This window comes from Rhinoraja longicauda, chromosome 14 (genome assembly GCF_053455715.1).
Source record: "Rhinoraja longicauda isolate Sanriku21f chromosome 14, sRhiLon1.1, whole genome shotgun sequence".
Lineage (NCBI taxonomy): Eukaryota > Metazoa > Chordata > Chondrichthyes > Rajiformes > Arhynchobatidae > Rhinoraja > Rhinoraja longicauda.
Window position 1 is genome coordinate 38,603,561 of NC_135966.1, and position 144,179 is coordinate 38,747,739.

Sequence of the window (144,179 nt, forward strand, 5' to 3'; positions counted from 1 at the left end):
GGTGTACAGGGATCGCTGGTCGGCATGGACTCGGTGGGCCGAAGGGCCTGTTTCTGTGCTGTATCTCTAAACTAAACTAAACTTAACCTGACCTTGCAGGTATCACCTACAATGACATCAGAGGAACTGACGAATCAGGTGCTAGACATGAAGAACATTTTATCAGGAGAAAGAGAGTTTTGGGTCACCTTCGAGTGCATTGAAAACGGTGAACTGGGTAAGTGTCAAAATCCTTTCACTTGAATGTCGGTGAGAAAGTGTGTCGAAATTTATATTTTGCTGCTATATTTAATATTCATGATTGCAACAGAACTCCAATCTCTCTGGAAAAGCAAGGAACAGCAGATACTGGTTTACAAAAAAAAGACAAAGTCAATATATATATATATATATATATATATATCACACACACACAGAAATAAATAAACAATAATAGTGCAAAGTCAAAAATAATGTCCCCACATCTATATGGTTCGGAGCCTATTTGGAGGTTGTAACGCTTAATAGCCTGATGGTTGAAGGGAAGAGGCTGCTCCTGAACCTGGATGTTCGAGTTTTCAGGCACCTTTTCCTTCTTCCTGCTGGTAAGGATGAAATGAGAATGTGGCCAGGGTGGTGTGGGTCTCTGATGATGCTGGCTGTCTATTCCCTTATCATGTATCTGTACACTGTAAATGGCTCGATTGTAATCATGCATTGCCTTTCCGCTGACTGGTTAGCATGCAACAAAAGCTTTTCACTGTACGTGACAATAAACTAAACGGAATCTTTTTGTGGCAGCAACTCTTGTACATCCCTTCGATGGCGGGGCGGTCAGTTCCACTGCTGGAATGGGCAGTGTTCACACTAATTTCCTGCCCTATCCCCATATCTCTCGATCCCACCGATATCTAGAAACTTATCCAATCCTGTATTGAGTACAAAATGTAGATCAACAGCTTTCTGGTTGTAAGAAGGCAGTAATGATGTGAGCAGATTGAATGTAGATAAAAAACATTTGTAATTCTGAGGTTCCTGTATTCTAATGCCACCTCATTAATATTGGTCTCCTGTACTTGTGTGGAGATGGGAGCTGTGCTTTTTCCCTGTTTGTCATCTTCTTATCTTCTTCAATATATTCGCTCATCTCCACAGAGAGGCCTCTCCACTCGAAGGAAAAGGTTCTGGAACAAGCTCTCCAATGGTGTAAGTTGGCGGAGCCCAGCTCAGCTTATCTGGTAGTGAAGAGACTCCCGGAAGAAGGAGGAAACCTTTACTCGGGTAAGAATTCACGAGAGCTGCTCCCTCACGACACCAAGGACCCCCGGGGTCGATCCTGACCTTGGGTGCTGATTAGAGGTACAGACATACAGCATGGAAATAGGCCCTTCAGCCCCACAAGTCCACACCAGCCACCAATCACTCAGAGAACAAAGTGCTGGAGGAACTCAACGGGTCAGGCAGCATCTGTAGAGGGAATGGATGGATAATGCTTTGTGTTATTAGGGTATATATCAGAACCATCGTCAAAGAGGACAGTTTAGAGATACAGATACAGCATGGAGACAGGCCCTTCGACCCGCCGAGTCCACACTGACCATCGAACACATAAATTAGTTCCATATTATTCCACTTAGGCATCTTGCACACTCGAGGCATTTTACAGAAGCCAATTAACCTACAAACTTGCACGTCTTTAGGATCTGGGAAGAAACTGGAGCACGCGGAGAAAACCCACGCAGTCACAGGGAGAGGTACAAACTGCGCACAGACAGCACCCGTAGTCTGGATCGGACCCGGGTCTCTGGTGCTAGGAGGCAGCAGCTCTACCACTGCGAGGGTGTGCCACCCTTATGTGCTGTCTGTGTGGAGTTTGCATCTTCTCCCGATGACTGCTTGGGTTTCCTCTGGGTGCTCCGGTTTCATCCCACATCTGAAAGACATGCAGGTTTGTAGGTTAATTGGTCTCTGTAAATTGCCCCCTAGTGTGTAGGGGCGGATAGACCTCATTGGAAACACTCGGGCTATCTTTAATCAGACTTTATCTTGCACTAAATGTTATTCCCTTTATCCTGTATCTGTAGACTGTGGATGGCTAGAGTGTAATCATATATAGACTTACCGCTGATTGAATGCCACACAACAAAGAAGCTTTTCACTGTACACTGCTACACGTGACCAAAAACTAAACTAAAACTGAAACCTACTGTCATATCTTTGGGGATGTGAAGGGAAACCGGGGGAAACCCATGTTAACACAGGAAGAACATGCTGGTTCCACATAGACAACTCTGCTAATCAAGAATTAACTCAAGACATTGGAACAGTGAGGCAGCAGGTTTTCTGATTGTGTCATCTGAGATAGAGTTTGGGAATCATTATATTGTTCTATTAAAGTTGAACGTGCAAGCTATGTCATCAGAAATAGGGGCAGCTATTTCATTTCATTTAAATCATTTACCCTTTCATGGAAAATGTGCAACTTAGGAGGATCGTAGTTGACCTGACCTCAGCCGTAATTTCCTGTCTATTTCTAAATAACCCACTCGTCTAAATAATCCACAATCCTTTCGGGCGGCACAGTGGTGCAACGGTAGAGTTGCTGCCTTACAGAGTCAGAGAACCGGGTTTGATCCTGACTACGGATGCTGTCTGTACGGAGGTTGTATGTTCTCCCTGTGACGTCATGGGTTTTCTCTAGTTGCTCCAGTTTCCTCCCACATGCCAAAGATGTGCAGGTTAATTGGTTTCTGTAAATTGTCCCTAGTGTGGAGGATAGAACCAGTGTATGGGGTGAGTGCTGGTTGGCGTAGACTCAGTGGGCCAAAGGACATCTTTCCGCGCTGTATGACTAAACTAATCTATCAAAGAGAAGTCTACTACTCTTGTTGTTGTGCATAAACGCTCTAACAAACCAATATGATAGACATAACTCTGTTTTCTTTTATGCCACATGTGACAGCAACTAATAGTGAGTCTCCAAAGTGCGGGGTGTTGAAATGTCGAGAGGAACCACCAAAACTCCTGTCTGCAAACAAGTTCCAGGAGCGATATTTCGTTCTGCGAGATCGCAAGCTGCTTCTGTTTAAGGATAAAAAGGTAAACTGATAAAGTTCTTGAAAGTGGTCGGTTATATTATTCGTGCTGAAACTGTTTCTGGAACAGCGGCTAGCCGTGTTAGCCAAATGTGCTTTTTCTTTGGCCTAATATGCAAGTCATTGGTCAGACAACACTTGGTTTTCTATTTGCATTTCTGGTCGCTCTGCAATTGGAAGGATGTCATTAAATTAGAAAGGATGCAGAAGGACTGGAAGGCTTGAGTTATCTGGAACGGTTTGATCAGCAGGGCATTATTCCCTGGAGCATGAGAGGCTGAGGGGTTTAGTTTAGTACCTGAGACCCGGGTTTGAGCCTGCCTACAGGTGCCATCTGTACCGAGTTTGTGCGTTCTCCCCATGACTGCAGCGTTTTCTCCGAGTGCTCCGATTTCCCCCCCCCCCCCCCCCCCCATTACAAAGATGTACAGGTTTGTAGGAAGGAACTGCAGATGCTGGTTAAACTGAAGATAAGCACAAGAAGCTGGAGTAACTCAGCGGGACAGGCAGCATCACTGGAGAGAAGGAATGGGTGATGTTTCGTGTCCAGACCCTTCTTCAGACTCGTTTGTAGGTTAATTGGCTTTGGTAAAGACTGTAAATTGTCCCTGGTGTGTAGAATAGTGCTCGTGTACGTGGACCGCTAATTGGCGCGGACTCTGTGGTCCGAAACGCCCATTTCCATGCTGTGTCTAAATGAAAACAAACTAAATACTGGGCCCAGCAACGATCTTTGCAATCTGCAGGGAGATAAAAACTCAGTTAAGCATGTGCAGAGGGCACAAACATTTGATGACCCATTCCCTCACTTCCAATTGCAGACTTGTTGTTCCATGTTTGACTGAGAGTCAGAAATGATCAACATAGAACATGGCCCTTTGGTCCACAATACGTGACCAAACATAATGACAAATTCAATTAATCTGCATTGATCTCCATTCCCTGCATTCCGTGCCTGTCTAAAAGCCTCTGAAATGCTACTATCATTCATGTCCCCACCACCACTGTTGGCAGCACATTCCAGTCGCCCGTCACTCTGTGCAAAAACACTAGCCCTGCATACCACGATTAAATGTTGTCCCTCTCACTTTAAAGCTATGCCCTCCAGCCTTTACCATTTCCACTCTGACTCTCTACCCGATGTTGAAGGTGATACGTTGCACATTTCTGGAGCAATTTCTGCTAGTCAGTGTCATGAAAGTTGATGACATCAAGGCGTGTGGATGTGGAACTGCAGAAAAGGGTAGCTGTGCTGGAATGGGTTGTGGCTGGAAATATGGCTGGAAATGTGATTTTCTGATGTACGGAAATGGGCAGAAATCACATGTGACACGGTGTTCCAGAACGTCTAAAACAACATCACCAACAGGTCAACATTACAACTTTGGCTGACTCGGTTAATAAACGTGCAATGGATGAAGAATGTGATTGTCCTATTTTGCAGAGCTCCAAGCCAGAGCGGGAGTGGTCTGTCTTCTCGCTGAAGGTTTACTTGGGCATTAAGAAGAAGCTGAAAGCACCAACAGTGCAGTAAGAGCATTATTAACAATCTCAGGGGGAAGGGTGATGGGAGGGGACAAGCAGGGGGATTTGAAATGAAAACCCAAATTGCACTGGACAGCTTGGTCATGTTCACTGACACACATCTTTGGTCTCCACCTGTTACGCGATCTGTTGCAAGAATGATTAGACTTGAAACCCGTAGTTTTTTAAAGCACCCTTGGGTGAAATGTTGGAAATCGGTTGTAATGGTTTCTAAACCTCAGGGTTGGTTGATACAAGGGGCGGCTCAGTAGTGCAGCTGGTAGACCTAATGTCTCACAGCTCCAGATCCTCACTTCAGGTGCTTTTGGTGTGGAGTTTCCACATTCTCTCTGGGTGCTCTGGTTTCTTCCCACATTCAAAAATGAGAGGGTTTGAGTTCATTGGCCTTTGTAAATTGCCCCTAGTGTGCAGGGAATGGGGAAAGTGGGATCATATTGATCTCGTGTGAACAGGAGATCGATGGTCACTGTGACTCAGAATGACAAAGGGCCCGTTTCCACGCTGTATCTTTCAATCAGTCAAAACGACAGTCCGAGTCAGCATGTCTGATCGGAGGTTATGCTGGCAGTCTGTTTCTATGACTGTATATTCCCATGGCTCATTATTATGACCAGAAAATTAGCAAGGCCGAAAAGAGTGCACACATTTCTGTGCTGATGAAAGTAGTCAGTCCTCCTCCAGTGCAGTGTTCTGTTAAGGATGGTTAATTTATTGAATATACACCATTGTGCAACGTACCATATGGTAAAACTTGTTTCCATAAGGAGTGTATCAATGTCCTGTTCTGACTCCGTGCTCTGGTATCTCTCTTTAAAAAAACAAAGTACTGAACTTATTAGCATTTGAATTTATTCTCTGAATTGTACTAATGGATCATTTTCCTTTGTTGTTTAGGTGGGGGTTCACAATTTTTATGGATAAGCAGCAATGGTAAGTAAACATGGACGACTCTCCCACACTTTGTTCTGTTGAAGATCTTAGTGTGATCCATCCACACTGAGGGTCTTGCACCTTGGTTGCTTCAGGTGAACTCTTGTTTACTTTAGAGATACTGCATGGAATCAGGCTCTAGGGGCCACAGAGTCCGCGCCGACCAGCGATCCCCCATACACTAGTACTATCCTACACACAGGGGACAATTTACAATCTCTGCTAAAGCCAATTAACCTACAAACCCACACGTCTTTGGAATGTGGGAGGAAACCGGAGCACCCGGGGAAAACCCATGTAGTCACAGAGAAAACATGCAAACTCCGCACAGAGAGCACTCGTAGTCAGGATCAATCCCAGGTTTCTGTCCTGAAAGTGAAAATGGGTTCACACAGTAAAGGTTGGTGAAGACTTTGCAGTAAAACCAGCCGAAACTTTCAACAAACCTACTAAAGGTCCACTTTGAAGAAGTTCTCCTCCTCTCTTCGAAAAAATCAGTCTGAAGAAGGGTCTCGACCCGAAACGTCACCCATTCCTTCTCTCACAAGATGCTGCCTGACCTGCTGAGTTACTCCAGCATTTTGTGAATAAATACCTTTGATTTGTACCAGCATCTGCAGTTATTTTCTTATACTAAAGGACTAAGTTGCAGAAAGACTTGGCGATGATAAGTATTTAGGAATGGACATTGAAAAGGTGGATAGAGTTTTTGCAACGCATGGACAAGGAGCTGAAACGTTTTTGGCCATCAATGAGTTTTGCCATATGCACAACTTCAAGTAGTCAATTTTATTTGTATAGCACATTTAAACACAACCCACATTGACCAAAGTGCTGAAAGGGTTGAGGTCTAACATCATACTGAATGTGTAGAAATCCAACATAATTGCAGGAAGAATTTTCACTCGTCTTGTTTGGAAGGTGGTCTTAATTCACCAGTAATCAAATTCCTGTAATTGCCAAAAATGCAGGTCCATATGTTTACCGGAAGAGCTTATTTCTCAGGAATTCGAGTGCTTTATTTGTCACATAGGCAACTGCACAGTGAAATTCCTTTTGCATATATAAGTCCAAAGTCCGTAACGCCCATGTGCTCAATGTACTGGCCTCCATTTAATCTATTTTGTTTATGACCTTGATGAAATAGACAGTTATTGAACACATTCTTGTTGTTTCGTATTGCACAACTTCAAACAGGCAACAGAGAGGTAGTCAAGGTGGCGAAGGAATCTGTCAAGAAGCAAACGTGGCTAAGATGCTCATAACCAGCATGAAATACCACTTGGCCAATGTCTAATTGAAGAGCTGAGCAAGTCCACAGCATGGAATGCACATCTGCAGAACACCTGATGGGAAGATTAAAACCATTCCCGGGGCGTGTTCAACTAAATCTTGGTTTTTAATCATGAATAGAGCCGCTGAGTCCAAGTAGTCATGGAGCCATTCACCATAGAATCAGGTCCCATGGCTTCCCATCTGCATACACACTTATGTCCACCTATATACGAATCACATTTATCAACATTAACTTACTCTGCTTTGACAATTAAAATGCTCATCCTGAGGCTACTTGAATTCTGTACCTCCACCACCCCCTCAGGCACTGTGTTCTAGAAAAGCCATTTCTCTTTTCAAAATATCTACCAACTCTGACATGAAATATGTTAATGCACTTAAAAACATATATTAGTTTCTTTCGAAGGTAGACACATAAAAGGCTGAAATAACTCAGCTGAGCATTTTGTCCCTATCATCGGTGTAAACTAGCATCTGCAGTTCGTTCCTACATATTACAGTTTCCAAAGTGCCTTCACAATCCCATGCCATTTACAAGGACTTATCAAGTGAAATTTGATCACAAGGTAGAAAGTAGACACAACATTAAAGCTGTGAATTAGAAGGTCCGTCTTGTAGGTAACAACAGAGGTGAGGAGAGTAAAGGAAGGAGTTTAATCCAAAGCAGTTGAAAGATCCCACATGGATTATGACACAAAGCAAACTGGACATTTGCCAAACGTCAGACTTGCAGAGGCACAGAGAGCTCAGAATGTTGAAGGTTGCAATGCAATGTGTCCTGCAGTTCCACAACCAGGTGAAACATTGATGAACGAAAGAAAATGACTGAATCACTGGACTGCAGATTGTTATGTTACTGAATTACTGCTCCACTGTGCAGTCAGTTCTGTCAGTGGTATTCTGCTGCCATCTAGTGATTGAGCATGAACACTGCAGCACAATTCGTGCCATTAATATAGGAAGTCCGTGGGTTTAGTTTAGAGTTACAACATGGGAACAGGCCCTTTGACCCACCGAGTCCATGCCGACCATTAATCACCTGTTTACACCAGTTCTAAGTTTACATCCGCTCCCTACACATTAGGGTAGCATCTGCAGTTCCTTGTTTCTCTCTAAATATTTTGAAAAGTTGTGTCATAGCCTTCCTGCTGACATAATATTTATTGGACTTAAACGCCATGATTCCTCTATTCCTCAGTTCTCCGTGGGATCATATCATATCATATCATATATATACAGCCGGAAACAGGCCTTTTCGGCCCTCCAAGTCCGTGCCGCCCAGTGATCCCCGTATATTAACACTATCCTATACCCACTAGGGACAATTTTTTTTTTTTAACATTTTACCCAGCCAATTAACCTACATACCTGTACGTCTGGAGTGTGGGAGGAAACCGAAGATCTCGGAGTAAACCCACGCAGGTCACGGGGAGAACGTACAAACTCCTTACAGTGCAGCACCCGTAGTCAGGATCGAACCTGAGTCTCCGGCGCTGCATTTGCTGTAAAGCAGCAACTCTACCGCTGCGCTACCATTTATTACATATGTTATAGAGTCATAGAGTCAGACCAGCCTGGATACAAGTCATCAGCCCCATCAGACCATGCCAGCCAATATGCCCCATCTGCACTATTCCCATCTGCCTGTGCTTGACCCATAACTCTCTAAACCTATACTATCCATGAACCTATCCAAATGTCTCTTAGACATAAGGATGGTACCTGCCTCAACTACCCTTTCTGGCAGCTCGTTCCATATACCCATCACCATTTGTGTAAAAAGGTCACCCCTCAGGTTCCTATTAAATCTTTCCCCCTTCACCTTAAACCCATGCCCTCTCATTCTCTATTCCCCTACTGAAAAGACTCTGTGCCTATACCCGATCTATTCCTCTCATGATTCTGTACACCTCTATAAGATCACACGTCATTCGCCTGCACTCCAAGGAATAAAGTCCTAGCCTGCTCAACCTCTCCCGATAGGCCCTCGAGTCCTGGCAACATCCTCGTAAATCTTCTCTGCGCCCATCGGCTTGACGACATCTTTCCGATAACATGGTGACAAAACTGAACACAATACTCTAAATGTGGCCTCACCAACGTTTTATACAGCTGTAACATGACCTCTGAACTTCTATACTCAATACTCTGACTGATGAAGACCAATGTGCCGAATGCCTTCTTGATCATCCTGTGATGCTACTTTCAAGGAAGTTCTAGTCTTACACTTGCCCAGGACAGTTGCCTTGATGGTCTGTTGTTGGATTTCTCTCTCCATGTGGTTTTGATGGCTTGTAGTTGTTGTGTTGCAGGTTCCTGTGCTGTTCAGGACAATCTGAGATGTGGGAATGGACAGCCAGCATCCTTAGAGCTCAGGTAAAGAACATCTTGCATTGATATGGACTTGGTTTTTTAAATTTTAGAGACACAACATGGGAGCAGGCCTTTTGGACCATCGAGCCGGGACCACCAGCGATCCCCGCACTTTAACGCTATCTTACACACACTAGGGACAATTTACACTTATACCAAGCCAATTAGCCGACAAACCTGTACGTCTTTGGACTGTGCGAAGAAACTGAAGATCTCAAAGAAAACCCATGCAGTCACGGGGAGAACATATAAACACTGTACTGACAGCATCCATAGTCAGGATTGAACCTGGGTCTCCGGCGCTGTAAGCATTGTACTGCTGCGCCACCGTGCTGTCCCTAATTCTTCTTGTATGAGTTCAATGTTTTGAGGCATCAAAAATCACCCATTCAATTTAAATATTACATTATCTTGTCCTAAGCTCTATGAAAGAGGAATAAATTCTAGCATTTATGTTGTGCTTTTTGAAGGCCGTTCAAGGTTCTGTACAACCAATGAAATACTTCTGAAGTGTGCCCACTGTTACTGTAGGAAATGTGGCGCTAATTAGTACACAGCAAGATCCCACCAACTACATTGTGACGATGAGGGAAAGGTATTGGCCAGGATGCTGAGGAATAATTCAACTGTTAATAAAAGTGATGTAATGAAGCCACATACTCCAGCTGCTTTGGGACCTTACTTTAATGTGTCATCTGAAACGCAGATGTTCCCAATTAGGTTCTGTTCTGTCAGAGGGATTTACAGCTCTTGATAGACCTTCCATTCCAGGACAAGTCTCCATGTCCAGGTTTATTGGGCCCAAGCAGATTATAAACGCCCCTACACAGAAGGGATTAAAACTAATTTTCTGAAATAGGTTAGGAACAGAAACTAAAGCTGATGTAGTAATTAGCATTAGTATGAGGAAGATGCTTTAATGAAAATAGGAACGTTTGATTCAAATGTTAACGTATTAACAAATATTAACAAATTCAATTTAGGGCGGCACGGTGGCGCAGCGGTAGAGTTGCCGCCTTACAGCGAATGCAGCGCCGGAGACTCAGGTTCGATCCTGACTCCGGGAGCTGTCTGTACGGAGTTTGTACGTTCTCCCCGTGACCTGCGTGGGTTTTCTCTGAGATCTTCGGTTTCCTCCCACACTCCAAAGACGTGCAGGTTTGTAGGTTAATTGGCTGGGCAAATGTAAAAATTGTCCCTAGTGTGTGTATGATAGTGTTAATGTGCGGGGATCGCTGGGCGGCGTGGACCCGGTGGGCCGAAGGGCCTGTTTCCGCGCTGTATCTCTAAATCTAAAAACACTTGTTCTGATAGTTACGGACTGATGGGTTTAATACATAGTTCCTACTCTTAGAACAAGTGTTTGTTTTTGTGACGGTACACACCAATACAGTGCAATGCCACCCTTGAAAAGGTTCAATGTCATCATTTTATTTTCTGGCACATGACACGTATATTTATTAATCATACGTACCACTTTTTGTATACAAAAAAAAACAAAAGTGAGAACCAAGGAGTGATGGGAGGAATGTGCTGATAAATATTCCAGAGATTGTGTGATAGAACTTGGCTTCTGTGGGACGTTCTTCAAAAGATGTCGTCAAGTCAAATTTATTAAGACCAAGTGGACCTGTTGGGCCCAAACCTCTCCTGATTTGGTGCAGCACCCTCCCGTCCCGTCCCCTCTCCCTCCCTCCCTCCTCCCTTCCCTCCCCTCCCTTCCTCCCCACCCCCCTACCCTCCCTCTTCCCCCTCCCTCCCCCTCCATCTCCCCCTCCACCCCCCCTCCACCCCTTCCCACCACCCCCTCCCCTCCCATTTCCTCTCTCCCCCATTCCATCCCCTCAACCCCCCTTATCCTCCCTCCTCCCCCCCCCTTCCCTCCCCCTCCCTCCACCCCTCTCCCTCCAAACATAGGAGACAGATTTAAACTTTAAAATGTGAATAACTTAAAAAATATTGCACCGATTTCAATGAAACTTCTTCCATTAGCGCGAGAGGGACGACGGTGAGTAAGGTGGGCCTAAAATTGGTGCACCATCGTGTACCATTTTGGCTGTAGTTCAGGAACAAACAAACAAACAAATGAGAATTTTAGTATATAGATGCACAAGTACAGTGAGATACGGGTACAATGAAAATCTTGCTTGCAGCAGCATCACAGGTACGCAGGCTCGACAACGCATGAAAACATAAAATTAGACGTAGATTATATATAAATTACATATCATTTCATTGACCCTGACAGAATGGATCCGATGCGGAAGGTGTAGGATTCAGCGGGATTAATGACCTTCACGTGGAATTTAAACAGTATAATTGATTTATCTCATCATTGGTTGAGCATGTGCTTCCTTATGTTCTACCTGTCTAATGTTGCTCACTTATTCTAGGAGGAAAACAAATGTAATTATCAGCATTTTTCAATCCAAAAAATGAAAAGACCAAGACAGGGCTTATTCACATAATTTGCACACAGATGATGCCACTGTAAACCAGATGATTTAGTTTAAACACACAACCCTGGAGGAATTCTGTATGAAGGAACTGCAGATGCTGGTTTAAACTGAAGATAGACACAAAATGCTGGAGTAACTCAGTGGGACAAGCAGCATCTCTGGATAGAAGGAATGAGTGATGTTTCGGGTCGAGACCCTTCTTCAGACTGAGGAAAAGGATGGGTGAATCCTCTTTCTGCATTTCCTTTTTCTCCAGAGATGCTGAGCAGCCTGACCTGCTGAGTTACTCCAGCACTTTGTGCCTCCCTTCAATCTGAAGAAGGTTTCTGACCCGAACCATCGCCTGTCTATTCCCACTACGGACGCTGCCTGACCCGCTGAGCTCCTCCAACACTTGTGGTTTTGCTCCAGTTTCCAACATCTGCAGTTCGTTGTGTCTCCATACGAGTTATTTCCTAGTTTCAGTGCAAAGGAAGAAATTGATGCTCTTATAACACTCGAGTCCCCTTTACAGTTAATAAAGTCTTGAAGCATAGTCAAGGGTACAAAGTGATGTTCTTTTTCCTTCCTTTCAGCATGATGACCTCCGACCTACAATATTAAGACGCCATTCATCTTCCGATTTATCCAAGCAGAAATTTGGAACCATGCCCCTTATTTCACTCCATGGGGATGAAAGCAACGCCATTATGCTGTCTGCAAATCAAACTCTGGTAAAACCAAGATTGCTCCTCCTGGCCATTTTCTTCTTTTAAAAAGTTAATTGGGTTAGTTCGCACTTGGCCTGTTGCTTCCCACTGTGCAATGGAATTTGCCAGATCTCAAACCCATTGACCTTGTTGGTTGAGCCACCTTGTTGACTCCCGCTGTCCCTACGGCGCTGTTGGACATGGGACTTTGAACCAGCGACAATAATGAAATGCGGTTACATTTCCATGTCAAGGTGCATTGACTCCATTGTGTCAGGTTTCACTCCCAACAATATAAGATGATTCAGTTGTTTCCTACGTGAAAGCCCGCTGCTACTGAATAATTACATAGTCATAGAGGAATTTGGAATTTAGAAGGATGAGAGGGGATCTTATCGAAACGTATAAGATTATTAAGGGGTTGGACACGTTAGAGGCAGGAAACATGTTCCCAATGTTGGGGGAGTCCAGAACAAGGGGCCACAGTTTCAGAATAAGGGGTAGGCCATTTAGAACTGAGATGAGGAAAAACCTTTTCAGTCAGAGAGTTGTGAATCTGTGGAATTCTCTGCCTCAGAAGGCAGTGGAGGCCAATTCTCTGAATGCATTCAAGAGAGAGCTAGATAGAGCTCTTAAGGATAGCGGAGTCAGGGGGGTATGGGGAGAAGGCAGGAACGGGGTACTGATTGAGAATGATCAGCCATGATCACATTGAATGGCGGTGCTGGCTCGAAGGGCCGAATGGCCTCCGCCTGCACCTAGTGTCTATTGTCTATTGTCATACAGCATGGAAACAGCCCCTTCAGCCCAACTCGACCATGCTGACCAAGATAACCTATCTAAGCTACTCCCATTTGCCCGTATTTGCTCCATATCTCTGTAACCCTTTCCCATCCATGTACCTGTCTGAGTGTATTTTAAATGCTGTTTTAGTACTGCCTCGGCTACCTCCTCTGGCTAAGGAATGTCCACACTGGGGAAGGTGACGTGATCTGATTGAGCAACACTTACTCCTTGGGTTGTGAGCCTATTCTTGGTGGCCACACAGAGAAGGTGATAGATCAATGGAATAAAGAGCTGTCCAATAAGTCCCACTCCGTTGTCTTCTCGACACCTCTTGTGGTTCCTTCCATTTGGAGTCATGTCCCATCTCCATTTTACTGTGGAAATTACACCTTTTGTCCTTTTGGGCAAAATGCTCCTGATCATAACAATTCACAGCAAAATTCACCTCTTAGTCACAGATTATCTTAAAATGATAAACCTTTGCCTTCATCACCCAACACTCCTGGCCCAGATTAAGGAGGCAGCAGATTCCTCCCTCCCCATATTAGATGATTGTTTCATCTTAAATAGCGTCTTCAATGAATAAAGTGTTGTCTGAGCCTTGCTATTAACTGTGTTAACTGTGCAAATTGGAAATCACCCCTGGTTTAATGGACATAAGGAACTATTACACAGTGACAAGCATTATAAAATGAGTTGAGGTGCATTGTGCAAAGACCTTTCTCTGTGTATTGTATGCTTGCTGTTTGTACAGTTTTTTATCTCTGTTTATGGTTCCTTCCTTCATTTTTGCCTTTGTAGCTAAGGAGCACAACTACATTTTCAATAGCAGGTGGAAACTCGTCAGTTCCAAAACCTGCCACCTCCAAATCTTCCCTAATGCCCTGAAGGGAAATTCACTTTGAATAATCAATAGGAATTCTGCACTGGCACACCCTGCAACTGATAGAAGAAACACTGACTACTCTGAAATCATTATTTAAGAGTCTTAATCTGTTTACTTTAGACTTCAGAGATACAGCGCAAAAACAGTTCCTTTGGCCCACCGTGTCAATGCTGACACTAACACTATTCTACACACACGTGGGACAATTTACAATTTTACCAAAGCCAATTAACCTACAAACCTGTCTTTGGAGTGTGGGGAAAATCGCAGCTCCCGGGGAAAGCTAATGTGGTCACAGGTAGAACGTACAAACTCCATACAGACAGCACCCACAGTCAAGATTGAACCTGAGTCTGTGGTGCTGTTCCTTTTGAAAAAATGGCACATTCCCAATGTAGAATATGAGTGACTAACAGGAGTCAACCATCATTTCACTATCAGAATGAATTTTCTTGCACCTCAGCCCTTAGTTGGGTCGGTACAGTTTAATCGTCAAATGTAAGGAAACAGCTTTCAATTTGCTTGAAGCGATGTTTTATCATTCATGCCTGCAGTGCAAATTGGAATCCACCTCCTTTCTTCCCACCCATCTAACACAGGCACTCAAGTGCATTAAACTTCAACTGTGCAAATTGGAAAATCTCCATTGATTTAATGGAAATATCATGAGCCTCTTATAGGAAATTCTTAAGCGTACAATGTGTCCTTTCAAATACCGTGGTACTCCCCATACCCCCTGACTCCACTATCCTTAAGAGCTCTATCTAGCTCTCTCTTGAAAGCATTCAGAGAACTGGCCTCCACTGCCTTCTGAGGCAGAGAATTCCACAGATTTACAACTCTCTGACTGAAAAGGTTTTTCCTCATCTCTGTTCTAAATGGCCTACCCCTTATTCTTAAACTGTGGCCCCTGGTTCTGGACTTCCTCAACATTGGGAACAGGTTTCCTGCCTCTAACGTGTCTAACCACTTAATAATCTTATATGTTTCAATAAGATCCCCTCTCATCCTTCTAAATTCCAGTGTATACAAGCCTAGTCACTCCAGTCGTTCGACATTCGACAGTCCCGCCATTCCATGAATTAACCTAGTAAACCTACGCTGCACGCCCTCAATGGCAAGAATATCCTTCCTCAAATTTGGAGACCAAAACGGCACACAGTATTCCAGGTGCGGTCTCACTAGGGCCTTGTACAACTGTAGAAAGACCTCTTTGCTCCTATACTCAACTCCTCTTGTTATGAAGGCCAACATTCCATTGGCTTTCTTCACTGGCTGTACCTGCATGCTCCCTTTCAGTGACTGATGCACTAGGACACCCAGATCTCATTGTAACTATCCAAGTCTGTCCATCCTCTCCCGATAGTTAATACTCCCTAATCCAGGCATCATTCTGGTAGACCTTCTTTGCACCCTTTCCAAAGGCACCACATCCTTTCTGTAAAGGGGCAACCAGAACTGCACGCAATACTCGAAATGTGGCCTAACCAATGTTTTTAAAGCTGCATCATGACTTCCTGACTCTTATACTCAATGCCCTGACCAATGAAGGAAACATTACCATATGCCTTGTTTACCACATTGTCTATTTGTATTGCCATTCCTTCTATCCAGAGATGCTGCCTATCCCACTGAGTTACTCCAGCATTTTGTGTGTAAACCAGCATCTGCAGTTCCTTCCTACATGGATCAAACTGATTAGGAAATTGATGCTTGGTTCCGCTTTTTACCTGAATGTTGATTGTAACTGTCCCGTTGATTTCTTGTGCTTTTCTGCTCTGCTTATTGTCTTTGTGCCCATTTCCTTCTAGCGACGTCTACATGCTCGGAGAACACTCTCAATGTTCTTTGTAAGTACATTTGTGCTCCTGTCTGACAACTACAACACTAAAACACCTATTCTCACTTGGGACTTGATGCCTAATGGTCTCAGTAATAATGTTAATGCCTCCTGCAATGATGCCTCCTCCTTAAGTGTTGCTCTGCTCCCCATTAATGACAGAGAGGTCAGGAGAAGCTGAAAAACAGCACCAAGGACAGCGCCTGCCTGACAGCAATCATCAGGGCCATGGAAAGGACTTCGGACTGAGCTGAAACCACATCCAATTAGCTGGGGTTGGATCAACTCGCTTGCACCTCATTAAACCTATTCCTTAAAAGCAATGCAGTTCCTGCCGGGTGGAGGAGAGAGAGGAGGAGAAGAAGGATAGTACAGAGAAATGGAGAAGTCTGGCATTCTTAGCCTTGTCCCAGCAGCCTTAGCTTCGAAGAGGATGTGCTGGTGGCCTAGGCCTTCCCAGTGATTCAATCTTAGCCTTGAATACGAGGGGCTGACGGTCTCGGGCTTGTCCCAGCAGTTCAGTCTTGGGACTGACGAGGAGGAGCTGGGAGTCATGGGGTTGCAACAGCAACCCAGTCTTGGCCTTGAATAGGAGGTGCTGGCGGTCTCGGGATTGTCACAGAGGCTCAGTCAGGGCCTCAAAGGGATGGCACTCCAGCTTTATCTCTTCCTTCCTCTTTTCTTTTCTTTTCTTTCCCCCTCCCTCTCTTCCCCTCCCACCTCCCCCTCTCCCCTCCCACCTGGCTGGAACAGCATTGGGTTTTAAGGAGTAGGGTTGATGAGGTGCGGGTCCTGGTGAATTGGATGCAGCTGTTGCTCCTCTTGCTGTGGGTTCAGCTCAGTGCGGAGCGCTGTCCGTGGTGCTGGTGTATTCTGGCAGGCAGGCGCTGTCCAGGGAGCTGGGCTTCAGCTCTACCTGGCCTGTTAGCTGGTAACGGGGATCAGAGCGACCCTGAGGGAGGAGGCATCCACAATCTGTATACACTAATGCACTAGAGCATGGCTTTGCTTCTTTAGTTTGTGTCGGTTTATACGCTTGATTTTGCATGGTTATTGTTTGTTCAGTTTTATTTGTGGTTCTATTTAGAAAAGTGGCAAATTGAAATTTTCGCCACGTTTAAGCTTTTGAGGGTCAGGTCTTGAAGAAGGTAAAGCTTTTCATTTATACAAAGTTTAGATGGGAGATGCTCCTTGGTGACCTCACTGGAATTACATTTCATAGCCACAGCATGGTTTTCAATCATCAGCAAATATTTTTTCTCCTCTTTTAGAAATTCTCTTGAACCTGCACTCCCTCGTCCGCACCACAGGAAGTGCAGGCAATGGGAACTTCCTGTTTTCAGTTTCCTTATCACTCTGTTGAGGCCAGTTCATTGGCTATATTTAAGAGGGAGTTAGATGTGGCCCTTGTGCCTAAAGGGATCAGGGGGTATGGAGAGAAGGCAGGTACAGGATACTGAGTTGGATGATCAGCCATGATCATATTGAATGGCCTACTCCTGCACCTATTCTTCTATGTTTCTATGTTTCTAGATTATGTAATTTAACAAATGGATCTTTTTTTTGAATATTCAGGCCATTGATGATTTTTAACGCTTGCCCAGTTAGTCCATTAAATCCCACCGTACTGATCCATTTAATACCTTCCAAATGACACTTTTTGGGGCAGTCTTCATAAACTGGCAATCACAAGTAGTTTCATTTATTATTGTCACGTGTACTGAGGTACAGTGAAAAGCTACTTGTTTGCCTGCTACCCAGTCAAAGAAAAGACACATGAATACAATCAAGCCATTCAAAGTGCATGGGTAAATGATAAAGTGTACAACATTCAGCTTAAAGATATAACAGTGAAGTCAGATAGAGTCCAATTAAAGACAATTCAAAGATCTCCAATGAGGTTCATGGGAGGTTAGGATCACACTCTGGTTGATGAGAGGACTGTTTAGTTGCCTTATAACAGATGGGAAGAAACTGTTCCTGAATCTGGAGGTCTGTGTTTTCACACTTTTGTACTTCTTCCTGATGGGAGAGGGGAGAAGAGGTAGTGACCGGGATGAGACTGGTCCTTGATCATGCTGGTGGCCTTGCTGAGGCAGAATGAAGTGATAACAGGACACAAATTTTTATAACCCCTAGAACTCCCTGGCATCCTGCTTTATGAGGGGAGATGGGGAGAGTGTTGACAAATCCAGATACTGGCAAAGCAAAGTAATAGGATACACTAGGTATTTACCATTTACTCTCCATACTTCAGACTGATGACACATTGGGATTTTGATTGATGTCAGTTCATTATCAGTGGCCAAGTTGAAGTTCATCTCTGCTCCAGATTCTGATGGAGCAGAGTATCAAATATTTACAAAAATCCTTCTGCTGCTATCCACCACTACTTATATGGGAACTTTGCTGAACATAGAATCTAAAGTAATGGGCAAACTGGTTACAAACTGAAGTGTGATCCCTGAGATTATAAATGAAGAAATACCTTAATTGGTGATGTTCCTGCTTATCACAGGAATTAACGTTCTCCTTGAATGCCTACAATTCTGTTCTTTAACATAAACTTGTACTCCTTACACCTTGCATGAACTCATATGTTGCATGCCTAGTTATGAGAAATTAACTTGATAAGAAAGCCAGTGTAACCTTGCTTGAATGGGGGAATATCCAGAGGCAATACAGCATTGAAGACTACCTCCTGCACTTACTTGTCTGGCAATTCAGCTTTACTTCTTAAAACAAGACAAAGTGCTAGAGTAACTTAGCGGGTCAGGCAACAACTCAGGAGGACATGAATAAGCAATGCTTTGGGTCGAGATTGTTCCTCAGACTGATTGTCGAAGGAGGCAGAAAGCTGGAAAAGAGGTTGGGGTAGGACAAGTGATAGGTGGATACAGGTGGGGCATGGGGGTTGATTGGCAGATGGGTGGACAAAGGATAGAGGTTAAAAGGAGACTAAAGGGTGTCAGACAAGGAGAGAAGAGGAATGAAATGTAAAGCCAGCGAGAGGGAAATAGGTGGAAGGGGATGGGGGGGGGGGAGGGTGGGGTGGGGGGGGGGTACCAGGGTGGGGCATAACCATTTTTTTTTAAAGGCTGTGAGATCATGATTGAGGATAGAAGAAACATGAAATGTGAAGTGAGTGAAAGGGATATAGGTGAAAGGGGAAAGGGGAGGGGGGGGGTGTAGGGAGAAATTGGTGCATATCCTGGTGGGGTACGGGGAAGAGAGGAAGGGTCAAAAGTGATGCATGTATTTATTGGTTAGTTGCCTGAAATTGAAAAGATTCAGTGTTCATTCCATTGGGTTGTAAGCTACCCAAGCAGAATATGAGATGCTGTCCTCCAGTTTGCATGAGGCCTCATTCTGACAATGGAGGAAGTCCAGGACAGAGAGGTCTGTGTGGGAATGAGAAGGGAAGCTAAAATGGTTAGCAACCAGGATATCCAGCAGGCCTTGGCGGACTGAACGCAAGTGTTCGGTGAAACAGTCGCTTGGTCTCGCTGATGTAAAGGAGGCATTTGCATTTTACTGCTTTGCTTCTTTGCAGCCTATGAAGATGCAGCAAGACATGTTTGAACAGCAACAGAAGGAAGAGGATTCCAGCAATGATCCCGTTTATGAAGAAGTGCAGGATGTCAATGTGATGCTGTCGATAAACCCAGACATCTCACCGACAGACCCCACGCCAATCCTGATGACACAGGTGAAGAGAAACCCAGTCACAAACTCACCAATACAGGACAAGTTCCTGCAAGAACTGAGTTCAGCCATTCACAGAAAGAATGAACCTCAATATGATATCACCAAGCTGTAATACCTAGTGGATAATCCAGGGGTTCACTGACTGAATACTGTGTATGGTCTTGGGACCACTCATTGTTATGTTGATGCACCATATAAGCTCAATTATGGAGAGTTTGGGGTGTATTAATTTTGCCAGTCTGAATGTGAGACCACAGGTAGAAATTCATTCTCAGTCACTTGCTCTTTTCAAGATTGTAGAGTCACAAAGTCAACGAGCCGGCATTTTTGGAGAACGTAGTATATAACACCTGGCCATTGTTATGTTGTGCACCTCATGTAAATAGCCAGGGTTGGAATTCCACTGCAATACTTTTTGTTGATGTAAGATTTTCCTTTCACAGTCTTAATTGAACACTCCTTTATCAATGACCACTACGATCACTGTCATGTACGGGGGAGATGTGCTCAATGTTCTTTAAACAACCTATTGAAAAGGGCAGTTGAAGTCACACATTGTTCTCAGAGAAAATCTTCAATTTTGATGGGAGATTGCCTGAACACACCCCTGAACACTCTCCTCAATGTGTTTCTTAACTGCTTGTTCTGTAACCTTCAGTAAGAGGATGTCATAATAAAAGTTTTTTTTTTAAATGTGAGATTTCCTGAGGCTCAGTCGAGGTTCACTCGCTGGTCAATCTCTCGGAGAACTTCGGTATTTTCCAGCCAAGTTCTGAGAGCAGAATTCATGTACAAGACTCGTTGATAAAATGTCCTCAAGATGAAGGAAAGCCACCACACTGATTTATTTATTTCAGTTTGCAGATCCTTAACTACTTTTGTGTCTCTTATCCACTCACTTATGTGAGATTGAAATGAAGCTCACAACTGACTTTCTTGGACTCATTCCTTCTCTATTAGTCTTCTTCAGAGTACGAGACACAATAATACTTTCTACTGAGACAGGTTCAGAATTTCACTGCATCCCAAATTGCAAAGAATGGATAAAAAAAGCAAGGTATATAATGGAATAGTGATCAAATGAAACAAAGTATCGGTTCAATGCCCTGAAACAGGAAAATAAATCCAATGGTTTGAAATGATTAGGCAATAATGAGTAAGATTGGGGCTTGGTTTAAACAATGGCTATATTTAAGCCCGTGTACATTTGCACCAGGTAAAAGATAGTGCTGAACTTATCTGTGGGCATCCAGCATATAATTGGACTGTTACACCTTCTCAACTTTTGATCTTGTTCAACCAATGCACCAGACCTTGCACCTCTGCCACAAATGGCAGTCATGTGGTCCTATTCAGCTGGAGTTTTGTACGTTTGAGGGAAGGAGGCAAAGGTTGAGCACATGAACAATGATCCTGATATCTGAAGAGGAGTACAAGGTCTCTGTAATCCTATCACAAAAAATCACGTCAATTACAATGACAGGCAGCAACAGATTAAAGTGGTAACCACACCGGCTCATGAGGGAAAAACATGGTGTAGGAACCAAGTGCTGAGATCCAGAGAGATGGAGCATCTCTGACATTCAGTCTGAGGCTATTTCTCTCCCCCTGTTCCATTACAGATGAAGTGTGATTCTATCCTCAGCTGGCTGAAGCTTTAAATGTAGCTTTGAGGGCTTGCAACACCAATCCTTTTCCTAAACCTCTCCTCACGTCTCCATGAACTTTTGATCTTTATAATATATTAGACAGTTTGAGACTACAAAGTTTGACATTTCAATGTTTCAGGGTTTCAGGCTAAATTTGAATAACAAGAAAAATCCAATTTTCTTGTTTCATTCTGCACAAGCTTGAAGAAGAGAGGAGAAGTTTGCCACAAGGAGGATGTTGCGATTTTAAAAATGACTCAGCGCTTCCAATACCCTTCAATGAGATGCCAGCCCAAAGACCTATGGCGATTTGTTTCGCAAACTTATGTGCTGACTTCATTTCTTCCTTTTCCTATCTGTAGTGAAAGTGCTGATACATTCTTTTCTATTATGACCCCAGCTGGATAATAAATGTCAAATCTGATCCCTTTGTTATCCACTGGATTCTGAACAGCTCCACTGTGGCATAGCACACTTTTAGATTGTTGGCTTGTCAACTGTGGTGGCCAACGGGTAGAGGTCAGTGTTGTTAATCACCCGCAAGAGAAGATATGTCCATTGATAAAGTTCACTTGCTCCTGCTTAAGTGTATTTGCATCACATTCCCAAGTGTGCAACAGGTTAGCATCTGTCTGAGAAATAGCCAACACCAAAGTGTTTTATGAGCTTTGTAGGTCACAATATTCTGTCCTTGTAAATAATGGATAGTCTTCAAGTGTGAAACCAAATGATTAAAAATGTTATGTACATTATATATATTCTTTTTTACCACTTGTAAAAGGTATGCACAATTTTACTGTAAACACGTATCATTAATAATATGACATTTCACTTATTAACTTTAAATGTAATGAATTTGGATTGCAGTAAAATCTGTTGAAATTTCAACCTTAATGTAAACCACACTTGTGTAAATACTGTACATTTACATTATTGTATTATAGTATTGTTACTTCAACTTGCCCAGTGATTTTGGGTGATTCATTCTCATGCATTTATTCAAGAATCAGAATTTGCGTCAAATGAAATGTAAATGTTGGCATGAACTTCGATAAGTCAATACATCTATTCAGTAAAAAGAGTCTTGTATGATGATGTCTTTAATTGTTCCCCTTTCTAGCTGTAATGAAATAGCTGATACCTATTTACTTTCCCTTTATTATGAGTCCATCTTGGCAACAAATATTAAAACTGCCCTTTCTATAGCTCCTTTCACATCCCACCAATGGACTGTATCTACTGCTATTCATCAGAAAACTCCATTCAATTTGCAAACCATAAATTCTCACGACGAGCAATATGAAAATGAGAAGAAAATTGTATTTTTGTAATGTTGAGTGAGGAACGTATATTGTCTGGAGTATAACTTCCCTGTTCTGGCTTGACATAGAGCCAGAGAATGTTTTAATATTGAACCAGAGATAAGGTAGATAGACAACATTATTTTTACCATGGCAGGGTTATCAAAAACAAGAGTATATATTGTAAAGTGTGAGGGAGGAAAATAGCTCCTGATGCCTTGAGATACCTGCACTGGAATGTCCAGATCTCAGAAGCATATAGGAGGCAACAAGATATCAGCAGGAGAGAAGGAATGGGTGATGTTTCGGATCAAGACCCTTCTTCAGAAGGATCTCGACCCGAAATGTCACCCATTCCTTCACTCCAAAGATGCTGCCTGTCCCCCTGAGTTACTCCAGCTTTTTGTGTATACCTTTGGTTTAGACCAGCATCTGTAGTTCCTTCCTACCAGTATTGTAGAACTAAATGCTGACTACTCTTCAAACTTGGTTCTGGAGAAAACAGTTAAATCTTCTCAAATATCATGCACAAATATATGCACTTTTCTTTTGTTTCCTCACTTCAAAAAGATTTAGTCCAGTAGCACATTCCCAATGGGGCTTGCAAGGATACAGGCATCTCTGAACTTTTAACATGTTAATCACCAGCACACTTTCTTATTTGTATATTTCTTTGAGGAAGTGTTTTGACTGAAACCACTCTTGCAACATTTTCACTCTTGCGACATTTTGGAAGTGTGTAGCTCAATAAATCTCCAGAAACGTACTGGACACAGAGACAAGAAGCAAGAGACACTGTGTGCTACATTCATGGGGGAAACATGCTCGTTGGTTTGATGTCAAGCCTTTTGATTTTCCTACTTCAGACCGTCCCAGCACACAGTGAGTACCTTTTTCCTTCCCATTTGGAGGATCAATACAGGGGTATGCAGAATGGTATTGTTTATTTTATTTTAGAGATACAGCATGGAAACAGGCCCTTTGGCCCATCGTGTCCACACCGACCAACGATCACATGTAGACTAGTTCTATTCTACACACAAGAGACAATTTACAGAAGCCAATTAACCAACAAAGCTGAAAGTCTTTGGAATGTGGGAGGAAACCGGATCACCTGGAGAAAACTCATGTGATTACAGGGAGAATGTACAAAGTCTATAAAGACAGCACCCGTAGTCAGAATCGAACCCAGGTCTCTGGCTTTGTAAAGCAGCAATTCTACCGCTGCTCCACTGTGCCGCCTCGTCTTCTTAACCTGATGGAAAATGTTCAAATCAGCTAAGCTTGTCTGTAAGAAACCAATTTCTTATTATAACAGTTTCAGTCTGAAGAAGAGTTCCGACCCTAAAAGTCTCACATCCTTTTTCTCCAGTGATGCTGCCTGACCTCTTGAGTTGCTCCAGCACTTTGTGCTATCTTATTATTATCAATAATGTCTTTTCTGCCGGTATCATGGTATTATATGTAGCATGTGACAAAACAAATCATTTGGACATTTAGCTTTGAATTGCACTGCTAACGATGTTAGTTGAAGCCTTAGTTCTGGAATTTGTATGGAAAGCTGCCTCTGTCTTCTTCCTGGTCCCTGAAGCAACTTGAGCCTGGCATGTCCAGGTTCCCTTCAGAACAGAAGTGTGGTTAGTGCAGGAGAAACAACAGCTAATTTGCAAACACAAACTTTCCATAAATAACCATTTGATAATGGTGTAGATAATGGTCAGTCATGGATCAATATTTTTACTGCACTCGTTCAAGACTATGTTGGATTGTGAGCCTACTTAGAATGTTACTAAATATGACAATATTTGCTGACTTGCTTGGTTGGAGATGGAGTTGATGTAAAAGACTTGGATCCCTGGAGATGTGGGAGGGATAAGATCAATGATATAACCATTGAATTTTCTGATTTCACATAACCATACCCTTTTGTTCCTTTCACACTCACAAGTCCACCAAGGTTAGAATCACAATAAATTGCATTGATTTATGTACCATGGAACAAGTGCTTCAGCCCAACTTACCAAGGTCCTTTCTGAACTAATCCTATTTGCTGGTATTCGGCCCATATCCCATGTACTTGTCTAAGTGTCTTTTAATGGTTGTAATTGTGCCAGGCTCCACCACTTCCTCTGGTAGCTCACCCTATATATTCAATGTCCTCTACGTGACAAACGTACCTCTCAGGTCCCCTTCAAATCTTCTCCCGCTCACCGTAAACCCATGCTCTTTTGGTGGCGGCGCTGTCGTAGCAGCCACGGCTCGCCTGCGGTCCATTTGTCTTATTACCTTCTCGTCTTATTTTTAATGTTAGATGAATGTTATAGTTTACTTTTAGTTGTGTATTATGTGCGGGGTGGGGGGAAACTTTTTAAATCTCTTCAACGGAGATACGACCTTTTTCCGGGCCGTGTCTCTGTTCGTGCTGTGGCCCAGCATCAGGGAGCTGGCGGCCTCCGGCTGGAATCGACCTTGAGCGCTCCGGTCGCAGAGCCCGTGGACTTACTTACCATCGCGGTGCTGGCTGACTTCGGAGGGTTCGGCTGCGTACCCTGTGGACTGTGACATCGAGAGCTCACAGGTCCCTGGTTGACGACTGATTTTCGGGGGCTCCAGCAATAACATCGTCATCCGCCCAGTATAGTGGGCCTTGGGTCGACCTGTTGGCGGGACTTTTCATCGTCCGGCGCGGCTTAAAATTGGCCGCGGGATTTTCAGAGTCGGGAGCCTTGATCGTCTCGACGCAGCAGTTGTGACTGCCCGACTGTGCATGAAGAAGCAAGAAAGAGATGAGTTTCTTTTTTTACCTTCCATTGCAGTGTGGAGGTGCCTGGAGGAGAGTCACTGTGATGGATGTTTGTGTTGAATTATCTAAACATAGCACAAAAAGTAAGGAAATTTGTGTTTGGTAGATTATTTCTTTGTTGTAACACTGCTTCTTGGCAATAAATCTTATTCCGTTAGAAAGCGTGTTTATTTCCCTTTTAAATGGTGCCACATTTGTAAGGAACATGCATTTGTGGGATGAGCAGCAGAGCTGAGTATATGGGATGCGCCCATGAAAAATTTGCCAAATCTTCTCTGCCAATGCCAAACAGCTTATTCTGCTGTTGCTATTGACTTTTGTTTTGAGCTTCTGGTACCCCCAGGTGCTGACAAGAATGGGATGCCATCCCACAACAGTGTGTGACCAGGCTGGTGACCAGCATGAGGAGGAGGTGCCAGGCTGTTATGGCTGTGTATGGTTCTTCCACACGCTACTGTGGCTCCTGTTTATTAAATGAATAAATTGTTAAATTGCCAATATGTCTTGTTTCTTCAGACTTCAATCATCCAATCCACCGAACAACACCGAACAAGAGTCAATGGCAGAATAAGCTGTTTGGCATTGGCAGAGAAGATTTGGCAGATTTTTCATGGGCGCAACCCACATACTCAGCTCTGCTGCTCATCCCACAAATGCATGTTCCTTACAAATGTGGCACCATTTAAAAGGGAAATAAACAGGCTTTCCAACGGTATAAGATTTATTGCCAAGAAGCATTGTTACAACAAAGAAATAATCTACCAAACACAAATTTCCTTACTTTTTGTGCTATGTTTAGTTGTGTGTTTTTGATGCTTTTTTATTCTTGTGACTGCATGGTAACCAAATTCCGTTCAAACCTGTTTTAAATGACAAATAAAGAAATTCAATTCAATTCAATTAGTTTTTGACTCCCTTGACCCTTGAAAATGACTGGGTCCGTCCACCTTATCTATACTCTCATGATTTTATAACCTTCTCTAAATTCACCTCTCTGCCTTCAATATTACTGGGAAACATTTCAGCCAATCCTGTCTCGCCTTATAATTCAAACCGTCCAGTCCTGGCAACATCCTTGTGAATCTTTTCTGCACCTTCTCGAGCTCAATGACATCCTTACAGATGGGTGACCAGAACAACACACAATACTCCAAGTGTGACCTCACCAACATCCGGTATAGCTTCAAAACTGTGATAGAAACTACGCTAGCTCGATGCAGAGTGTCATTCAATTCCAACCATCCCATCCCAATAATTTCCTCAACATTCCACACATGTTTAAATTTATCTGCACAATTCACTTTATTAAACCTACAAATGGACTGGGACAGATCCACCACTCAGGTAGTTACTGTTGAGAATGGGTTTTTTTGTCACATGGCCATTTCTTTGGACACCAGTGGAAATTCCATGCTCATCTTCAAAACGTTGCCATGGTTTCATTTGTCCCCTTAATGAGTGGCGGGATGGGGCCTTGATATGATCTCCTTTAGTGGTAAAGCACTCTAATAGATCTGCATTGGCTACTAACTTTGGCTCATTTAATAGCCTTCTCACATCCTACTCATAAGATTGTTTTTAATTTTGTTTAGTTTATTATCATCATGGTACAGTGAAAAGCTTTTTTGTTGCATGCTATGCAGTCAGCAAAAAGACTGCACATGATGGTAATCAAGCCATCCATGATGTACAGAGGATAAAGGATATAATGGTTATGGCAAGATAAAATATAGTAAGGTCTAATTAAAGAAAGTTTGAAGGTCTCCAGTGAGGTAGATGGGAGGTCAGAACCGCTCCCTACTTAGTGAGAGGACAGTTCAGTTGCCTGATAGAAACTGTCTGTGAATCTGGAGCTATGCGTTTTCTAATTCTGTAAATCTTGCCTGATGGGAGAGGGGAGAAGAGGGAGTGACCGGGGTGAGATTGGTCCTTGATTATGCAGGTATCCAGGGAGAAGCCAGGAGAATGTAGTTGTGAGGAAAAAATAGAAACATAGAAATATAGAAAATAGGTGCAGGAGTAGGCCATTCGGCCCTTCGAGCCTGCACCGCCATTCAATATGATCATGGCTGATCATCCAACTCAGTATCCTGTACCTGCCTTCTCTCCATACCCCCAGATCCCTTTAGCCACAAGGGCCACATCTAACTCCCTCTTAAATATAGCCAATGAACTGGCCTCAACATTCAGTCATGATTGAATGTCGGAGAGCACTCAATGGGATAAAAGGCCAAATTCTGTTCCTATGTCTTATGGTCTAATATGAAGGACCATGTTCAGTGATCACCTCCTTACCTGATAAAGGGAGATATTGCATGAATGGAGCTGAAAGATCAATTTAATCATTCCCTGGAATCATGGGGTGAAAAATTGGCTGGAAATGGATCTTTAGAGAAAGAGACTATTGGTCACGGTTGTGTATGAGATGAGAGGTGAGGGATGACATGGGGCAGACAAGCCATTGACTGTAAATAGAGAGAACAGTTTGGATCTTAATCCAAGAAAAAAGTTCAGATCTCTCAGGTGCATTCCATCCTCAACTGACCTACAAAGCGCACCTGTAAAATAAAATGATAAACTTGCTTGAAGGCCTTTTTGGAACTTGGAACCAGGATATTTTACTAAATGGGGACATGGAATCTGCTGTATCTCCAACTTGATCCGCATTCTATCTTCTGTACCTTTGCTCAGAAAAGTTTTTTTTTTGCTTTTTATAGTTAGATGTTTTACAGAATGGCACGACCACGCACGTTACCAGTCAAGCACAGTTCACAGTGAACTTCACCTGATTTGGCGTCTTATTTCTTTTAGCTGAGCGGCACCAACTGTGTTGTTTTGGAAGTCATATATCATTCTCCAAACCAAGGCAGGCAGATTGTCGCTGCTTCAGGAAAAGACCATCTGGAACTGAGTCGGATATTCTTTGAGAATTGAATTAATGTAATTGCAAGAAAACATTTTGGTGGGGGTTTACTGTTCACAGAGCCCCGTGCTGTTCAATGATGCCGACATAACACGTTAACTGTCAACAGAAAGTATCAAACCATTAAACTAATTACAGTGAGAGGTAAGAAACTCAATATCGTTGCCTGTTTTAAATTATAAGATTATGTTTAAGAAACACACCAACCAGAGTCTGGCACCAATTTAACATGATGGATCCTCCCCTACTGAATGAGCTGCAAATCAGAACAGAAATCATACTTATTTTTCCCTCACAGTGAGAGATTAAAATAATTTTCTTCTTTCCACAGTCACAAGCTGAACCGTCTGATGCAGCGACTGAGGAAGACAACCTCACCCTGACCTGCTCTGTGTCTCACGTCACTGAGCCAACGAGACTGGATTGGATCAATGGTGATGGCAAAACTGATGGAGTAAAGATTGTGACTGAGGAAGAGAAATCACTGACTCTGGTTATTCAGAAAGCTGAGAGAGGAGAAAGGAACTGGACATGTTTATTGTTTCATCAAAACACACCCAAGGTTATTATCCCTGCTATTTGCAGAACAAGAGTAAGTTTTTTTCTCTTTTAAATTGCCCACCATCAGGATGGGCATAAGATCAAGCAGAGCAGATAATTAGTATGACTAAATGAAATGTCTTTCTTATTCAATGCTCGATGATAATCAGGTTTAGCTCTTTACCTTGATCTCATAGCACCCTGACCTCACCCACCCCCAGCTCCAAAGTTATCTCTGAGTGACTAACCCCTCCGTGTGCTCCTCTTCCATCCCCTACTGCCATATTTCCTTCGATCTTCTCCTTTCCTCATCTAACAACCTTTGTTTCCATCTCTAGTCTTTGTCACTTACTCCAGCCATCTTCCAATCAACCCCCCCAGTTGTACCCACCTATCACTTGTCAGACATTGTCCCATCCCCACCTCTATTTTCCAGCTTTCTCCTCTCTACTGTCAGTCTGAAGAAGGATTCTGACCCGAAACGATGTCTGTCCATTCGCTCCACAGATTCTAGCCTATTGAATTCTTACAGCACTTTGTGGTTAGTTAAAGATTCCATCATCTGCAGTCTCTTGTGTCTCTAACATAACTAAGCCATCTGTTTTGGTGATAAATGTTGGTCAGGACAAGAAAGCTTCAGTGCTCATCAAACAGCTTTGAGGGATCTTTCCATTTCACTGTGAGGTGAAAGTTCCTTGGTTTAGCTTCTCATTCCAAAACCAGTTAATTGCCGAGTGTAGCAGAGCATGGCTTAGAACAACAGCTTACGCCCCTTGAGTGGGTATTAAATCCACAATCTCCTGAGCTGCAAATGCAAGCTCTGAATCTCGACAAGCTGAAGGAATCCAAAGGCTGCAGATATCAGTGCGACCAGCAGAGGGGGTTAGCTACACAGTGAACACTCTTCATTGTCAAAGTTTTCAGTGGATGCATCAGGCTTCAGACAAGAGACAAGGGTCAAGAATGTTTTATTGGCATGTGTCAACAAATGGAACAATTACATTGTTACTTGCAGCAGTACAACAGATATGTTAACATAGTACTCTTTAAAAAATTAGTTACATTAGTTTAATTAGTTTACAAAGCTTAATACATTTAGCTTATTTATAGTTTCTTATTGTCAAGTGGACTGAGGTACAGTGAAACGCTTTTGTTGAGTACCATCCTGTCAAATAAAAGACTATAGATGATTACAATCAAGCTGTCCACAGTGCACAGATAAAAGATGAAGAGTACAACATTTAGTACAAGATAAATTTGGATAAAGTCCAATAAAAGATAGTTCAAAGGTCTCCAATTAAGTTGATGGGATGCCAAGACCCCTCTCTAGCAGGTGAGAGGACGGTTCAGTTGGGAAGAAACTGTCCCTGAATCATTTGTTGACATCTGTGGTTGGCATATGGAAATATTCATTTGGCATGGAGTACAGCTAAGGTTCACTACATCAATTACTGGGACAGGGTATAGTCCTATGAGAAAAGATGGAACAGAATTAGACAAAGTAACGTTCGTTCCTTCACAGGACATTCCATTGTTGAATATATGTCATAACGTCATGAGGTATATACTTCTAAAGGCGTCTGGCAGGATATATAAGAATATGAGAACATTGGAGCAGGAGTCGACCATTCAGCTCCTCTAGTCTGTCCATGGTTGTTCTTCCCTTGCTCTTGAATTCCATTCACCAAAGTGCATCACACAAAGCGGATGTGGTCGGCTCAATAAACTTCTGATCTTCACTACTAGGCCACCGATAGGAAGCTGTGACAATGACAAACACATTGTGGTGAACCACAAACTTCCCTTTATGATGTGGTGCCATACCGCACTGTGAATTACTGTCAGTCTGTGCTTCTGGTGTCTCCTCTTGACAACTTATATTTACCATGGGACGGTAACTGAGTCAACAAGAGTCAGGAAGGTAGGGGGACTGGAACAATGACATTCTTACTTGCTGCAGTCTTACAGGCATATTAAACGTAACAATCACACAAAATAAATATATAGTAAATTCAGTGGTTCAATTTTTTTAAATTATCACGTTTCAAGGTACAGTGAAATACCTTTATCGTGTACAGCTCAGTAAGACTATCCCCGTCAGTGCTGAATGCACAGAACAGCCCACTGACTACAGATGCAAGATGCACAAATTTGGCATCATTTTGCAGTCCCAGCTGTAACCGGCCCTAAAGAGCTGTTGCAGCGGTTGCCTCCATTTTGGTCGTTCCGCCAACCAATGTCCTATGATATTATCAAATTTTCCTGGAAAACCAGACCATGATAGTGCAAGCTAAAGTATCTAGTGCAACCTTATTAGTGCAACGTCCATAGGTAGTTTGTTGCTGAGCCAGGGTTGTGGTTATAATTGTGCAGAACGGTTCGCGAGCCATCGGGTCAAGCAGCATCTGTGGGGAGAGAGGGATTGTCACGGTTTGGGCTGAGATTCTGTACCAGAATGTCTGAATAACTCCAGCAGTTTGTGCATCAGTCCAGATTCCAGCATCTGCCATAAACTGAAGGAAGGAAATCACCTCATCTTTCAACTCAGCACATTGTTGTCGTCAGGACTCTATGACAAATATAATCATTTTAGGTAGTGAGCTATTTCACACATGCCTGTTACATTTCCAATATTCAGTTGTTTGCATTCTTATCTTCTAGTATTTCAGGTTTTATTCTGCTTATCTACTATAAACTTGCTCTCATACACCGTGACCACTCTCTAGCAAATGGAATCATCACAAACATGCTGAAGGTATCACAAAATACTGGAGTAACTCAGCGGGACAGGCAGCATCTCAGGAGAGAAGGAATGGGTGACGTTTTGGGTCAAGACCTTTCTTCAGTTTGGACCAGACGGGTATAGCCTTCGTTGCTCTCGCGCATCGATGAGCCTTGGGCGCCCAACACCCTGTCGCCGGTTTGTGGTTTGTCTCTCCTCGGACCCCTATCGGTAGGTACTCACCACTGCTGACTAGGAGCATCCAACAAGCCTTGCCGTTTCAGAGATGCCCTGTCCCAGTTGTCTGGCCATAACAATTTGGCTCTTGTCAAAGTCGCTCAGGTCTTTACTCCTGCCCATTTCTCCTGCATCCAACACATCAGCTTCAAGAACTGACTGTTCACTTGCTGCCTAATATATTCTACCCCTTGACAGGTGTCATTGTAACAAGATAATCAATGTTATTCATTTTACCTGTCAGCAGTCATAAAGTTTTGGCTGATCGGTGTATATATAACCTTCAGAGTCCCGTTCATTGACTATCACTCTGACTTTAACACCTTAATTGCCATCAAAATCATCTTCAGATTTCTAGACCTACAACTCTGCAACTGGATCCATGACTTCCTGACCCACAGACCACTGTCAGTTAAGGTAGACAACTTATCTTCCATAATAATTCTCAACTCCCCTTCTCTGCAACGCTGCACAGATCTCCTTACTATCCTCCCATTATACTCACGACTGCGTAGCTAAATTCTGCACAAACTCCATTTACAAATTTTCAGATGACACCTTCATAGTGAGCCAGATCTCCATCCCCTCTGTCTCAGCCCCTCCACCTCTTCCTTTCCACAGATTAGCATTTCCCACTTAGTCCTGATGTAGGGTCTCAACCCAAAAATTCAATGTTTTTGCCTCTGCTGAGTTTTTACAGACTTTGTTTTTTATTCCTGATTCCAATAGCTCCAGTCACTTCTGTCTTCATCACCTAGATATTGTTGTTGCTGCAACCAGAAACGACTGAAACCAAAACTAGGCAACCACAAGACTGAGCACTGGTTTCCTGCACAAACCGAGCTCAGACTCACTGCAGATAAAGCAGCCTCCCCGTGAGGAAGTCCTGAGCCTTGTTGGCTCTGCAGAGACCTGTGTGAATTGGAAACGCTGTGGTTCACCACCGCTCCCCCTCAGGATTTGGTGCGGGACTGCACTGTTAAGTGTGGACAAAACCAGCGCTGGAAGGAATGATGGGCTGGAGGGGAGGCCCCCTGGAGAAGCCCCGAGCAACAGCTGAGCAAAATCGGAAGCCGGAAACCACTTGGTGAGGGTGGAAGTGTCAACAGATGCCCCAAAGCCGAAACTGACAACCTGTTTCAGCAGGTGAGCCGATATCACCTTAATTCAGCCAAAGTTGCACATGAGACCAAGATAGACGATCTATATGAGGCCTACCTGGTAGACACGAAGTGCTGCAATAACTCAGCGGGTCAGGCAGCATCTCTGGAGAGAAGGAATGGGTGACGTTTCGGGTCGAGACCTTTCTTCCCCGTTTGCCCATATCCCTCTAAACATTTCCTATCCATTTTTCTGTCCAAATATCTTTAAAAGACTACCTGCTCTGGCAAATTGTTCTATATATTCACCAACCACTGCGTGAAAAGGTTACCCCTCGGGTTCCTATTAAAACTTTCCCCTCTCACCTTAAACTATGTCCCTCTACTTTGGGTAAAATACTGTGTGTCTACCCTTTCTATTCACCTCATGATCTTACAAACATCTATAAGATCACCCGTCACCTTCTTGCGCTCCAAGGAATTCAGTTCTAGCCTGCCCAGCCTCTACCTATAACTCAGGCCTTCATCTTGGAACATCCTCGTAAATCATCCCTGCACTCTTACCAACTTAACAAAATCTATCCTATAGCAAGGTGACCAAAACTGAACAAAATGCTCCAAATGTGGCCTCACCAACATCTCATACAACTGTAACATAACATCCAACTTCTATACTCAATTCCCTAACTTGATGACCTCTGTCCACCTGCGATGCTACCTTCAAGAAACCATGTACCTGCACTCCTGTTCTACAACCCCCAGAGACTTACCATTCACTATAAAGACCTTGCCCTGGTTTGACTTCCCAAAATGCAGCACCTTGCACTTATCTGCATTAACCTGTTCAGTGCCACCCCTGAATATACTCCGGCCATGGCCAATAGTGTAAAAAAAACTTGGCAGTGAACAGGTTAAACTCCATTAACCATTTCTCAGCCCACTTTCCCAAATGATCCTGCTGTAATTCTGATAACCACATTCACTATCTATAATACCACCCACTTTAGTGTCATCTGCAAATTTACTCGTCATGCCATATGCATTCTCACCCGAATTATTGATGTTAACCACAGGCAGCAATGGATGCCTAAGGCTCACCATTAGTCACAGGCCTCCAGTCTGAAAAACAACTTTCCACCATCACCCTTTACTTACTTCCATGATGCCAATTTTGTATCCCCTAACATAATTTTGCATCGGCTAACTCTCCCAGGCCATCTAACAATGCAAAGGACGAGGTTGCATTTGTAAGAAGACCCCTGAAATCGCCGGTCTATTCTGGTGAGCTCCCCCTGTAACTCTGATCAATTTCCTCACCTTCACAATGCATGAGATCCCTGACCAAATAAAGTCCCCGGCAAGGTCAGAGCGTGGGCTCCGTGTGGAGAATTTGTAATCCTTAAAATTACCAGATTACCTGATCCAACTCAGCAGGTCAGGCAGCATCTGGGAAAGAAGGAATGGGTGACGTTTCGGGTCTAGACCCTTTGGAAGGGTCTCGTCCTGAAACGTCACCCATTCCTTCTCTCCTAGATGCTGCCTGATGTGCTGAGTTACTTCAGCATTTTGTGATACCTTCGATTTGTACCAGCATCTGCAGTTATTTTCCTACACAGATTACCTGATCCATGTTTTTGTGTCAGTTTGTGGGAGCCTGCCGTGCAGTTACGATGCCCTGTTTCCCAAACTACAATAGTGACTGTACTTCATATGTGATTCACTGGTTAAAAACACATTGGAAGACACAAGGTATTGAAAGGTCTGTTAGAAACGCAAGTCTTTGCTGGTACTGGGATATTCTGTGTTGATAGCTTTATTTTGTTTGACACATTGTGTTATTCCTGTTGCTGTCACTGGGTGGAGCCAGAGAGCTACAGTCACGCTGGAGACTGAACCTAGCTTGTCTCTCTGTTGAAGGAAGGAAGGGCAGGTGCTGGTTTACAAAAAAAGACACAGAGTGCTGGAGTAACTCAGCGGATCAGGCATCATCTCTGGAGAACTTGGATAGGCAATGTTTTGGGTCCAGACTCTTCTTATTACTGATTATAGTGGGGCCAGAAAGCTGGGAGAGGTGGAGTGGGACCAAGTCTGGCAAGTGCTACTGGATGCGGGCGATGGGGGTTTGGTTGGCAAATCTTTCAACAAATATGAGTGCTGAAAGACAAAAGGAAGTGAGATGAGGAATACGGATAGAGGAGGCATGCAATGTGATATAGGTGGAAGGAAGCAGGGGAAGGGAGAATGTGGGGGGTGGAGGATGTGAAAGAAATGGGTGCACACCCAGGTAAGATCCAAGAGAGGGAGGGATTGCACGTGTTTATTGATTAGGTACCTGAAATTGGAGGATTCACTGTTCACACCATTGAGTTTTTAAACTACCCAAGTGGAATATGAGGTGCTGTTCCTCCAGAATTTGTGTGGCCTCAGTCTGGCAAAGAGAGAGGTGCAAAAACAGAAAGGTTGAAATGGGAATGGGAAGGGGAGTTCAAATGTTTGGCAACCAGGAGATTCAGCAGGGCTTGATGGACCGAGTGCAAGTGTTCAGCAAAACGGCCGCCAAGTCTATGCTTGTTCTTGCCGATGTGAAGGAGGACACATCGGGGGCAACAAATGCAATAAATGAGGTTGAAGGAAGTGCATGTGAACCTGTGTCTCAGCTGGAGGGGCACTTGGGATCCCTGAATGGAAGTGGGGGGAGGAGATGAAGAGGCAGGCGTTACATCCCCTGTGTTTCAAGGCACGGTACATGGGTAGGGGGTGGTTTGGGTGGGAAGGGATGAGTGGACAAAGGGTTTGTGGAGAATTTGGTCACTGTAGAAAGCGGAAAGGGGTGGGGATGGGGAAAATGTGACAGGTGGTGGGATTACATTAAAGGTGGCAAAAATGTCAGAGAATAATGAGTTGGATGCAAAGGCTGGTGGAGTGAAAGGTAAAGACCAGGTAACTCTATCCTGGTTCCGTCTGGGCAGAGCGGGAGTGCAGAACTACCGGACACAGAGGAGATGTGTGTGAGGGATCCATCTTGAACAGCAGGACTGAAACCATATTTACCAAAGAAAGAGGACATCCCAGATGAGAGCCACTTCCTCTGCGGCAGACTTGGTTCATTGATTTGCTCAGTCAAACCTCAGTCATTTCCAGAAATGTTTTTGAAACCCATGTGGTCCCAGGGAGAATGTGCAAACTCCACACAGACAGCACCCAAGGTCAGGATTAAACCCAGCCTCTGGTGCTGTGAGGCAGCAGCTCTACCAGCTGTTCCAGAACCAGGGGCCACAGTTTAAGAATAAGGGGTAGGCCATTTAGAACAGAGATGAGGAAAAACGTTTTCAGTCAGAGTTGTAAATCTGTGGAACTCTCTGCCTCAGAAGGCAGTGGAGGCCAATTCTCTGAATGCATTCAAGAGAGAGCTAGATAGAGCTCTTAAGGATAGCGGAGTCAGGGGGTACGGGGAGAAGGCAGGAACAGGGTACTGATTGAGAATGATCAGGGTACTGATTGAGCTGGCTCGAAGGGCCAAATGGCCTCCTCCTGCACCTATTGTCTATTGTCAGCCACCGAGTCATCCACTGCACCACTGTGCCACACACAAGAGCTTGGTGATGGGGGACTCATCAATGTTTTGGTACTTAACCAGCCCCACACAGGGCATGGACATTGTGACCACCTGTGCACAATTCATGAGATTGTGCCCATGAATCCCAGACCTGGAATAGATCACGTCAACCTGCCAACGGAGATCTGCTGCAGGAGGGACCTCAGTTCTCCACTCCCCAAGACAGGAGGCCAATGAATTGGAGATCGAGAGGAGATGTCTCATTACAAAACTTCCTGGTCACATGATGGAGAGTGAGAAGCTGGTCACAAGTCTGAAAGTTAGACTGAGAATAATCGCAAGCTTTCCTGAGCTGTGTTGTCCCACTAGATTCCAATGTCTGCAATCTCTTTGAATCCAGGAGTTGTGCTCTGATCCATTGTCTTGCAGACCTTCCCGTGATTGTTCAGAAGAATTGATTTGAGGGGAATGAGAAATGCATATATTTACATATATCACCCAGATGAGTTGACAGAGAAACTGAGAGAAACTGGACGTTTCACTGATCTATCTATGTCTGTGTCTTTAATCCATTGGTCCTGGAGAATCGGGTTCCTCTGGAAGCTCCTTATGCTCTGTATCAGTGTCTGTACACAATAGAAGACAATGGAAGACCATCGGCAGGTTGCACAGCTGACTGGACTGATTCCCCTCAGTTGGAACGACCACACCTGATGTTCTCTGTAATCGTTTGGAGTGGACACAGGTAGTTGCCACTCAGACCAAAGTGCTGCCTGGACCTTCTCACAGAAGGACTGGTGTCAGCGCTTCAATCAGTACATGGTGTTTTGGTGGGTCAGTTGGATTGTGATCATAGAACACAGAACAGTACAGCTCAGAAACAGGCACTTCAGCCCCCAATGTCTGTGCCAAACATGATGCCTGACCAACCCTTAACTGCCTGCACATAATCCATACCCCTTCATTGCCCACATATCCATGTGCCTATCCAACAGTATTTTAAATGCATCTGTTTCACCACCACCCAGGCAGTGTGTTCTGGGAAGTCACCTCACTTGTGCAAAATGTTGTCCCATACATCTCCTTTAAACTTTGCCCCTGTCAAATTAAAGTTACTGCCCCTTGCATTTGATGTTTCCATGCTGGGTTACAAGATCTGATTGTCAACCCAGTCCTCCATTTTCTTTAGATCATTTGCGTTCACAACAAAAATGACCCCTCTGGCCATATTTATACCTCTTCCAACCCCTTAGATTTCTCTGGTGCTTTGGATTAATGTTATCATCCTGCCACTTGAACAACTGCAGGGCTACCTTCCTTACTCTGACTACCCATTGCTATCATTACTTTTGGGAACAAAATCCAGAATGGCAACGTGTGACACCAGGATCTGGAGTTGGTGATAGAGATGAGCTCCTGCAATGGTAGTGTAACAATACGGTCTCCGCAACATGGGAAACACAGTTGAGGTTGCCACAGCCATAAGCTGTCCAGACCAATGATCCCTTTCCCCACATTCTACTCCTGGGCTCTCCCTGCCCTTTCTACAGTCTCCTTCACCCAAGTGATACAGAGCTAGTTCCCACCAATCTTTCCACTTACTCCAAACTTTTCCTTGAATTGTACTCCCGAGTGAAGGATTTAAGTTGGAAGGGTTTGGAACGATAAGGGCCAAACGCAGAATAGATTAGTTTGAGTATCTCGGTTGGCATGGATGAGTTGGACCAAAGGGCCTGTCCATGCTACATGACTCAGTAATTCTATACCCGGTCTGTTCCCTTCCACCCTACATCTGCAATAAAGGACAACTGACAAAAAATGGGGTTTTTTACAGTCATACCCTGAGTTGATATGCAAAGTTTACATTAATGTAATGTCTGGCACTAGGAATACCATCATTCTCTACTCCTCTCCTGTACACGTTAAACCCCATGTAATGACAACTTCAAGTCGTTCCCAATAAAGTCCTCTCCGCTTGCCACCACTTCACAGAGAGTGGAGTGATCGATCTTGATGCAACAAACCAACAAAGAGATTTCCAAATGTATTTTCATTGGTCGCTTATTGAAGTAGTAATACAAACAGATCTGTATCTCTCCAAACTTTGTTCTCGTCGCCGGTCTGATCAGAACAATATCTCACCAAGCTCCTCTGTGTCTGACCCTCCCATCTCTGCATTCCCAGATATACCCGGTTCTGGCTCCTCCCAGTCCATTATGCCCATATATGTATCCCTCTCACAAACACAAATGGCACCTACACCCCATGTACTCACAGCCAACTCAGCAGAATGTCCAGTGTCACCATGTTGACCACTGGCAGGAGTAGCTCCAGTGGGAATGGGGGGAGGGGGGGGGGAATGCAGAAACTGACCAGAAGCAGACAAAATATTGGTGACTGTCCAATCCTAAAGACACAACCTCCGACAGTCCAGTTCACCCTCACTCCGACACCTGGCTGATAACTGGGGTTTTGTTTTTCAGTGAAATCATTACTGTTAGTTATTGGAGATACAAGCTGAAAATGTACCAAAATGAGCTACTATTTATGCATTTATTGTGCATAATGTATCCTTTTTTTTACAAAACACCTTGAGAAGCCGAATACAGATGTTGAAACAGTTTTAAGAAAACTGGTGCTGATTTTTAAGTCATTCATCAGGAATTGCATTGTTCTGTTGAAAGCTTTGTGCAATGTTTAATCGGAGCAAGTACAAAATATAAAAGCTATTTAGCTGTTTTCTAAGCTGTTCGAAAATAAAGAATTCAGTTCACAAAAATTCTACATACTACATTTCCATCTCAGGGAGAAGGTATTTTTTCTTTTAAATCATATTTTTGTTGATGATGTTTGTGCATAGATTACAAGCACTCAACACCCTCATGTAAAATAGTTGCCCTGCTTATCTCCTTAAGCTTTGGCGAACATGATGCCAAGACCAACCCTTATCTGTCTGCACATAATACACAACCCTCCATATTCATTTGCCTATCCAAATGTCTTTTGAATGTCACTAATGTATGTGCCTCCATCACCAACCTGGGCAGTGCATTCTACGCATTCACCACTCTTGTGTAAAAAGTATCTCCTTTAAACTTTGTCCCCAGCCCCCTCCCCACCCACCCCCATCCGCATGTTAAAGCTATGCGGAACAAAGTATTTGACATTTCCATCTTGGAAAAAAGGTTTGGACTGCCTACCCAGTCCTCCTATGCCTTTGGATTGTTTGCATTCACATCTAAAATGATCCCTCTGGCCATATTTACACCTCTCCCCACCCTCTGTGCTCTGAGCCCCAGCCTGGCCTTTCCATCAATACAAAAGATAAAAGCTACAGCAGTTGGAAAGTAAAAAATCAGTTCACAAAAAAGCTTCATTCTACATTTCCATCTCAGGGAGTGGATTTTTTTTCTTCTTTTCATTTCTTCTTTGTTTGTGTTACTTGTGCATAGATGACAGATGAATCGTCATTCCTTAAAGGAGCCAGGTACTAAAAGAGAAAATAATCAAATTTATACAATTTGTTGCCATATATTTTGATATCAGCAAAACGTTGCAGAAGCTTCCAAAAATTGAAAATGCACTACTTGGTATTTCACCGCAAGGAATGAATGTACTGACCATATCTGTCTCTTGGTTGGAGGGTGATTTTCCATCACGGCGCCCTGTGATAGTTGGAAACATCACAATTAAAGGATGACACTGGTGGATCACACTGACAAAGGACGTGGTGGATGGAATACAAATGTCTGAAAACTACTGCATTTCACTTCATGATAAAGGATCAGCAAGACATTTATGTTCAGAAATCTCAATTGCAATCTGTCGTTGTGACATCAGCTCAGATCTCAGTACTCGGTCCTGAACCCACTCAGAGAAGGTTGAAGTATCAAGGTAGTCTCAGCTGACTGTCCTAGAACATGTCAATGGGTAGAGTGAGGGACATAGGCCCAGGAATACCTCATGGCCAGGATGCCCAAATAGTCAAGATTTCAGACCCAATGCCAACAATCTTCAACTTGATTAAACAACTAAAAAATGATTTTAAAAATGAAAAAGAGTGATTTACCAGTTTGTCCTTTATCCTGGAAGTTGATAGATCCATAATGAATATCATCTGTGCCTGCGAAGAATTAAATTAAGAATCTATTTATATAAATGTCAAGGCATTAGTTTAGTTTAGTATATTATTGTCGTGTCTACCGAAGTATAGTGAACAGCTATTTTGTTTGTGTGCTATCCAGCCAAGGAAAACGCTATACATGAGTATAATCAAGCTGTCCACAGTGCACAGATAAAATATAACAGGAATAATATTTATTTATATATATATATAATATTGAAGTCCAATAAAGTCCGATTAAAGAGAGCAAAATAAGAACGATTACTTCTAAATTAAATTAACATTAAATAATGTTCCACCAAATTCCACCATCAAGTCTCCTTCATCATTCAATCATGGCTGATCTATCTTTCCCCCTCAACCCCATTCTCCTGCCTTCATCCATTACCCCTGACACCATTACTAATCAAGAATGTGTCAATCTCTGCATTTAAAAAATCTATTGGCCTCCACAGTCATCTTAATTGCACAGATTCACCACCCTTGGACTAAATAAATTCCTCCTCATCTCCTTTCTAAAAGAATGTCTATTTATTCTGAAGCTTTGGCTTCTGGTTCAAGACTCTCCCACTAGTGGAAACGTCCTCTCCACATTCACTCTATCCAGGCATTTCACTATTCGGTAAGTTTCAATGAAGTCCCCCTCATCCTTCTAAACTGCAGCAAGTACAGGCCCATTGCCCACAAACACTCATCATATGTTAAACCAATCATTCCCGAGATCATTCCAGTAAACCTCCTCTGGACCCTCTCCAATGCCAGCACATCCCTCCTCAGATATGGAGCCCAAAACTGTTCACAATATTCCAAATGTGGTCTAACCAGTGCCTTATAAAGCCTCAGCATTATATCCCTGTTTTTGTATTCTAGCCCTCTCAAAATAAATGCTGGTATTACAATCACCTTCCTTACTGCCGATTTCACTTGCAAATTAACTTTTTGGGAATCCTGCAGCAGCACTCCCAACTCCCTTTGCACCTCTAATTTCTGAATTCGCTCCCCATGCCTTTATTCCTATCACCAAAATGCATGACTCCACACTTTGCAACGCTGTATTCCATCTGTCACTTCTCAGCCCACTTTCCCAACCCGTCCAAGTCCTTCTGCAGAATCCCTGCTTTCTCTACACTACCTGCCCCTCCACCTATTTTTGTATCATCCACAAACTTGTACACTAGAACATGTCAATGGGGAGAGTGAGGGGCACTGGCCCAGGAATACCTCATGGCCAGGATGCCCAAATAGTCAAGATTTCAGACCCAATGCCAACAATCTTCAACTTGATAAAACAACTAAAAAATGATTTTAAAAATAAAAAAGAGTGATTTACCAGTTTGTCCTTTAACCTGGAAGTTGATAGATCCATAATGAATATCATCTGTGTCTGCGAAGAGTGAAATTAAGAATCTATTTATATAAATGTCAAGGCATTAGTTTAGTTTAGTTTATTATTGTCGTGTCTACCGAAGTACAGTGAACAGCTATTTTGTTTGTGTGCTTTCCAGCCAAGGAAAAGGCTATACATGAGTATAATCAAGCTGTCCACAGTGCACAGATATAGGGTAACAGGAACAATATTTATTTATATATATAATATTGAAGTCCAATAAAGTCCGATTAAAGAGAGCAAAATAAGAACGAGATTACTTCTAAATTTAATCAACATTAAATAATGTTCCACCAAATTTCACCATGATTCATCATTCAATCGCGGCTGATCTATCTTTCCCTCTCAACCCCATTCTCCTGCTTCACCCATTACCCCTGACACCTTTACTAATCAAGAATGTGTCAATCTCCGCAATTTAAAAATCTATTGGCCTCCACGGTCTTCTGAATTGCACAGATTCACCACCCTAGGACTAAATATATTCCTCCTCATCTCCTTTCTAAAAGAATGTCCATTTATTCTGAGGCTATGGCCTCTGGTCCAAGACTCTCCCACTAGTGGAAACATCCTCTCCACATTCACTCTATCCAGGCATTTCACTATTCGGTAAGTTTCAATGAAGTCCCCCTCATCCTTCTAAACTGCAGCAAGTACAGGCCCATTGCCCACAAACATTCATCATATGTTAAATTATTCATTCCTTAGATCATTCTCGTAAACCACCTCTGGACACTCTCCAATGCCAGCACATCCCTCCTCAGATATGGAGCCCAAAACTGTTCACAATACTTCAACTGTGATCAGACCAGTCCCTTATAAAGCCTCAGCATCATATCCCTGTTTTTGTATTCTAGCCCTCTCAAAATAAATGCTGGTATTACATTCACCTTCCTTACTACCGATTTCACTTGCATATTAACTTTTTGGGAATCCTGCACCATCAATCCCAAGTTCCTTTGCACATCTAATTTCTGAATTTTCTCCCCATGCCTTTATTCCTACCACCAAAATGCATGACTCCACACTTTGCTACGCTGTATTCCATCTGTCACTTCTCAGCCCACATTCCCAACCCGTCCAAGTCCTTCTGCAGAGTCCCTGCTTTCTCTGCACTACCTGCCCCTCCACCTATTTTTGTATCATCCACAAACTTGGTCACAAAGCCTTCAATCCCCTCATCCAAATCATAAATATACAATGTGAAGAGTAGCGGCCCAAGTACTGACCTCTGCGGAACTCCGCTAGTTACTGGCAGCCAACCAGAAACAAACCTTTTCTTGCCACTCTTTGCCTTCGACTATCCAGCAAACCTACAACCCATGCTAGTATCTGCCTTTTGATACCACGGGCTCTCATCTTCCTGAGCAGACTCACATGTGGCCCCTTATCGAAGGCTTTCTGAAAATCTAGGTAAACAACATCCACTGACTCTACTTTGTCCTGCTATTTACCTTCAAAGAATTCCAGCTGATTCGTCAGGCAAGATCTCCCCTTCACAATACCATGCTGACGTTGGCCTATTTTATCATGAACTTCTAAGTACTCCGTAACCTCATCCTTTGGAATCTGTGGAATCCTCTGCCACAGAAGGCAGTGGAGGCCAATTCACTGGATGTTTTCAAGAGAGAGTTAGATTTAGATCTTCGGGCTAAAGGAATCAAGCGATATGTGAAAAAAACCGGAACTGGGCACTGATTTTGGATGATCAGCCATGATCATATTGAATGGCAGTGCTGGCTTGAAGGGCTGAATGGTCTACTCCTGCACCTATTTTCCATGTTTCTATAATGGACCACTGGAGTCAGTCTATAGTTCCCACTATTCTGCTTTGCTCCCTTTTTGCACAGTGGGGGTAATTTTGGCAATTTTCCAATTGTCTGGAACCACTCCTGACTGTAGCGATTCTTGAAATATCAATATTAATGCCTCCACAATCTCTCAAGCCACCTCTTTCAGAACTCCTACATTTTTGTCTAAATCTCCATACCTCACAAACAGAGGTCTCAACCTGCAGAACACCACTAGTAATAGACCTCCAGGCAGTATGACACCATGCCACCACTACCATCCACCTTCTATTGGAAACTCAAATTACAAACTCAATTTGTATCCAATCCATCAAAACTCCATAAATCAAAATGTGCCTTAATAATGTGCCGCGTCAAATGCTGTTAGTTATACAATTCCTCTGATCTTTTTATTTCAATGTTACCTGGCTTCTGCTGGATTGCACCAGATGTTGAAGAAGGTTGAGATTTACCTTTCGCTTTCCTCTTTGATTGTGGAGATCTCTGTGTTTGATTTCCCCAACCTGTTCAGACAGAGGTCACCACTTTAAATGATTTTGCTTTTCTTTTAACTTCATACGCTTTTAAAAAAAGGACACTTGAGATATCCATGAGCTCAGATATGTCGACATATCAAAAACATTATAACCATATGTGATCAATCATTCCCTAGTCCATTAGATCAGGCTTGGTGATACTGCACTGTCTAAATTATGTACATGTTTTCAAAGCTATTGGGTTCATGCCCTATACCGATTACTCAACCTAATCATGTTGAGTGGACCTGAGCACTTCTATGGGACTGTTACATTATCAAAGATTACCTGGACAGTAATAAAAGACCATCTGAGAATACCACATTAGACTCAGAAGCATAAATTTAAATTTGAGAAATTGAATTTATGTGAAGATAGAAATAATTAATCTACTGCATAATTTCCCAAGCAAAAGTAGTCAATGGGTTGAATGGAATTATTTATTTGATAAAGAGGAAACAGTGAGTGTAAATAAGTATCAGGATGTCTTTAAGAATTGAGTGTTCCATGTGTCGGAGACCTTGATGAATTGTTGCACCAGGCACTGCTGTTTAGTTGAGAGCTACTGCCTTCAGTAAAGAATGTTCTGTTCATACCCTGGTATCTCACTGATAGACTCCATGTGACATAACATAGAAAGACACCCTCACACACACCAGATTGAAAGAGTATCTGAGCATATAATTGAAACTGACACACCACTGCCGTATTGTGGGATTGCCGCCAAATTGGAGGTACCACCTGATCAAAGATTATCATTGTGATTATTTGTAAAACTAAGATCTTTCTGCCCTCTCAGTTGGACACAAGAGATCTCAAGGCAAAGGAGATTGCTCATGACAACATTGGTAACCTAGAAATGGTAATGTTTTAGCAAATTGAACAAAAAAGGGAAATCCACCTTCTCAACAACGGAAACACAAACACATTTATGCATCTGATCCCAGGAACTGTTCTTTTCTCGTCAGCACATTGAGGAAATTGTCATTGCAAGCTTTTAGAATCATGTTCTCATTCAGAACTTCATCATGCACCTTACCTCTCCGCTTACAAATTCCCAGAAACAACACCACCGCCAGGATAATGAAGAGCAGAGAAGCCACAATGCCAATAATAATAATAATTTGTTCTGAAGGGATATCATCTGTCGGAAGAATAAGGACAGATGTTACTTTGAGCTTCAAAACCATCATTCCAAAGCATTTCCAACCTTCCAGCTGTAATCATGTAGCCTAGTTTATAATTAACCACCAGTGACGAGAGGTCTTGGACTTACTTCGTGAGGTTTTCAGGCCTCACTCACGAAGATCTGAGAGCTCCAACTGTCCTCGGTACCCATCAGTTTCCGGAGAGACCGGATACAATTTACACAAGGTTATTTTTCCTGGTTTCAATTAGCCAACCCCGTCTGGAATGGGATGTGTGCGGATAGCTAGATCCGAGTCAGCTGTGATGCTGCACACGATCCAACGGGTCATAATACAGCTTCTGCCCACATCGTCTACGCTAAACACGATGCCCATCTACCCTACTCCAAACTGCCCACTTTTGGTTCATATCCCTATAAACCATTCCTATCGTTGAGTCTATCCTATAGTCTATTGTCTATCCATGTACATGTCCAAATGTTTTTTAAATGTTGTTATAGTATCTGTCTCAATCAACCCCTCTGGCAACTTGTTCCACCACCACCACCCTCTGTGTGAAGAAGTCGCCCCTCAATTTCCTACTGAATCTTTCCCCTCTCAGCTTAAACCTATGGTTTTTGATTCCCCTACTCTGGGTAAAAGACTGCATTTACCCCATTTATTCCCCTCATGATCTTATACATCTTTATAATCTAATTCCTCACTCTCTTGCCCTCCACGGAATAATGTCCAAGCCTGACTACTTCTCCCTATAGCTCAGGCCCTCTGGTCCAGACAACATCCTGATAAATCTTTGCTGCACTCCTTCCAGCTTAACAACACCTTCCCAATAGCAGAGCGACCAAAACTGAACAGAATACTCCAAATACGGCCTCATTCACGTCTTGTACAACTGTAACATAACATCCCAACTTCTATATTCAATACACTGACTGATGCAGGCCAATGTACTGAAAGCTTTGACCAACCTATCTACTAGATCCCTCTGCTCTACAATACTCCCCAGGGCGATGCCTCAGGTCAAAGGCCACTCACACTCTGGGCTGAGACTGAAATAATGGCTGGAAGAGAACTGTTCATAACTGGGTGGCTCATGGCTTCAATCATCAATCCTTTCTAACCAGGAGCACGAAACCTATAAATGCCTCAACAGATCAGGCAGTGTCCATGGGAAGAGAAACTAATCAGAGTAGTTTATTGTCATTTACACCTCAGTGCAATAAAGTTCCTTGTTTGCACGCAGCTCATTGATTAAATAATACAACTGATATAACTGGTACAATGTATGCAATGAGAAATGCCCAACATAGCACAAAGGTGCAAAGATTGTAGAACAAACTGAAGTAGTGCAAAGTTAAATTTTCAGTCTGAAAATCTTCATCAGATTCTAACAAAGCATTTTCAATCAGAAACATTAATTGTGTTTCTCTTTCCACAGATGCTCTCTGACCAGTTGGAGGATTCCAGCTTTCTCTGATTTTATTTCAAATTTAAGCAGATGTATTTATTTTTATTTTTCTCAAGCAATAGAGCAGCCTATTGCTATCAGTGCAGCTGGAACACACTATTCTATTGCAATGCTGCAGAAAATTCCTTTGTGTGTCTAGTACATAATCTTTCACTTCTTGTAGTAAGTTTGTCTAGTGTGTAGCGACCATAGAGAATGGTCCAGGTCGTCGAACCCTCGGATTGGCCAGCGAGGTCACGTGGGAACGCGACCATAGGGATTGGTCCAGAGAGCGACATCGCTGATTGGCCAGCGATGTCATGTGCGCGTTTGGCGCCCGATTGAGTCAGTTCGGCGAAGTCTTCAAGGAAGACAGTAAGTTTGTATTGGTTGTCCTTTACCTTGTTGTTTAACTCTGTATCCGAATATTGCGGCTGCAATAAACTCCTCTTACAACCAACAAGTTTCGGACTCGCCATATTGGTGACCCCGACGTGATCTGGACGATCACCGACTGAGCAGGAACCCGACGCCTCGTTGACGATGACCGAGCAGGGCACACCGGAGTCAAGCGCGGCAGGCGTTCATCTACCGTTGTTTTGGACGCACGCACCGCAAGCTTGGTTTATCCACGCCGAGGCTCAATTTCATATAAAGAAGGTGTCGGACGAATCCACGAAGTACTTCTACCTCGTCAGCGCTCTATCGCCGGACACAACCAAGCGCGTGATGCGGTTCATCGTGAATCCACCTGCGGAAAACAAGTACGAGGCCATGAAGAAAGTATTACTGCGAACCTTCGGGTTTAATAAGCATGGTGGTGCGGCAAAACTTCTGCACCTACTGGATCTTGGAGACCAACTGCCTTCCGTCCTCATGGCCGAAATGATGATGCTAGCCAGTGAGCATACGGATTGCCCTATGTTCGAGCAGGCATTCCGCGAGAAACTTCCCGAGGATGTCCGACTGCTGCTCACGGATTGTTCTTTTAAGGACCCCGAAGCATATGCAGCGAAAGCGGAAGCGCACATAGCGGCAAAAAACAAGGCGAGTGGTTCGATCAACAAAGTCTCGACATCAGTGACCACGCCACAGCGATGGCAAGATGGCGCCATGTCTCCCGCCAATTCTCAGAAAGCCCGCCAAAAAGATCCGCACAAGCGCGGCTGGTGCTATTATTACCTACGATGGGGTAACGAATCCCGCAACTGTCGTTTGCCTTGTACCTTCACGGGAAATGCCTCGGCCGATCGTACATAGGGGCAGTTACGATTGGCCAGAACCGGCGCCTCTATGTCCATGATCGATTCACGGACACAGAATTTTTGGTAGACACGGGAGCCATCGTCAGCATAGTGCCGCCGACCGACCTCGAAACCAGATCGGGTAAGACAGGTCCCACACTCATCGCGGTTAATGGCAGCCCAATTCGCACTTTTGGTACACGGAAGATGTCCCTTGTGTTAGGCCTCCGCACGTACGAATGGCCATTCATCATAGCCGACGTCAAACAAGCGATCCTGGGCGCAGATTTTCTCTGGGCTTTTTCACTGGTTCCTGATGTCCGCGGTAACGACCTCCGACCCTCCGCCGAAGATGAGCACGTCGCTCCGACAATCGCCTCCTCGCCCAGCCCTACTGTCCAGGCCGTCGTCGCGGCCCCCGACTCGTATACTGCGATTCTGGCAGAGTTTCCGGAGCTGCTCGTACAACGTTTTGACACGCCTTCGGCTAAGCACGGTGTGGTCCATCACATCCGCACCGAAGGCCCTCCCGTTTTCGCTCGGGCCAGGAGACTACCGCCAGACAAACTGGTGGTGGCAAGGGCGGAGTTCAGGAAAATGGAGGAAATGTGAATTGTCCGTCAGTCTGACAGCCCGTGGGCCTCGCCGTTACACATGGTCTCCAAAGCATCTGGGGGGTGGAGACCATGTGGCGATTATCGGCGTCTCAATGCTGTCACCACGGCTGATCGCTACCCCATACCGCACCTACAGGATTTTTCATCTGGGCTGGAAGGAGCGGTGGTGTTTTCCAAAATCGATTTGGTGCGAGGATACCATCAGATTCCGGTGCGACCGGAGGACATACAGAAAACTGCAACAATTACTCCGTTCGGGTTGTTTGAATGGTTGCGTATGCCTTTCGGTTTAAAGTACGCGGCACAGGCTTTCTAGTGACTGATGGACCGCGTGGGCCGGGGTTTACCGTTTTTGTTTATTTATTTAGACGACATCCTGGTAGCCAGCCCCTCCGTGCAGGAACACCAGGCCCATTTGCGGACCGTGTTCCAGCGGCTCCAAGACCACGGGCTCATAATCCAACCCTCCAAATGTCAATTCGGCCTTCCTGCTCTTGATTTTCTAGGGCACAGAATTACCCCTGCCGGCGCCTCCCCTTTGCCCGAAAAGGTGGAGGCTATCCGGGCATTTCCTAGGCCCACCACAGTAAAAGGGCTACAGGAGTTCGTAGGCATGGTTAATTTCTAACATAGGTTCGTTCCGGCAGCTGCGCGAGTCATGCGCCCATTCTTCCAATGCCTTGCAGGGAATCCGGTAGAGTTGTTGTGGTCCCCGACCGCTGAGTCGGCTTTTACAGCAGCTAAGGCAGCTTTGGCAGACGCCACCATGTTGGTCCATCCGAGCCCCTCCGCCCCCACGGCCCTGACGGTTGACGCCTCTGACGTGGCGGTGGGCGGGGTTCTGGAGCAGCAGGTCGGTTGCCGTTGGCAGCCTTTAGCGTTTTTCAGCCGGCAACTAAATTCGGCCGAGCTGAAGTATAGCGCATTTGACCGAGAGCTTCTGGCTCTCTATTTAGCTGTTCGTCATTTCAGGTACTTCCTCGAGGGCCGCCCATTTGTGGCATTTACGGACCACAAGCCATTAACATTTGCTTTTTTGAAATTGTCTGACCCATGGTCGGCCCGCCAGCAGCGGCACCTGACCGCTATCTCCGAATTTACCACCGAGGTCCGTCATGTCGCGGGTAAGCTTAATGCCGTTGCTGACGCCCTGTCTAGACCTGCTTTTCCCCCTATTTCGGCGGTGGACTGCGAAGTGGATCCCAAGGAGCTTGCGGAGGCACAGCTCCTAGCGGATACCGTTTCGGCTTACCGGTCCACCACTTCGGGATTGAAGTTGGCCCAGGTAGTTTGTGGGTCGGAGGGCACGAAAGTCTGGTGCGATGTTTCTCTTCCCCGTCCCAGGCCGGTAGTACCGCCCTCCCTTCAGCGCCGGGTTTTCGATGCCATTCATGGGCTGGCGCACCCGTCCATCCGCTGGCGCACCCGTCCATCCGCTCCACCTCTGCCTTGGTAGCAGCGAGGTTTGTCTGGCATGGCCTGCGGAAACAGGTAGCGGGGTGGGCACGTTCCTGCGTGCCCTGTCAGACCGCTAAAGTCCAGCGCCACGTCCAGCCCCCCGTACAGGATTTCGAGGTCCCGGCTGTTCGTTTTTTCCACATCCACGTGGATTTGGTCGGGCCTTTGCCTTCCTCCCGGGGCTACACCCACCTCCTCACGGTGGTGGATCGGTTCACCCGGTGGCCAGAGGCTTTCCCATTGTTTGATATTTCGTCAGCGTCTTGTGCTAGGACTTTGGCCCTTCATTGGGTAGCTCGTTTCGGGGTCCCGGCAGTTATTACCACTGACAGAGGGCCACAGTTCACTTCGTCCCTCTGGGCCGCGCTGGCAGAACTGTACGGGTCCAAGTTACAACCCACGACTGCATATCACCCCCAAGCAAATGGACTCGTAGAAAGGTTCCACCGCCAACTTAAGGCGTCCCTCAGTGCAAGGCTTGAAGGCCCGGACTGGGTAGACCAACTCCCTTGGGTTCTTTTGGGCATCCGGACTGCTCCTAAGCCAGATCTCGGTGCGTCGTCCGCAGAGCTAGTATATGGCTCGACACTTCGAGTACCCGGAGATCTGTTTCCGGACCCTTCAGACCTGCTGCCTACAGTCCCATCAGTGTTAGCATCTCTCCGGGAACGGGTGGGCTCCCTGGCTCCAGTTCCGACTTCACGTCATGGGTGTCCCATGGTACATGAACCGTCTTCCCTGAAGGACTGTGAGTTTGTTTTTCTGCGTAAAGATGCCCATCGCGCCCCGTTGCAGAGGGTCTATCAAGGGCCGTTCCGGGTTTTACGTAAGGGAATGGCTACCTTCACCTTAGACATGTGCGGCAAGAGTGAGCTCGTCTCGGTGTCCCGGCTCAAACCTGCCCATTTGGACCCGGATCAACCAGTCCTGGTCGGTCAAACCCCTAGGAGAGGCCGACCTCCGTTAGTTCCGCTCAGTACGGGACCCCCCGTTCCGACAGTTCCTCCAGGACCCCCCGTTCCGGCAGTCCCTCCAGGACCCCCCGTTCCGGTAGTTCCTCCAGAACCTCTCGTCCCGGCTGTTCCGCCAAGTCCGGAACCTCCGGCTCCTGTGGTTCAGGCTGTCCCTCTCCGTACTCGTTATGGTCGCGAAATCCGGCTCCCTGCTAGGTTCCGCACCTCGGGTTCTGGGGGGGGGTCATGTAGCGACCATAGAGAATGGTCCAGGTCGTCGAACCCTCGGATTGGCCAGCGAGGTCACGTGGGAACGCGACCATAGGGATTGGTCCAGAGAGCGACATCGCTGATTGGCCAGCGATGTCATGTGCGCGTTTGGCGCCCGATTGAGTCAGTTCGACGAAGTCTTCAAGGAAGACAGTAAGTTTGTATTGGTTGTCCTTTACCTTGTTGTTTAACTCTGTATCCGAATATTGCGGCTGCAATAAACTCCTCTTACAACCAACAAGTTTCGGACTCGCCATAAGTGCATCAATGCCACACAGTTGCCAATCTGTTCACACACCCATTTACCCAAGGCTCCAGTACTTGCAGGACACCTCAGTTCAGAATGATAGGAACATTTCTCGGGAATGTTAGTGGAACTGCAGCCGCCTGTAGTTAGGCCAAAGGATGGGGAGGTTTGTGCACCAGCACCCTGGAGGTCAAGGTTCAAAGTCACATCTGCCCCAGAGGAGTCTGATGGAAACAGTGATGACGACGCATACATGGGAAGACTTCTACCTGTCTGACAGCATGGAAGAGATGTGGAGGAGTGTCAGGGATCCCATCTCCAACCTCCCGCATGGATTTCTGTAGTGCCATTAGCACAGGTTTCCAATCCAAGGGTTGGGGACACAACAGTGGGAGTGGGCATGGGGGTGGCCTCTCCCTTGGTGCAGCGGCTGACGGAGCAGGGTCCTACTGTCACTGAGGCACAGGCAGAGGACAAGCAAAGTCTTCATTCCTCAGTGGAATGTTTATCTCTTCCACTCCAGTTTTAGTAGTTTCAGACTTCCCAGATGAAGCCAATGCAGGAACTATAGTTTCTTCCACAGAGAGGGGAGGAGGAGCTTGACAGGGTGAATGAGTGATTAGTTCGTGAGGAGTTGCACTCTTTCCATTGTTTATATAGGGCTTCTGTATACTTTCAATGCTATCCTGAATGATCCTTCTCAACTTTCAGCAGTTATGGGCTAGACATTCCCAATAAGCTGTGAAAATGTTGCAATCATTTTAAGGCATCTTTGAACACATCCATGAATCTTTCCCTCCAACCATCTGGTGGTCTCTTTCCATGACTGATCACTGAATATAGTGTTTGTTTCAGGGTCTGCTGTTGGGCATGTGATCAACGTGACCTGCCCAACTGAACCAACTGAGTGTAGATCAGGACTCAGTGGAGATGCTGGTGTGGGAGAGGACAGCAGCATTGGTTTACTTCTCCTTCATGTGAATTTGGAGAATTTTGCAGAGATGACCTTGGTGTTATCATTTTGAGGATGATCCTCGTCTCCAACTAAATCTGCACTAAACTTCATTTCCCTGCCCCACTGTACATCACTGGGCTATGAAATTAATTGTTGACAGTGACACCGTGAAAAACACGGAACAGTTCTCCTAGCTCAGGAGTAGCCTAACAGCAAAGGCAGACACATTCACCATTAGCTTCAAATTGTCTATCAGTGACAAGTGACCCTTATCATATCATGTGCTTCTGAGTCTTAGACTATATACAATGGAAGTATCCATACAGACATGCAATGGACTCGAGATTTAAAAGTTATGCTAATCAATAAATAGACAATAGGAGCAGGAGTAGGCCATTTGGCCCTTCGAGCCAGCACCGCCATTCAATGTGATCATGGCTGATCATTCTCAATCAGTACCCCGTTCCTTGAGCTCCAACCACACTAAATCATGAAATGTAACATATTAGGAGAAATAAATAACAGGTTTCTGTGGAGACTACAGAGCAGCAGATAAGACACTTACCATTGGACTGCAGAGAGCACAGTATTAAAGCCTTGGACATATTTTGATGAATCAAAGTACAGTTCCATTGGTCTTTGTCAGCATCAGCTTTTGGAATGATCATCTGTAAAGATTTCTTTTCCTTCACTGGCTCCTTGAAAACTTTCTCTCCCACTCTTTTGCCATCACCATTCATGCAAACAAGTCTCATTGACTCAGTGACCTCAGACTCAGAGCAGGTCAGGGTAACGTTTCCTCCCTCAGTTATTACATTAGATTGTTCAACTGGGAAACAAGAATTTCACTGAGAATTAAAACAAAAGCTGGGGTCTCTACCCAATGTGTTCTTAAACCATGATTCCTGTAGAACTAACCCAAAGGATCACTGGCATCAAATTTGAGAATGTTGCTCAAAAAGCACCAATTTCCACAATGCTGCCACTGGACATCACATCCCACAGCCACGGATATTCCATCAATTTCAGCCTTTTCCATGCTTGAAGTTGACTTAAAAAAATAAACTGGAACTCCAGGGGCCAAGAGAAATTTGGAGATAGTTTTAGGAGCATCTGAGTGAGACTGAATGGTTCAGAATTGTTGCCATTATTATCGTGCCATTATGGCTCTAGAAATAGTGGAAGCATTGGAGATCATTTTTCAATGTTCTATAGATTCAGGATCAGTTCCTGTGGATTGGAGGATAGCAAATGTTATCCCACTTTTTAAGAAAGGAGGGAGAGAGAAAACGGGGAATTATAGACCAGTTAGTCTGACATCAGTGGTGGGGAAGATGCTGGAGTCAATTATAAAAGACGAAATTGCTGAGCATTTGGATAGCAGTAACGGGATCATTCCGAGTCAGCATGGATTTACGAAGGGGAAATCATGCTTGACAAATCTACTGGAATTTTTTGAGGATGTAACTAGGAAAATTGACAAGGGAGAGTCAGTGGATGTGGTGTACCTCGACTTTCAGAAAGCCTTCGACAAGGTCCCACATAGGAGATTAGTGGGCAAAATTAGGGCACATGGTATTGGGGGTAGGGTACTGACATGGATAGAAAATTGGTTGACAGACAGAAAGCAAAGAGTGGGGATAAATGGGTCCCTTTCGGAATGGCAGGCAGTGACCAGTGGGGTACCGCAAGGTTCGGTGCTGGGACCCCAGCTATTTACGATATACATTAATGACTTAGACGAAGGGATTAAAAGTACCATTAGCAAATTTGCAGATGATACTAAGTTGGGGGGTAGTGTGAATTGTGAGGAAGATGCAATAAGGCTGCAGGGTGACTTGGACAGGTTGTGTGAGTGGGCGGATACATGGCAGATGCAGTTTAATGTAGATAAGTGTGAGGTTATTCACTTTGGAAGTAAGAATAGAAAGGCAGATTATTATCTGAATGGTGTCAAGTTAGGAGGAGGGGGAGTTCAACGAGATCTGGGTGTCCTAGTGCATCAGTCAATGAAAGGAAGCATGCAGGTACAGCAGGCAGTGAAGAAAGCCAATGGAATGTTGGCCTTCGTAACAAGAGGAGTTGAGTATAGGAGCAAAGAGGTCCTTCTACAGTTGTACCGGGCCCTGGTGAGACCGCACCTGGAGTACTGTGTGCAGTTTTGGTCTCCAAATTTGAGGAAGGATATTCTTGCTATGGAGGGCGTGCAGCGTAGGTTCACTAGGTTAATTCCCGGAATGGCGGGACTGTCGTATGTTGAAAGGCTGGAGCGATTGGGCTTGTATACACTGGAATTTAGAAGGATGAGGGGGGATCTTATTGAAACATATAAGATAATTAGGGGATTGGACACATTAGAGGCAGATAACATGTTCCCAATGTTAGGGGAGTCCAGAACAAGGGGCCACAGTTTGAGAATAAGGGGTAGGCCATTTAGAACGGAGATGAGGAAGAACTTTTTCAGTCAGAGGGTGGTGAAGGTGTGGAATTCTCTGCCTCAGAAGGCAGTGGAGGCCAGTTCGTTGGATGCTTTCAAGAGAGAGCTGGATAGAGCTCTTGAGGATAGCGGAGTGAGGGGGTATGGGGAGAAGGCAGGAACGGGGTACTGATTGAGTGATCAGCCATGATCGCATTGAATGGCGGTGCTGGCTCGAAGGGCTGAATGGCCTACTCCTGCACCTATTGTCTATTGTCTATTGTCTATTGTCCCAGGTTCCTCTGTGACCAGCACATAATAAACAATAGACAATAAGTGCAGGAGTAGGCCATTCGGCCCTTCGGGCCAGCACCACCATTCAATGTGATCATGGCTGATCATTCTCAATCAGTACCCCATTCCTTGAGCTCCAACCACACTAAATCATGAAATGTAACATATTAGGAGAAAGAAATAACAGGTTTCTGTGGATACTACAAAGAGCAGCAGATAAGACACTTACCATTGGACTGCAGAGAGCACAGTATTAAAACCTTGGACATATTTTGATGAATCAAAGCACAGTTCCATTGGCCTTTGTCAGCATCAGCTTTTGGAATGATCATCTGTAAAGATTTCTTTTCCTTCACTGGCTCCTTGAAAATTTTCTATCCCACTTTTTTGCCATCACCATTCATGCAAACAAGTCTCATTGACTCAGTGACCTCAGACTCAGAGCAGGTCAGAGTAACGTTTCCTCCCTCAGTTGTTACATTAGATTGTTCAACTGGGAAACAAGAATTTCACTGAGAATTAAAACAACAGCTGGGGTCTCTACCCAATGTGTTCTTAAACCATGATTCCTGTAGAACTAACCCAAAGGATCACTGGCATCAAATTTGAGAATCTTGCTCAAAAAGCACCAATTTCCACAATGCTGCCACTGGACACAACATCCCACAGCCACAGATATTCCATCAATTTCAGCCTTTCCCATGCTTGAAGTTGACTTAAAAAAAAATAAACTGGAACTCCAGAGGCCAAGAGAAATTTGGAGATAGTTTTAGGAGCATCTGAGTGAGACTGAATGGTTCAGAATTGTTGCCATTATTATTGTCCCAGGTTCCTCTGTGACCAGCACATAATAGACAATAGACAATAGGTGCAGGAGTAGGCCATTCGGCCCTTCGAGCCAGCACCACCACTCAATGTGATCATGGTTGATCATTCTCAATCAGTACCCCGTTCCTGTCTTCTCCTCATACCCCCTGACTCCGCTATCCTTAAGAGCTCTATCTAGTTCTCTCTTGAATGCATTCAGAGAATTGGCCTCCACTGCCTTCTGAGGCAGAGAATTCCACAGATTTACAACTCTCTGACTGAAAAAGTTCCTCATCTCCGTTCTAAATGGCCTACCCCTTATTCTTAAACAGTGTACCCCAGTTATCAACGAAGAGTCATCGCCACAGAATCATACTGGCCCTTTTGATGAGAAAAGTGGAGGGAGAGCTCAGTGTCCCAAAACATTATGAAGATAGAACAGAGGAGGGAAGGTTTATTTGAGAACAGACAGCAGCCGTGTCCAATCTATGGCAACAAAGAGACAGAAGGTGATGATAGAGGGGTGTTTTTGCACCTGGAATCCTGCGACTAATGATGTACCACAAGGATTGGTAATGGGACCCTGTTGTATGTAATCTACACGAATGTCTTAGAAATGGATATGGGAGGCAAGATCAATAAGTTCACAGATGACAGGAAGATTAGTGAAATTGTTGATAGTGTGGACAATGGTCTTATTCTGCCAAGAGATATCAATGTGTTGGTGAAAGGGGCTGAGAAATGAAAGATGGAGCTTAATCCAGACAATTGTGAGGTGATGTGTTCTGTGGTGCAAATGAGGCTGGGACGTACACCATGAATGGCAAGCTCTGACAAAGTCTTGAGAAACAGAGAGTCATTGGAGTACACAGTAGGTCATGAAATTAGATATGTTCGAGAAAAGAAATAACATTACATTTCTGTGGAAATAACAAAGAGCAGAAGACAAGACACTTACCATTGTGCTGCAAAAAAATCAGTTCATACGGAATTAAAACCTTGAGAGTATTTTGATAAAACAAACCACAGGTCCATTTCCTTTTGTCTGCATCAGCGTTTGCAATGTTTAACTGCAAAGATATCTGCTCCTGCCTTAGCTCCTTGAAAGATTTATCTTCCACGACTTTGCCATCATCATTGAACCAAACAAGTCTCATTGACTCAGTGACCTTTGACACGGAGCAGGTCAGGGTAACGTTTCTTCCCTCAGTCCTTGCATTAGATTCTTCAGCTGGGAAACAAGAAATTCACTGAGAATTAAAACAACAGCTGGGATTTCTACCCAACGTTTTCTTAAACCCCGATGCCTGGAGAACTATCCCAAAGGATCACTGACAAGCTTCTACGCCAACTTTGAGAACGTTGCTGAATAAACACAATTCCCACAATGGTGCCACTGCCCACAGTGTTGGACACAACACCCCACTGCCCAGTGTTGGACACAACACCCCACTGCCCACAGTGTTGGACACAACACCCCACTGCCCACAGTGTTGGACACAACACCCCACTGCCCACAGTGTTGGACACAACACCCCACTGCCCACAGTGTTGGACACAACACCCCACTGCCCACAGTGTTGGACACAACACCCCACTGCCCACAGTGTTGGACACAACACCCCACTGCCCAGTGTTGGACACAACACCCCACTGCCCACAGTGTTGGACACAACACCCCACTGCCCACAGTGTTGGACACAACACCCCACTGCCACTGATATTCCATGAATTGCACCCTTTTTCATGCGTCAAGACGGTTTTAAAAATAAAAGGAGAACTTCAAGGGGCAAAGAGGAATATGGGGGTCATTTTAGGAGCATCTGAGTGAGATGCTCAGAATGGTGACCACTGGAGGCTCAATCTTTGTTGAAGAAGTTTATTGCGACAGCAACATTCGATTACAAAGTATAACGAACGAGATTACAGACAACCATTAATTCTAACTGTTCACTTCGAAGAACTCTCCTAACTGCCAAAACCACACGTGACGTCGCTGTCCAATCAGCGGGCTCAACTCCCTGGACCAATCCCTACCGTCGCACTCACACGTGACCTTGCTGGCCAATCTGAGGGTTCGACTCCTAGGACTAATCTCTATGGTCGCTACACCACTATTGTTGTCATTTATTCGCTGCATCAGACGGTTCAGCGCTGACTGTGGAAAGAATGTTTAAGAATTCATGTTTAAAGAATGAGTTCATCAGTAAAAACACTGGCAGCATTCTGTCTCCTACCTTTCACTGTGATGAGATCAACGGTGAGAAATGGAGAACTGCTGCCCTCGTTGTTCACTGATGCTTCGTTTCCAAGAAAACAACTGTAACGTCCGGCATCTTGAAACAAAACGGGGACAATCCTCACACTGAAATCCTTGCCATCGAAGGGATTCGCTGAGGTCACCAGGCGATTCCCGAAGTCGGCCCCTTCGACATTGATGGGCTGAGAGGGTGTTGCAGTTGCTATTACGTTGTATCGTTGAAGGCGACGAGATGTCCAGGCCATGACTGTGCTGGAATCCCCATGAGTATTATAGCAAACCAGGTGAAGTTCACTGTGGTCTGTGCTGGAGCGGTAAACCGTGTATCTCTGTTTATATAAATCTGTACCAGAGAGACAGAGGATAACTCCTTTCAGTTTTACAGTTACTGTGGCACAGAGAGATTCTCAACCCCATTCTGATAAATATTTGCGGTGGTTTGTTCAGCTGATCAAGCTTCAAATGCAAATTAATTTTGCTCCAAAACTCATCAAATCTTTTTATAAACAAAATTTACTGTAATGTAGTAAATTGCAGTAAATCATGGACTGTCCTGGAATCTCCCGGGATGGGATGAAAACTCCCGGAGACTCCCGAGAGCGGCCCGGGAGGTGAATCTCTGTCGGTCTGCAGGAGGTGCAGGTTCAGTGAAGGGTCAGTGAGGGGAGAGCGGACGGGTTGTTGTTCAGTGCTGATGTTTGCACCGGGACCCCCAGTGTGAGTGTGAACAGCAAGGGCTGGCGGTTGTAATGGTGACTACACTTTCTATCTGACACTTTGACGTGAGTCCTGTATCAGTATCTCAGTCTCAGATACTGGAGCATTGATGGCAAGTTAAACTGACAAAATACTTTACTGAACAATAGTTACAGAAAGATATCATCCCTCCTGTGCTGTGTGTCTGTCACACAGAGACAAGCAGGCAGCTGCTCCACAGAGAGAGACTTTCTGGAAACTTCTCCCTGATCATTGCAGCATTTTATACACGAGAGCAGTTGGTCACTGTCCACAGTTCATCACAGGGCGCACGCATAACATTACAAGAAGCACCGTGATACAAGTGTCTACTTGATATCCAATGGGAGGTATTTACACTTACTTTTGTTTACAGTAAAATCTCCATTACTTGTGTGAACGATTTTTCCGTTTTCCTGCACTTCACACACATACAACTTCCCATCCTCCACTGTGACATGTCGGACCATCAGATAGACCGTGTTATTCAGGCGGATCTGCTCAGTGTTGCTCCTGTTCTGCTGGGATGAGTCTTTTGGTCTCCAGTGAAGACTGACTGTATCTGAGAGTCTGGAGATGGTGCAGCTGAGTGTGACGTCACTGCCCAGCAGAGGGCGCTGTTGACTTGCTTCAACTGTGAACAACAGATCAATGGGATTCAGAGTGAGTCGTGGTGTGTCCAGTCCAATGACTGGGCTCAATCCCACCTCAGCTGAAAACCTAGACCCGCCCCTCATTCTGCCAAACTCTAGCTGGTCCAAGCCCAGAGCCACAAACAGTCAACATACGTTAAACCAATCATCCATCCCCTGGGGCATTTTCCTAAACGTTAGTTTTATTTTGCATTATTTCAGACTGCACTGTAATCTCTGCACCGTTCTGCTGTTTTGCTTTTGTTGCATGTTTTTACTGTACCTGTTATTATAATTTACTCTGCACTTCATCTAAACAATTAATGTGTTTTACCCAAATGTATATGACAGTGAACTAATCTGAATCTAAATCTGAATTTGATATTGTTCAGACTACACACTGTGTTAATGTTCCTCACTTTGGCAGTGTTCACACATATTGTGTACACAACACTCTTGACACTCATGTTGCATCCTGAGATTATACGAATTCAAGTGTTTCAGAGGTTTGTACATTAGATTTAGCTCCTCAGGACCTGGTGGCAGAAGGACCATGGACTGCAGCTCTATTCCACGATGCCTTTGCAGTGTTGGCACCGATCTTCAGTGTGTCTCTCAGCATGTACTCCTGCAGCCTAGAATATTCTGCAATGGAGATTTTGCTGGGGAAAGCATGAAGAACAAAGTAGTTGGATCCAACTTTTCATTCACTCCCTATCGGCAAACGTTAGAGCAATGACTTCATTCAAATCCCTTTGGATTCTACCTGTGGAGAATTATCTAAAGGAGGCAAAGGCCTTGTTCATCCCCTGATGAAGTTCTCAAGCTAATGGAATGGTTCTGAATGGCGCCAACTTTTAGAAGTAAACACATTTATTAATATTGAATATTTCATTTTAAAAATAATAAAAGGGTCTCTAATTCTACAAAAACGATTAGTTTTGATTCCTAAACAGTTTCCACCCGGCACCGGATCCTGGAGCAGTTTTCCCGGTGTCAGGGTCGGGGAATATCAGCGTGTTCCTGATCCACTCCTGGTCTCCACGTGGAGAAGTGACGGGGAGCGCCGGCAGATTCACCGCAGGAACCGTCAGCAAGTTCGCGAATTCCTCATTGTGAAACGCGTGGGAGGAAGTCCTGAATCTGTTCACATTCACGCAGGTAAACGCCCGCTGTTCACTATGGCACTGCTGGTACAACCGGCAACACTCTGACCAGTGAATGCAAACACCGTTCAGATGTAACTGGATTGATACATTTGTCCCTGTCGTGTCTCCCCCGAACGCCCTCAAGGTGGGAACTCTCTGACTGAGTGCAAGTTCCACAGATGATGGACTTCCTCTGGGATCTCAACCAAGTGAGGCATGGACCTGGTTCACTGGGTAACTTTGAGCAGCAGTGTCACTGGGCAATCTCACCCCAGACCCACAGAATCAATGCAGAAAATCTTACCCCCAATTGTTTCATTGAGAGATTCACCGGGGGAAGAAGTCTCACAATTCCCGCCATCTCTCATCATTATACATGACATTATTTACAGAGAAACACATTGTTGATCCGTGTCTCTCCCACTCACCTTTGATCCCATATATTTCATATCGTTTCAGGATCTGGTTCCTCGGCTGTTTTTCATTCAAAGTGAACAATCCCGACCATTTAAATGTGGGTTTTTTAATTGCCAGATCAACAGTGCGGTCACCCACATGCACCTCCATGTGACTCACGCCATTGCCCATCTGCATGTTCCACGCGCCGCTGTTAGCCAGGCGGAGAGTTACCACTGTCTGTTTTACCCGCCCTGAGTGTGGTATAAATTCCCAGACAAGAATGTTACTCCCAGGATTCTCCGGTCCTTTTAACACAATGTCGCCTCCATTATCCATGAAATAAATGTGATTTATGTTTTCTGTTGGAAAGAGGAAAAATAAAGGAATTAACATTTTAAGCACATTTCCTCCACCTGAATGTTTTGATCTCCCACAGAACCTCCAGAGAGATGGGCAGAGTTTATGAAGTGATGTCTGGACTAACCTGGCCTGATCCAGGGATACTTCGTGACATGAGAAGAGTGAGTGGGAGACAGGGTGTTTGTGTCGGGTCTCCAGCCGGCCTTCCCTGTGGCGGGGCTTCCTGAAGTGGATGGAGATCAGACGGATCCTGTACACACCGCATCCCCGGCCCTTGTGGGACCGACCTGGGACAGAATAAACACGCTCCTGCCTCCTGCCTGCTCCTCGTTCAGCAGTGGTTTACAACATAGACCAGTTCAGCACAGAAACAAGCCCCTCGGCCCACAAGGTCTGTGTCGAGCATAATGCCAAGACCAACTCTTATCTGCCTACACATAAGTCATATCTCTCCATTCCCTGCATGTCCATGTGCCCATCCAAAAGTCTCTTAAATCCCATTCACACATCTACCTCCATCACCACCAGCAGCATGATCCAGCCACTCACCACTCTGTGTAAAATACTTGCCCTTCACATCTCCTTCACACTTTGCCCCTCTCACTTTAAAGCCATGCCCTCTAGCATTTGATATTTCCAACCTGGGGAAAAGATTCTGACTGTCTACACTGACCATAATTTGGTATAATTCTATCAAGCCTCACCTCAACGTCAAACATTCCATAGAAAACTATCCAAGTCTATTCAGCCTCTCCCTGTAGCTGATACCCAGTAATATAGATATCATTCTTGTAAACCCTCTCAGCCCTCTCTTCAAAGCCTCTACATCTTTCCTCTATTGGGCCATCCAGAACTGCATGTAATGCTTGAAATCCGGCCTAACCAAAGTCCTACAAAGCTGCATCACATCCGGACTTCCTGACTCTTATACACAATGATCCACCCAAAGACATGCCATCTGCCTTCTTTGCCACTCTATCTACCTGTATTACCACTTTCAGAGAGTTCTGGACCTGGATCCCAAGGTCCCTCTGTACATCAATGCTGTTAAGGGTCTTGCCGTTCATTGTATATCTTCCCCTTACATTCAACCTCCCAAAGTGCATCTGTCATTTGTCCACCCATTTCTGTAGCTGCTCTATATCCCATACTTTACTTTACAACTCACTTTGATACTTTGACAGCGTTGCTCACACTGCACAACCCCAGCAATCTTGATCTCATCTGCAAATGTACTAACCGACCCATCTACATTTAAATTCATTGTATAAATCATGAACCACAGTGGTCCTAGCAGAGATCTATATATAACTCCACTGGTCACAGACTTCCTGCCTGAATGTTGTCTTTTCCTCTGTTTTCTAGTCTGCCAGTTCTGAATCCTGACAAACAATTTAATGTTAATCCCGTGCTTATTAATCTTCAGCATCAGTCTAACATGCCTTACTAAAATCACTGCAGACAATGCCACGTAAAAGTCATGCCTATTGGCTTTAATTCATCTATTTTGTTCCAAATGGGAGTCAATTCTATCCCAAAGAATCCTTTCCAATTGTTTCCTACCATTGATGGGTGACTCACAGTTCTTTAATTCCCTGAATTCTCTATCCCCATTTTAAACAAATAAACCATTTAAACTCCCATTCCCATACTTATCTTTCTGTCCTTGGCCTCCTCCAATGCTAGAGTGAGGCCACATGCAAACTGAAAAAACCACACTTCGTATTTCTCTTGGGTATCTTACAACTTAATGACTTTCAGGCAACGAATCCCCAAACAATCTACCCCATCTGTTTTACTGACATATTTTACATTATTTCACTATTTTGTCTTTTTCCCTTGCTCCTCTCTTCCCTGGGGCTATCTGATACCTGACCTACATCCCCTAACTCCAGTCTCAGTTTCCCTCATTTATTCTTGTTTACTTTCTCCTTGTTTACCGTCTTGATTTTAATGTCAGTATAAGATGGTTTGGAACTTTCTTTACTCCAAATCGGCACAGCCATTTTGTGGCCTCTTTTCTCCCTTCTAATCACCTGCTTGACTTCTTTCCTCCTTGCTTTATATTCCTCAAAGGCCCTCTCTGCTATCATACTCTTGAACCTTGCACACGTTTCCTTTCTATTTTTGACCAAATTTACAAACCTCTTTGGCCATCGAAGGTTCCCTTTGCCAGTCTTATCCCTCCTCCTTAGTGGAACCTGCCGGTCTTGAGCTTTGATCAACTATCCTTCAGTCAACTCTCAATCTCAGACGAAGAGTAACTTAATAACAACTGCTCTGAGTGTACCTTACCAAGCTCCTGCCTAATAATATTGTCATTTGCCTTACTCAAATTAATGTCTTGTGGCAAAGTCCAGACTTACCCCTATTCAAATCAATCTTAAAACTTATGGAGTTGTAATTACTATCTCCAAAATACTCTTTCACTGAAACACCAGTCACCTGGCCAGTCTCATTTCCCAACACAAGGTCCATTTTGGATTCCTTTCTCATGTTGCACTATTCACAGCTGTCACAAGAAATCTTATTGGATATACCAATAGTCACCCCCTAAGACGTCCCTTTGTGTAATCTTCCACTAATGTGTGTCCATATCTGTTCCTCTATTTCTTGCTTGTTCTTGGGGGACCTCTCGTAAAATTCCGTTGAATTGCTTGCATCTTCCTTACTTTCAAATGGCTCTACCCATATCACCTCAATGGACAAACCATCCAGTGTGTCCTCTCTGAGTCCCAACAAGACAGTTTCCCTCATTAGTAGAGCAATCCCCCTCCATCTCTTTTCCCTCCTTCTCTATCACATTTGAAACATAGAAATACAGAACATTGAGCTGCTAGTCATGTCCCTGTGACAACCATATTTCCACAATGACCACAATGTCATAGTCCCCAACAGCGATCTCGGCTCTAAGTTCATCTACTTTGCCCACAATACTCCTTGCATTGAAATAAACATACCTCCGCCCATCAGTTTCACTATATAACTTCACCTCCCTCTGTCTGCCCTTCCTTTGAGACTTACTTATCCTCAACTCCATCTTCCCATCACCCCCCTGCCTCTCCAGTTTAACCTTCCTGGTAACACTAGTGCATCTCCATGCAAACATATTGGTCCCCGTCCATTTCAGACACAAACTATCCCTCTTGTAGAGGTCACGTTTGCCCCAGAAGAGATCCCAATGGCGGAAAGATCTGAATCCCTGCCCCCTTCACCAACTCCTGAACCATACATTCATCTGTTCTTTCCTCCTATTCCTATCCTCATTAACACATGGCACCGGACATAATCTAGAGATGGCGAGCCCGGCGAGCCTTAACAAAGCTCTGCGTGTGTTCTCCAGTCACAGGTGAGATCCTGGAAGGGTTGGAGAGTTGTCAATGTAGTGAGACTCACGTCAGTGTTAGGGAAAATATCAGACCTTATCCCTTTTCCTACCCATCTCATTTGTGCCAAATTGCCCACCACCTTCTGGCTGCTCACCTTCATCCTTGAGAATGTCCTACAGCTGCTGGGAGACATCCTGGGCCCTGGCACCAGGGAGGCAACGCACCATCCTGGGCCCTGGCACCGGGGAGGCAACGCACCATCCTGGGCCCTGGCACCGGGGAGGCAACGCACCATCCTGGAGTCTGGTTTGCTGCCACTGAATCTCCTGTCTGACCCCCAAATATTCTGGGATTTGAATGGAATGGAATTGCGGGCTGGGGAAAGGGGTTGTAGTGGGACTGAAGACAACGGCTTTGGGATTCAAAGTGTTCAGTTGGAGGGGAATTCTGCTCATCCAGTCCTGGATGTCCCACGTGTAGTCTGGGAATGTGGAGATGATGGAGGGGTCGAGGGAGGTGCTGGGGGGGGATTGAGCTGGTGTCCACAGTCAACTTGTGGAAGCAACGGTGAAACTTCAGCTGATGTCACCGAAGGGCAGCGTGAGGATGAGAAATAGCAGGGGTCCAGGGTAGAATGTCGAAGGGGGCTCAGCAGAACTGTGCGGGAGCGTGAAGTGAAGACATTGCAGGTAGTTCTCGGGCTGCGACTGGATCGATAAGTCGAGGGTTGTTCCACACGCCTGGACTGTGCCGGGGAAGTGTTGGGGGAGGATACTGTGGACAACCGTGTCAAAGGCTGCAGACAGGCTGGGCGGGATAAGGAGGGAGAGATTACCTCTGCAACAAGCTCACCGGAGGCCATTTCTGACTTTGATATGGACCGTGTCGGTGCAGGAGAAGGAGCTGATGGGAGGGGCTCAAAAATGGAGCTCCAGCAAGGATGGCATGGATTTGTGAGGCAGCAGCACATTCAGAGACGTGGAGAGGAAAGCGAGATTGACAATGGGGTGTGGGTTTACACGGACAATGATAAAGTAAGACAAACTTTTTATGACCGGTGGTCCTCTCACACATCAAATCCAGCATCCCTGCCTCACTGGACACACATCAATTTGCATACAGGGCAAATAGATCCACAGAGGACGCCATCCCTTTGGCTCTTCTCACTGTCCTGACTCACCTGGAGAGGCAGGGCACGTACGTGAGGATGCTATTCATTGACTATAGCTCTGCCTTCAACACGGTCATCCCCACCAAGCTCATCACCAAACTCCACCAGCTGGGCCTCAGCTGGTCGTTATGCGACTGGATCCTGGACTTCCTGCTGGAGCGACCGCAGGCAGTGAGAATGGGCCTGCATCTGTCCTCCACTATCACCCTGAGTACCGGCACACCACTGGGCTGTGTTCTGAGCCCCATGCTCTACTCCCTCTTCACACACGACTGTGTTCCTGCATCCGACACCAACACCATTGTCAAGTTTGTAGATGACACAACGGTGATCGGGCTGATCACCAACGGTGATGAAACAAAATACAGAGCGGAGGTGCAGAACCTGGCGGACTGGTGCTCTGATAACAACCTGTCCCTAAATACCACCAAGACCAAGGAGCAGATCATCAACTTCCGTAGGTCACACTTCGGGGAATACGCCCCGATCTTTATCAACGGGGACAGTGTGGAGAGAGTGTCCAGCTTCAAGTTTCTGGGCACTCACATTTCGGAGGACCTAACAAGGTCCAATAACACTGCCGCGCTGGTCAAGAAGGCACAGCAACGACTGTTCTACATAAGAACACTGAAAAAGTCAGGTCTACCCTAACAGCTGCTGACGACATTCTACCGCAGCACCATAGAGAGCATTCTAACACATGGCATCCCTGTGTGATATCTCAGCTGCACGGAGGTAGAGAGGAAAGCTCTTCAGCGGGTAGTCCATAGAGCTCAGAGGACCATCGGAACACAGCTACCAACCTTGGAGGGAATCTACAACACACGATGCCTCAGAAATGCCACCAGCATCCACAAAGACTCTTCACACCCCTGCAACAGTCTGTTCGAACTTCTACCATCGGGCAGACGATACAAGGCCTTCTACGCCCGCACCTCCAGACTCAGGAACAGTTTCATCCCCAGGGCCATAGCTGCTATGAACCAGTCCTGCTGAGCCGGATGGTCACATCGCACAGTGAACCGGCACAGATCTACTTGCACTTTATTCTGTTTTAAAACTGTTCCAATTTGTTTCATTGGGTTGTTTAAATTAATACTGACTAGCTAATTAATTTATTGCATCGTATCGGAGGCACATTCCCAATCTCGTTGTACCCCTGTACAATGACAATAAAGATATATTGTATTGTATTGTATTGTATCGTATGAGAAAGTACTTACTCTGTGTGGAAACAGGTCGAAGCAGGAAAACAAAGAAACCAAACATCAAACCAGCTGGCAAACTGCTGCCGAGAAACGTTGGCCTCATTTTGTGGATTCCCTGTGGGAAATAACAAAGTTTTAGACTGAGCCTGTTTGAGACACATATCTTCAGTGCATTTGGAGTCCAAGTTCAGAGCTCACGGAAGGTGGTAGCATAAGTGGTTAGGGTAATTAAGAAGGCATATGGTTTGCTTGTCTTCAATGCTAAGGCCATTGAAAGTAAGAGTGAGTAAGTGACTTTTTCGTTTCTAAAGATAAAAGTTCCATTGCAGTGTTTCTGTTCTGGTGCTGCTCATTGTGGGTCAAATGCCGGATTATACGGACAGGAACTTACCCCACACACTGTTACTATGCTGAGGAATGTAGCAACGATATGTCAAAGTGAGGTCCATCGGGGAATGTTGCCACCTGACCCACTCCAGACTGCAGGAAAACGTGCTGAGGAACGCACTGAAGCTTGGTGCAGCCACCATAAAAACCCTGAGGGGGAGGATCACAGTCAAGGGACCTTCTCCTGCTGCACATTGTGGGGTGAGTCTGGTGGGGACACCCCTCATACAAGAGAAGGGATATCACCACAGGGGGCCACATGAGTGTTAAAGGTGTTTAATGAAAAGATAAATGCTAATGCTATTGTGTGTGACAGTATTGAATGTATACAGTGTCTGAAGATGTTTTTATGTAGTTTTATAATTGTATAGAAACAAGGAACTGCAAATTCTGGTTTACCAAGGAAAGACACAAAATAATGGAGTAACTCAGCATGTCAGGCAGCATCCCTGGAGAACATGGCTATGTGATGTAATGGGTCAGGACCCTTTTCTTCAAAATTAGTTTTGTAAAAAATTCTTTATTGTGCCTAAAGTTTATTTAATTTTTTTTAAAGAAATGTGAGGTTAGAAGGGCGCAAGGTGTAATTATTGTGATTTTCAAGCTCATTCAGAAGATTATATAGATCTGAGAGATCCCAAGAGCAATGAGGTGTTCTGCCTTTCTCCACATCACATTCAGGACCTGAAGCAAAATTCAGAGCAATGGTCAAGGCTGCATTAAGAACTCTCTTGCAATTTAACCACAAAGATTTGGCTATTCTGAGCTCTAGGCTGTTTTTCTTTCTGTTTTTTTCTCAACTAAATTTCACAATGTGTCAGTAGGAAGCAGAGGTATGAAGGGCAAAGATAAGATCAAACCATCACAAAACCTTATTGAAACATGCAAAAGAGGAGCAGGAGTGGATTTGGCACTTTGAGCCTCAAGTCAAGTTTATTTGTCACAAGATGTGCAGTGAAATGAAAAGTTACCCACTGTCCAGCAATAGAGCAATAAAAATAAGCCATTCCACACACAATCACAACCAACACAAACAAACAAAAAGAAACATCCATCACAGTGTGTCTCCTCCAGTCACCTCCTCACTGTGATGGAAGACCAGGAGGTCTTTTCTCTTCCCCTGCCATCTTCTCCCGCGGTCAGGCTGTTGAAGTTGCCACGTTCCAGGCCGAGCTGGACGGTGAAAGGTATGCAGTGGGCCGACCCAAGCCCCGCGATTCGGGGTGGGCGAAGACGCCGCCGCTGCACATCAGGGTGGTCGGGGCTCCCGACATTGAAGCCCCCGCCTGGCAGAGAAAAATCCCGTGGCCTATTTTAGGCCGCGCCGGACAGTGAAATGTCCGCGGTGGGCCGACCCAAGCACCGCGATTCGGGGCGGGCAAAGACGCTGCCGCTGCCAGAGCTCCCGATGTCGGCCCCCACCCCAGGGCCTGCGAGCTTCCGACGTCCAGATGGTAAGTCCAGTCTGCGGGCTCTGCGAAGCAGAGCCCAGGTGGTCCCAGGTGGAGGCCGATGGTAGGCCGCAGCGGAAACGGGAACACGGCCCAGAAAAATGTCCGTTTCCGTTCAGGAGAGACAATTTTACAGTCCCCCCCCCACATAGTACACAACCACAAAAAACTACATCGCATCTAAACACTACAATCAAGACAAAAAAACAACATAAAACACAAAGACAGACGGACTGCAGGTAAGCCGCATCTGCTAGGGCAGCGCAGGTTCTGTCATTCAACACAATCTTCTCTGTCAATCCTATATTACAATTCTCTCCCTATAATCATTGATGCCATTTGTGTTAAAATTATCCCCTACTTACCTGGATTCAGTTACTTGTCATCTACCATTTTTTCCGTGGGGTGAATTTTTAAAGGCTCACAATATTCAGCATGAAGACATTTCTCCACATCTCAGCCCATATGGTCTTAAGTCTGACCCCTTGTTCTACATCCTCCAGTCACTGAAAAAAATCCTTACATATGGAATTTGTCTAGCTCTGCCTGAATTGTTTGATTTAGTGAGGTCCCGTTTATCTCTTCCAAACTCCAGTGACTACTGACCCAGTGGTTCCACCTCTCCTCACATGTTAGCCCTGCCATTCCAGGAATCAGTCTGGTCAGCTTTGGCTGAATTCCTTCTGTGGCAGAAAACCCTTTCTCGGGTAAGGAGAACAAAACAGAACACAAAAGGGGTGAGATCAGGAATATCCTGTAAAATGGCAACAAGACATCTTGTTACTGTGCTCAAAAACTCCAGAAGAGAAGACCAGCAAACGTCACTTGCCTACTTATTGCGTGCTGCATCTCATGTCTGCTTTCAGTGACTGGTGGACAAAGATGCAGATTTCTTATTAATATTTCTGAATCAAGCACAATTCATATAGTTCTCAGTCTTTCTGCTTTTTTATCACAGAATCAGGTTTATCCACAATATTATATTTAGGAAATATATGGACGGACATGGGTTAGGTGCAGGCAGTTGGGACTGGCTCAGATAGACATCTTGGTCAGCATGCATGCATGCATTGGACCGATGGGCCTATTTCAATGCCGTACAGCCCAATAACTCTATGTTGCATCTGTGTTTTTTGGGGGCACTAGCTCAACTGACAGAGGTCACCTGGAAACATTTTTGCATCCTCTTTGCTTCTCCTAATTACTCTGTTTCATGTCATCAAACTTAGAAATATTAAATTTACTTCCTTGTCAAAATCATTAATGTACATTGAAAATAACAGGCTCAAGCAATGGTTTCCATGATGGCTTATTTGTCACCATGTGCCACCCAAAATAAATATCAGTTCCAAGCCTGCCAGTTGAACATTGTCAAATCCACATATTTTATTATTCCTTGTTGATCTTTTATGCATGACTTTATCAAAGACCTTCTGAAAATTCAACACATCCACTTCTTCTTCCTGAAGCAAAAAGACAAACGTCTGGAGGAACTCAGCGGCTCAGTTTGTGGAGGAAAATGATTTCATATAGTGGAGGAAAATGTTTAATCCAACAATTTATTTTTGTAAATATCAAAACATTGTTTTGGAAAACAGAAACAGCAAAGGTTATATATTGAAATATTTTCATACAGCAGATAGCAAACAGGAAATTTGAAATGTGGGAAAGAATAAAGTTCATTTGATTAGTCAAGAGAAACATCACTATTTTAGATTTTAATCAGTTGGATGTTGCATAAATAATAAAAATGGTTCCCTTTTTAGTTAAGACACCATCATTGCAATAGGAGAACTCATTTAAAAATAAAATTTGAAGTACATCAGTTTTGCAAACTACATTTCAATCATTTAAACCCGTTCATTTAATCCACTTTTACCAATGAAGAATAATGTCTGAAGTTTACTGACCTTCTGCAGAGGGACTTGTGTGGTATTCCAGAGAAGCAGCAATGTGGCTTTGAGCTCAGCACAGGACAAGCTGAGGTTCCTTTACTCTGCACAGTAACTGACGTTGTCTCTTGTCAAACCAAAGGACACTCCCCCTCCACCTCAGGGTTCCGGCACCACTGATGTTGATCCAAATTGGTTAAGGTACAGAATTATACAACAAATAAAGAAAGGGTTGTTCAAAATGGGAAAGTTTTGAGCCCAAGGGCATTTCACTTGGAATCGAACTTGCACCTTTGCACATTTCGAATGGATCTCAAATGGGAGAGCTCCAGGTGCTTTGCTGCGTTCTGCTGGGTGTGTGAAGTAATGAGGGCCTGATGGTCCACAAGTGAGTACAAGCAGTCCAGGGAAGTCCTGCCATTTCATGATGAATAAAACCTCCATAGAGGGTTGTGTTCATTAAACATGCTGGCAATTCCATTGCACCCATTAGGATAAACTGAACCATTTCCAGAGAGAGGACTGGCCCTGGTGAAAGGGGAAAGAACATACTGTTTCCTCACTTACCCCTTCGTGGGAAGGAGCCCACAGATTTCACCATGGGCTGCTTTCACTGTCCTAATGAATGCTCACCTTTATTGCTCAGCTGAACAAAATCTCAAACAACATTAAAAGAAGCAGAGTACAGAGTGTACACTGGGGGTGGACCTCAGCATCCACCATTGGGAGTGGCATGGTCACACGGCCACTCACTGTGATGGCTGAACTCTGAAGATGTTGCTGCCAGGCTGTTTCTACAACAGGTAGAGAATGAGCCAATGCAGGGGATTGACCTACTTGCCTCCTCCTCTCCTGTCCACCTGCAATAGGTGAATCTGTTAACTATGGCTTTGGCAGAAATCAGAAGACCATTGCACAGTTCGCATTGAAGATAATTTTTTGTCATTACACCAAAGTCATCCCATATTGCTCTGAGTGGCAAAACAACTTTTGGTGTCACCTTCCCAAGGGAGCTGCAGAGGCTGAGACATTGACTATGTTTAAGGTGGAGGTTGATCGACTTTAAACTCGACAGAAGTCTAGAGATGTGGGGAAAGTAGGAAGGTGGTCTTGAGACCAATATTAGATCAGCTGTTTGGGCCTGAAAATTTGTGCTCTCTCAGACTTTAATCCTTGGAGTGCAGGAGGCTGAGGGGTGATTTTAAAGAGATAGTTAAACTCTTGAGGGGAATAGATAGGCTGAATGAACATAGTATTTTACCCAGTGTGGGGGTATCAAGAACCATAGGACACAGGCTTAAGGTGCAAAGGGCAAGGGGCAAGATTTAATAAGAACATGAAGGGCATCCTTTATATTCAAGGGGAAGTAGGTATATGTAATGAGCTGCCAGAGGGAGTAGTCAAAGCAGGTACTAAAATTTCAATTAAAAGACACTTGGACAGGTTCATGGACAGGAAAGGTTTAGAGGGCTATGGGGCGATGCTGGCAGATGGAACTAAGTTTGATGAGGGAACTAGGTCAGCATGGACGAGTTGCAGCTGTTTCTGTGCTGTATGACTCTGACTAAGTCCTGATAGCTATGTGGGAGTATCTTCACCCAAAGTTTTGCAGAACTTCAAGAGTGCAGCTCACCACCATCTCCAAGGCAGTTAGGGATGGATAATAAATATTGACTTTGATGCTGATATCTAGATACTGATTAAAAACTAATTAGAATAAATCTTCTCCTTGGCATCATACATCTGCCACAATTTATCCCAATCACTGACAATGACACTTGAGCTGCTCTGTCTTGTTAGTTACTATCCTTATAATAAATGCATCCTCAGCACATACAGATATGTTCTGTTCTCAAAGTATTTTTAAAAATTACATAAATAGAATACTAAGGAATTACTTTTAAATGTAATGGGTAAATAGAGAAGTTGTATCTGAAGATAACATCAGCGTAAAAGAGGAAGGATATGTGTTAGGTCCAGTTTTCATTACTGTTGCGAAACTCGGCAAGTGCCCCAACAGAGACTTTTGCACCAGAGAAGACTCTGGGGGGGGGGGGGGGGGGGGGGGTGATCCCAATGTTTAGAATGTGAGAGTGATGGACAATGTGACTTTCAAGGGGCCATGAGATGAATTACGAAGAGAATTCATCATTAATATCAAATATCAAAATATGAAAAATATCAAAACAGAGGGTGACGCAGCAATAAAAAGGAACTTTATTTCTCTACAGAATGCACACAATATGGGGGTAATGAGTTGTGAACAAGGATTATGGAAGGAGCCTGATAAGATTTTTCCTCACGACGCAGACAAGACTAACTGCTGAACTGATGATGAGCGGCCCTTTCTGATTCCACCCAGAATGTTTGCTTAGAAATCAATTGTTTAGGATGTGGGCCTCACTGCTCAGGCTTCCATTTTTAGCCCATGAGGATGTGAACATTCTTATTTAGCCACTGAGTTGTCCAGTCAATGATGCTCCCACAGTGCTCTTGATAGGACATGGCCCCAGTAGTAATGAAGGAACGGCAATGTATTTCCAAATCATGACTGGAGAGGCACCCACAGCATGTGGTGACCCCATGGGCCTGTTACCATTGTCTTTCTTGGTTGATGGGATCACTGATATGAGATGTGTTATTCAAGTAGCCTTGGCAATGAACATTGAGACACCTTGCGGTGAATGATAGAGACTGAAGACACTGTACACAAGTGGTGGAAACAAAGAAGATTACAGTAGTAGATGGGGACATGCTATGTGCTGGAAGATGTTGAGCTTCTCCAGTATCGCTGGAGTTACATTCATCAAGGCATTGCACCCTCCTTAATTCGGCCTTGCAGTTGATGGTGAGGTTGTGTCGTGTCAGGAATTGCTTGCCCCATGATAACAAAAAATGAATCACCTTTCCTTTATCGATAATCCTTCTTAATGCTGCAACTCCCTACCTAGTATAACTGTGGGAGTACCTTCGCCAGAAGGAATGGAGAGGTTTAGGAAAGCAACCAACCACTGTCTTAAGTGCCATTAGCAATGGGGGGAAACCACTAACCTTGACAGTGATGCTCAAACTGTAGAAAATAACTGAATGTGTAAAGAAATGTTACACAAGTAAAATCAAGTACACCTGGATTCATGGTATTCAAACACTTACAAATACTTTATTATTGGAGGTTCCACTGTAAAGGGAGCAGTGTCAATAGAACCTCTTGTCAATCTTTCTTAAATCCCATTACCCAGCTTTCTGACAATCTCAACCTGCTTTTCTTTACTTTTGTCAAAATCCAGAATGGAATTTTTCAGTTTAAAATTATCCAAGTTTCTCCTCTCCCACTTGTGGCTAACCTCATGTTCCCATATCTCACCCGGCATAGAAATATAGAAACATCGAAACATAGAAAATATTTGTAGGAGGAGGCCATTTGACCCTTTGAGCCTGCACCACCATTCATTGTGATCATGGCTGATCATCCACAATCAGTAACCCGTGCCTGCCTTCTCCCCATATCCCTTGATTCCGCTAGCCCCTAGAGCTCTATCTAATTCTCTTCTAAATTCATCCAGTGAATTGGCCTCTACAGCCTTCTGTGGCAGAAAATTCCACAAATTCACAACTTTCTGGGTGCAAAAGTTTCTTCTCATCTCAGTTTTAAATGGCCTCCCCTTCATTCTTAGACTGTGGCCCCTGGTTCTGGATTCCCCCAACATTGGGAACATTTTTGCAGCATCTGGCTTGTCCAGTCCTTTAATAATTTTATACATTTCTATAAGATCCCCTCTCATCCTTCTATCCTTCTAAATTCCAGTGAATACAAGCCCAGTCTTTCCAGAGCTGCTATCGAACCGACAGAATGCAGAACTGATTAGTCAGCACCCAATAGGTGATAAACTCCAGTATTTATACTAAGTGATAGATTAGGGGAGCAGATTAAATGCAGGTTTAATTCCAAATAGCTCAGGGAAGGTGTGTGGAAAGTGTCTCGTGGCATGGCAAGTGTGACAGGAGCCCCTTTCCCATGGATGCCTCCTGGTGATCTCTTTGGCTGGTCGGATACTGCTGATGAAAGTCACGGATCAGGAGGGGTCCAGGATGTCATGGGCAGGAGTCCAGCTCCTCTCCTCTGGACCGATGATCTTGAGAATCGAGAATGGGCCAATAAACTAGGGTGCCAACCTACGGGACTCAACGCGGAGGGGGAAGTCTCAGGTGGACAGCCATACCCTCTAACCAAGGCAGGGGTCCGGTGATGATCCGCCCGTCCTCTAGACCTGGAAGCGGTGCAGAGCAGGAGGCCGACTAATCTGTCAGAGGGCCCCGAAATGGAAAGGACTCGAATGCAGGCTCACCGAGAAGTACTGAAGAAAACCCCAAATCCAGATGTGAATGGAACCAAAAGACATAGACCAGGAAACGACAGAATTCAAAACTGCTATCAAACCGACAGAATGCAGAACTGATTAGTCAGCACCCAATTGGTGATGATTTCAGCTATTTATACCAAGTGATAGATTAGGGAAGCAGATTAAATGCAGGTGTAACACCTGGTAGCTCAGGGGAAGAGTGTGGAAAGAGTCTCAAGCGTCTGGAGGCATGGCAAGTGTGACAGTTTTGCTACTGCTGCATGGTAACCTCTCTCTTAATCACTATGCAGGTGGAATGGTTTTCTCAAATATGAGAGATTCTGCTGAGATTGTCCCCAAGATAATGCCTGTTTGTCGTGATGTATAAGGACCTTTCACGTTTACTGGCTCAGTCATTCACAACATTTGGGGGCTCGTCACAAATATGTTCGAGATCCATTATGTGGATCCAGTGCAGGTGGTGTGTATTTTGAAGTGTAGCACCCCATACTTAGATCTGTTCAAGCCAACAACCATGGGAGGTAGAAATGAACACAATGAACAGCTGTAGCACTAGATATAAAGTGTGGTGTGTGAAGGGGGCACTGGCATTTATATTACATATACATCACATCTCCCCCTTTACTTTACTTACATCACATCTCCCCCTTCAACTTTGGGGTCAAAACTAATAACTTGAAGCTTTCATCAATTTTATGTGGATGAAACACCACAAATAACACAATGCTCTTCAAACTACAAAACTATCAATTTTACATAACAAGCCGTGCCGGGGGTTTTGACAATCGCCCACTTCTCGTGCAGGTCGTATTTCCAACCCGTTCTGTGTGGTATTTATGTTGTATGCGTGTGTGGCTTGGCACGCTTTGAGCCGGTTCCCCCACCACAGGACCTTGTGATGCGGCCTGTGATAGTCCTCTTGAATTTGGGAGACTAGCTCCTTCTAGGAGAGGGGCTCCTCCGTCTGGTTGACCCTCCGTCTCGTCTGGGAGACGAGCTGCTTCTGGGAGAGGGGTCCTCCTTGTGGGAGAGTGCTCGCGCTGGTCTGCTGCGTGTTGCCAGGGCATTGCTCAACTGCTTCGTGCGCAGGTCGTACGTCCTTCCTGTTTCTGCTGAACTCAGTACCGCTCGGTGTAGAGATGACGTAGCTCCGAGGGGACAGGTTTTCTCTTGCAATGCAGCCACGTTGCCACTCGGTTGGTTTGGCACGAAACCACACCTGTTGTTGTTGTTCCAGGCGCGGCAGCGGCTTGGCACTTGCCTTCTCATTGAAGTATGCTGCCTGTTTATCTTGTCGGATGACCAGTTGTGGTCCCATGGGAGGGACATGATGCGGCAGCAAGAGCGATAGATGCGACGGCAATTTGCTTGTTAACAGTCTACTGTTCAGTAACTGTGAGGGGGCATAGCCGCCTGGCCCATCAAGGGGGGGTGTTGCGGTATTCGAGGATGGCATACATCGGGTCACGGCCGCTGCGATTTGCTTTTCTCATGAGACTTTTTATAGTTTGTACACAGCGCTCTACCTGCCCATTGCTCTGTGGATATATGGGACTTGAGGTGACATGGGCAAATTCCCAGTCCTCCTGGAACCTTCGAAACTCCGCACAGTCAAATTGTCTGGCGTTGTCTGTCATCACTAAGTCAGGAATGCCATTCCAGGCAAACATGCCCGTCATCTCACGTATCACCGAATGTGACGTCATGTCTGTCAACTGCGCTATGTCTGGGTACTTGGAGTAATAGTCCACTACAAGCAAATGGTCAACTCCATCCAGATGGAAGATGTCTGCGCCAACCTTAGACCAAGGTCTGCTGGGGATGAGATGTGGTTGTAGCGGCTCGCTTGCTTGTGCTTTCCTAGTCGCCTGGCATATCGAGCATGTTCCCACTGGAACAACTTTTCACACGTTAGCTTCCCAAAAATGGGTTTCACATTCCCCCTCACTATTTGAAAGACAACCCTTTATTCTTTCTTACCTACTTTGACATTCCCCTTTGCCTGTCCCACAGGCTTCATTGTATGTCCAGAGTATGATCTCAGTGTTACGTTCGTGTTCAGTAAGGCAAGACCAGTCTTTCTGAACAAGTGCTCTGGCAGGATGTCAACTTGAGCTCCAGAGTCAAGTTTGAACTCAATGTTCACGTTGTTGATGCTGCACATCTGTCCCCATTCACGCGTCGACTCAATCACAGCGTCAATCACGTCAATGTAGAATACATCAACGTTGTCGTCCACTGGCTCAGGCAGCGGAGAAGTGTTGATCTGGAACTCAATGTCACGAACATCACTTCTGACACCATGTAATGTCCACTGTAAGACCCTGTTGTGGCTAGCACAATGAATATACGCCCGACAACTTGTAAGAAGATTTTATTAATGATCCTTCACCAGGAAACTTCTAGGTCACCAGACCTCAGTCACGAGGCACAATCCCATTGGCCAGCTTCTGCTCTTGGCCTCAAGGGGGCACTGGCATTTATATTACATATACATCACATCTCCCCCTTTACTTTACATACATCACACCACTCACCCATGCTACACATTATGATGAGTTCTTCCAGCAGATTGTTTGTGGCTCCAGATTTCACCATCAGCAGTTTCCTCTGTCTCTTTTTTTAACCACTTCTCTTTTCTGGCTTGTAACTGTTTGCTTCCCATCTGCATCTTGTCCCCTATTTGAAAATCCTGAAGGAAAATATAATGTTATTAATGCGAGACTGATGCAATGTAGCCCCGATCACCCCCACCCCCCACCACCCCACCTCCCATTGATATGAATATCTTCACATCACGATTTTCTACTACAATGGTTTCTTAGGAACAACAGCTATTGCATTACAGCAGTATCAGCTGTATCTTGCAAGTGTATTTTGTTCAGTTGAGGAAGTGCTCAGAATAGATTTCAAACTTTAACCGGAACAGTTCCCGGAACCAGTGCTACCAGTAACTGTTCTAAACCTCAATTACAAATAGCATTATTTATACTATCTAAGTGTCCTTTTACAATATAAGAACATTGTAATTTCATTGATACTGGCGAAAACTAGCCAGTGAATAAACATTCTTTAGTACGATTTGATTTACTTGGGAGTAATCTTGCTTTAAATAGCTGAAAATGATATTGCAAATCAAAATAGCTTCAAGTTGAGAAATTTGCTTTGGAGAACTGGGATGTCACGTGCGTTATTCTCAGATACTGCAAAAGTCTTGGTGCACTCTGTGAGCTTAGACTTGGAGAATACTGAAAGATGCGGGAGAAAATTGGATGATTATCAAGATGGTGGCTGAAGGTTCAATGAAGAAAATGGGAACTCAGGAGAACATTACGCTCAATATTAGACTTACTAAACAAAATGCAGTATTTTTATTATCAATTCCAGCTCATTTGTGTTCTTCAAAACCAAAAATCCACCATGATCCACTACAATCGATATAGTTTTAAACTGCCAGACCACCCAAATCACAGTGGCACATTTGGAAGAGCTGCTACCTCACAGGTCAAGAGACCCGGGTTCGGTCCTGACCTTGGGTACTATCTGTATGGAGTGGATTTCCTCCGGGTGCTCCTGTTTCCTCCCACATCCCAAAGTTGTGTGGGTTTGTGGCTTAATTCCGTAAATTCCCAGCAGTGTGTAAGGAGTGAAAGAGAAAGTGGGATAACACAAAACTAAGGTGTACTCGTGATCCAAGATTAGCGTGGAGTGGAGGCCCGAAGGGCCTATTTCCGTGTGGTATCTAGGGTTGCCAACTGTCCCGTATTAGCCGGGACATCCCGTATTTTGGGCTAAATTGGTTTGTCCCATATGGGACTGCACTTGTCCTGTATTAGTCACAAAGTCACAATCCAATTGGACCACACAATGGCAGAAATTTGGCTTGGGGCTGTAATAAGCTGATGTCAGTTGCATGCTGATGGCAGATAATTATGAGAAATGTGACACATCTGTCCATAAATTGGATTTTACCCATTTCTCGTGCACTAAATGTGTGCTACAGTTTGTCCTAGTACCCAATCAGTGCCCCCCTAAGTGGTGAGACTGAACATTAAAAGCAGGCTTTGTTCATTCTGTGCCCTCAAACATCAGAGCAGTTGTGTCATGGGCAATGGTGTCAATGGGTGGTGGTTTCCAGCCTCTAGCACACTCGGCAGGGCAACCTGGATAACTTCACCAAAGGCTGCAGTGAGGGGAAGACACGTGTCTTCACTGTGTCTGATCACACTGCCGTTCCCTGTAATATCACCCAACAATTGACCAAGCACCTGGGAACTAAATTTAGATGTGTGGAAATGCATCCCAATTTTTTCTGGAAATTGAAAATAATCAGAATGGCAAGTTGGTTTGGAAAATGTTTGCTTGTCCTTTCCTGTTCTCAGTCTTGTGAAATGTGACTTGGAATGCAGCAGAAGATAGTTGGGATTGGTAATATAACATAAACATGTAATAAATGTTTTACAAATTCCTGCTTTTGTAAGCTCCAATTGCTTTGGAATCTGCAAATTCTATCAGTCATTACTTTGATGCTAACTGTCTGAAACTTCACAAAATCCCGAACTGGTGACAGTTTCATCAGCTTTTGCAGTGTGGATAAGTGTGAGGTTATCCACTTTGGTGGTAAGAATAGGAAGGCAGAGTATTATCTGAATGGTGTCAAGTTAGGAACAGGGGACGTACAACGAGATCTGGGTGTCCTAGTGCATCAGTCACTGAAAGGAAGCATGCAGTGAAGAAAGCCAATGGAATGATGGCCTTCATAACAAGAATTGAGTATAGGAGCAAAGAGGTCCTTCTGCAGTTGTACAGGGCCCTAGTGAGAACGCACCTGGAGTACTGTGTGCAGTTTTGGTCTCCAAATTTGAGGAAGGATATTCTTGCTATTCTTGCCTCAATAGCAGCGTAAGTTTACTAGTGTGGTGGGTGCGGTCACTGCGGAAATCAGGCCAGACGCCAGGTGAGTAGTTAATATACTTTATTTCCTAAGGCACCAAACACCGCACTCAAGAACTCGTGAGTCGACACACCCAAAACCTTTTATAGTCCCAGACCACCTGACCCAAGGGAACTGACCCAGGAAGTGACCTAATCCCTCCCGTCCACTGAGTGCCGAGTGGAATGACCAAGGGAGTGGCCTAGCCCCCGGGCGCCGCCACACTAGGTTAATTCCCGGAATGGCGGGACTGTTATATATTGAAAGACTGGAGCGACTAGGCTTGTCTACACTGGAATTTAGAAGTATGAGAGGAGATCTTATCGAAACGTATAAGATTATTAAGGGGTTGGACACGTTAGAGGCAGGAATCATGTTCCCAATGTTGGGGGAGTCCAGAACAAAGGGAACCGTTTAAGAATAAGGGGTCGCCTATTTAGAACTGAGATGAGGAAAAACTTTTTCAGTCAGAGAGTTGTGAATCTGTGGAATTCTCTGCCTCAGAAGGCAGTGGAGGCCAATTCTCTGAATGCATTCAAGAGAGAGCTAGATAGAGCTCTTAAGGATAGCGGAGTCAGGGGGGTATGGGGAGAAGGCAGGAACGGGGTGCTGATTGAGAATGATCAGCCATGATCACATTGAATGGCGGTGCTGGCTCGAAGGGCCGAGTGGCCTCCTCCTGCACCTATTGTCTATTGTCTTTTGCAGTGCTCACAAGATATTTTCCACTGTCCCAGAGAAATTATTCAGTGCAATCATCTCGTCTCATTCAGGACATTTAATGTGCAGTGTGATGATCACAACCATCTTCATTATAATTTTCTCTCTCATTGCTAATCTCACCAGGAAGAATTGGTCAGTGACTTTCTCAGATCACTCAGGTTCTCAGCAGATGTCATGGCTTGTGAGTCATTACATTTCTCGGTGAACTGTTAGTCAGCTTGGAATACGAGAATATGTTCCAATCCTGCACCGCAGCAAAACAATGCTGGTGTATCCAGCCCTCCGACACGAGGATGGTCCTGAACAAAACAGGCATCCGGTACATTGACCATCACCTGTACAAGGAATGGAGATCATAAAGACAACAAAATACAGGATAGTATGCAAAACTAATATTTTCACTGTACTGCAGTACAGGACAATAATCAACCAACACCTAAAACTGTGCCCTTCCCTCAAGACAATGACCACTGGGGCGGAACTCGAGTGTAAGAAAATAACTGCAGATGCTGGTACAAATCGAATGTATTTATTCACAAAATGCTGGAGTAACTCAGCAGGTCAGGCAGCATCTCAGGAGAGAAGGTATGGGTGACGTTTCGGGTCGAGACCCTTCTTCAGACTGATTTTACAACTTTTAATGGAAAGTCCTTCAGTGTGAAATGTAGGAAGACTGAAGTCTGAAGAAGGGGCCCCATTCGAAACGTCACCCATTCCTTCTCTCCTGAGATGCTGCCTGACCTGCTGAGTTACTCCAGCATTTTGTGAATAAATACCTTCGATTTGGGGTAAATCTGGCAGCACTGGATATTTTATCGATTATATTTTCTTCACTAGAAGTCCAGGGGTGGAATTCACATCTCTGGGAAAGTGACGCCTGGGTTCAAGTCCAGTCTCGATGAGAATAGCACGTTTAGAAATGTTAATCTATTCCTAAACTTCATTGTTGTAAATCACGGCTGATCCGATCGTGACCAAGACACAAACTCACCCATTAATTGTAAAAAAGACATTTTCCTCACATTGTCTCTTTGCAGCAATGATTTTCTCAGCGTGGTCTGTATCGTGGAATCTTAGGTGATACCTATAAATTCTGTAATATTACCGTGTACTAATTTTACGGTCACATCGAGCGAGCATTTCAGCACCACAAACAGCGCCTGGCTGCCGGAAAACACTGGCATCCTGAACTGTGCTGTGGCCGCAGTCACATGAGCCACGGCTGTGTCCAATTACCCAGAATTGATCAACTCACCTCCTTCTTATCAACCCAGGCAGTTTCAGTACGGGGACAGGAAAGAAAAGGGAGAGAAAGTGGAAGGCCTTCTATTAAGTGCCTCATTTCACAGGCTCGGAAGAAGCCTGAGACCGCCAGCACCTCCTGTTGAGGCCAGAATGAGCTGTTGGGACAAATCCAAGATACCAGGTGTTCCTCACTGATGATGAAGGACTGCGGCCCCGTGTGGACCCGGACCTTCTTGTCACTATCGTCTGTCATCATAAATAAATCATATCACGTGAGTTCACCCTACAGAGAGTGTCAGTGTAGTCATTTTTGACCTGGGATTATGACCGATGCCACAACCCATTTACTTGTTGTTTGTGTCCTCTTTCACAACATACGAGTCATTTGCACATTTAGCTGCAGTGCACTGTTAATGCTGAGTGTAAATAGTTGAGACCTTAGCACTGAGACCACACCTGTAACTGATTGCCAATCCAAACACGACACCCTTTTTGTCAGTTTTAAATGTAAATTAAAAGCAAATTCGAGCATTTCTGAAACGTAAGTGTTCAGTCACTGATATGTTTAAAAGTTAGACCACAAAACCTATGTTGAATAATAACTGGTCTTTTCTAAGGTCACCTACTGTAGTTCTCATCATGTCATGGTCTGTGATGGACCACATCATTCATTACCCTGTAGCAAACTGCCCAAAGTGTGACTCTAAAACCAACATCTGCTGCTTTATGGTTCATCACATGACCTAAAGTGAGGTCAGTTAGTCAAAACTAGGGGAGTTTAATTTAATATCTTTGGTCGGGACTCATCGTTGGACTAATTCTGCTACCTAACTCTAAGGAAAGACCCCAACTGAAACATCACCTATGCATGTTCTCCAGAGAGGCTGCCTAACCCATTGAGTGACTCCAGCACTTACTTTTTTTTAATGTTATGGTTTAGGTACAGGTGGCAAATAACTGGCTGGAAGTGCAACCCAGAAACACCCTGTAACCTTTGGCACATTAACCTCGTCTACCTCCAAGAAGTGAGAACACAGTCCAGGCCCAAAGTGTTCTCCAATCATTTCCAAGGATGAGGCTGTGCCATCAACAGGAGCACAGAATGGAAATAAATTACATAGTTGTTCTGCACTTCACACGGCAACTGCTCTTGAATTCCATTCACCACAGTGCATCACACAAAGTGGATGAATCAGCTCAATGGACTTCTGATTTTCACCACCAGCCACCGATGGGAATCTGTGTCAATGGAATACACTGTGGTCAACTACAAACTTCCCTTTGGGTTGTGGTGCGATGCTGCAAGTCTGTTGTTCTGGCATCTCCTCCTGACAACTAATATTTCTGCTGAATTACCAAAAGTTAGGAATGGTTAAATGCCATATGCACGGGGACCAGAACAATAAAAATCTTACTTGCTGCTGCCTTATAGACACATAACGATCACACAAATAAATCTATAATAAGTTCAATGGTTTAATGGTTTCTTTATAATCACGTGTACTAAGTTACAGTGAAATACTTTATTTCTAACATACACCTGAGCAAGACGATCCCCGTATATGAGCACAATCCCCGAGTAAGTACAGAATGTTCACAACAGCCCACTGAGACCAAATGCAAGAAGCAACATTTTGGCACCATTTTGCAGTCCTAGCTAGAGCTGGCCACAAAGGCCTGTTGCAGCCCTCTCCTCCACTTTGGTCTTCCTGCAAACTGCTATCCGTATAATATTGTTAATTATTCCAGGAAAACCAGACCATGATAGTGCAAGCTAAAGTATCTAGTGCAACATTATTAGTGCAAAAGCCTTAGGTAGTTTGTTACTGTCAGGGTTGTGGTTAGGATTGTGCAGGGTGCTTCACAAGCGATTTTACTTCTTCCTCCCCAACTCTGGTTCCTCTTATGTTTCCCACATTGTTACCATGGAAACCCAACATAACTTGAAGGAATAAAAACAAACTATTGGCGGAACCCATCGGGTCAAGAAGCATCTGTGGGAGAGAGGGATTGTCACGGTTTAGGCTGAGATCCTGAATCAGGAGTTAATAACTCCAGCAGTTTGTGCTTTCATCAAGATTCCAGCATTTGCCGTCGTTTGTGGCTGCATAAAGTGAAGGAAGGAAATCGCCTCAGCTTTTAACACGGCACATTGTAGCCATCAGGACTCAGTGTCAAATGTAATAATTTTAGGTAGTGAGCTACTTCACACATGCCTCTTACATTTCTAGTATTCAGTTGTTTGCATTCTTATCTTCTTGTATTTCAGGTTTTATTCTGCTCATCTACTATAAACTTGCTCTCATACACCGCGACCACTCTCTAGCAAATGGAATCATCACAAACACGCTGAAAGCACTTGGCCCAGGTGGAGTCCCCAGCTGTTTCCTCTGGACCCGTGCAGACTAGGTGACAAGAGTATTTGCAGATATCTTTAACCTCTCCCTCATCCTATCTATGATGTCCACTTGCTTTAAAGAAAACATCACCATTCTTCTGGCAGGAACTGCCTAGGTTTATAAAGAGGAGGCTGAGGTGCAGGTGAGTTGATCTCTTTCTGGCGAATTGAGCACAGCCGTGGCTCAGTTGTCTGAGGCTACAGCTCAGTCCAAGGTCCCGGTGTTTCCCAGCAGCCAGATGCAGAGAGTGGTGGGGATGGGAAGATGTGACTGGTGGTGGGATCACGCTGAAGGTAGCAGAAATGTCAGAATAATGTGTTGGATGTGGTGGCTGGTGGAGTGAAAGTTAACTTTATCCTGGTTCCATCTGGGCTGAGCAGGAGTGAGAGCAGAACTACAGGACACAGAGGAGATGTGTGTGAGGGATCCATCTACAACAGCAATGGGAGAAAACATATTTTTTCCAAAGAAAGAGGATATCTCGGATGAGACCCACTTCCTCTGTGGCCAACTTGGTTCATTGATTTGCTCAGTCAAACCTCAGTCATTTCCAGAAATGTTTCTGAAACCCACATGGTCATAGGGTGAACATGCTAACTCTGCACAGACAGCATCTGAGGTCAGGATTGAACCAAGTCTCTGGTGCTGTGAGGCAGCAGCTCTACCAGCCACCGAGCTATCCACTACACCACTGTGCCACGCACAAGAGCTTGGCGATGGGGGACTCATCAATCTTTTGGTGCTAAACGAATCGAACAATCTCACACCACAATGGACATGGACACCTGTTGCACAATCCGGTGTGAGATTGGCACCATGAATCCCAGGCCTGGAACAGATCACATCAACCTGCCCAAGGAGGAACCTCAGTTCTACGCTCACCATGACAGGAGGCCAAGGAATGGAGATTGAGAAGAGATGTCTTCATGCAAACCTTCCAGGTCAGATGATGGAAAGTGAGAAGCTGGTCACAAGACTGAAAAGTAGACTGAGAATAATTGCAGGCTTTGCCCAGCCATGTTGTCGTGCTGGCTGGTTTCATCCAGTAGATGGGTTGTTGCTCTAGAGTACAGTGTCTGCAATCTTCTTGAATCCAGGAGTTGTGCTCTGATTCTTTGTCTTGCAAACCTTCCCATGAATGGTGAAAATAAATTATTCGAGGGGAATGAGAAAGGCCGCCACCCCATTATTGCAAAATTGTTAAACAGCAATATAACAAGATTTACAGATATCACCTAAGGATGAAATATTCTGTCCATGATTCGCAGTAATAGCAATGTGAGGAAAGTAAGTTTACAGCAATTAATGAGCGATTATCAGTTTTGGTCAGATTCACATCAGCCATAGTTTATAACATTGAGGTATGTGCAATATTAATGTCTCAGTACTCAAGAGAAGACTTGGTCTGTGTCCCAAAGGCTGAAATTTGTGGTATTCTAGTTTTAACTGGTGTGGAGCGATTTCAGTAATATTAATATAACAATGGATGTTATTATATCTTTCCTCTCTATGCTATGATCAGTTACTCATAATCAACTTTAGGGTCAATCTTTCACAGTCCCTTGATGTACAACTTCAGTTCATCCTTCCCAACTGCAATGGTCTTGTAGCTGAGACACTTCACATTCAGGTAAATCTTGAGTGGATGTTATCAGCTGTATCTGCAGGTCCCCATTGAACTTAAACTCCATTGTGCATTTACCCTTCCCCTGGCCAGAACAAATTAGGAATTCAACCCAAACTCTTCCTTTCCCTGTCTGTCCGGATACTACTGTTGTCTCTTTGGTCTTGTCTGAGTTTCACGTCGGCTTCCTTGCAGCCTCATCCCACTCCCGTTCCGCTCCTTCCTGAGCGATCTCAGTGAAGGTGCCAGCCTGCAGCAGCATCACCTTCCACAACCTCCTCGCAGTACCCTGTCAGTCCCAGAAATGGTCACAAAACCCTTTGAACAGAATCTTGTGATCTATTACATTCAGTTGAGGGAGCAGACAAAATGCTGGTGACTGTCCACTCCTCTGACAGTCCAGTTCTCCCTCATTCCTACACCTGGCTGATAACTAGGATTTTTGAGTTTCAGTTAAATCATTACTGTTACTTATTACAATTCAAAATACAAGTTGAAAGGACACTAAAATTACCTGCAATGGTGCATTTATTTTGCATAATGCATTGGCAATCTTTGACAGAACAACTTCAGATGCTGAATACAGATGTTCAAACAATGTTAAGAATACTGGTGCTGATTTGTAAGTCATTTGTTAGTAACTGCATTGATCCGCTGAAAGCTTGGTGCAATGTTAAATCAGAGCTTTCTATGTTGTTGAAAAATGAAGAATTCAGTTCACAAAAATCCTACATTCTATATTGCTATCTCAGGGAGAGGAACATATGTGTCCACCTTTTGCTTTGGATTGTTTGCATTCACAACTAAAATGATCCCTCTGGCCATATTTAAGGTTCTCCCCAACCCCAGTGCTCTGAGCCCCATCATGGCCTTTCCCCCAGTAGAAAAGACAAAAGCTACAGCAGTTGGAAAGTAAAAAATTCAGTTCACAAAAAAAGCTTAATTCTACATTTCCGTCTCAGGGAGTGGAACATTTTTTTTCTTTTCATTCACATCTTTGTTTGTGCTACTTGTGCATAGATGACCGATGAATTGTCATTCCTTGAAAGAGCCAGGTACTAAAAGAGAGAATAGCAATCACGTTTACACAATTTGTTGGCATATATTATATCAGCAAAAGTTTGCAGAAGCTTCCAGAAATTGAGAATGCACTACTTGGTATTTCACTGCAAGGAATGAATGTACTGACCATATCTGTCTCTTGGTTGGAGGGTGATTTTCCATCACGGCGCCCTGTGATAGTTGGAAACATCACAATTAAAGGATGACACTGGTGGATCACACTGACAAAGGACGTAGTGGATGGAATACAAATGTCACAAACATCCTGCTTTTCACTTCATGATAAAGAATCAGCAAGACATTGATGTTCAGAAATCTCAATTGCAATCTGTCGTCGTGACATCAGCTCAGATATCCGTGCTCAGATCTCTGGAGGGGTCCTGAACCCACTCAGAGAAGGTTGAAGTATCAACGGAGTCTCAGCTGATTGTTCTAGAACATGTCAATGGGCAGCATGAGGGACATAGGCCCAGGATTGCCGAATGCGGTTCTAAGATCCCCAAACATTCAAGATTTCAGTCCCAGTGCCAACAATCAGCAACTTGATAGAAAGAACTAAAAAATGATTTAAAAAAAGAAAAATAGTGATTTACCAGTTGGCGTTTTTTTCTGGAAGTTGATAGATCCATAATGGATATCTTCTGTTTCTGCAGAGACTGAAATGAAGAATCAATGTATATAAATGTCAAGGCTTTCGTTTAGTGTAGGAAGGAACTGCAGATGATGGTTTAAACCGAAGACGGACACAAAATGCTGGCGTAATTCAGGCAGCATCTCTGGAGAGAAGGATGACGTTTTGGTTCTGAAGAAGGGTCTCGACTTGAAACATCAACCATTCCTCTTTCTAGCGATGCTGCCTGTCCCACTGAGTTCCTCCAGCTTTTTAAGGCCATCATTTTGACTAGTCTAGACTAGACTACTGAAGTACAAGAAAGGGCATTATTGGTTGTGTGCTATCCAGTCAAGGAAAAGTATAATACACGAATACAATCAAGCTGTCCACAGTGCATAGATCAAGGAAAACAGGTACAACATTTAGTGATATATAGAATATTGAAATCTAATAAAGTCCGATTACAGAGAGCAAAATAAGAATGGGATTACTTCTAAATTAAATTAAGATTAAATATTGTTCCAACAAATTTGTCTCTATTGTTGCTGGGAGCTTTGGGGAAGAATTTTCAGCACTTAGGTTTGTAGAGGATGACGTTTAGGGGAATGGCCAGGCCCTTGGAGATGTGGCACTGAGGCAACTCAATGGGCCAAATGGCCTCCTTCCATGCTGTAACCCTCTGTGACTTTCTCAAACGCCACTGTTGAGCCATCAGTAACCCAGGGCTCAGCCTCCAAAGGCACACACTCACAGGTGCGATTGTGTACTGCAGTTCTGTGAGTGAGGTTGCAGTGAGCTTGGATCCTGTAGGTGATGAAGATTAGAGACACCCATTGCTCCTGCCGATTAGCTGCGCTCCAGGGAAGATTTGTTGAAGTGAGGTGAGGAGAGACGGAGAAGGGATTGTCAATGATGACAAGTCAGCACTTGACCTCAGAGTGAACTGGGATGGATCAACTGGTTGGAATTATGAGCTACCTGCAATTGTACAGCAGATGGGAATTGAGTTACATTTCTTAAAGCTGCTACATTTGAGAGATTCTTCACAATCCATCTCATTTGGCAAGATGGGGAGGTGTGTTGCAACCTCAGATCCAACTGTACAACAAATCTCCAAATTATCCCATCATTGTATAAAATCATGCGAGGAATAGATCAGGTGGATGCACAGAGTCGCTTGTCCAGAGTGGGGGAATTGAGAACCAGAGGGCATAGGTATAAGGTGAAGGTGGAAAGATTTTATAGGAATTTGTGCAATTTTCATGCAAAGACTGGTGGGTGTACGGAACGAGCTGCCGAAGGAGGAAGTTGAGGCAGGGCCTATTGTGACGTTTAAGAAGCAATTAGACAGGTACATGGATAGGACAGGTTAGAGGGATATGGGTCAAATGCAGGCAAGTGAGACGAGTTTAGATGGGACATGTTTGTCTGTGTGGGCAAGTTGGGCCGAAGGTCTTGTTTAATACTGTATGACTCTATGACACTATTTAGTGAAAGTCTTCCTCTTTCATTTGGTCTTCCAAAGTGTAACACCTCACATTCTATCTGCCATGTATCAACCCATATTTACAACTGATTAATATCCTGCTGCATCCTTCGACACTTGAGTTGTCCTTATGTTTAGATCATTATCATCATCATATCATCATATATATACAGCCGGAAACAGGCCTTTTCGGCCCTCCAAGTCCGTGCCGCCCAGTGATCCCCGTATATTAACAATATCCTACACCCACTAGGGACAATTTTTACATTTACCCAGCCAATTAACCTACATACCTGTACGTCTTTGGAGTGTGGGAGGAAACCGAAGATCTCGGAGTAAACCCACGCAGGTCACGGGGAGAACGTACAAACTCCTTACAGTGCAGCACCCGTAGTCAGGATCGAACCTGAGTCTCCGGCGCTGCATTCGCTGTAAAGCAGCAACTCTACCGCTGCGCTACCGTGCCGCCATAAGTATCAAAAAAATTATAACCATATGTAATCAATTATTCTATAGTCCATAGGATCAGGCTTGGTGATACAGCAGTCTAAATTACTTGTTTTCAAAAGTTACTCCATGTTACTAGTACATAATCATGTTGGGTGGATCTGAGCACTTCTAAAGGATTATTACATTGTCACAGATTTCCTGGACATTAATCAAGGACCATCTGAGAATACCACATTAGTCTAAGAAGCACAGATTTCAATTTGATAAACTGAATTAATGCAAAGATAGACATGATTAACCAATTGCATAATTTCCCAAGCAAAAGTAGTCAATGGGTTGAATGGAATTATTTATTTTATAAAGAGGAAACAGTGAGTGTAAATAAGTATCAGGATGTCTTTAAGAATTGAGTGTTCCATGTGTCGGAGACCTTGATGAATTGTTGCACCAGGCACTGCTGTTTAGTTGAGAGCTACTGCCGTCAGTAAAGAATGTTCTGTTCATACCCTCGTATCTCACTGATAGACTCCAAGTGACATAACATCGAAAGACACCCTCACACACACCAGATTGAAAGAGTATCTGAGCATATAATTGAAACTGACACACCACTGCCATATTGTGGGATTGCCGCCAAATTGGTTCCACCTGATCAGAGATTATCATTGTGATTATTTGTAAAACTAAGATCTTTCTGCTCTCTCAGTTGGACACAAACAACCTCAACGCAAAGGAGATTGGTCATGACAACATTGGTAGCTTAGACATAATAATGTTTTAGCAAACTGAAAAAAGTGAAATCCACCTTCTCAACAACAGAAACACAAACACATTTATGCATCTAATCCCAGTAACTGTTCTTTTCTCTTCAGCACATTAAGAAAATTGTCATTGCAAGTTTTTAGAATCATGTGCTCATTCAGAACTTCATCATGCACCTTACCTCTCCATTTACAAATTCCCAGGAACAACACCACTGCCAGGATAATGACGAGCAGAGAAGCCACGATGCCAATAATAATAATAATTTGCTTTGAAGTGAAATTATCTGTCAGAAGAATAGGGACAGATGTCACTTTGAGTTTCTAAACACAATCTCCCAAATGTTCTAGGGGCTGGAGAACCTAGGGTGATGGAGGAACTGAAGGAAATCCACATTAGGCAGGAAATGGTTTTGGGTAGACTGATGGGACTGAAGGCTGATAAATCCCCAGGGCCTGATGGTCTGCATCCCAGAGTACTTAAGGAGGTGGCTCTAGAAATAGTGGAAGCATTGGAGATCATTTTTCAATGTTCTATAGATTCAGGATCAGTTCCTGTGGATTGGAGAATAGCAAATGTTATCCCACTTTTTAAGAAAGGAGGGAGAGAGAAAACGGGTAATTATAGACCAGTTAGTCTGACATCAGTGGTGGGGAAAATGCTGGAGTCAATTATAAAAGACGAAATTGCTGAGCATTTGGATAGCAGTAACGGGATCGTTCCGAGTCAGCATGGATTTACGAAGGGGAAATCATGCTTGACAAATCTACTGGAATTTTTTGAGGATGTAACTAGGAAAATTGACAAGGGAGAGTCAGTGGATGTGGTGTACCTCGACTTTCAGAAAGCCTTCGACAAGGTCCCACATAGGAGATTAGTGGGCAAAATTAGGGCACATGGTATTGGGGGTAGGGTACTGACATGGATAGAAAATTGGTTAACAGACAGAAAGCAAAGAGTGGGGATAAATGGGTCCCTTTCGGAATGGCAGGCAGTGACCAGTGGGGTACCGCAAGGTTCGGTGCTGGGACCCCAGCTATTTACGATATACATTAATGACTTAGACGAAGGGATTAAAAGTACCATTAGCAAATTTGCAGATGATACTAAGTTGGGGGGTAGTGTGAATTGTGAGGAAGATGCAATAAGGCTGCAGGGTGACCTGGACAGGTTGTGTGAGTGGGCGGATACATGGCAGATGCAGTTTAATGTAGATAAGTGTGAGGTTATTCACTTTGGAAGTAAGAATAGAAAGGCAGATTATTATCTGAATGGTGTCAAGTTAGGAGGAGGGGGAGTTCAACGAGATCTGGGTGTCCTAGTGCATCAGTCAATGAAAGGAAGCATGCAGGTTCAGCAGGCAGTGAAGAAAGCCAATGGAATGTTGGCCTTCGTAACAAGAGGAGTTGAGTATAGGAGCAAAGAGGTCCTTCTACAGTTGTACCGGGCCCTGGTGAGACCGCACCTGGAGTACTGTGTGCAGTTTTGGTCTCCAAATTTGAGGAAGGATATTCTTGCTATGGAGGGCGTGCAGCGTAGGTTCACTAGATTAATTCCCGGAATGGCGGGACTGTCGTATGTTGAAAGGCTGGAGCGATTGGGCTTGTATACACTGGAATTTAGAAGGATGAGGGGGGATCTTATTGAAACATATAAGATAATTAGGGGATTGGACACATTAGAGGCAGATAACATGTTCCCAATGTTGGGGGAGTCCAGAACAAGGGGCCACAGTTTGAGAATAAGGGGTAGGCCATTTAGAACGGAGATGAGGAAGAACATTTTCAGTCAGAGGGTGGTGAAGGTGTGGAATTCTCTGCCTCAGAAGGCAGTGGAGGCCAGTTCGTTGGATGCTTTCAAGAGAGAGCTGGATAGAGCTCTTAAGGATAGCGGAGTGAGGGGGTATGGGGAGAAGGCAGGAACGGGGTACTGATTGATAGTGATCAGCCATGATCGCATTGAATGGCGGTGCTGGCTCGAAGGGCTGAATGGCCTACTCCTGCACCTATTGTCTATTGTCTATTGTCTATAAACCATCATTCCAAAGCATTTCCAACCTTCCAGCTGCAATCATGTGGCCTAGTTTATAATTAACCAGCAGAGTCCAGAGGTCCTGGATTTACTTTCTGATCTAGGTTAACAGACCTCGCTCAGGAAGATCTGAGAGCTACAACTGTCCTCAGTACCCATCAGTTAGAGACCGGAAAGAAATTACACAAGGTTATTGTTCCTGTTTTCGATTAGGCAACCCCGTCTGGCGTGAGATGTGTGCGGATAGCTGGATCTGAGTCAGCTGTGATGCTGCCCATTGTCCAACGGGTTCTAGAGTTATAAACTCAAACAGCACGGAAACAGGACCTTCCCCGTTAATTGCTATATATCAACTAAGATGCCCCATCCACTCGAGTCCCACGGACCCGTTTGGCCCATATCTCTCTAAACCTTCATTATCTATGCACTTGCCAAAATGTTTTTTAAATGTTGTTATTGTACATGCCTCAACTAACTCCTCTGGCAGCTTGATCCATATAACCAGCACCCTCTGTGTGAAATAGTTGACTCTCAATTTCCTATTAATCTTTCCCTTCTCAACTTGAACCTATGGTTCTTGATTCCCTTAAAAGACTGTGCATTTACCCCATTTATTCCCCACATAATCTTATACATATTTATAATATCATTCCTCACTTTCCTGCCCTCCACAGAATAATGTGCAAGCCTGGTAACTTCTCCCTATAGCTCAGGCCCTCAGGTCCTGGCAACGTCCCCATAAATCTTCTCTGACTCCTTCCAGTTTAACTAAATCTTTCCTATAGCAGCGTGACCAAAACTGAACACAATACTCGAAATGCGGCCCCCATCAACTTAACATAACATAACACTGTAACATAACATCCCATCTTCTATACACAATACTCTGACTGATGAAGGCGAATGTACTGAAAGCCTTTTTGACCAACCTATCTATGCGTGAAAAATGCTATATTGTACGCAACAAGGAATGTCCAAAATAGCAGAATGGTGCACAGATTGTAGTGGAATCTGAAGTAGTGTAAATTCAATTTTTCAGTTTAAAAATACTTTGACAGATTCTCACAAAACATTTTCAATAAGCAACATTAATTATATTAATCTTTCCACAGATGCTCTCTGACCTGATGAATGATTCCAGCATTCTCTGATTTTATTTCATATTTAAACAGACATAGTACTTTTTCTTTTTATCAGGTACTAGACCAACCTAGTGCTATTTCTCAGTCTGGTCTGTGGAGTAGTGAATATTGTGAAATTGTGTGGACATTTCATAGTCTCCCAGTATAATCAAGCCTTCAATTGGAAAAGTGGAGGGGGGGCTGGGTGACCCAACAATGAACAATGAAGATGGGGCTGAGGAGGGCAGGTTTATTTGCAAACAGCCAGCAGCCAGCTCCAATCATCTATGGCAACAGGAGTCAGAAGGTGATGATGGAGGGTTGTTTTTGCACCTGGATGCCTGTGACTAATGGTGTCCCACAGGGATTGGTCCTGGGACATTGTTGTATCTAATCTACACAAATGTTTTAGCAGTGGATTAAGGTGACAAGATTAGTGAAGTTGTTGATAGTGTGGACAGTGGTCTTATTCTGCAGAGAGATGTCAATGTGTTGGTGAACTGTGCTGAGAAATGAAATGGATCTTAATCCTGACATTTGTGAGGTTATGTGTTCTGGGGGCACAAGTGAGGTTAGGACATACACAATGAATTATAAGGTCTGACAAACTGTTGAGAAACAGAGGGACATTGGAGTACATCCATTGTTCCTTGAAAGTGGAAAAACAAGTAGATAATGTGGTTGGAAAGGCATACGGGATGGTGTGTTCATCAGTCAGTACATTGATCACAGAAGTAAGCAAGTTATGCGGCAGATGTGTAAACTTTGGTCGGGCCTCAGCTGGAGTACTATATGCAGTTCTGGTTACCAAATGACAGGAAGGATATGATAGCACTGGAGAAGGTATGGAGGAGGTTGACAGGATGCTACCTGGGTTGGAGCTAATGAGCTCTGAGGAGATATTAGAGAAGCGAGATCTATTCTCCCTGGAGTGGAGGACTCTGAGGGGGCATTATTGACATGTATAACTGGTCAACATGGATGAAATGGGTAAGAGGCCCATTTCCATGCTGCATGATTCTGCGATTCCAGTTTGTAACACCACAGGTGACTGGACTGCTTATGTAAACAGGGTGGGAAATGCACCAGAGCTATAGATATCTTTATCATCCTGAGGATCTCAATCCAGACAATGTCACCATTCTGCGTCTTGATGTCCGGAACACACCAGGGTCCAGCTGTGTTCAGGATGTGGAGGGCCATTGAGATGCTCTCTCTGTGTTCAGCATCAGTCAGTGTGGGCATGATGGACCAGGAGCAGTGATTCTGGCAATGGGCCTGGTCCAGGGTCCAATGGAAAGGGTCTGTTTTGTTGACAGGACCCAATGCTCTGTCACCTTCCCAATAGCATCAGTGACACATGGAAAGGTGAAGTTTCAATATCCACCCAGGGGCACGGAGTCCATACTCCCAGGCACTGCACTAGAGCAGAGCCTCCCACACGGACTGTAAAGGAGAAGTGAGTGCTGGCAAATAGTGCAATAAGTCACATCAAAATGTGACCCTGATTGTAAGTATGAAGCAAAAACCCTGAGTCACTCACCACTGGGCTCCTGATAGTACGGGACAAAAAGCCGGGGCAGGTCCTTATTAAACAAACCACATCTCCAGTTCCCTCTGCCTCTCTCAGCTTTCTGAATAACCAGACTCTGAGATTTATCTTCTACATTCAGTGTCTTTTCTCCAACACTTTTGCCATCACCATTGATCAAAACCAGTCTCATTGACTCAGTGACGTGAGACACAGAACAGGTCAGGGTGACGTTGTCTCCCTCAGTCACTGCATCAGACGGTTCAGCTGTGACTGTGGAAACAAGCAGGTTGTTTAGATTTTAAACAATTAGTTCATCAGTAAAATCAGTGGCAGCATTCTGTCTCCTACCTTTCACTGTGATTAGATCAATGGTGAGAAATGGATATGTGTCTGTTGAACATGTGTAAACTCCGGTATCTTGAAACAAAACTGGGACAATCCTCACACTGAAATCCTCGCCATTTAAGTGTCTCACTGAGGTCACCAGTCGATTCCTGAAAGCGGACTTGGTGACATTGATGGGCTGAGAGAGGGTTGCTGATGCTATTACTTTCTCCTGGTCTTTAAGGCGACGAGATTTCCAGGTCCACACGTCAGAATGATGGTCGGAACTAGGAAGAACATAGCAAATCAGCTGAACGTCACTGTCATCTGTGCTGGAGCGGTAAAGTATGTGACGTTTGCTGTATATGTCTGTATCAGAGAGACAAAAGCATAGATCTTTCAGCATCACAGTTACTGAGGCACAGCGAAAATCGGGTAAAAATTCACAACCTGATTTTTAAGATTCTTTGTGTTTTTTTCAGCTGATAATTTTCAAAATGTGACTTCTTGCATGAATTCCGCAACAAAACACCAGGTTTTTCTAAAAATAAAACAGTAATTTATTCAGATTTTTGCTTAATTTCTGACATTTAGGGTCGCCCGCACACACAGACTGTCCAGGAAACATCCCGGAGACTCTCGAGAGCAACTAAAGACCAGCACGGGCCCCTCCCGGCTCAGCTCTTGGTCAGAGGTTAGACATTAACACGGTTTCACTTTGTGACCTGTTACATCACATGTCTGGCCCAATACACATACCAGGCCACCGTCTCCCACACTGTCACAGATCTCATCACCTCTGACGATCACCATTCCACAGCCGCCAACCTAATCGTCCACCAGCCCCTTACTGTCTCTTTCTATCTCCTGTGATACTCCACAAACAGATCTGCCCTGGCAGACCCATTGTTCCTGCCTACATCCGAGACATCTCACATGCTTTTCAACACTTCAATAACTTTCAATTCCGAGGATCTGGCGCCTCATCTTTACCAGGGACACCAGCTCCATTTGCATCTCCATCTCCCACCGGGAAGGACTCAGAGCCCACCGGTTCTTCCTTGTTCAGAGTCCCAATCTCTTCCCCTCTACCAACACACTCCTCCGCCTGGCAGAACATGTCCTCACCCTCAACAACTTCACTCTCGACTCCCCTATTGCCAGAGTGAGGCAACACACAAACTGGTGCAACAGCAACTCATATTCTGCTTGAATAGCTTGCAACCCAAAGATACAAACATTGAATTATCCAGTTGTGTTGGAAAATAACTGCAGACGCTGGTACAAATTGTTGATATCACAAAATGCTGAAGTAACTCAGCCGACAGGTAGCATCTCTGGAGAGAAGGATTAGGTGACGTTTCGGGTCGTGACCCTTCTTCAGACTGATATCAGGGGAGGGGGGGGGGACAAAGATATAGGTATTGGAGTGGGAGTGGGAATGGGAGTTGAAGTGCTCAGCCACCGGGAGATCAGGTTGATTAAGGCGGACTGAGCGAAGGTGTTGAGCGAAACGATCGCCCAACATGCGTTTGGTCTCGCCCTCCCACTCCCAGTCTGACCTTTCGGTCATGAGTCTCCTCCAGTGTCATAGTGAGGCCCACCGCAAATTGGGGGAACAGCACCTCATATTTCGCTTGTGCAGCTTACAGCCCAGCGGTATGAACATTGTGTTATGGGAATAGCGCACCCGGTGGTGCAGTACCGGGGATATATTACCCATGAGGCTGTAGCCAGTGTGATCCTGAATTAAAATGGCTGAACCCAAGACTCGAGTGTAAAGCCTCTGTTAATTAGTTGTGTAGCTGTAATGTAGCAGGTTACAGAAAGGAAACACACTAACAAAACTTGGTGTCAGATCGGGGCCTGCTTCAGGTTCAATCGAAAGGACGACAGCAGACAACGTTTGTGAGTAATTACTGCTGAGAGACGACTGTGGGGCCTACATTGTTCCCATTGATAGAGGGGCGGATTTATCAGGAAAATGGAGCAGCTGAAGCCCCCTAGGCAAATGAATTTTGAGGCAAGGGACCTGCCAATGGAGTGGAGACAATGGAGGGAAGAGTTTGTGCTCTATGTTGATTTGAGCATGGAAGGGAAGGAGGACAAGACAATGAGGAAACTGCTAATGTACCTAGTTGGATCACAAGGGAGAGAGCTCTACCAAATGCTAGAGACACGGACGCCGGAGGGCAACGTACAAGAGGTTACGCTAGCGCAGGCACTCGATGCTTTCGAAAAGCATTGTCAACCCGTGAGGAACGAGACCGTCGACAGGTATAGATTCTTTATGCGGAGCCAAGAGAGAGGGGAGACTTTTGATTCATTTTTAATAGAAGTGAAGCTCTTGGCAGCTCATTGCGGATTCAGAGAGTTGAAGGATTCACTGATACGTGATAGAATAATATGCGGCATAAGGGATGACATGCTGCGGGAAAGACTTCTCCGAGAAACCTCAATTGACTTGGAAAAGTGTATGAAGGCATGCCAGGCTTTGGTGCTGGCCAAGGCCAGAGTTGATGTCCTGGTAGGGGACCAGCAACAATATGTCTGTGCAGTGAGACATGAGGGGAAATGATACCAGCCAACCATAGAGTGCAAATACTGTGGATACAAACATGAGAGAAAGAAGGAGAAATGTCCGGCATATGGCAGGGAGTGTTTCAAATGCCATCAGAAAGATCATTTTGCCTCACAATGCATGGAAAAGCAGGGGCAGCAGAAGAAAGAAAAGAAAGGGAAAAAACCTGTGCATGCAGTGGTGGAAGTGGAGAGTTCCAGTGATGAGTGTGATGACAGTCTAGAGGTGGTGCCTCTTGGGGAAAGCTTGATGAGACTGGTGAACCCGAAGAATGGAAGGAAATACAAAGTAGAGTTTGTAGTCCTGGAGGAAGACTGCATTCCAATCCTGGGAAGCAGGGCAGCCCAGCAGATGGGGCTCATCTCAGTGTGTACAGAGAACATAATGACACTGAATGGCAGTGAAATCCCTCTGAACAAGGAAAGATTGATAGCGGAGTATGCTGATGTGTTTGAAGGGACAGGTAAATTTGAGGGCAAGTACCATCTGCTGGTAGCTGACAGCATAACGCCGGTGATCCACCCACCACGAAGAATCCCTGTAGCCTTACGGAGTAAGCTGAAAGAGGAGTTAGGCAGACTGACAGAAGCGGAAATAATTGCCCCAGTGGAGACCCACACACCATGGGTATCCAGCCTTGTGTGTGTGGAAAAGCCCAATGGGAAGTTGAGAGTTTGTTTAGATCCGAGGGATCTGAACAAGGGGCTTAAAAGAAGTCATTACCCAATGACGACGATCGAAGATGTCCTCACCGACCTGAATGATGCCAAGGTCTTTAGCACGTTTGATGCCAAGAATGGGTTTTGGCATGTGGAACTGGATGATGAGAGTTCTCAGCTTACGACATTTAACACACCATATGGTAGATATAGGTGGAGACGCATGCTGTTTGGTCTGTCCACGGCTCCTGAGGAGTTCCAGCGACGACAGAACCAAGTGCTGGAGGGCCTGGAAGGAGTGAGGTCTGTTGCTGACGACATCCTAGTGTTTGGGAAAGGAAAAACGGCAGAGGAAGCAGAAAGAGACCATGACAGGAAGGTTAAAGCTATGATGGAGAGATGTCGTGACCGTCACCTGAAGCTGAACATAGAGAAGGCAAAGCTGAAGGTGAAGGAAGTCACTTTCATAGGACATAGAGTCTCTGCTGCAGGACTGAAACCAGATCCAGGGAAGGTAGAAGCCGTGCTACAGATGCCTAACCCAAAGGATGTCCAAGGAGTTCAGCGATTTATTGGCTTTGTTAACTACTTGAGCAAATTCCTTCCTGGATTAAGCGATCTATGTGAACCGCTGCGCAAGCTGACACAGAAGGATGTAGTTTGGTGGTGGGCACAGGTGCATGACAGGTCGGTGATGGACATAAAGAAGCTAGTAACTGCCGAGCCAGTGCTCAGATACTATGATCCATCCAAGGAGCTGACAGTACAAGCCGATGCGTCAGAAACTGGACTTGGTGCGGTGCTGATGCAGGAGGGCCATCCAGTTGCCTATGCCAGCAGGGCCCTGACGGATGCAGAGACCAGATATGCACAAATAGAAAAAGAATTGCTGGCAGTGATGTTTGGTCTAGAGAGGTTCCATGTGTACACATATGGAAGGCCAGTGAATGTGCAGTCAGACCATAAGCCACTGGAGATAATCGCCACAAAACCACTTCATCGGGCACCAAAGAGATTGCAGAGGATGCTGGTGAGGATGCAGACCTATGATGTGACAATAAGATACAGACCAGGGAAGGAGATGCAGCTTGCAGATACGCTGAGCAGAGCGTATATACAGACTGGCAAGACGGACAAGACCATGAGAGAACTGGAGACTGTAAACCTGGCAAGGCACATCCCAATAGCACAGCCTCTGCTAAATGGCATAAGGGATGCAACAGGAGAAGATGAGACTATGCAGAAACTGCAAGAGGTGATCAAACGAGGCTGGCCAGAGAACAAGAAGGATGTTGACCCAGAGCTCATCTCCTATTTCCATGTGAGGGACGAGCTGAGTGTTGGAGATGGTCTCATATTTAGGGGAGAGAGAGTAATCATCCCTAAAGCCAGGAGATGCGACATGCTCACAAGAGTACATGATTCCCACATTGGTGTGAATGGCTGTCTAAGAAGGGCAAGAGAATGTCTGCACTGGCCCGGAATGAGTGCAGAAATCAAGGACTTCATAGAAAAATGTGAGACATGTCAAGCTCAAGGGAAAGAGCAACCAAAAGAAACGCTGCATTCCCATGAAATTCCAGAGAGACCATGGGCGAAGGTGGGTGCAGATTTGTTCCACTTGGATGGAAGGAACTATTTGATCACTGTGGACTATTTCTCAGGATATTGGGAAATAGATTATCTAGAGAAAACACTGGCAGTGAATGTCATCCATAAAATCAAAGGCTAGTTCGCAAGATATGGAATACCAGATCAGCTCATCACAGATAATGGGCCACAGTTCACAGCTGAGGAGTTCAAGAGTTTTACCAAGAAGTGGCAGTTTGAACATACGAGCACATCACCCTATTATCCACAGAGTAATGGAAAGGCGGAGAGCAGTGTGAAAGTTGTGAAGTCATTGCTGAGAAAGGCTAAGGCTGCTGGAGCTGACCCTTACCTGAGCCTACTAGCTTTTCGCAACACACCAACACCTGGCATGAGTAGCAGTCCAGTTCAAAGATTGATGAACAGACGTACCAGGACCATTCTACCGACTACTCAGAGGCTACTCAAACCTGAAATTCCGAAAAAAGTAAGAGATGAGTTGAGAGCAGCTAGAGACAGACAAGCAGACTACTACAACAGAGGATCTCAAGATCTGATTCCCCTGAAAGCTGGCGATCCAGTTCGAGTGAAGCCGACCGATAAACGACATCAGTGCTGGAGGAAGGCTGTGGTTGTAGGCCGTGTTGCGCAACCCAGATCTTATGAAGTCAGAACTGAGGACGGCGTCATCTATCATCGGAATCGGCGCCATCTGAGGAAGACCAACGAGCCATTTCATCGCGTTGATGTTGACCTAGATGACCTGGTGACGTTGCCTGAACTGGAGCGAGACCGTCTGAGGAAGACCAACGAGCCATTTCATCGCGTTGATGTTGACCTAGATGACCTGGTGACATTGCCTGAACCGGTGCGAGAAAATCGACCTATGAGCCGACCACCAGTCCCCAGGGAGCATCAAACCCTGACAACAAGATCTGGTAGATGCGTTCGAAAACCACGCTCTCTGCAGGATTATGTGCCCACATAAGGATAGGGCCTGTACATGTAGTTGAATATAGATGTAAAGGATATTAGGTTATGTTTAAAAAGTTAATGTTATATTTTTGGTTATAGTTTGATATGCATTGTTTTATGTAGAAGTAGTGGTAATGGCTAATAAAACTGAATAAATAAAAAGGGAAAGGGAATGAGGAACCAGACATGTGTTGTTCAAAGTTTAGATAATTCCGAGCACTGAACTGTCGCAGATCCAAGGGAGGAAAATTTGGAAGCTACTAAGGAAATGGATTGTCAAAGGCATGTTGGAAAGTGGACTGTTGGAGACATGTTGGACTCAGTGAAATAAGTTGCCATGGAAGAATTTAATTTAGGGCTATACATGTAAAGTTCCTGTACATATCTGTTTTGTAAATAAAGGGGGATGTTATGGGAATAGCGCACCCGGTGGTGCAGTACCGGGGATATATTACCCATGAGGCTGTAATCAGTGTGATCCTAAATTAAAATGGCTGAACCCAAGACACGAGAGTAAAGCCACTGTTAATTAGTTGTGTAGCTGTAATGTAGCAGGTTACAGAAAGGAAACACACTAACAAAACGCATTGAATTCTTTAACTTTAAATAGCTTCTCTGTCCCTCTCTTACCCGCCCCTTCCCAGTTCTCCCACTGTCTTCCTGTCTCCACCTATATCCGTTTTTTGTCCCGCCCCTCCCCCCCTGACATCAGTCTGAAGAAGGGTCTCGACCCGAAATGTCATCCATTCCTTCTCTCCAGAGATGCTGCCCGACCCGCTGAGTTACTCCAGCATTTTGTGATACCTTGAATTATTCAGTGTTTGGTTACTAACATGTGAACAAATTCCTCCCCCCACATTTCCAATTCCCTCAATCCGCTTCCACATATATTACTTCCTCTGACATCACATTTCATGTGTCCTCTCTCGTTATCATATCACACATTTTTTTCATAATTTCATCTCTGGCCTTTGCCCGACCATTTTCTAATCAACACCCCCCCCCCCCCCCCCTCACCTCTCACCTATATCGCCCGACCACTTGCAGGCTTTGTCTCACCCCAACTCTCTTCCAGCTTTCTCTCCCCTATTACAAACAGTCTGAAGAAAGGTGTCGACCCAAAACACGGGTCAGGCAGCACCCTGAGATACTGCACGACCCGCCATTACTCGGCACTTTGCGTCGTTTTTGTAAATATCAGCAGTTGTTCATGTCTACAATACATTGGATCGTGACCCTTCCGCGTCAGACCCCGGCAGAGTTTGCAACGCTCATGTGTCCATGTTAATGTCCGCACAGCAGAACCTGTTCTCCATTGAGCTTGGGGAGAGATGTAGTGCACAGGGTGACCAGGTTACAGAACAAGGTGGTGGGAACAGATTCCCCTGGAATCACTGGCATCTTCATAGGGTGGGTTTTGCACAATAATGAGTTGGTCTGGCATCCCAGTGACTCCCCCATGGGATTGGTGAACGTCTCCTGACTCTCTCACTCACCCTCTTACAGAACCAGCAAGCTGCAAACATCGGCCCTACCCCACTCTCTGTCACATTCCTCTGTCCACCGGCTGCCTCCTTCCCCTCCACATCCAATCCCTACCTTCCCTTCATTCCCATTATTCCCACCACCCCTCTCCCATTCACACCCATTGATTCCCTGCCCTTCCCTCTTCCCTGGGTTCTGCTTCCAGCTGAATGCTGATCTGAAGCCCGAGTCTGCAGCAGCTGGAATCACTTCAAACAACAGCAGGACTCGGTGAGAAGGGTCACTGAGGGAAATGGAGAGGATGGCCAATCTGAAGAAGAATTCTGACCCAAAACGTCACCTACTATTAGTGTTCTCCAAAGATGTAGCCTGCCCCACCGGGTCCTCATTGTCTTTTGTTCTCCGTCCTTCCTGCCCCCCTCTTACTAAACATAAAGAATTCATTCTTTCGGTATTGTGTATCTGTCAAACAGAGATGAACAGGCAGCTGCTCCACAGGGAGACCTTCTGGAAGAGAGCACATTTTCTCCAAGAGAGCTTTTGGCCACGAACTACAATTCTTCCCATGATGTCATAAGAAGCACCAATGGCACAAGTGTCTGCTCAATATCTAATATGAGGTATTAACACTTACCCACAGTTACATTAACATTGGCGTAACTTGTGTGAATGATTTTTCCATTTTCCTGCACTTCACACACATACAGCTTCCCATCCTCCACTGTGACATATCGGACCATCAGATAGACCGTGTTGTTCAGGCGGATCTGCTCCGTGTCCCTCCTGTTCTGCTGGGATGAGTCCTTTGGTCTCCAGTGAAGACTGACTGTATCTGAGAGTCTGGAGATGGTGCAGCTGAGTGTGACGTCACTTCCCAGCAGAGGGCGCTGTTGACTTGCTTCAACTGTGAACAACAGATCAATGAGATTCAGAGTGAGTCGTGGTGTGTCCAGTCCAATGACTGGGCTCAATCCCACCTCAGCTGAAAACTTATGAACAGACTTATGAACTTCTTCCCTATTGCTTTCAGACTCCCGAATCATTCATCACCTTCACTCACACTTCCTGGAGGTGCTGTCACGGGCTCTTGCAGTTATTGCACTTTACTTTTATTTTGCGTTCATGCAAACTCTGCACCGTTCTGCTGTTTTGCATTTGTTCATATGTTTATTGTTTGATCCGCCATTAACTTTTACTCCATGAGCTTCATGTGACCAAAGAATCTTGTTGCATCCTTATGTTTATGACCATAAACTTACCTGAATCTGAATCTGAATCGGTCCATTCAGTTACGTTGTTGTTGTTCCACACATTGATAGCATGAAATGGAATACTTCTGACCATGCGGCGCAGAAAAAATTACAAAGCACGCCGGCTCCTCCTTTTTTTCCACCCCCCCCTCCACACACTCACACACCCACACACACACACACACTCACACACCCACACACACACCCCCCCCCACACACACACACACACACACACACACACTCACACACTCACACACCCACACACACACCCCCCCACACACACTCACACACACACCCCCCCACACACACACACACTCACACACACACACTCACACACACACCCACACACACACACACACACCCGCACACACAGGCACACACACACACACACCCACCCACACTCACACCCGCACACACACACACCCACACAAACACTCACACACACTCACTCACACACACCCACACACACACACAGACACACAGCGGTTTCCCCACGCCGGGTCCTCATTGTCTTTTGGTCTCTGTCCCTCCATTGATGCATTCATACATTTTATGTTTACTGCTCTAGTGTCACTCATGCCACTGCCAGAGGAGGTAGTTGAGGCTGGGACTATCCCAACGTTTATGAAACAGTTAGGTAGACACAAAATGATGGAGTAACTCAGCAGGACAGGCAGCATCTCTCGAGATAGAGAATGGAAGGGACTGTCCGACAGGTACATGGATAGGCCAGGTTTGGAAGGATATGGACCAAGCGCAGGCAGGTGGGACTAGTGTAGCTGGCACATGTTGGCTAGTCTGGTCAAGTTGGGCCGAAAGGCCTGTTTCCACACTGTATCACTCTATGACTCTATGTTGCTTCCTGGAATTATATAAACTTCGTGTTTGAAATATTTCTGCACCTGAATTCACGGGTCGAGACCCTCCATCAGACAGAAGACTTTTCTCCAGAGATGCTGTCTGACCCGCTGAGGTTCTCCAGCTTTTTGTGTCTATCTTCGGTTTAAACCAGCATCTGCAGTTCCTTCCTAAACATTTAGATGTAACTGGATTGATACATTTGTCCATTTGTCCATTTGTCCATTTAACCTTGTCATGTCTGCCCGACAATCCTCAAGGTGGGAAACCTTTGACCGCGTGTAAGTTCCACGGATGATGCACTTCCTCTGGGATCTCAACCAAGTGAGACAAGTGTCACTGGCCAAGCTCACCACAGGCCCACAGAGCTGAGACTTAATTCCACACATCATCTGTTGGTAACTCGACAACACTGAGTCCATCTAACAGTGTGTCAGTGAGAAGCCCATTGTACTCACAGTGGGGAGATTCCTTTCCCTGCTGTTTCAGGTGAAGTTATCATTTACTATTAAAGTGAAATTGAAATTGTCATTTACTATTAAGGTGACATTATCATTAACTGTTTTTACTCACAGATCATTTGAGAATCAATGAAGTAAAACCTTTTCCCCTGTTGTTTGACTAGAATATTCTCTCTTCACCTTGTGGAAGAAATCCCATAATTCTCGTCATCCCTCATCTTTATATGTGACTTTATTTAAAGAGAAAGATATTATTGATCCGTGTCTCACCCAAGTAATAACAGGTCTTTGACACCTCATTCAATTTTTGTTAATGGTTTGTTGTATTGTAATGACTCCTTATGTTTCCTCGGAAAAGAAAATCAATGGCAGAAACCGAATGGACAAACATATGGAAAAACAAATAATTAAAAAGAAGATTTTATGTTTTGTGGATCTGAATGCATTTGATACTCTTCATGTTATCTTATGCATAATTAGCAGCTCATAATCGATATTTCATGACAGTTCATTGGCAGATCAATTTCCCTCCTGTGGGATGAATAACGTTCTATCGTATTGTAGCGACCATAGAGAGTGGTCCTGGTCGTCGAACCCTCAGATTGGCCAGCAAGGTCACGTGTGGGCGCAAACGTAGGGATTGGTCCGGAGAGCGACATCGCTGATTGGACAGCGTTGTCATGTGCGCTTTTGGCGCCCGAAAAGAGTTAGTTCGGAGACGTCTTCGAAGAAGACAGTGAGTTTTGATGGTTGTCCGTTATCTTGTTGAGAAACCTTTGTAATCGAATATTGCTGTTGCAATAAACTTCTTCAACAAAGAACAAGTTTCCAGACTCGCCATATTGGTGACCCCGACGTGATCTGGGCGATCACCGACCATGAGCGAACGCGACGCCCCGTTGTTGGTGTGCCTGGCACACCGGAGCTAAGCGCAGTAAGCGTTCACCTTCCGTCGTTTTGGACACATCAACCACAATCTTGGTTTGTCCACACCGAAGCCCAGTTTCATTTAAGAAACATATTGACAGACGCGACGAAATATTACTACCTCGTCAGCGCTCTATCGCCGGAGACGACCACACGTGTGATGCGGTTCATCGTCAATCCTCCTGCGGAAAGCAAGTACGAGGCCATGAAGGCACTGTTACTACGAACCTTCGGGTTCCATAGGCATGACCGCGCTAAAAAACTTCTGCACCTACCGGATCTCGGAGATCGGCTGCCGTCCGTTCTCATGGCCGAGATGATGATGCTAGCCGGTGAACATACGGATTGCCTCATGTTCGAGCAGGCATTCCGAGAGACGCTTCCCAAAGATGTCAGACTTCTGCTCACGGATTGTTCTTTTAAGGACCCCGAGGCATATGCAGAAAAAGCTGATGCGCTCATGGCGGCCAAATCGAAAGGAAGCGGTTCGATCAACAAGGTCTCGACATCAGTGACCACGCCACAGCGACATCAAGATGGCGCCGCGTCTCCCGCCAGTCCTCCAAAACCCGCCAAAAGGATCCGCACAAGCGCAGCTGGTGCTATTATCATCTACGATGGGGTGGAGAATCCCGCAACTGCCGCTCACCTTGTACTTTCGTGGGAAATGCCTCGGCCGATCGTACATAGGGGCAGTTGCGATTGGCCAGAACCGACGCCTCTACGTCCGAGATCGATTCACGGACACAGAATTTTTGGTGGACACGGGAGCCATTGTCAGTATCGTGCCGCCGACCGACCTTGAGACCAGATCGGGTAAGACAGGTCCTACCCTCATCGGGGTTAACGGCAGCCCCATCCGCACGTTCGGTACGTGGAAGATGTCCCTTGTTTTAGGCCTCCGCACGTACGAATGGCCATTCATTATAGCAGACGTCAGACAAGCGATCCTAGGCGCAGATTTTCTCTGGGCCTTTTCACTGGTCCCCGATGTCCGCGGTAACGACCTCCGACCCTCCGCCAGCGAGGAGCCCGTCGCTCCGACAATCGCCTCCCCGCCCAGCCCTACTGTCCAGGCCGTCACCGCGTCCCCTGACTCGTATGCTGAGGTCCTGGCGGAGTTTCCAGAGCTGCTCATCCAGCGTTTTGACGCCCCTTCGGCCAAGCATGGCGTGGTCCACCACATTCGCACCGAGGGCCCTCCCGTTTTCGCTCGGGCCAGGAGACTACCGCCTGACAAACTGGTGGTGGCGCGGGCGGAATTTAGGAAGATGGAGGAAATGGGCATTGTCCGTCAGTCCGACAGCCCGTGGGCCTCGCCGTTGCATATGGTCTCCAAGGCATCTGGGGGGTGGAGACCATGTGGCGATTATCGGCGTCTCAATGCTGTCACCACGGCTGATCGCTACCCCATACCGCACCTGCAGGACTTTTCGTCTGGGTTGGAAGGGGCGGTGGTGTTCTCCAAGATCAACTTGGTACGAGGATACCACCAGATTCCTGTGCGGCCGGAGGACATACCAAAAACTGCCACGATCACTCCGTTCGGGTTGTTCGAATGGTTGCGCATGCCTTTCGGTTTAAAGAACGCGGCACAGGCTTTCCAACGACTGATGGACCGTGTGGGTCGGGGTTTACCCTTTGTGTTTATTTATTTAGACGACATCCTGGTTGCCAGCCCCTCAGTGCAGGAACACCAGGTCCACTTGCGGACTGTATTCCAGCGGCTCCAAGACCAAGGGCTCATTATCCAACCCTCCAAGTGTCAATTCGGCCTCCCTTCTCTCGATTTTTTAGGGCACAGCATCACCCCTGCCGGCGCCACCCCTTTGCCCGAGAAGGTGGAGGCTATCCGGGCATTTCCCAGGCCCACCACAGTGAAAGGGCTGCAGGAGTTCGTAGGTATGGTTAACTTCTACCATAGGTTCGTCCCGGCAGCTGCGCGAGTCATGCGCCCGCTCTTCCAGTGCCTTGCGGGTAAACCGGTAGAGTTGATATGGTCCCCGGCCGCAGAGTCGGCTTTTACAGCAGCTAAGGCGGCTTTGGCAGACGCCACCATGCTGGTCCACCCGAGCCCCTCCGCCCCCACGGCCCTGACGGTTGATGCGTCTGACGTGGCGGTGGGTGGGGTTTTGGAGCAGCAGGTCGGTGGCCTTTGGCAGCCCTTGGCGTTTTTCAGCCGGCAACTGAGTTCGGCTGAGCTGAAGTATAGCGCATTTGACCGAGAGCTTCTGGCCCTCTATTTAGCTGTTCGTCATTTCAGGTATTTCCTTGAAGGCTGCCCATTTGTGGCCTTTACGGACCATAAACTATTAACGTTTGCATTTTTCAAATTGTCTGACCCATGGTCGGCCCGCCAGCAGCGGCACCTGACTGCCATCTCCGAATTTACCACCGATGTCCGTCATGTCGCGAGTAAGCTTAATGCCGTTGCTGACGCCCTGTCTAGGCCTACTTGTTCCCCCATTTCGGCGGTGGACTGCGAGGTGGATCCCCAGGAGCTTGCGGAGGCACAGCTTCTGGCGGATACCGCCTCGGCATACCAGTCCACCACTTCGGGGTTGATGTTGGCTCAGGTAGCCTGCGGGAAGGCACAAAGTCTGGTGTGATGTTTCCCTTCCCCGTCCCAGGCCGGTAGTGCCGTCCTCCCTTCAGCGCCGGGTTTTCGATGCCATTCACGGGCTGGCGCACCCATCCATCCGCTCCACCTCTGCGTTAGTAGCCGCTCGGTTTGTCTGGCATGGCCTGCGTAAACAGGTAGCTGGTTGGGCCCGTTCCTGCGTTCCCTGCCAGACCGCTAAAGTCCAGCGCCATGTCCAGCCCCCCGTACAGGAGTTTGAGGTCCCAGCGGTCCGTTTTTTCCACATTCACATGGATTTAGTCGGGCCCTTGCCTTCCTCCCGGGGCTACACCCATCTCCTCACGGTGGTGGATCGGTTCACCCGGTGGCCAGAGGCTTTCCCATTGTCCGATATCTCGGCAGCCTCTTGTGCCAGGACTTTGGCCCTCCATTGGGTAGCACGTTTCGGGGTTATTACCACCGACAGGGGGCCGCAGTTCACTTCGTCCCTCTGGGCCACGCTAGCAGAGCTGTACGGTTCCCGGTTACAACACACTACAGCATACCACCCCCAGGCAAATGGGCTTGTAGAGAGGTTCCACCGTCAACTCAAGGCGGCCCTCAGTGCGAGGCTAGAAGGCCCGGACTGGGTAGACCAACTCCCCTGGGTCCTTCTGGGCATCCGGACTGCTCCTAAGCAAGATCTCGGTGCTTCGTCCGCGGAGCTAGTATATGGCTCGCCATTTAGAGTACCCGGGGATTTGCTTCCGGACCCCTCCGATCAGCTGCCTCCAGTCCCATCAGTCTTAGCATCGCTCCGGGCACGGGTGGGTTCCCTGGCCCCAGTTCCGACTTCACGTCATGGGTGTCCCATGGTTCACGAACCGCCTTCCCTGAAGGACTGTGAGTTTGTATTTTTGCGAAAGGATGCCCATCGTGCCCCGTTGCAGAGGGTCTATGAAGGGCCATTCCGGGTTTTGCGTAAGGGGACGGTTACCTTCACCTTAGACGTGGGCAGCAGGAGTGAGCTCGTCTCGGTGTCCAGGCTTAAACCTGCGCACTTGGATCCGGACCAACCAGTCCTGGTCGGCCAACCACCTAGGAGAGGCCGGCCTCCGGCAGTTCCGATCAGTCCAGGACCCCCCGCTCCGGCTGTTCCACCAAGTCCGGAATCCCCGGCTTCTGTGGTTCAGGCTGCCCCTCTCCTTACTGGTTCTGGTTGCGAAATCCGGCTCCCTGCTAGGTTCCGTACCTAGGGTTCTGGGGGGGGGTCATGTAGCGACCATAGAGAGTGGTCCTGGTCGTCGAACCCTCAGATTGGCCAGCAAGGTCACGTGTGGGCGCGACCGTAGGGATTGGTCCAGAGAGCGACATCGCTGATTGGACAGCGTTGTCATGTGCGCTTTTGGCGCCCGAAAAGAGTTAGTTCGGAGACGTCTTCGAAGAAGACAGTGAGTTTTGATGGTTGTCCGTTATCTTGTTGAGAAACCTTTGTAATCGAATATTGCTGTCGCATTAAACTTCTTCAACAAAGAACAAGTTTCCGGACTCGCCATAGTATCGTATTGTATCGTATCTTTCCCTTGTTGGTCACTGTTTAAATGAGTATATTTATTTTTGTGGCAAGGGAAGACCGCAAACTTAGTTGATTTTTTTGCATTTATTTTTGTCAGGTTTATAATAATACTACACACTATACTATTATTTCTACTGTTGTTATTATATGGCTACTAATGATACCATAATTATTGTATAAGATATTTGTGAGTTAGTCTTCTCCCATTAATTTTGGTTCCCATCGGCTATTGTTGAATTATATTGGTGAATTATTTTGCGGATCGTAGAAAAGTCCCCTGGTGGACATGTTGAGTTACGTGCTACTGGGATTGTCTGTGATCAAATAAAAGTGAAGAAACTAACTGTAGTCCCATTATCACCCACAACCCAGAGTGACTGGAGTATTCACATCAAAACATAAGGTTTACACGTGACAATATTTACAGAGAAAGACATTATTGATCCGTGTCTCGCCCACTCACCTTTGATCCCAAATATTTCATATTGTTTCAGGATTTGCTTCCTCGGTTGTGTTTTAAACAAAGTGAACAATCCCGCCCATTTAAATGCGTTGTTTTTGATTGCCAGATTACAAGTATTGGCATCCACATCCACTTCCTGGTTCACGTCTCTGTCTCTCCAGCCATCTCCCCACTGGATGGTCCAATGCATGTCCGCTCTGCTGCGAGTTAACACTGTCTGGATTCCACGCACTGAGTGTGGTTCCCATTCCCAGACAAGAGTGTCACTCCCAGGATTGTCCGGTCCTTTTAACGTAATGTTGCCTCCATTATCCAAGAAATAAATACGATTTATCTTTTCTGTTGGAAAGAGGGACAATTAAGGAATTAACATTTAGAACACATTTCCTCCTCCCCTTGTCTGCATTTATTAATTTTGAATTTCATTTATTTCCAGAAAGTTTTGATCTTCCTCAGAAAATACATGAAGTGATGGATGGAGTACCTCATCGGGTCAGGCAGCATCTCTGGGGAACATGGATATGTTACATTTTGGGTCAGAACCCTTCATCAGGCGTCTGTCAATATGAAGAAGGTTCTTAACCTGAAATGTCACTTATCCATGTTCACCAGAGGTGCTGTCTGACATGCTAAGTTACTCCAGCACTTTGTGTTTTTCATTCCCTGTGAAGAATTGTCTGAGAAATAGATTGTCGGAGGGTGGATTGTCGGAGGCTGCCCGAGGGAACTGTGCGGGAGCGTGAAGTGAAGACATTGCGGGTGATGGGAGGGGCTCAGAAATGGAGCTCCAGCAAGGATGGCGTGGATTTGTGAGGCAGCAGCATATTCAGGGTCGTGGAGAGGAAAGTGAGTTTGACAATGTTGTGGGTTTACACGGACAATGATAAAGTAAAGCAACGTGATTGTGGCCGGTGGAGAGAAAGCACTTACTCTGTGTGGAAACAGGTCGAAGCAGGAAAACAAAGAAACCGAACATCAAACCAGCTGGCAAACTGCTGTAGAGAAACCTCGGCCTCATGTTGTGGATTCCCTGTGGGAAATAACGTGCAGTTTTAGACTGAGCCTGTGTGAAACACAAATCTATAGCACATTTGGAATACAAGGTCATCGGACACCGAAGGTGGCAGCACAAGTAGATAGGGTAGAAAAGAACGTGTATGGTATGCTTAGTGTTAGTTTTGTGTAGAAATAAGGAACTGCAGATGCTGGTATACCAAGCAAAGACATAAAATACTGGATAAACAGTGTGTCAGGCAGCATTCCTGGAGAACAAGGATAGTTTCGAGTTTGAACCCTTCAGACTAGTTTTGCATATATTATTTATTCTGAAATAAAGTTTATTTCTGAATATTTTAAAAAATGAGATTTGAAGGGTGCGAGGATTCTACCTTTCCCCATATCACTTTCAGGACCTGATGGAACATTCAGAGCATTGGTCAAGGTTGCATTAAGAGCTGTCTTGCAATTTAACCACAAACAAATGGCGATTATGAGCTCTGGGCTGTTATTCTTCCTGTTTTTTCTTCTTAACTGAATTTCACAATGTGTAAATAAGCATCAGAAATGTGAAGGACACAGAAAACATCACACTATCCCAAAACATCACACCATCCCAAAACCTTATTGAAAAACTCAAAAGAGAATCAGGGGTGGATTATTTGTCATGACTCTGCTGCATCTGTGTATATTTGGCAAGTAACTCAACTGACTGAGATCGACTGGAAAACTCTTTGAAATTACTTTCAGTTTGACATGAAACTGAGAGTAATTAGGAGACATTAAGAAGCATTAAATTTGTTTCCTTGTCAATACCATTGATGAACATTGAAAATAATGGGCTCAAGAACAGGCTTGATTCTGGATCATTCATCATCGCCTGCCACCCGAAAGAAGTCTCCTCTCTGTTTCCTGTCTGCCAAATAACATTCAATTCATGGCAATTTAATATTGCAAAATCCACATATTTTAAAATTCAAAGACCTTCCGAAAATTCGACACAGCCACTTGTTCTCCCTGAAACAAAAAAAAACAATCTGCTGGAGGGACTCAGTGGGTCAGGCAGCATCTGTCGAGGCAAATAAGCAGATGACCCTGTGTATCGGGACCCTTCTTCAGTTGTGAATGGTCATCTGTCCATTTACTTCCACAGATGATTCCTGATCTGCAAATTCCCTCCAGCAGTTTGCTTTTTGCTCATGCTTCCAGCATCTGCAAACTCTTGGGTCTCGACATCATCTCCCTTATCTATTCTACATAGTACATCACAATAATCTCCAATAGATTTGTTTGCCATGATTTCGCTTACATAAATTCAAAAAACATTGTCTTATCACATGAATTATTTTTTAATATCCAAACATTGTTTTGGAACCCAGAAACACCAAACTGAGTTGGAGATTGAAATATTTTCATCCAGCAGGTAGCAAACAGGAAATTTAATATGTAGAAAAGAATCAAGAACAGTTATTCAGTAGAAACACCGCTATTTTAATGTTTAATCAATGAGAAGTCGCAAAAACAATAAAATCTTACGATTTTTGGTCAAGACGCCAACAATACAATAGGAGAACAAATTTAAAAATAAAATTTGAAGAAGTACATCAATTTTGCAAACTCCATTTCAATCATTTACTTCCGTCCAATTAATCCACTTTAAAGCAATGAAGAATAATGTCTGAAGTTTACTGACCTTCTGCAGAGGGACTTGTGTGGAATTCCAGAGAAGCAGCAATGTGGCTTTGAGCCCAGCACAGGACAAGATGAGGTTCCTTCACTCTGCACAGTAACTGACGCTGCCTCTTAGCAAACCAAAGGACACTCCCCCTCCAGCTCAGGGTTCCGGCACCACTGGTGTTGATCCAAATCGGATAAGATATAGAATTATACAACAATTAAAGAGAGGGATGTTCAAAATGGGAATGTTTGAGATCAAAGACATTTCACCTAGAATTGACTTGAACCAATGTGGTTTTGATAATTTCTGATGGATCTCAAATGGGAGAGCTCCAGGTGATTTGCTGCGTTCTGCTGTGTGTGTGAAGTAATGAGCGGCTGATGTTCCACGAGAGAGTACAAGCAGTCCAGGGAGGTCCTGCCACTTTGTGATGAAATCTCACACGGCCACATCCATAACCGGTTGTGTTCATTAAAATGCTAGCAATTCCACCGCGCCCATTTGGACAAACTGAACCATTTCCGGAGAGAGGATTGGGGATGCTGTGTGGGAGAACCTTCAACAAAAGGATTGCAGAACATCAAGAAGGCAGCTCTCCATCACCTTCTCCAAGGCAGTTAGCAATGGATGATAAAAAAGTAATTATCTGCCACAATTTATTCCAATCACTGACGATGACACTTGAGCTGCTCTGTCTGTTAGTTATAATCCTTATAATAAATGCATCCTCAGCACACATGCCCCAAGTTCTGTTCTCAAAGTATTAAGAAATTTACATAAATAGAATTATACGGAATTATTTTTAAATGTAAAGGGTAAATAGAGAAGTTGTATCTGAAGATAACATCAGCGTGAAAGAGGAAGGATCTGTGTTGGGCCCTGTCTTCACTTCTGCTGTGAAACTCAGCAAGTGCCCCAACAGGAACATTTGCACCAGAGAGGACAGGGGATGATCCCAGTGTTTAGAATGTGAGCATGAGGGACAGTGTGGGTTGGAGGGGGAGATGAGATGAATTACGAAGAGAAAGATTCAGGAGCTGGGGAAAAATATCAAAACAGAGGGTGAGCAGCAATAAAAATGAATTGTATTTCTCTGCAGAATTCACACAATATGGCAAAAATGAGTTGTGAACCCGGATTATGGAAGGAACCTGATTAGATTTATTGTCACGATGAGGATGACACTAACTCCTGAGCTGATGATGAGCTGCACTTTGTGATTCCCTCCAGAAACTTTGTTTATAAATCAATGCTTTTGGATGTGGCCCTCTGTTCTCAGGCTTCCATTTTTAACCCATGAGGATGTGAACATCCTTATTTAACCACGGAAGTGTTTAGTAAATGATGTTCCCACAGTATTCTTGATAGTAGTAAGCCCCAAAAGTAACGAAGGACCAGCAATGAATTTCCAAGTTATGATGGTGACTGACTGTGGCAATTTGTGCCGCTCCACTAACTTGACCAAGCAGTTCTGGGTATGGATTGTGCTTGCATATTGTGGATATATTTTCTGGATTGGAAGCCTAAAATTTTTTTACCATTCCTCATGCTGTTTTTTTTCACTGAGACACTGGGTGAAATTTATCCTCCAGTTTCCAAAGAACATTGACTTGGGAAACCTAAGCTGAGTGTGAATTTAATAGAGAGGCTATAGTGATGACAGCGTAGAGTTCTGGTGATTTGATATGAAGAGAGCACACCTCTTTGTCTGCTTTGGAAACTGTGGAATTTAAATAAAAGGAGTTGATTAAATTATGAATTAATTTCCTGATGGTTGTTTGTGAGTGGATACATTCAGAGGCACTCCGGTGTATATAAGTCCTTTATTAGCAGATCATTGGCAGTACAGATGCCAGCTACCGTTACCTCCAGCACTCAGGATAATCTCCTAACACCAGGATAACGCAGGATAATGCAGTACAAATCCCCGCCTGGATTATGGACCGGATGCACAACTGTAAAACCAGACATGGATCTACATCCCCCTTCTTCAGCATAAGCCCCCAAACTAGATAAGAGTATATAAAGCCACTACAAAACGAAAAAAAACTACAGCCGACTGACATCCTAATATAAGGGATGAAAACAGCAACTACGACAATCGCTAAGCAGAGGAGGATACAAATTGAGTAAGATAAATGAAAGGGAACGGTAAGAACTGTAATTAATTAGAGTCCATAATAAGTGTCTAGCCACAGTCTTGGTACTTGGGATTGGGTTTACAGACCCGTCCTGCACAAGTACGATACAGGCCCTCCGCCGTACCCATTGTAGGTGGCAGCACCGTAGGTGGTGGTTCAAACGGCACTGGTGTCACAACAGCCTTTTGCACAGGAGACTGCACCGGTGATGTCACGGGTGACTGTATGGGTGATTTTATGGGTGATTCCATCACCGGCACCAGCGACTCCTTTGTTGCTATAAAGACCAGCTTGTGGTCTGCCGATGCCTGGCCTCCATCGGTCTGTAACCTGCCATCTGTGACCTCCGTGTAGCCATGCGGACACGGCTGAGATGGCACCGGCTCATTCACCGGTAGAAAGTGTTTTCTGTTCCGCCTGTAGGTTCCTCCTTCCGATTGGACAAGATAGGACCGTGGCTCCTGGCAGGTCCCACTAACTACGCCCAGATGACCATGACCCTTCTGGGTCTGCAGACGGACCATCTGACCCTCCGACAAAGGCTGGAGAGGACGGCTAGACCTGTCGTAATACGCCTTCTGGATCTGCCGTTTATGTTGGAGCTGAGCCTGAACAGATTGGGGCTCGTGAACACGGGGCTGCAGCAGGTGTCTAGCAACAGGAAGGGTGGTACGAGTTTGTCTGGACATCAAACGTTGGGCGGGTGAACCCAACACCCAGTCACGTGAAACATTACGGAGATTGAGGAATTCCAGGAATACATCGGATCCGGCTCTTCTGGATCTCTCCATGACCTGTTTGTCATTACGGACAGCCCTCTCGGCTAGCCCGTTCCACTGTGGATACTCCGGGCTGCTGGTGATGTGTTTATAATCCCAGCATGTAGCAAAGTCCTTGAAACACTGACTGGTAAATTGACATGAGGGTGTGAGGCATTATGCGACATGAGGGTGTGAGGAGACCCATGGACTGAGAAATGTCTTGCCAGTTTTTGAATCATCTCCGCTGAGGAATTTGTGCGGAGCAAATCGATCTCAAACCACCCGGAATAGGAATCCACCAGGACCAGATATTGATTGCCACACCACTCAAAAATGTCAGTGCCACAGAGGACGAAGGTAAATCAGGAACCAGGTGCAGCAAAAGTGGTTCCCTTTGCTGATGTGGGGCCAATCTGTTACATACTGCACATGATTGTACCCTGTGGTGCACGTAGTCAGACATAGCAGGCCAGAAAAACATACTTTTTGCTCGCTGAACCATTGCCTCAGCACCAGGGTGGCCCCTATGTATTGCGTTGAAGTTCTGCTGCCGTAGTGAGGCAGGGATCTCTGCTTTGTGGCCTTTCATAATGACCTTGTTCTCGATAACCAGCTCATCTCTAACGGGAAAGTACGGCTCTACAGAGAGTGGTAACATATGCAACTTGCCCGGCCAACCGTGTTGAATGACGGACGCGAGCGACTGCAAAGTGTCATCCTCCGCCGTGTGTGCCACTAACATGTCCAGACAAGACCAGACTTTGAAGGCACCAGATTGCTGTCAAACCCACCTGGATCATGAATGTCCTTCTGGTGAGGAAAACTCACCTGGTTTGTCATCCACGTGACTCCAGGCTCCCAGCAATGCAGTTGGCTCTTAACTGTCCTGAGAAATGTTCCAACCCTCCACTATGTTCAGGGGGCAGTTAGGGGTGGGCAATAAATTCTAACTTTGTAGCAACCTCCACATCCCATGAAAGAGAACTAAATGTCTGCAGGAGCTTTGTGTGGAAAACTGGCAGAGTGAAATGGAATATATTTTGCAGGTGGTTCAGTTGGGCTTTGCTGTGGATAGATTTCTATGAAGGGGCAGTAACTGTGTGGTTGATGAAGTGACATTGACAAAAGTGGAACATCACGTCACTCATTTTCAAAAGTTGTGTAATGTTTGAGTGTATACTGTGATGTTAGAAGGAAAGAGAAAAGAACGATGCAGCCTTATATGGATTGTTCTAACAGCATGTTGGAAAGTTTACACATTGGGTGAAATCAACAATTCAAAATGACCAATGCATAATATCAGATGAGTTTCAAATCTTATTTTGTCTCATTTGTGTCTAAACTCTATGGAACACCACAGACTTCAAAACATACCTGGTCCCACCACAATTGGACACACGTTCCAATTAATAAACTCATTGTTTACGATTTCTGAAATATTACATATGTCAGTATTTCCCAAAGCAATTCAGGCTGCTGTCCAACACATATATGGATAATCCTACACTGGTGAAGTGTGTGTAATTTCTTTGGAACAAAGTCAATTGCAGGAAGAGTTGATGGAGCTTGGCACAATTACGATGGTTAAATAAAGGGAAGATGATGCTTTTTTTCCCCTGGAATATTCAAGGAGCAGGGACTGCAGATTTGTCCAGGCTTGCTTCAAGTCTGCAGAGGGATGCACAGCTACCAGGGAGGCACCCACTTTCTCTCCTGTCTCTCCTGTCTCTCCCCTCTCCCCCTCTGTCTCCCCCCTTCTCTCTCCCTTTTCTCTCCCCCTCTCTCCCCCCTCTCTCCCCTCTCTCCACTCTCTCCCCTTCTTTCCCCCCTCTCTCCACTCTCTCCCTTTTCTCTCCCCCTCTCTCCCTCTCTCCCCTCTCTCCCCTCTCTCCCCTTCTCTCCCCCTCTCTCCCCTTCTCTCCCCTCTGCACTCTCTCCCCTTCTCTCCCCCTCTCTCCCCTCTCCCCCCTCTTCCCCCTTTCAGTGACTGATGTACAAGCACACCCAAGTCCCGCTGCACCTCCCCTTTTCCTAATCTGACACCTTTCAGATAATAATCTACCTACAGGTACAGCAGGCAGTGAAGAAAGCTAATGGCATGTTGGTCTTCATAATGAAAGGATTTGAGTACAGGAGCAAAGAGGTCCTTCTGCAGTTGTACAGGGCCCCGGTGAGACTACACCTGGAGTATTGTGTGCAGGTTTGGTCTCCTAAATTGAGGAAGGACATTCTTGCTATTGAGTGAGTGCAGCATAGGTTCACGAGGTTAATTCCTGAGATGGCAGGACTGTCATATGATGAAAGAATGGAACCACTAGGCTTGTATGCACAGGAATTGAGAAGGATGAAAGGGGATCTTATAGAAACATATAAAACTAGTAAGGAATTGGACACGCTAGATGCAGGAAACGTGTACCTGATGTTGGGGAAGTCTAGAACCAGGGGCTACAGTTTAAGAATAAGGGGTAGGCCATTTAGAATTGAGATGAGGAAAAACGTTTTGAGCCAGAGAGTTGTGAATTTATGGAATTATTTGCCTCACAAAGCAGTGGAGGCCAACTCAATAGATGCATTCAAAAGATAGAGCTCTTAGGGCTATTGGAATCAGGGGATATGGGGAGAAAGCAAGAATGGGGTACCGATTGTGGATGATCAGCCATGATCACATTGAATGGCCTACTCCTGCACCTATTTTCTATGTATCTGTGTCTTGCTATCAAAGTGGATAAGCTCACATTTATCCACATTATACTGCATCTGCCATGCATCTGCCCACTCACCCAACCTATCCAAGTCACCCTGCAGCATCATAGCGTCCTCATCGCAGCTCACACTGCCACCCAGCTTTGTGTCCTCCACAAATTTGGAGATGTCACATTTAATTCCCTCGTCTAAATCGTTAATATATATTGTAAATAACTTGTGTCCCAGCACCGAGCCTTGAGTGAACCCACTCGTCACTGCCCACCCCACTAGTCACAAGATAGTCCGGGTCCGCACGGGGCCACAGCCCTTCGTCATCAGTGAGGAGAAACCGGCGATCTTGGATTGATCCCAGCAGCTCAGTCCCGCCTCAAGAGGAGGTGCTGGCGGTCTCAGTCTTCTTCCGAGACTGTGAAAAGAGGCACGGTTAATAGGGGGTCTTCCACTTTCCCGCCCTTTCTTCCTGCCCTGTTTCCCCTCTCTCTCTCTCTCTCTCTCTCTCTCTCTCTCTCTCTCTCCCGCCTGGCTGGAACCACCTGTGTTTACAAGGAGGAGGCTGACGAGGTCCAGATGAGTTGAACTAATTCTGGCTATAGAGCCCTTGCAGGTAAGGTCGTAATGTCAAAGGGCGAAACACACGGAGTCGCACAAGCGTTCTGGGGGGCAAGCAAGTTTCTTGCATACACTCAATATGTACACGCAATATGTACGTCCCGCTGAGTTACTCCAGCATTTTATCCACCTTCGATTTAAACCAGCATCTGCACTTCCTTCCTCTACATTTTGTCCGTTCCACTGCAAAATCTCCTCAAGGTAAATCTACTTTGAAGAGGTTCTCCTCCTCTCTCCGACGAGGAAGGAGTAGAATGCACTGAGTTAGTAACATGCTGTGCCCGGGGATTGATTGCAGAGAAGGATGAATGAGATGACTGAGCGTTACAAGCCGGCTTTGTATCAGTAGCGGTGCCACACTGACAACGATGAACGATTGCGTAGAGAGGAACTGCAGATCCTGGTGTAAACCGAAGATAGACACAACAAGCTGGAGTAACTCAGCGGGACAGGCAGCATCTCTGGAGAGAAGGAATGGGTGACGCCTCGGGTCGAGAAGGATCTGGACCCGAAACTTCACCCATTCCCTCTCTCCAGAGATGCCGCCTGTCCCGCCCAGTTACTCCAGCATTTTGTATCTAACGTGTGGTCCACAGCGTCACCTCAAGGGGAAGCGGCTTCCAAACTGTGATGTCAACCATTGTATTGTAATGAGTGGTGAACCGACCTGCCATCCATGGCCAGAGAGGCTTCACTTCATGCACTGGCATCGGCCACAGACACAAGTCAAGGCACATTTATGACACGCAGGGAAACTACAGTTAAGCGGCCTGATGTGATTAAGCGCTGTAATTATGAGGTGCCATTTGTTGCAAGTTTACTGGCGATTTTGCCTTCAGAGTCTCTGGCAGAATTCTGGCACAAAACTGCGATCATTCAACGGCTGCTGGGACCGAAGACGGTCCCGCGGTACTGCAGTGCTTGGCTGCAGTACACGGCTTGTCCCCCAGTACGGGTCAGTGATGTGACATCGCCTGCCGTGCAAGGGCTCTATGTGGACACAGCCGTGGCTGATGCGACTGTGGTCACAGCTCGGTGCAGGGCGCCCGTGTTTACCGGCAGCCAGGCGCTGTTTGTGGCGCTGATCGCTGGCTACTTCTGGCCCGTCTGCCGGTGACAGGGATCGGAGCGGCCTTGAGGGAGAAGGTGGGGTCACAATTACTCCCCCTTAGTGATGATCCCGGGTTTGCAACAGACCCGACCAGAGAGCATGGAAGCGGGAGAAGACATCCGCATTCCTCAGCTGCGCTGCAGAACGATGTTGGACCTGAAACGTGTTGTCCTGTAGAGACGAACCAGCGTCTTATTCTGGAGTCAGTGTCCATGGTGTTTGCCATCCATTGTAGGGAACGTGGTCTTTGACGAGAGTAAACACTCGCTCGGTCAGATAGTAGCGCAACTGCTGTAGGGTCCACTTGACCGCGTGCGTCCGTCCGTCCGTCCGTCCACCCCCCTCTCTCCTCTCAGGCAACGGTAATTTCCAACTGAGGTAAACGAATGGCTGCCCCTCTGCGCCAAAGTCCTGAGAGAGGATGGACCCCGCCCTGATTTTCGGTTCTCCATCTCTCTCTCTCTCTCTCTCTCTCTCTCTCTCTCTCTCTCTCTCTCTCTCGCCTTCTCTCTCTCGCGCCTTCTCTCTCTCTCTCTCGCCTTCTCTCTCTCGCCTTCTTTCTCTCTCTCGCCTTCTTTCTCTCTCGCCTTCTCTCTCTCTCTCGCGCCTTCTCTCTCTCTCGCGCCTTCTCTCTCTCTCTCTCGCGCCTTCTCTCTCTCTCTCTCGCGCCTTCTCTCTCTCGCGCCTTCTCTCTCTCTCTCGCGCCTTCTCTCTGTCGCGTTTATTTGTATAATAAAGCTCGTACCACGACGTAAACGGAGTATACCTTTAATTAGCAACTCTGTACAGCAGCCGCCTGCTTGTCTGCATGCCCGGGCAACTCCCTCACTGCCACACCCCGGGTCCCCACGTCACCTCCGGCCACCGCATTCCTTACACTCTTATTCCCATAATACCACATCTCCCTTTCTTTGAGAACAAAGGGTGGACTACCTTTGTCTCTGCAGGTCTTAAGGGGTTTATTCTGCCCTTTTGCTGGAAGACCTGTCCCTGATTCAAGCATGCAAAATAGAAATAAAATAACTTCCGCGTTACCATACTGTGAACTATTACTTTAGCAGGCTGTGTTCTTCAAAACTTAAACTCTCAGGTTTCAGGTAAATGTACCAGGTTTACCGAACATTTTCACCCTCTCTTTTCCTTTATTATAGAAAACAGATCAATAAATCACAAATCAAGTCTCTTCGGCTTTCTAACCTCTCTCCCACACCTGGTCCGCACAGTCTCTGTGGTGGGGCCCTCTCTGCTGGGTGATGTTGTTACTGGTGGAGCTGGCTCTGGTGGAGCTGAATCTTCTCCCACCGGTGGCTCATCAGCGTCGACTACCCCACTGTTGGTCTGCAGCGGCACCAAGTGCTGCCGGTTCCTTCTCAGTGTGCCCTGAGGCACCTGGACGATATAAGAGCGAGGGGTATTGTGTGTAGATGGCACTTTGCCCTCGACTCGTGCATCGGTGACCCACACCTCCTCCTCAGGTACTAGTGGCTCCAGATTTCTCGCTCCGTGCCTCTTGTTGAAGGATCTTGCGTCGTTCCACCTCTTCTCCCTTTCCTTGGCCCCCAGCGCGTTGTAGTCAGGCAAAACTGGATTCAGCAGGGTTGGAAGGGCAGGAACAGTAGTGCGGAGGCGGCGCCCCATCAACAGCTCGGCCGGGCTATAGCCGTTCTGTAGAGGGGTTGCTCTGTAGGCCAGCAATGCAAGATATGGGTCTGACGCCTTTGTTAGCAGGTTTTTCACGGTTTGTACAGCGCGTTCCGCCTCACCATTGCTCTGAGGCCACCTGGGGCTGCTCGTGATGTGCACAAAGCCATACTCTGCTGCAAAGGCTTTAAAGTGGCTACCTGAGAACTAGGGCCCATTGTCACTTTTAAGAACTTCCCCAATTCCATGACGAGAAAACATGGATTTCAGGTGTACCACCACATCTGTGGACCTTGTGTGTGTCAGCAGCGCAACTTCCACATACCTTGAGAAATAATCAACTACTAGTAGATAAGTCTTGTCTTTCAGCGTGAATAGGTCAGCTCCCAAGGTTTGCCAAGGCCTGTCTGGCATCTCCGTTGGCATCAGCGGCTCTTTGACATTCCTTCTCTCTTGGATGCAGGTTCTACATTTCAGCACCATGTCATTCAGCTGGCTGCTGAGTCCTGGCCACCATACCGTCTGTTTGGCCCGGCCCCTGCACTTTGTCACCCCCAGGTGTCCCTCATGTAGTCTCTGCAGCACATCACCTTGTAAGGCTGATGGGATGACGAGCCTCGTGCCCCGCAGCAGCAGCCCATCGTGCACAATCAGCACTGCTCTTTCAGCCCAGTAATGTCTCAGCACTCCCTGCAGTTGGCTTTTGTCGGGCCAGCCGTTTGTGCAGTACTCCATCAGTGCAGAGCATGTGCTGTCTGCCCGCAGGTGCTCACGTAGGCTGCTCAGATAATCTCCTCTGACAGGAATGTTGCTGATGACAGAGTCTACATAGATGTTGGTGTCCTCTAATAGGCTTGTGTCTGCGTGTGTTTTTGCGGCTCTCAGAGGAGCACGCGATAGGGTGTCGGCTGTCCCCAGGCTTTTGCCAGGGACATGATTGACTGTATAGTTGTACCTCATGAGTCTCATCCTAAATCTTTGGACTCTTGGTGGGAGGTCATCCAAAGCTTTCCCTCCCAGCAGACTCACCAACGGCTTGTGGTCAGTTTCCAGCTCGAATGGTCTTCCCAGGATGAAACAGCTGAACCTTTCACATGCCCATGTCGCAGCCAATGCCTCCTTCTCTACTTGAGCATAACGCTGCTCTGTCGGTGTCATTGACCTGGACGCATATGCCACAGGTGACCACATGGCATCGCTTTTCTGCAGCAGGACTGCCCCCAGGCCAAAGGAAGAAGCATCAGCAGAGATCTTTAGAGCACTGTTTGGGTTGTATAATGTGAGCACTGGTGTGGATGACAGCTCTGTTTTTAACCGATCAAAGGCGGCCTGCTGCTCTGTCCCCCAGTACCAGTGGTTCTTCTTGGACAGCAGGTCTCGTAGCACTTTGTCTTTTTCGGCCAGGTTAGGCAAGAAGCGGCCCAGCTGATTGACCATGCCCAGAAAACTCCTGAGTTCGCTGACATTTTTGGGTGCATCCATTTCTTGTACTGCTCTCGTCTTCTCTGGATCTGGCTTCACTCCATCTGCTGAAATCACATGACCCAGGAATCTGACTGTGTGGCGTGTGAGCTCACATTTGTCCATGTTGAGCGTAATGCCGGCCTTATATGCCTTCTCTAGCACCGCATGCAGCCGCACATCATGCTCCTCCTGCGTCTGTCCCCAGACCAGGATGTCATCCATGTGACACAGTACCCCCTCCAGGCCACCGGTCACTTCTGTCATCATCATCCTTTGAAAGTGCTCGGGTGCTGATGCTATGCCAAAGGGTAGACGGTTAAAATAGTAGCGCCCAAAAGGCGTGATGAAGGTGGTGTATTTGGCAGACTCTTTTGTCAATGGTACTTGCCAAAAGCCCATGTTGGCATCTAATTTGCTGAATACTGTTGCGCCAGCTAGCATGCCCAGAGTGTGCTCGACAGAAGGCAGGATAAACTTTTCTCTGCATACTGATCCATTCATCATTGTGAAGTCCACACAAATGCGAACATCACCTGTTTTCTTCGGCACCACCACCATCCCGGCACACCAATCAGTCGGCTCCTCAATCTTGGTGATTACGCCCATCTTCTCCATACGGTCTATCTCCTTCCTCACTTTTCCCATAAGCGGCAGAGGGACTCTGCGTGGCGTGTGGAGAGAGAAGGGCACAGCCTCTGGCTTCAATTTAATTGAGTATGGCCTCCGGACAAGACCCAAGCCGCTACACAGCTTCGGATATTGTTGTTTCACTGATTCCACGGTGATGCCGTTAACCCTGCACACAAGCTGAAGTCGTTCTATGGCAGGCCTTCCCAACAGTGCAGTGTGCAGGTCTTTTACTATATAAATGTTCTCTATGGCTTTCTTTCTGCCTCTGCGCAGTGTTTCTCTGGCTACACCCAGGACAGAGAGTGCATCGCCCCCTGGCCCAAACAATGGGCGTGTCGACACTGCCAGGCGTTTCACATCATGCCCCCCTGTAATGTCATAGTACACCTCGGCTGGCATGGCGGTGACATCAGCACCAGTGTCTATTTTAAAGCACACTTTTTTTTGTCTCACTTCTAGCTGCACCGTCCACGGGTTTTTTCCAGCATCCACGGCTCCCAGGAAAAAGCTCTCTTCTTCCTCTGTAGTGACAGCATTGAGAGATTTTGCACTGTTTCTGCACACTCTACCATAATGTCCCTTTTTGCCACAGTTGTGACACACAGCATCTTTAGCAGGGCATTCCCATTTCCCATGCGAGGGCATTTTCCCACATCTATAACAGGCCTTTGAACCTGGCTGAGGCCGTGTATTAAGTCTATTTTTGCTTGGTGTTTGTGCTTGTGGCTGAGGCTTTGAGGGAAATTTGGGTTTTCTGTAGCTTTTAGCATATACTGCATCAACATTAGAGCACTTGCTAGCACCGCTATTTTCTCCTCTTAAGTCAGACCACTGTCGTCTAACTTGTTCAGACTGCCTTGTTTTTGTTATTGCAGTTGCAAGGGTTAGGTCTCTGTCTAGCTGTAGCTTTTCTGACAATGAGACGTTTCTCAGCCCGACCACTAACCTGTCGCGGATCAGCTCGTTCTGCAACTGTCCATAGTTGCAGTGTTCAGCTAATCCGTACAGAGCAGTGATGAAGGAATCCACCGTTTCACCTGGCAGTTGCACACGCTGATTGAACTTGGCTCTTTCATAGATTACATTCTTTTTAGGTACAAAAAATGCATCAAAGCCCGCCTTGACATCTGTGTACTCCCTCCTCTCATCTGCAGTTAGCGTTAGCCCCTTTAGCACATCTTCAGCTTCATCGCCCATGCAATACACTAACGTGTTCACCTGGTTTTCTGCTGACGTCGCGTTTAAATTGCTTGCAAGCCGGAAGCGGTCGAATCTCCTGATCCAACGCTCCCATTCTTGAGGCTTGGTGAAATCGAATGGCTCTGGAGGTTGTATTGTGAACGTAGCAGTTGGTGTGGGTTGCGCCATATCTGCAGGCTCGTCTCCCATCTCGCGCCAAACGATACCCCTTCCTCTTTTTTTTTTTTTTAATATATTTTTGCTTACAAGGATCCCACTTCTGACACCATGTCGCGTTTATTTGTATAATAAAGCTCGTACCACGACGTAAACGGAGTATACCTTTAATTAGCAACTCTGTACAGCAGCCGCCTGCTTGTCTGCATGCCCGGGCAACTCCCTCACTGCCACACCCCGGGTCCCCACGTCACCTCTGGCCACCGCATTCCTTACACTCTTATTCCCATAATACCACACTCTCTCTCTCTCTCGCGCGCCTTCTCTCTCTCTCTCTTTCGCGCCTTCTCTCTCTCTCTCTCGCGCGCCTTCTCTCTCTCTCTCTCTCTCGCGCCTTCTCTCTCTCTCTCTCTCGCGCCTTCTCTCTCTCTCTCTCTCGCGCCTTCTCTCTCTCTCTCTCGCGCGCCTTCTCTCTCTCTCTCTCTCTCGCGCCTTCTCTCTCTCTCTCTCTCCCGCCTTCTCTCTCTCTCTCTCTCTCTCGCGCCTTCTCTCTCTCTCTCGCGCCTTCTCTCTCTCTCGCGCCTTCTCGCTCTCTCTCGCGCCTTCTCTCTCTCTCTCTCGCGCCTTCTCTCTCTCTCGCGCCTTCTCTCTCTCTCTCTCTCGCGCCTTCTCTCTCTCTCTCTCGCGCCTTCTCTCTCTCTCTCTCGCGCCTTCTCTCTCTCTCTCTCGCGCCTTCTCTCTCTCTCTCTCGCGCCTTCTCTCTCTCTCTCGCGCCTTCTCTCTCTCTCTCTCGCGCCTTCTCTCTCTCTCTCGCGCCTTCTCTCTCTCTCTCGCGCCTTCTCTCTCTCTCTCGCGCCTTCTCTCTCTCTCTCTCGCGCCTTCTCTCTCTCTCTCGCGCCTTCTCTCTCTCTCTCGCGCCTTCTCTCTCTCTCTCGCGCCTTCTCTCTCTCTCTCGCGCCTTCTCTCTCTCTCGCGCCTTCTCTCTCTCTCTCGCGCCTTCTCTCTCTCTCGCGCCTTCTCTCTCTCTCGCGCCTTCTCTCTCTCTCGCGCCTTCTCTCTCTCTCGCGCCTTCTCTCTCTCTCGCGCCTTCTCTCTCTCTCGCGCCTTTTCTCTCTCTCTCTCTTTTTCCAGGGTGTCGGTGTTTTCCAGCAGCCCGGCGCTGTCTGTGGAGCTGAAATGCGTGCTCCATGTTTACCACAAAATGATGAAACAGTAATATTAGAGAATTATTAGGTTTCTTCTTTGGTTGAACGATGTAGAGCAAATTCGTGATTCACAGAGACAACAGTGTAAGGAAAATCACTTCATTGCATTTAATGAATGAGTTTGTCCCATGGTCAGGATCGGAGCAGCCTGACCTCACAACACAACAACGAGGTTTAAGAATCTATTACCATTTTTATACTTGATAGGAGACTGAGCCTACAAGTGCTGGAATCTGATGTGATGATGGTGCCGATGGGAACCATTAGGGGGAGAGATGAGGGCAGATGGAACCGGATAGGGAGGGGATCCAGTGGTGAAGTGTGTGGGTGGAGAGGGAAAGGAGCCCGGAGACGGACGGAGAGGAGAATGGGGACTGGAGAGGAAAGATGGGAGAGGAAACAAAAATGGGAGTATTAGAGGGGGGTCCAAAAGAGGGGGAGGGAACAACACGGAAGGTGTATGTTTCCCCAAATTAGTATATTTAATTTTCATCCCATTGGTTGTCAGCTTTCCAAGGTGGAATATCAGGTGGTATTCTTCTAAACCCCTGGCTATACTAGGGTACCTGCAACCCAAAGGCACCAGTATTGAATTTTCTAACTCCAAGTTGTCTCAGACCGATGATCCAGTTCCCTTCATTCTCCCCTTCCTATCCTCTTCCTGTCCATCCCACACTCTCCCTCAGACAGATGATGCAGCGAACTCCACGTTGGTTCCCTCAGTCCCTCCTGGCACTCAAATCCTTTCTACGAATTCCAATTCTGATTAAATTCTTCCCGAGTGGATCCCCACAGCCTCCAGAACTCTCTGCTCTTTACTGTAGCTCAGCTCTCTGTTTCCACCACTTTGCCGTTTCTTCTTCAATCCAGTCTCTGCTTTTCATCAGCCACAGACCCATTTCAGTTCTCTGTGGTGTTTTAAACATGGCTCCTGCATCCGTGATTCTGCCTCACTCGTGGATTATGCCCTTCAAGGATAACATGATCCAAACCCTTCCTTGAGGTGTAATTTACACATCACCAGCTGCTCTTCCAAGGGTACCAATCCCCTGTCTGCCAGTATCTCTCAGTGTCCCTTTGTTGTTGCCAAGATCTGTGAGATCTCTGCCCCCCAACATTCAAAATAAAGGGAAATAATCACATTTGTTTTTATTGTTGTGACATTCCCTTAGTTGATATGGAAAGTTTACAATAACTGTAAAGTAATGTCTGGCACTATGATACCCTCCCTCTCTACACCTCTCAGCTAAAGCTAAACACCATGTACACACAACCATCTCGATGGAAAGTCCACTGACAAAACGATGGCACTGGAAGGAGTAGCCCCAGTGGGAATAGAGGAAATTAAGCAACCAATCTCCACAGAGAACGATCTCACAATGTGCTAATATTCACATTAATAACTGCTGATTTATGGATAAATAACGGTCAGGATAATGGCAACAATTTCCCTATTGATCCTTTTGCAGATAACTGACGATTCACGAAATGCGGGTGAGTTTATTTTAGAGATAAAGGACGGAAACAGGCCCTTTGGCGCATCGAGTCCACAATGACCAGCGATCCCCACACACTAACATACACACACCAGGGACAATTTACATTTATACCAAGCCAATTATCCTACAAATCTGTACATTTTTTGGAGTGTGGGAGGAAACCAAAGATCTTGGAGAAAACCACATGGTCACGGGGAGAACGTACAAACTAGGTACAGACAGCCCCCGTAGTCAGGATCTAACCTGGGTCTCTGGCGCTGTAAGGCAGCAACTCTACCGCTGCACCACCATGCTGCCCAGAGATTGCGGGCAATTTACGAGTGATTATATAATCCTATAGATACAACCTCCGACAGTTCAGTTCTCCCTCACTCCTACACCTGAGTGAGAACTGAAATTTCATTTTTCAGTAAAATCATTATTGTTAGTTGTTATCCTTCTGAGATATAAGCTGAAGGGACAGCACATTTCCCAGCAATGGTCTTTGTTTTTTGTTGCATAATTTATCTTCTTTATTTTTCCACAACATCTGTGGAAGCTGAATACAAAAGTCGAATCAGTGTGAAGAAAACTGACTCTCATTTGTAAATAATCAGGCAGAAAATGTATTGCATTTAAAAACTTGATGCTACAATTACGTTAAGTCTGAGCAGGTACAAAGGAGGAAAGCTACAAATTAGGTTGAAAGTAAAGAATTCCATTCCCAAAAATGCTACATTCTGCATTTCCAACTCTTCCTTTACATTCTCTGCAGTTAAATCAGTGTATTTATGCATTTTTTGGCAAAGATGACAAGTAAATCATTTGCACTTGAGGAGATGGTCTTTGCGAAGGGAAATAACCAGCACTAGGACATAGACTGTTGACATGTTCACTGTGGGATAGAACCGACTCCGGCAACATACCAAACAAGCACAAAGCAAATGCACATAAATCCACAAAACTATTTCCAAAGTCTCCGTTCGGCTCAATTTTTTTTCCCAGAAACACAAATTTTCTTGGGCATGATCCTGATGGGCTGAATGGCCTCCTGCGCTGGGTCATTCATTCTGACCTCTCACATCAGGGGCTGAATTCAGGGTCTGCAATGCAACAGCTTCTTTTGAATCGTTTGTGACGTGTCCTGTAACTTCCCATGGATTTCTGCTGCACTGTATCAAACAAGAGCAACAAATATGCTTTTAAATAAAGAGTTTACCCTTCAATGATAAACAATAGACTGGAAGTGATAGGTAAGAGGTTGCAGATCAAGTTGGAAACATTTTCATGGCCATTTCATGTAAACAAAAACACACCAATATCATCATGAATATGTAATTTTGTTTTCAATTTTGTATTGATAAAGTCTTCTTTCAAATTTGATATCTTACAAAATTACAAGGTTAGATTGTAAAGAGGAATAGATACGTGAATGCACAGTCTTTTACCCAGGGTTGGGTATCAAGAATCAGAGGACATGGGTTTAAAGTGAGAGGAGAAAGATTTCATAGGAACCTCAGAGGCAATTTGTTTCAATCAGATGGTGAGAAGTTTCTGGAATGGACTACCAGAGGAGATAGCTGAGAAGGGTTCTGTAACAGCATTTAAAAAACATTTGGACAAGTAAATGATAAGAAAAGGTTAAAGGGGTATCGGCCAAATGTGGGCAAATGTGACTAGCATAGATGGGGCATCCTGTAGTATAAGAAAATAACTGCAGATGCTGGTACAAATCGATTTATTCACAAAATGCTGGAGTAACTCAGCAGGTCAGGCAGCATCTCGGGAGAGAAGGAATGGGTGACGTTTCGGGTCGAGACCCTTCTTCAGACTGATGTCGGGGGTGGGACAAAGGAAGGATATAGGTGGAGACAGGAAGATAGAGGGAGATCTGGGAAGGAGGAGGGGAAGGGAGGGACAGAGGAGCTATCTGAAGTTGGAGAAGTCGACGTTCATACCACCGGGCCGCAAACTGCCCAGGCGAAATATGAGGTGCTGCTCCTCCAATTTCCGGCGGGCCTCACTATGGCACTGGAGGAGGCCCATGACAGAGAGGTCAGACTGGGAATGGGAGGGGGAGTTGAAGTGCTGGGCCACCGGGAGATCAGTGGCGTTAATGCGGACCGAGCGCAGGTGTTCAGCGAAGCGATCGCCGAGCCTGCGCTTGGTTTCGCCGATATAGATGAGTTGACATCTAGAGCAGCGGATGCAATAGATGAGGTTGGAGGAGGTGCAGGTGAACCTTTGTCTCACCTGGAAAGAATGTTTGGGTCCTTTGATGGAGTTGAGGGGGGAGGTAAAGGGACAGGTGTTGCATCTCGTGCGGTTGCAAGGGAAAGTGCCCGGGGTTAGGGTGGTTTGGGTAGGAAGGGACGAGTGGACCAGGGAGTTGCGGAGGGAACGGTCTCTGCGGAATGCAGAGAGGGGAGGGGATGGGAAGATATGGCCAGTGGTGGGGTCCTGTTGTAGGTGACGGAAATGTTGGTGGATGATATGTTGGATCCGCTGGCTGGTGGGGTGGAAGGTGAGAACGAGGGGGATCCTGTCCTTGTTGCGAGTGGGGGGATGGGGAGCAAGAGCGGAGCTGCGGGATGTAGAAGAGACCCTAGTGAGAGCCTCATCTATAATGGAGGAGGGGAAGCCCCGTTTTCTGAAAAACGAGGACATCTCGGAAGCCCTAGTCTGAAACACCTCATCCCGGGCACAGATGCGGCGTAGACGGAGGAATTGGGAGTAGGGGATAGACTTTTTGCAGGGGACCGGGTGGGAAGAAGTGTAGTCCAGATAGCTGTGCGAGTCGGTGGGCTTGTAATAAATGTCCGTCACTAATTTTTCTCCTGTGATGGTGATGGTGAGGTCCAGAAATGGGAGGGAGATGTCAGAGATAGTCCAGGTATATTTAAGGGCAGGATGGAAATTGGAGGTGAAGTGTATAAAGTCAGTGAGTTCTGCATGGGTGCAAGAGGTAGCACCAATGCAGTCGTCGATGTAGCGGAGGTAGAGTTCGGGGATGGGGCCAGTGTACGTCTGGAACAGGGATTGTTCGACGTACCCGACAAAGAGGCAGGCGTAGCTAGGGCCCATGCGAGTGCCCATAGCTACGCCTCTGGTTTGGAGGAAGTGGGAGGAGTCAAAGGAGAAGTTATTGAGGGTAAGAACCAGCTCTGCTAGGCGGAGGAGAGTGTTGGTCGATGGGGATTGGCTGGTTCTACGGTCGAGGAAGAAACGGAGGGCTTCGAGACCATCCTTGTGGGGGATGGAAGTGTAGAGTGACTGGACATCCATGGTGAAAATGAGGGAGTGGGGGCCTGGGAACCGGAAGTTATCCAGGAGATGGAGAGCGTGTGAGGTGTCTTGGACGTAGGTGGGGAGGGATTTGACCAGGGGGGATAGGATGGAGTCGAGGTAGGTAGAGATAAGTTCGGTGGGGCATGAGCAGGCAGAGACAATGGGTCTGCCGGGACAATTGTGTTTGTTGATTTTGGGTAGGAGGTAGAATCGGGCCGTGCGGGGCTGGGGAACTATGAGATTGGAGGCACTGAGGGGTAGTTCGCCGGAGTTGGTGAGGTCGGTGATGGTGCTGCTGATGAAGTTCGCCGGAGTTGGTGAGGTCGGTGATGGTGCTGCTGATGAAGTTCGCCGGAGTTGGTGGGGCATCCTGATTGGCATGATAGATTAGTTGCAGATGTGAGTGGAGAAATGACAGAAAATGTTTAATTCATGAAGTTTATAGATTGATTGTGGTAGAAACATTTATGATTGTGCCTTTTAACAGGCTTCCAGATAGGCACGTTCATATGCAGGGAATGGAGAGATTTGGATCACGAGCAGGCAAAATGGATTAGTTTAATTTAACATCATGTTCAGCACAGTCATTATGGGCCAAAGGGTCTATTTCTGTGTTGCACTGTTCTCTGCCAAACACTAAAATACAGATTGTTGCCACTCTAATATGTTCTGTGAACATCCATTTTCTCAATGCCAGAGACACCCCACCATTGGTTTTTCATATGTTGAAAAGTTCATGAAATTCTCACCTTGTGCGTCTTCCATGAATAGCAAATTAGTCCAAGAGCAACGGCCAGTTTAATCGACAAGTAGCCCAGAACCGTGATGATCCAAATGTCTGGAAGTGCTCTCACTGTGAAGGACAAAGTTGATATTTTTAGTTTCATTCTCCATCTTGTTTCATAATTAAATACTCCTGTCTGTGATGTGACATCAAAACATTCTGAATTAGACAATGGGACACAGTGAGAAATATTGTGTCAAGAGTGAGAAATATTTGTGTCAATCCAGGGTACCTTTTATTTTTCGTCCATTACATCTGAGTACTTCCCTTTCATATTTTCTGTCTCATTGCTTTTGGAACATGTGAATAATTTTTGGGTGAATGAGATGTGTCTGAATATATACAAAATTGGTTGATTCGTTATCTAAACTGATGTGAACCAGGTGTTCAGTGCGGTGTCTACACAAGCGGGAGTGGATACAGACTCACAGCTGAGACTCTCCAGGTTCTGAATTCTCACTCTTGGCCCTATTGCCTGAGGAGCTATTAGAGCCAATAGAATGATACAGCATGGAAACAGGCCCTTTGGACCAACTTGCCCATTGTGGCCTACATGTGCCAGCTACACTAGTCCCACCTGCCCGTGTTTGGTCCATATCTCTCTAGATCTGTCCTATCCATTACCCAGTGAGTTGTGAAGTTTCAAGAGTGGGTTAGATTTAGCTCTTTGGGACAAGAGAATCAAGGGATAAAGGGGAAAATGCCAGAAGAGGGTACTGATTTTGGATGATCAGGAATGATCATATGGAATGGCGTTGAAGGGCCGAATGGTCTATACCTGCACTTATTTTCTATGTTTCAATGTGAGAGACATGCCCATGCCACTCCCCCCCCCCCCCCCCCCCCCACACACGCACGCACGCACACACACACGCACTTGGGTTTATTTAAAGAAATGTCCATTTTACAAAGGTGTAATTTTCCTTCAATTTTACCCTCATGCATTGGGTTTGAAAGGTCTGTGTTTCATTAACATGTGTACACAAAATGCTTTGTATTTTATTTTGTTTTATTCACTGATATAACATCATGCCATCAGTTTACAAGCTCCAGTGAAATTACACTTTGATCGGTAGCATTGGACATTGATGGAAATTCAGGAGTCTTAAAATCAGAAATAGCTTTATTTTGGATTATGCAGGGAAAGGTATAATTGTTACTCCTGTAGTAGTTGAAGGCTGTTATTGGTCCTTGTGAAATCTGCAGTTCGAATTTCGTTTGGAAATGTCTGTAACATGAATTATTTACTACACTCAAGGTGCAACTATGGAACTATGGAACTAGATTATTCAGGTGTGAAGCCTATTGAAGAAATTATCACTGAAATCATCAAACCTGGAATTGTATGCAGTGGGAATGTTTAGATTCACATGTAAAGATTGCACCCAAGAGAACAATAAACACAAGTCTGAAGAAGGGTCTCGACGTGAAACGTCACCCATTCCTTCTCTCCTGAAATGCTGCCTGACCCGCTGAGTTACTCCATCATTTTGTGATACCTTCGATTTGAACCAGCATCTGCAGTTATTTTCCTACATAAACATAAATCCAATCACCTTATAAAGTGAATGATTGTGTATACGCCCCCTCATGATCTTATACATCTTTATAATCTCATTCCTCACTCTCTTGCCCTCCACGGAATAATGTCCAAGCCTGACTACTTCTCTCTATAGCTCAGGCTCTCTGGTCCAGACAACATCCTGATAAATCTTTGCTGCACTCCTTCCAGCTTAACAACACCTTCTCAATAGCAGAGTGACCAAAAATGAACACAATACTCCAAATACGGCCTGATTCACTTATTGTACAACTGTAGCATAACATCCCAACTTCTATACTTAATACACTGACTGATGCAGACCAATGTACTGAAAGCTTTGACCAACCTATCTACTAGATCCCTGTGCTCTACCATACTCCCCAGGGCGATGCCTCAGGGCAAAGGCCACTCACACTCTGGGCTGAGACTGAAATAATGGCTGGAAGAGAACTGTTCACAACTGGGTGGCTCATGGCTTCAATCATCAATCCTTTCTAACCAGGAGCACGAAACCTATAAATGCCGGAAACCTTCGACAGATCAGGCAGTGTCCATGGGAAGAGAAACTAATCAGAGTAGTTTATTGTCATTTACACCTCAGTGCAATAAAGTTCCTTGTTTGCACGCAGCTCATTGATTAAATAATACAACTGATATAACTGGTACAATGTATGCAACGAGGAATGCCCAACATAGCACAATGGTGCAAAGATTGTAGAACAAACTGAAGTAGTGCAAAGTTAAATTTTCAGTCTGAAAATCCTCATCAGATTCTAACAAAGCATTTTCAATCAGAAACATTAATTGTGTTCCTCTTTCCACAGATGATCTCTGACCAGTTGGAGGATTCCAGCTTTCTCTGATTTTATTTCAAATTTAAGCAGATGTATTTCTTTTTCTTTTTCTCAAGAAATAGAGCAGCCTATTGCTATCAGTGCAGCTGGAACACACTATTCTATCGCAATGCTGCAGAAAATTCCTTTGTGTGTCGCGTACATAATCTTTCATTTCTTGTAGTAAGTTTGACTAGTGCATCAATGCCACACAGTTGCCAATTTGTTCACACACCCATTTACCCAAGGCTCCAGTACTTGAAGGACACCTCAGTTCAGAATGATAGGAACATTTCTCGGGAATGTTAGTGGAACTGCAGCCGGCTGTAGTTCGGCCAAAGGATGGGGAGGTTTGTGCACCAGCACCCTGGAGGTCAAGGTTCAAAGTCACATCTGCCCCAGAGGAGTCTGATGGAAACAGTGATGACGACGCATACATGGGAAGACTTCTACCTGTCTGACAGCATGGAAGAGATGTTGAGGAGTGTCAGGGATCCCATCTCCAACCTCCCGCATGGATTTCTGTAGTGCCATTAGCACAGGTTTCCAATCCAAGGGTTGGGGACACAACAGTGGGAGTGGGCGTGGGGGTGGCCTCTCCCTTGGTGCAGCGGCTGATGGAGCAGGGTCCTACTGTCACTGAGGCACAGGCAGAGGACAAGCAAAGTCTTCATTCCTCAGTGGAATGTTTATTTCTTCCACTCCAGTTTTAGTAGTTTCAGACTTCCCAGATGAGGCCAATGCAGGAACTATAGTTTCTTCCACAGAGAGGGGAGGAGAAGCTTGACAGGGTGAATGAGTGATTAGTTCGTGTGGAGTTGCACTCTTTCCATTGTTTATATAGGGCTTCTGTATACTTTCAATGCAAGGATCTAATGCTCAGTGCCATCCTGAATGATCTTTCTCAACTTTCAGCAGTTATGGGCTAGACATTCCCAATAAGCAGTGAAAATGTTGCAATCATTTTAAGGCATCTTTGAACACATCCATGAATCTTTCCCTCCAACCATCTGGTGGTCTCTTTCCATGACTGATCACTGAATATAGTGTCTGTTTCAGGGTCTGCTGTTGGGCATGTGATCAACGTGACCTGCCCAACTGAACCAACTGAGTGTAGATCAGGACGCAGTGGAGATGCTGGTGTGGGAGAGGACAGCAGCATTGGTTTACTTCTCCTTCATGTGAATTTGGAGAATTTTGCAGAGGTGACCTTGGTGTTATCATTTTGAGGATGATCCTCATCTCCAACTACATCTGCACTAAACTTTATCTCCCTGCCCCACTGTACATCACCGGGCTATGAAATTAATTGTTGACAGTGACACCGTGAAAAACACGGAACAGTTCTCCTAGCTCAGGAGTAGCCTAACAGCAAAGGCAGACACATTCACCATTACCTTCAAATTGTCTATCAGTGAGGAGTGAGCCTTATCATATCATGTGCTTCTGAGTCTTGGACTATATACAATGGAAGTATCCATACAGACATGCAATGGACTCGAGATTTAAAAGTTATGCTAATCAATAAATAGACAATAGACAATAGGAGCAGGAGTAGGCCATTTGGCCCTTCGAGCCAGCACCACCATTCAATGTGATCATGGCTGATCATTCTCAATCAGTACCCCGTTCCTTGAGCTCCAACCACACTAAATCATGAAATGTAACATATTAGGAGAAATAAATCACAGGTTTCTGTGGAGACTACAAAGAGCAGCAGATAAGACACTTACCATTGGACAGCAGAGAGCACAGTATTAAAATCTTGGACATATTTTGATGAATCAAAGTACAGTTCCATTGGTCTTTGTCAGCATCAGCTTTTGGAATGATCATCTATAAAGATTTCTTTTCCTTCACTGGCTCCTTGAAAACTTTCTCTCCCACTCTTTTGCCATCACCATTCATGCAAACAAGTCTCATTGACTCAGTGACCTCAGACTCAGAGCAGGTCAGGGTAACGTTTCCTCCCTCAGTTGTTACATTAGATTGTTCAACTGGGAAACAAGAATTTCACTGAGAATTAAAACAACAGCTGGGGTCTCTACCCAATGTGTTCTTAAACCATGATTCTTGTAGAACTAACCCAAAGGATCACTGGCATCAAATTTGAGAATGTTGCTCAAAAAGCACCAATGTCCACAATGCTGCCACTGGACATAACATCGCACAGCCACGGATATTCCATCAATTTCAGCCTTTTCCATGCTTGAAGTTGACTTTTAAAAAAAACCTGGAACTCCAGGGGCCAAGAGAAATTTGGAGATAGTTTTAGGAGCATCTGAGTGAGACTGAATGGTTCAGAATTGTTGCCATTCTTATTGTCCCAGGTTCCTCTGTGAATAGCACATAATAAACAATAGACAATAGGTGCAGGAGTAGGCCATTCAGCCCTTCGAGCCAGCACCACCATTCAATGTGATCATGGCTGATCATTCTCACAGTACCCCATTCCTTAGGCTCCAACCACACTAAATCATGAAATGTAACATATTAGGAGAAATAAATAACAGGTTTCTGTGGAGACTACAAAGGGCAGCAGATAAGACACTTACCATTGGACTGCAGAGAGCACAGTATTAAAACCTTGGACATATTTTGATGAATCAAAGCACAGTTCCATTGGCCTTTGTCAGCATCAGCTTTTGGAATGATCATCTGTAAAGATTTCTTTTCCTTCACTGGCTCCTTGAAAATTTTCTCTCCCACTCTTTTGCCATCACCATTCATGCAAACAAGTCTCATTGACTCAGTGACCTCAGACTCAGAACAGGTCAGGGTAACGTTTCCTCCCTCAGTTGTTACATTAGATTGTTCAACTGGGAAACAAGAATTTCACTGAGAATTAAAACAACAGCTGGGGTCTCTACCCAATGTGTTCTTAAACCATGATTCCTGTAGAACTAACCCAAAGGATCACTGGCATCAAATTTGAGAATGTTGCTCAGAAAGCACCAATTTCCACAATGCTGCCACTGGACACAACATCCCACAGCCACAGATATTCCATCAATTTCAGCCTTTCCCATGCTTGAAGTTGACTTAAAAAAAATAAACTGGAACTCCAGAGGCCAAGAGAAATTTGGAGATAATTTTAGGAGCATCTGAGTGAGACTGAATGGTTCAGAATTGTTGCCATTATTATTGTCCCAGGTTCCTCTGTGACCAGCACATAATAGACAATAGACAATAGGTGCAGGAGTAGGCCATTCGGCCCTTCGAGCCAGCACCACCATTCAATGTGATCATGGTTGATTATTCTCAATCAGTACCCCGTTCCTGCCTTCTCCTCATACCCCCTGACTCCGCTATCCTTAAGAGCTCTATCTAGTTCTCTCTTGAATGCATTCAGAGAATTGGCCTCCACTGTCTTCTGAGGCAGAGAATTCCACAGATTTACAACTCTCTGACTGAAAAAGTTCCTCATCTCCGTTCTAAATGGCCTACCCCTTATTCTTAAACAGTGTACCCCCAGTTATCAACGAAGAGTCATCGCCACAGAGTCATACTGGCCCTTTTGATGAGAAAAGTGGAGGGAGAGCTCAGTGTCCCAAAACATTATGAAGATAGGGCAGAGGAGGAAAGGTTTATTTGAGAACAGACAGAAGATGTGTCCAATCTATGGCAACAAAGAGACAGAAGGTGATGATAGAGGGGTGTTTTTGCACCTGGAATCCTGTGACTAATGATGTACCACAAGAATTGGTAATGGGACCCTGTTGTATGTAATCTACATGAATGTCTTAGAAATGGATATGGGAGGCAAGATCAATAAGTTCACAGATGACAGGAAGATTAGTGAAATTGTTGATAGTGTGGACAGTGGTCTTATTCTGCAAAGAGATATCAATGTGTTGGTGAAAGGGGCTGAGAAATGAAAGATGGAGCTTAATCCAGACAATTGTGAGGTGATGTGTTCTGTGGTGCAAATGAGGCTGGGACGTACACCATGAATGGCAAGCTCTGACAAAGTCTTGAGAAACAGAGAGACATTTGGAGTACACAGTAGGTCATGAAATTAGATATGTTAGATAAAAGAAATAACATTACATTTCTGTGGAAATAACAAAGAGCAGAAGACAAGACACTTACCATTGTGCTGCAAAAAATTCAGTTCATACGGAATTAAAACCTTGAGAGTATTTTGATAAAACAAACCACAGGTCCATTTCCTTTTGTCTGCATCAGCGTTTGGAATGTTTAACTGCAAAGATATCTGCTCCTGCCTTCGCTCCTTGAAAGATTTCTCTTCCACGACTTTGCCATCACCATTGAACCAAACAAGTCTCATTGACTCGGTGACCTTTGACACGGAGCAGGTCAGGGTAACGTTTCTTCCCTCAGTCCTTGCATTAGATTCTTCAGCTGGGAAACAAGAAATTCACTGAGAATTAAAACAACAGCTGGGGTTTCTACCCAACGTTTTCTTAAACCCCGATGCCTGGAGAACTATCCCAAAGGATCACTGACAAGCTTCTACGCCAACTTTGAGAACGTTGCTGAATAAGCAACAATTCCCACAATGGTGCCACTGCCCACAGTGTTGGACACAATACCCCACTGACAATAGACAATAGGTGCAGGAGTAGGCCATTCAGCCCTTCGAGCCAGCACTGCCATTCAATGCGATCATGGCTGATCACTCTCAATCAGTACCCCGTTCCTGCCTTCTCCCCATACCCCCTCACTCCGCTATCCTTAAGAGCTCTATCCAGCTCTCTCTTGAAAGCATCCAACGAACAGGCCTCCACTACCTTCTGAGGCAGAGAATTCCACACCTTCACCACCCTCTGACTGAAAAAGTTCTTCCTCATCTCCGTTCTAAATGGCCTACCCCTTATTCTCAAACTGTGGCCCCTTGTTCTGGACTCCCCCAACATTGGGAACATGTTATCTGCCTCTAATGTGTCCAATCCCCTAATTATCTTATATGTTTCAATAAGATCCCCCCTCATCCTTCTAAATTCCAGTGTATACAAGCCCAAACGCTCCAGCCTTTCAACATACGACAGTCCCGCCATTCCGGGAATTAACCTAGTGAACCTACGCTGCACGCCCTCCATAGCAAGAATATCCTTCCTCAAATTTGGAGACCAAAACTGCACACAGTACTCCAGGTGCGGTCTCACCAGGGCCCGGTACAACTGTAGAAGGACCTCTTTGCTCCTATACTCAACTCCTCTTGTTACGAAGGCCAACATTCCATTGGCTTTCTTCACTGCCTGCTGAACCTGCATGCTTCCTTTTATTGACTGATGCACTAGGACACCCAGATCTCGTTGAACTCCCCCTCCTCCTAACTTGACACCATTCAGATAATAATCTGCCTTTCTATTCTTACTTCCAAAGTGAATAACCTCACACTTATCTACATTAAACTGCATCTGCCATGTATCCGCCCACTCACACAACCTGTCCAAGTCACCCTGCAGCCTTATTGCATCTTCCTCACAATTCACACTACCCCCCAACTTAGTATCATCTGCAAATTTGCTAATGGTACTTTTAATCCCTTCGTCTAAGTCATTAATGTATATCGTAAATAGCTGGGGTCCCAGCACCGAACCTTGCGGTACCCCACTGGTCACTGCCTGCCATTCCGAAAGAGACCCATTTATCCCCACTCTTTGCTTTCTGTCTGTCAACCAATTTTCTATCCATGTCAGTACCCTACCCCCAATACCATGTGCCCTAATTTTGCCCACTAATCTCCTATGTGGGACCTTGTCGAAGGCTTTCTGAAAGTCGAGGTACACCACATCCACTGACTCTCCCTTGTCAATTTTCCTAGTTACATCCTCAAAAAATTCCAGTAGATTTGTCAAGCATGATTTCCCCTTTGTAAATCCATGCTGACTCGGAATGATCCCGTTACTGCTATCCAAATGCTCAGCAATTTCGTCTTTTATAATTGACTCCAGCATCTTCCCCACCACTGATGTCAGAATTGACTCCAGCATCTTCCCCACCACACAACACCCCACTGCCCAGTGTTGGACACGACACCCCACTGCCCAGTGCTGGACACAACACCCCACTGCCCACAGTGCTTGACACAACACCCCACTGCCCAGTGTTGGACACAGCACCCCACTGCCCACAGTGCTGGACACAACACCCCACTGCCCAGTGTTGGACACAACACCCCACTGCCCACAGTGCTGGACACAACACCCCACTGCCCAGTGTTGGACACAACACCCCACTGCCCACAGTGCTGGACACAACACCCCACTGCCCACAGTGCTGGACACAACACCCCACTGCCCAGTGTTGGACACAACACCCCACTGCCCAGTGTTGGACACAACACCCCACTGCCCACAGTGTTGGACACAACACCCCACTGCCACTGATATTCCATGAATTGCACCCTTTTTCATGCGTCAAGACGGTTTCAAAAATAAAAAGAGAACTTCAAGGGGCAAAGAGGAATATGGGGGTCATTTTAGGAGCATCTGAGTGAGATGCTCAGAATGGTGACCACTGGAGGCTCAATCTTTGTTGAAGTTTATTGCGACAGCAACATTCGATTACAAAGTATAACGAACGAGATTACAGACAACCATTAATTCTAACTGTTCACTTCGAAGAACTCTCCTAACTGACTGGTTTTGGGCGCCAAAACCACACGTGACGTTGCTGTCCAATCAGCGGCCTCAACTCCCTGGACCAATCCCTACCGTCGCACTCACACGTGACCTTGCTGGCCAATCTGAGGGTTCGACTCCTAGGACTAATCTCTATGGTCGCTGCACCACTATTGTTGTCATTTATTCGCTGCATCAGACGGTTCAGCGCTGACTGTGGAAAGAATGTTTAAGAATTCATGTTTAAAGAATGAGTTCATCAGTGAAAACACTGGCAGCATTCTGTCTCCTACCTTTCACTGTGATGAGATCAACGGTGAGAAATGGAGAACTGCTGCCCTCGTTGTTCACTGATGCTTCGTTTCCAAGAAAACAACTGTAACGTCCGGCATCTTGAAACAAAACGGGGACAATCCTCACACTGAAATCCTTGCCATCGAAGGGTTTCGCTGAGGTCACCAGGCGATTCCCGAAGTCGGCCCCTTCGACATTGATGGGCTGAGAGGGTGTTGCAGTTGCTATTACGTTGTATCGTTGAAGGCGACGAGATGTCCAGGTCATGACTGTGCTGGAATCCCCATGAGTATTATAGCAAACCAGGTGAAGTTCACTGTGGTCTGTGCTGGAGCGGTAAACCGTGTATCTCTGTTTATATAAAGCTGTACCAGAGAGACAGGATAACTCCTTTCAGTTTTACAGTTACTGTGGCACAGAGAGATTCTCAACCCCATTCTGATAAATATTTGCGGTGGTTTGTTCAGCTGATCAAGCTTCAAATGCAAATTAATTTTGCTCCAAAACTCATCAAATCTTTTTATAAACAAAATTTACTGTAATGTAGTAAATTGCAGTAAATCATGGACTGTCCTGGAATCTCCCGGGATGGGATGAAACCTCCCGGAGACTCCCGAGAGCGGCCCGGGAGGTGAATCTCTGTCGGTCTGCAGGAGGTGCAGGTTCAGTGAAGGGTCAGTGAGGGGAGAGCGGACGGGTTGTTGTTCAGTGCTGATGTTTGCACCGGGACCCCCAGTGTGAGTGTGAACAGCAAGGGCTGGCGGTTGTCATGGTGACTACACTTTCTATCTGACACTTTGACGTGAGTCCTGTATCAGTATCTCAGTCTCAGATACTGGAGCATTGATGGCAAGTTAAACTGACAAAATACTTTACTGAACAATAGTTACAGAAAGATATCATCCCTCCCGTGCTGTGTGTCTGTCACACAGAGACAAGCAGGCAGCTGCTCCACAGAGAGAGACTTTCTGGAAACTTCTCCCTGATCATTGCAGCATTTTATACACGAGAGCAGTTGGTCACTGTCCACAGTTCATCACAGGGCGCACGCATAACATTACAAGAAGCACCGTGATACAAGTGTCTACTTGATATCCAATGGGAGGTATTTACACTTACTTTTGTTTACAGTAAAATCTCCATTACTTGTGTGAACGATTTTTCCGTTTTCCTGCACTTCACACACATACAACTTCCCATCCTCCACTGTGACATGTCGGACCATCAGATAGACCGTGTTATTCAGGCGGATCTGCTCAGTGTCCCTCCTGTTCTGCTGGGATGAGTCTTTTGGTCTCCAGTGAAGACTGACTGTATCTGAGAGTCTGGAGATGGTGCAGCTGAGTGTGACGTCACTGCCCAGCAGAGGGAGCTGTGGACTTGCTTCAACTGTGAACAACAGATCAATGGGATTCAGAGTGAGTCGTGGTGTGTCCAGTCCAATGACTGGGCTCAATCCCACCTCAGCTGAAAACCTAGACCCGCCCCTCATTCTGCCAAACTCTAGCTGGTCCAAGCCCAGAGCCACAAACAGTCAACATACGTTAAACCAATCATCCATCCCCTGGGGCATTTTCCTAAACGCTGGTTTTATTTTGCATTATTTCAGACTGCACTGTAATCTCTGCACCGTTCTGCTGTTTTGCTTTTGTTGCATGTTTTTACTGTACCTGTTATTATAATTTACTCTGCACTTCATCTAAACAATCAATGTGTTTTACCCAAATGTATATGACAGTGAACTAATCTGAATCTAAATCTGAATTTGATATTGTTCAGACTACACACTGTGTTATTGTTCCTCACTTTGGCAGTGTTCACACATATTGTGTACACAACACTATTGACACTCATGTTGCATCCTGAGATTATGCGAATTCAAGTGTTTCAGAGGTTTGTACATTAGATTTAGCTCCTCAGGACCTGGTGGCAGAAGG

General features: G+C 45.4%; 4 protein-coding genes across 5 annotated transcripts in view; 1 reads left to right on the forward strand and 3 right to left on the reverse strand.

Annotated features, from left to right (window-relative positions):
* The window catches only part of LOC144600212 (arf-GAP with Rho-GAP domain, ANK repeat and PH domain-containing protein 3-like), a 169,488-nt gene extending 147,172 nt beyond the window's left edge, over positions 1-22,316 (forward strand). The window contains exons 23-31 of one of the 2 annotated variants that reach the window (XM_078411736.1): positions 100-217; positions 1,135-1,260; positions 2,942-3,078; positions 4,519-4,604; positions 5,514-5,549; positions 9,158-9,221; positions 12,253-12,390; positions 15,850-15,888; positions 19,432-22,316. In XM_078411736.1, the coding sequence (XP_078267862.1) occupies positions 100-217; positions 1,135-1,260; positions 2,942-3,078; positions 4,519-4,604; positions 5,514-5,549; positions 9,158-9,221; positions 12,253-12,390; positions 15,850-15,888; positions 19,432-19,698 (1,011 nt within the window). In that variant the 3' untranslated portion in view covers positions 19,699-22,316. The remainder of the gene's footprint in view (positions 1-99; positions 218-1,134; positions 1,261-2,941; positions 3,079-4,518; positions 4,605-5,513; positions 5,550-9,157; positions 9,222-12,252; positions 12,391-15,849; positions 15,889-19,431) is intronic. The other variant, XM_078411737.1, reaches the window with a different exon arrangement.
* Positions 22,317-39,591: 17,275 nt separating this feature from the next.
* LOC144599911 (uncharacterized) lies at positions 39,592-71,151 on the reverse strand. The gene is made up of 12 exons (XM_078411175.1): positions 71,100-71,151; positions 67,367-67,466; positions 61,313-61,642; positions 59,469-59,738; positions 58,347-58,712; positions 57,068-57,340; positions 45,293-45,397; positions 44,143-44,241; positions 41,871-41,924; positions 40,487-40,540; positions 40,039-40,082; positions 39,592-39,907 (listed from the first exon to the last, which is right to left on the reverse strand). The coding sequence occupies exons 2-12, from the start codon at positions 67,452-67,454 to the stop codon at positions 39,836-39,838; spliced, it is 1,755 nt and encodes a 584-aa protein (XP_078267301.1). The 5' UTR covers positions 67,455-67,466; positions 71,100-71,151; the 3' UTR covers positions 39,592-39,835.
* A 15,959-nt stretch (positions 71,152-87,110) lies between these two features.
* LOC144599772 (uncharacterized) lies at positions 87,111-96,869 on the reverse strand. Its single transcript, XM_078411008.1, has 5 exons — positions 96,743-96,869; positions 95,435-95,695; positions 88,022-88,084; positions 87,556-87,599; positions 87,111-87,424 (listed from the first exon to the last, which is right to left on the reverse strand). The coding sequence occupies exons 1-5, from the start codon at positions 96,867-96,869 to the stop codon at positions 87,356-87,358; spliced, it is 564 nt and encodes a 187-aa protein (XP_078267134.1). The 3' UTR covers positions 87,111-87,355.
* A 32,661-nt stretch (positions 96,870-129,530) lies between these two features.
* Positions 129,531-144,179, reverse strand: part of LOC144599912 (uncharacterized) — a 25,907-nt gene continuing 11,258 nt past the window's right edge. Inside the window, exons 4-9 of the mRNA XM_078411176.1 lie at positions 143,362-143,631; positions 142,242-142,607; positions 139,451-139,723; positions 137,914-138,177; positions 132,948-133,051; positions 129,531-130,082 (exon numbers count right to left, since the gene is read on the reverse strand). Coding sequence (XP_078267302.1) covers positions 129,972-130,082; positions 132,948-133,051; positions 137,914-138,177; positions 139,451-139,723; positions 142,242-142,607; positions 143,362-143,631 — 1,388 coding nt within the window. The 3' untranslated portion in view covers positions 129,531-129,971. The remainder of the gene's footprint in view (positions 130,083-132,947; positions 133,052-137,913; positions 138,178-139,450; positions 139,724-142,241; positions 142,608-143,361; positions 143,632-144,179) is intronic.

What these genes read in the sequence shown, in the direction of transcription:
- LOC144599911 (XM_078411175.1), bottom strand. Translation starts at nt 67,454, where the DNA reads ATGAGGCCAACGTTTCTCGGCAGCAGTTTGCCAGCTGGTTTGATGTTT. An exon ending in TGAAATATATGGGATCAAAG is followed by an intron (nt 59,739 to 61,312) that starts GTGAGTGGGAGA and finishes TGTTGTTCACAG; the next exon opens with TTGAAGCAAGTCAACAGCGC. An exon ending in CCAACCAAGAGACAGATATG is followed by an intron (nt 39,908 to 40,038) that starts GTCAGTACATTC and finishes TTTCTCTTTTAG; the next exon opens with TACCTGGCTCCTTTAAGGAA.
- LOC144599772 (XM_078411008.1), bottom strand. Translation starts at nt 96,869, where the DNA reads ATGTTCTGCCAGGCGGAGGAGTGTGTTGGTAGAGGGGAAGAGATTGGG. An exon ending in GTACTATCAGGAGCCCAGTG is followed by an intron (nt 88,085 to 95,434) that starts GTGAGTGACTCA and finishes TCTTCATTTCAG; the next exon opens with TCTCTGCAGAAACAGAAGAT. An exon ending in CCAACCAAGAGACAGATATG is followed by an intron (nt 87,425 to 87,555) that starts GTCAGTACATTC and finishes TCTCTCTTTTAG; the next exon opens with TACCTGGCTCTTTCAAGGAA.